This window comes from Henckelia pumila, chromosome 4 (assembly GCF_033568475.1).
Source record: "Henckelia pumila isolate YLH828 chromosome 4, ASM3356847v2, whole genome shotgun sequence".
NCBI classification, from domain to species: Eukaryota; Viridiplantae; Streptophyta; class Magnoliopsida; order Lamiales; family Gesneriaceae; genus Henckelia; species Henckelia pumila.
Window position 1 is genome coordinate 12,504,173 of NC_133123.1, and position 144,179 is coordinate 12,648,351.

The window sequence follows — 144,179 nt, forward strand, 5'->3', positions numbered from 1 at the left end:
AGGTAGTGCAGTTATTCCCAGAACAACCGAGAAAAATTGTCAAGATAGTTAGGGATTTGGAGGTCGGCCTTATGGATCAGTTGAAAGCGTGCCTGGCCAAGAATACAGATGTATTCGCGTGGTCTTCACAGGAGCTAACTGGAATCCCATCTCAAGTGGTCAAACACAAACTAAATATCCTCCCGGGAGCTCGGGTTATCAAACAAAAGAAGCGGCATTTTGGGGCGGAGAAGGACAAAGTCATCGCTGACCAGGTTCGGGAGTTAAAGGAGGCAGGACATATCCGGGAGGTACAGTTTCCTACTTGGCTGTCTAATGTGGTACTGGTACCCAAAGCCACCGGGAAGTGGAGGATGTGCATTGATTTCCGGAACCTGAATGAAACTTGCCCTAAAGATTGTTACCCCCTCCCTCGGGTTGATCAGCTGGTGGACTCCACATCAGGCTTTGAGTTGCTCAGCTTTATGGACGCATATCAGGGATAACATTTGGGAAACAATTAAATGAGGGAAAACCCCCCCAGTTATACATGATGATGTGGTACTTGGACCTTGGAATGGAGGAGACATCCTCATAATTTCCGGATCTCGCCCATACTTGTGCATCATTGTATTCCGCAATTTCAGAGTGATACCCATAAATAATTTTAAAAAAAATACAAATTGAAATACACATGCAAATTGAAACACATAATTCTAATGAAATTATAAATGCAAAGACAACAATTGGAAGTAAAACACATTTAAAAGAAAAAACAAATTAGATAATCAATAATATGGTAAATTAGATCGAGATCCTCCAATATCACTCAAATATTTGCCAAACGTGTCAACATCTTGTTGTCGAGATGCTTCTTTTCTTTTTTGCACAGTTTTTGCTCGTTCCATTCGAACAATTTCACTCATTTCTGGATCTTCAATTGTGCTCAAATCTATATAGAAACTTTATTCTCCTCTTGAAGGTCAGTCAATGTCAATTTTTGTTGTCGAGTTTCAATTTTTTTTCCTGATTTTTAATTTTAATTTATTATTTTGCAACTTAAGAATTTTAAGAAAATTCGTGTAATATGAGACAAGTGTACGGTGGATTGGTTTTGATAACTAATTTCAGGGATTGGCGGTTGGCGGGGGAGAACGGTTTAGTACATGTTATCCGCAGGATACTACCCTGCGGGTGGCATCGACCTTACCGAAATCAACAAATTTTCCTGGGCAAATAATATGAGACTGATTCAATATTTTCAAACATTACGTCTTATTCTACTGGGTTGTCCGAGGTCTCCAAACAATTTTACGTAGTACTCTAGTACATCACAAAAAATTCTTGTTATTGGAGTTTAAATTCCGGTAAAAATTATTAGGGGTGGGCGTTTAAATGTCGGGTATCAAATACCCGATCCGACCCGATCGGGTTTTACTCGATCGGTTCGAGTATCTTTTAAAAAAATTTCGGGTGGTATCGGACACCCAAAAAAAATTGAAATATGTCTAGTTCTGGACCTTTGGCCCATGAGGCATGACCCACTTGACTTCAAATATTAATCTATTTGTCACGGCAGAGGAAGGAGAAACATTGCCACCAGATCCAACACCAAGCGTGAAGCTTAGAAATGGTGTTCTTGGAAAGTTGTTCATAAATCATAATCCAGGCTATTCGATTTCTATGCCATAAACCGAACATCCAATCTCCTCGTGTTTGAATTGAAAGGGTTAAACAATCATTCTGCATCTCAATTATTTTTAAAAGCAGAAAGTGTGTGAAGTCTACAATTATTTCACTCTTTTTTAGCCATTGATGACAATTTATGATGCAAATTTGTGGTACTCGAAATTACCTGAAATTTTCGGTTCGGGGTCGAGTAGCTGAAATGGCTACCCGATTGATCGGGTACTTGAAACCGATGTTACCCGACCCAACGTCAACCCTTAAAAATTTATTACAAAATATTTTATTTCTAACATGTTGACAATCATCAATATTTACAAGATTCAAAATTTTATAAATAATTTACCTCTGTTTTATAAAATGACTAGTGTTTTGCTCAAAGGAAATGAGCTAGCTAATTTTGGATAATTATATATTAATTTATAAATTTCAACTAAACTTGATGTAATATTCACCGTAAAATTTTATGTAATAAGAATTGTATATATTTTGGACCCTTGGCTCCGTATTCTCTTTTTATTTAATTATTTTTTTTCCTATTTTAAGAAAAAAATATACTTAATAATAATATTGATCATAAAGACGGAGCAACAATTTTCGCAACAACATTACAGAGGCTCATTGGTCTAAACTCATTTACGGATTTTGGTGATTTAGTTTTTTGAAATTAAAACAATCGTAGTTTGGTTAAGAACTCCAATAGAGGCGTGTCCATTTAAAATTCCTAAACAAACAAAGGTAACTTGCTTCCCAACCACTGCCCAATGTTTCTGAAAAAATCCGGCATGAAAACCATATGGGCCCGACCCTTTTCATGGGCTCATCCCAAACAAAGCTGTTTCTACTTCCTCTGCAGATTAAGAAAGTGTTTTGTAGAGCTTCTACAAAGTGCTTTTTAGCTTCTAAGTGCATGGAAGTGATTTTGAGTGTTTGTGAATGCTAAATTCTGCTTTAGCTTCTACAACTTTTAGCCAAAAGCTAGAAGCAAGAATTTGATGCTTTTTTTGGTTTCTGCTTTTTTGTTTATGGTCTAAACTTACAAGTTGACATTTATACCCTTAATAAATTTATCATATTAATTAATTACCCTAACTTCTTTGACCTAATTTTTATACATTATTAAATTTTATTTATATTTAAGTTTTAATAGTTTCTAATAGAATTTATAAAATTTCAATCTTATTTTATTACAAACTTTTTTTTTAAAATATATATATTACATTTCCATAATTTTTTGTATATATCTTGTATATTTATACAAATTTTGTCATTTTTTATATTTTAATTTTTATTAATCTTGTATATTTTTTCAAGTATTCGTGTTACAAAAAATAAAATATTTTTGATACAAAATTCATAATGTAATAATAATATATAAACACATTTTTTATGGTGTGAGTATCAAAAATTAAATAAGGGTATGATTGTCATTTAACTAAAAAATTAAGTTTGGAAGTAATTATTCTCCAAACACTAAATTTTAGATTGTATTAGCTTTTAACTTCTATTTTCAAACACTCCCTACTTTAGCTTCTCACCAACTTCAAAATAATTTCTACAAGAATCACTTTTAAATATAAGCAAATGATCTCCAAAACACTCCTAAGGAGCAATCCAATTCTTCACATAGGGAAGGAGTGATTTTACAAGGAATATGCTCGATGACTATATTAATAGAATCCATATTTGGCGAGGATGTGGAAAATAGCTGACCAAAATAATTTTCCACAATTTGAATAAAACCTTGTGGATCAATGACCCATGAATTTGCTTTCATTGAGAAGACCTGAGATACCATTTTTCTTTTTTCGACTGGAAGCCTTACGATGAAAATATTTTGTATTGCGATCTCCTGCCGACAACCAGTCACTACGAGCCCATTGCTTCCAATAATCTTCCTCCAAAGCTAGTAATTGATCAAGCCTCTTTTCCATAGGTTCCAAAAACGAGTTACTACGTACCAGTAATGTTGGAATTATTATTGAGAGCTGCAATTTTTTGTTGAAGATCCCGTATTTGTCTAGAAAGATTACCAAAATTGGCTAGCTATTACATATTTATAGTGTTCGAAAACCATCAACTGTTCATGTTATATTGTTTCAAAATCAAAGCCCACAAATCAAAGCTCGGAGAATGTTTTATGCATATATAACATTATAAGTCGTAGGGTTCGACAAGATACATAAATGTTGAACGAATCCAATTGTGAACGACAATAGGGTCGAGTATCGTATCTGATCAGGAGCTTGACTCAATTTTAATCATGTATCTTCGAACTTGATTGAGTATTCATTTTCGAGCTTGACTCTTGTATATATTGAGGTATTCCATCTCGTGTTTGAAATGCTTGAATCTTGATGTCTTTCTCAGCATATTAATGAAAAATTCAATGTTTAGATTTTGGATATATATTGACAAGAATAAAATTTTATATTCTCTAATTTTAAAAAAAGAATAATGTTTTCTCTCATATAATTTGCAAGTTACTCGAGTAAACTCGAATTAAATTGAGCAAATTGATGATAAATCCCCAAACCCAAACTTGATTTTGCCCTAGCTTTCTACCCATAAGATTCTTTGCAATAGCTCACTAGGACCACAAAACTTAAATATTTAATTGTTTAATTCTTGTACTGGATTTATGCTTTTTTATGCTTAAAATCTAAAGACTTTATGCTAAAATCTGAAGATTTTGTGCTTATTCATGGTACAAAGAATTATCCGTAAAAATGGTATCAAAGCCTTAGGTTAATTATTCAAACATAATATTATTCGTTAATTCATGTTTTTCTTTGTTGAGGAGAAGATTTTTTTTTTAAAGATGACTTCAAACGAAGGTTTGAATCAAGATGATTTTATTCATATGAAATCTTATAAACAAGTTAATCTATTCACAATAGATTACTTACAACAGGTTGTGATTAATGCTCTTAATTTTGAAGAGATAAAGAAAAATGATTTCTTACTCTCAATTTTTAGAGATTACCCCAGATTCCTCTAAACTCTCCAGAGATCTTAGAGAAATTCAAAAGACGGTACAATATTACAGCAATCAGCTGTATGAAATACCTCGGCAATTTGAAGAAATCCTTAAGAAACAAGAAGAAATTCTTAGAAATCTAAAGGATCTTTAAAATAAAATCATAAATCTAGAACACACTTCGGGTTCTAGAAACGGAAATACAGGAGGAAGGTTACCACTCTTATTTGGTACCGAACCTTTGTTACATCAGAAAGATAAAACCAAAATGGTCCAAAACCCTTTAACCAATGATGAAATGATGATTAATCTTATAAAAGCAGTATCAGAGAAAAACACTATCTAATGACTACTTTAGAAAGATTAAATCTCGAGGATCTACAAGATCTTGCGGATTTTTTTGCGAATCTCAAAGTAGTAGATCTAAAAATTAATTCCCCTGAGGGTAAACAACCCATAGGGAATCCCCCAAGATATGTGGTTAAAACAGAAGAACCATATAGTGAGTTCCAGGTTGGAGAAAATTCACATCCAGCAGGAACCAGATCGAGAAGGAGTAAAATCCCACTCCATCAAACTCTTTAAGGAAAAACTGTTTTAGATCCAATACATCCTTACGGGGTTATGTTAAACCTTGATGTTTTGGACTTTAAAAACAGAGAAGATCTTATAGATGATTGGACGTCAGCTATGAGAATAGCAACAGGGACATTAGATCTCAATAAAGAAGGATTCATTAAACTTCTAGAAATGAGTCTAATGGGATCTGTTAAGATCGCATGGGAGATGACTATGCAAGAAACTAAGGAATCAATCTTAGCAGGAGAATCCCTCAGCAAGATTGGAGAAAGAATGGCCACCCTATTTAAAGCACAATTCATAGGGGTAGACTATTTCAATAATCAAGATACAGAGAAAAAGAGAAGATATACTCAAGCTCTTTATAGCCTCGAGTTACATGATATATGCTTAGTTGATGAATAAATTATGTTATTCACTAAATACAGATGGAATTCGGGAGTCGAGAAAAATATAGCTATTTAGCTATTTTTTTTGCAAAAATGCCAAGTTCCTGGAGAGAAATGCTGATTAAAGAATATGTTCTAGGCAATCTTGATACATTGGCAAGACTTGCCTCCTTTTTGAAAGGAAAATTAGCAGAATGGTGCCATATGGCAGCATTACAGAAGAACTACAAGAAAACGAGGGGTATAGATAAGCGTACACCTTTGTGTTGTAGAGAAAATGATCTTCCAACGATCATTGAAAATAGATCACAGGGATTTAAAAAGAAGAAATTCAGAAATAATCCCTATAATAAAAGAATAAAAAGTTCTTGGAAACCAAGAACATTTTGATCCAAACAAAAGGCCAGATCCTATAGATCAGGTAGAAGAAGTGGACCTACAAGAACATCCCCAGCAACAGGCTCATCACAAAGCAGGGAAAAAATACTGTAGTGACCCGCACCGTGATCACCTACTAATCAGAAACTTAAGCATGCATTTAACTTAATCAAATAAAATATCAGAAATAACAGCGGAAAATTAAACAATAATAAAAATATTGTTTACAACCATATCGAATAAAACCAGTGTATTAACCCAAATACAACTGAAACAAAAGCTTAGACAATAACCCCGCTGGTCCTCCATCGCCTAAGCTCTCCAGGAACCACCCGCATCGTCCAGCCGCAGACCTGCCCCATGGAATAGGATGTCCAGATACAACAAAGTATGGGACGTGAGCATGATAAGCTCAGTATGAGAGTATGAGTATACGGTGTTATGTGTGCATGTATGCAAGTGAACTGGGTACCAAGACTCTCAGGTCAAGAAACAAGCTCATAGACTGGGCCCAGGGTATATAGCACGCTGCGCCGTCGCATCAGGAGGTGGCTCATATACCCAGTGGATAATGGTGACCTGATACTAGTACATGTGTCCAATCATAAGGTGACCTGACACAAGACTTACGTATCCAACCATCCACAAACTCGTAGGGTGAGCGCCCTACTACAGGATACCTCTAAGGTAAAAGCTCAATATGCTCATGTATGCAACATACAGTCATGACATGCTGTATATATAAAGGCATATAAAACATGCAATCACATAATCCATGCAAACACATAATACATGCGTACTCAATCTGGATATCTCGAATAATACTTTCATACCTTACTAAGGCAGATTCTAGAAGCTCCCCCTCTAGGTCCAATCCTACCATGCACTACAGCATAAATAACCATGCATTACCTAGCATGCCAAACATCACCTACTAGGCTCTAAAAGCCTTAATTAAACTATATCCTACTCCCTATTTACTATAGGGAACCAAAGTCATACCTTCGTTCGTCGTCAGCCCGCTGATGTCGCATTCCCCAGAGCCTGGGCATAGCCTAGCTACGACTCCTAGACGCCTCGCCAGAGCTCCGCCGCCTGGCTGCTACTGCGGAAGCTGTCCGCTATAAAATAAACTATTTCCTACTCCAACTCTTAAAGAAAGAGTCCCGAAGTCCTTAAATAGAGCGATTACCGGGAGAGGAGAGGGAAAATTGCACTTAAAAATGAGGGATTCGGACCCCTATTTATAGGCCACGATCGGAAGCTCCGATCGGTGCATGTTTGCCACATTTTGGACGGCCGAGATCGGAAGCTCCGATCGCAGGATCGGAAGCTCCGATCTCCTGCATCTGGCCACGTGTTTAAATCTCCTTGACACTTGTTTCTGGTTGAGATCGAAAGCTCCGATCTCAGGATCGGAAGCTCCTATCTCGGATCGGAAGCTCCGATCTGCCCGGAAGCTCCGAACTGTTTCTTATGTTTCCGAACTGGTTTTGGGCCCCCAAGACCCCCGGGACCTATCCCTCCATTTTCGGACGTTCCAAATCTGATTTTCCACTTATTTTTACCAAATAAGGACTCCTTAAACATGTTTTGACACTTTTAAAATTATATGTCATTTTCTAACATGTTTAAAATCACTTAATCTTGTAAAATGGAACCGGGCTACTACATTCTCCCCCTACTTAAGATATTTCGTCCTCGAACAATCTTAAGTACTGAATGCAGTAAAACACTGAATAAACATCTTTTATTCAAACTGATTCATTTTACAAGTTACAATCTAAAAATACAACAATTCAAAATAACTCTGGATAATCTGTACGCATACGACTCTCAAGTTCCCAAGTGGCCTACTCAGTGCCTCGACGCTGCCACTGAACTAGAACAAGAGGAATGGTCTTGTTGCGTAACACCTTATCCTTATGACCTATGATACGCAAAGGTCTCTCCACGTATGTCAAATCCGAGTCCAACTGTACCTCAGACGGCTGTAAGATATGAGACTCATCCGTCACATACCGTCGTAACAGTGAAACATAGAACACGTCATGGATTTTTGACAAATATGGTGGTAACGCCAACCTGTAAGCCAGATCTCCAACACTTTCCAGAATTTCAAATGGACCAAATAACTTAGGAGATAGCTTACCTTTGTGACCGAATCTAAAAATCCTGCGAAATGGTGAGACTTTCAGGAATACTTTCTCACCCACCTCAAACTGTAAAGGTCTGCGCTTGACATTCGCATAACTAGATTGTCGATCCTGCGCAACCTTAATTCTCTTCTTGATCTGTCCAACAATATCAACAGCCTGCTGGACTAACTCTGGTCCCTCAACCTGTCGCTCCCCCACTTCCTCCCAGAACAGTGGAGTACGACATTGTCGCCTGTACAACGCCTCAAACGGAGCCATCCCAATACTGCGATGGTAACTGTTGTTGTACGCGAACTCAATCAATGGCAACTGATCTTGCCATGCTGGACCAAAATCCATAGAACATGCTCGCAACATGTCTTCAAGAGTACGAATCGTGCGCTCTGACTACCCGTCAGTCTCTGGGTGATATGCTGTACTCAAACTAAGAGTAGTACCCATAGCGCGCTGAAGACTCCCCCAGAACCTGGAAGTAAACCTGGGATCTCGATCGCTGACTATGCTCACAGGCACTCCGTGCAATCGAACAATATCCTGGATGTACAATCGTGCCATCCTATCAAAACTAAAGTCTCGGTTATAAGGAATGAAATGTGCTGACTTGGTGAGTCGGTCCACCATAACCCAGATAGCATCACAATTCCTCGAGCATACCGGTAAATGGGTCACGAAGTCCATCATGATCAACTCCCATTTCCACTCAGGAATGGATAAACTGTGAAGCAATCCTCCAAGTTGTCAGTGTTCTGCCTTGACCTACTGATACACCAAACATATAGAAGCATACTAATATACATTTTTCTTCATTCCTTTCCACCAGAAAGAACCTCAGACGCAAATTTTTCTACACCGAAAGGATTCGCATACTTTATGACTAACACTTGTCATAACAACTGTGACAACGTCGTTGTCCATAATTCTTGATTTCTTGAACCTCTCAGGTTTTCTTCTTGGAAAACATCAATACAATTATTCTGTTGATTAACAAATCGATTAGTGCAATCTCTAGTGCCAATTTATATTGACACCCATCTCATAACTTCAGATAACACCTGAAAATGAGAATATTGCTTATCCTCTCACGGATAATCATTTCTTGTTGAATCCTAACTTGCACTACTGGATGAACAAAATCGTTTCATCCCTCTTAGGCAAAGTCCTAAAAACAATACAACCTAGCAAAAACCCCTGAATAGATCTCATAATCAGACTTATCAATGCATCCATTAGACATCCTGAAAAAAAAAATCAGTGACAAAAATCCCGCTGGATTTGATAACCTTAGATCTCAGCTGCTGTCCTTTTTCCATGTCTAAACACTTGATGTTATCCTGTTAGTATTCATTAAAATTCAAACGCTTGCTAGATCAATTTCTGACACTGAAGTCCCAGAATTACTGCAAATCATTCCTGAGAAATGAATATCTGAGTACTCTACTCATCTTTTCAGTCTATCAAAAAGTGAATAATTCTAATCATTCTTTATGCAAAAGAATATTTAGCTCCCCCATCACGGGGTTATAACATCTGTATCTACGTCAGACAAATACTTGTAAATAGTCATTGGGCACAAAACTTGCACCAGTTTAATTGACCAGTTCAAAACATACATGAACACCTAAGTGTTCATCTTTCCTCTATCCAAGTGAATTCTTATATTGTCGTATCCATGTTGTAACCTAGCAGGCTTATGACATATGTCAATAGAATCGAGTATCCTTTCAAAGTTATCAAACTGACACCAAATTATACTTTAACGTAACTGTTGCAATGATCATAGTTCACGTCTCCCAGTATAAGTCATCCCAGTGTCCTCATCTTTGCTTGATAACCCATTAATAAAATTCCAATTTTTACAGGGAAACTTACCTAAGTAGATTCATCACTTAGAATTTCCTGTTCATCTTGTAATCAAGATCCTGATCACTAATTATACCTCTGATAGAATCAGACAATACTGGTAAAACCTCCTGGTTCTCCCCCAGTATCACATGCGAGGACTATCCGTTCAGAATATTCACTTGTCAAGGAATCCTTTCCAAGACTATTCTGTCCACGAAAACCAAAGTTTGTATCTCTGATAAAGTCAGACAATAAATCACCACAATCCCTTTGGCACTAATCCAGCACCAAATGCAATTCTAGAAGACTCAAATAAATCCTGAATATTTTTCTGATAGTTATACCCATTGCTATGACTTTACATACAACGAGACTGAGGTAAGTCTTCCTATAATGCCAAACTGGAACAAAAGAATCCTTCCAGAGTATGCCGGCATAAGGTCGCACTTACTATACCATCTCGAAACCCGACAGTCAAGAGCATCCTGGCATAACTCATCCTCGAGTCTCTGATATTATGAAATATTCCTATCTGGACCAAAATCACTGGTCAAGGAAAATTATCTGTAGAGGCACAACTCAAATCCCGAGTTTGCAAACATCTGATAATTAAATCCTGTTGAATATCAATTCAACTAATCTTTGAAATCATAAATCTAGATCAAAACTTATCTACTCAGAACAATTACTTATCAAGGAAAATCTATTCCAAGACTGTTCTAACAATGGGACATCTGTATCTCAAACAGAAGATAACTAAACCTTGATACCATACCTGGTATCTGTCCTATCCAAAGTCATACCCTGCTGTGACAGTGCCAAATTTTCAGACTGAGTAGTCTTCCCTATATAGTCTATGGAGCACAAAGGCCTCCAAAATAACCTCTGAAGTAAGAAAACTTCCAGAGTAATACCGACTAAGGGTCGCGCTTCCTTACGTCTAGTACTGGTCACAATCCACAACTCTTGGTATTACTTAGTCTGTCATCCTGATGAAAATCCATTACCACTAGGTAACAACCTAAAAAGATCAAAACAGCCAACTATTCTAAATAAATCCGTCTAGAACAAACATTCATGCATCCTGATGAATCACATCATCTCTGAAAACACTTGGTTTACTAGAGTATTCTAGGTAAAACATCTAGAACTATTTATTGAAAACATGCAAAATCCCAAGTACTCATTAAAACAATGATCAGACTTTTATTCAAAATAACCAAGTTAATCTCAAAGATTACAACACTTGAACCACAAATCCAGGTTCTAATACAATCTTTATTACAATCTCATGTAATACACAACTTAATCAAAAGATTACACTGAAAGATGTGCAATACAACAATAACTGAGTACATCAAATACTGAAATCTTTAATACATCTGATTACAACTGAAATACTGTTTACAAGAGAATAAAGTATTTAAACTCTTGCGGAAGTCTTTCATTCCGTCTACTGATCTTGAACATGAAGTTTTCCTCAGGTCAGCAGACCTTCTTCATCGCAAGTTCTCAAAGATAAAATCTTGCTAATCTACCGGATCCTTCCAATATTGTTGGGTTCCTTATCTGGTAGATGAGACAAGATTTTCATGTCAATCTCTCCAACTACTAGTGAAGAGTCTTCAGGGGTGGCTTCCTTGGTCGACTTAGAATGGATGACTACATGTCACACATTCCGTTCAACCTGGAGAAGTGCCCGGCGTTGAAAATTGAATCTTTTCTTCCAGCTCCATCCTGCTGGGATCCACATAATACGATCCTCCGCTGCCAACCTTGGCAAAGACGATCTTGGAAAAGCCTAGACATACTGCTATTCCAATTCCTGATACTGCTATCGTTATTGAATCCAACTTGTAATCCTACAAAGGATAACCCAAAATCAATACTATGTCCCAAAGAATCTTATTGCATGCTCTGATACCATAAATGTAGTGACCCGCACCGTGATCACCTACTAATCAGAAGCTTAAGCATACATTTAACTTAATCAAATAAAATATCAGAAATAACAGCAGAAACTTAAACAATAATAAAAATATTGTTTACAACCATATCGAATAAAACCAGTGTATTAACCCAAATAAAACTGAAACAAAAGCTTAGACAATAACCCTGCTGTTCCTCCATCGCCTAAGCTCTCCAGGAACCACCCGCATCGTCCAGCCGCAGACCTGTCCCATGGAATAGGGTGTCCAGATACAACAAAGTACGGGACGTGAGCATGATAAGCTCAGTATGAGAGTATGAGTATACGGTGTTATGTGTGCATGTATGCAAGTGAACTGGGTACCAAGACTCTCAAGTCAAGAAACAAGCTCATAGACCGGGCCCAGGGTATATAGCACGCTGCGCCGTCGCATCAGAAGGTGGCTCATATACCCAGTGGATAATGGTGACCTGATACTAGTACATGTGTCCAACCATAAGGTGACCTGACACAAGACTTACGTATCCAACCATCCACAAACTCGTAGGGTGAGCGCCCTACTACAGGATACCTCTAAGGTAAAAGCTCAATATGCTCATGTATGCAACATACAGTCATGACATGCTGTATATATAAAGGCATATAAAACATGCAATCACATAATCCATGCAAACACATAATACATGCATACTCAATCTGGATATCTCGAATAATACTTCCGTACTTTACTAAGGCAGATCCTAGAAGCTCCCCCTCTAGGTCCAATCCTACCATGCAGCACTACAGCATAAATAACCATGCATTACCTAGCATGCCAAACATCACCTACTAGGCTCTAAAAGCCTTAATTAAACTATATCCTACTCCCTATTTACTATAGGGAACCAAAGCCATACCTTCGTCCGTCGTCAGCCCGCTGATGTCGCATGCCCCAGAGCCTGGGCATAGCCTAGCTACGACTCCTAGACGCCTCGCCAAAGCTCCGCCGCCTGGCTGCTACTGCAGAAACTGTCCGCTATAAAATAAACTATTTCCTACTCCAACTCTTAAAGAAAGAGTCTCGGAGCCCTTAAATAGAGCAATTACCGGGAGAGGAGAGGGAAAATTGCACTTAAAAATGAGGGATTCGGACCCCTATTTATAGGCCACGATCGGAAGCTCCGATCACCTGATCGTAAGCTCCGATCGGTGCATGTTTGCCACGTTTTGGACGGCCGAGATCGGAAGCTCCGATCACAGGATCGGAAGCTCCGATCTCTTGCATCTGGCCACGTGTTTAAATCTCCTTGACACTTGTTTTTGGTTGAGATCGGAATCTCCGATCTTAGGATCGGAAGCTCCTATCTCGGATCGGAAGCTCCGATCTGCCCGGAAGCTCCGAACTGTTTCTCATGTTTCCGAACTGGTTTTGGGCCCCCAAGACCCCCGGGACCTACACCACCATTTTCGGACGTTCCGAATCTGATTTTCCACTTATTTTTACCAAATAAGGACTCCTTAAACATGTTTTGACACTTTTAAAATTATATGTCATTTTCTAACATGTTTAAAATCACTTAATCTTGTAAAATGGAACCGGGCTACTACAAATACCATCAAGAAGAACTTTCAAAAGAACTCATACAAGAGAAAGTGAAAGTTTCAAGAATTGCAACTGCTGGACATATGGAGCAAGAGGACATATATCTACAAATTGTCCAGAAAACGAAAAAAAAGGAGTTAAACTCTTTGAAGCAACACCAGATATGGATGATGCGGTCTTCTTTCAAGATCTAGTCCAAGTATATCCATTTGAGGATATCCCCTCAGATGAAAGCATATACGAAGAAGAGATATTGTTTAGTCGAGAAGTTTCTGAAGATGAATCAGAATCAGAATCAGAATCAGAGTAAAGAGGAAGTGTTTCGCCATGAAACACATGAAAGTTTGGCTGGGTTCTTTAGTCAAACCACGATATCTCATAATATGATCCAAAGGATTATGAGAGAAAATCCAACATTACAGAAGTACCAAGGATTTTTGGCAGGACAAGTTGAAAGAGTCTTAGAAAACCTAGGGCTAAGACAAAGAAGACATAATTTGATTTATAAGGTATCCAGAAGGGAAATGACGATCCCTATGGAATTAACCAGTAATCAAATTGAAATGCAGTTAATTCCCTTTGAAGAAATTTGAGAAGAATTACAGAAATTAAAAGCAGAAGTAGCAAAGACAATGTCTTGGATTCATATTGGAGCAATCCAGATTATGATCAAGGCTACTTTTAAAGAGGGAATAGATTCACTCATAGATATCGTAGTATGCGATAAAAGAATGAGGAATATACAAGATGCGGTTCTAGGAACTATCTCGGGAAATTTATGTGCAGAAAAAATTGTGGGAGTTATTTATCCAAGAATAGCCTACAATTTAGCTGATAGAGATTTTAGTCGAGCCTTGACTTTGCATCAAAACTTCAAGGAAAAAAGACTAATGAAGGAAGGTAATAGGTCATATTCTATTACGTATCAAATTTTATATGCTCTTTCTAATACTCACCATTCTGAATTATTTATTAGAAATGAGTTCATTGAAATTTCAGAGATTTTTGGGAAAGTTTCTCAAGCAATATACCCGGAAAGAATCGAGTTTCCTTTAATTCAGGAAACAAACATTCAAATTCAAGTAAGACCGGTTCTTTAGAGACACCTTAAAATAGAACCCCGAAGGTTATCTTTCCAAGGAGACAGAATGACAAGCAGGAGATGGGACAAATCTCCTATTCAAGAAATTCCACCAGAAGAAAAAGAGTTTTCTATAATAGAAAAACTTAGATCTCCAGAAGGATGGAAAGAAGTAAAAATAGTATTCGAAATTACAAGTCATCGGAACTTTTTCCCTTGTAACTCGATTTACTATTTGGAACAACAGGAAAAAGGAACTTACCAAGGAGTGATAAATATTGGAGAATTGGAAGTTCAAATCTGGGAAATTCCAGGAAAAGAAATGGATCAACTCATTCTTGGTCTAGAATTCCTGGAGGACCATAAACCATGGAAACGACTTGAAAAAGGAATAGAGTTCATGGCAAAAGAAAAGACTTGAAGGATTCAATAAGAATTCTACGAAATGAAAAACCAAGAGAATTGGATAAGGAACAATCACTTAATCAGATTCGAGAACTTTGTTCAAAGATAGAGGAAGAAGCAACAGTTGAAATTAGCAAGTCATGAACATGATTTACTAGAACGCATTGAAGAAGTAGAAAGGAGTAACCATACTCTACCTTCTGAGGCCTTAGGGAAACTAAAGGTAAATAGTCTTAATCGGATTACCGAGTTACAACACAGTCTGTTAAAAATGGCGGGGCCATTTAGTAATCCCTTTAAAAAATGACAACAAGTCCTTTCTCCATATACATTCCGATAGGGATGTTATATGAACAATATAAGGCTGAGTATTTTGCAGCTTATATTGACTCGGGAGCAGGAATTTGTACAGCAAAAAGAGGAGTCTTCCCTGAAGAATGTGAAGAGGAATTGCCAAAAATTGCTGGACGAGATTTCTCTCGAAGAATTTTAATTCTTTGCAAAGGAATAAAACAAGTAGAGATCCTTATGGGAGGTGCATGTCAAACACCTTGGTACAAGGTAAAAACACCACCAATCTATTTCCATGATACAGGGGCTGATATCCTGTTAGAAAATAACTTCTTACAAATGTTTAAGAAGTACACACAAGACAATGAGTCAAGAAGACTTATGTTCACTACAATTTGTGATCATAAAATTAGCGTTCAAAGACTCAAGGTTGCTTTTTATCGACAATTGCCGATAATATTTTGCATCCAGCGTGGTGATAAAGGACAACTTTTTCACCCAAAAATGAAAGATCCAAGAAGGTTTGAAGAAACCATGTTGAAAATAACAACATAACAAGAACTCCAAACAGAGGATATGGAGCTTCTCAAGGTAACTCTAAATCACAGAGATATAGAGTTAGAGAATAAAGTATCCCTTGAAGATGTCAAAAAGAGGCTCAAAGAAAGTTACAACGAGCATCCTTTGGCATGGTGGGATAGAAATCAACTCAAAACCAGTCTTACTCTAAAGGAAGGCAAAGAGTATGAATTCGTCAGATATAAGCCTATCCCGATGAACATAACAGATCAAAGGGATATGAGAATGATTATCAAGGAACATTTGGACCTTTGTTTAATCAAAAAAGGAGTTTCACCATATAGAAGCCCAGGTTTTCTGGTTAGAAATCATGGTGAAATAAAAAGAGGAAAACCCAGGCTAGTTATTAACTACCAAGGTATTAATAAAATCCTGGATTTTGATGGATACTTCATACCGAGTAGAGAACACCTAATTAACTGTGTACGAAATGCTAGAGCGTTCTCAAAATTTGATTGTAAGTCTGGATTTTACCAGATTCGAATGGAAGAAGGAAGTAAGAAATTCACAGCTTTCTCTACTCCACAAGGACACTATATTTGGGAAGTTATGCTTATGAGATTAGCTAATGCACCCCAGATATTTCAAAGAAAGATGGATAACCTTTTTAAAGATTATTTCAACTTTATGTTTGTTAATATTGATGATATTCTTATAGCATCAAAAAATATAGACGAACACGTTAAACACTTAGAGATTTTCTCTAAAATTTGTAAACAAGAAGGACTGGTTTTATCTGAAAAGAAAGCAGTCATAGCAACGAGGAAAATTGAATTCCTCGGTATTGAGATTAATGAAACTGGAATAATTTTACAACCCCATATTGTGGAAAACGTAAAGAATTTTCCAGATAAACTCAAAGATGTAAAACAACTCCAGAGTTTTCTTGGAGTAGTTAATTTTGCAGGGATGTTCATTAACAATCTAGCAGTGTACAGAAAGGTGTTCAGTCCTTTGTTAAAAAAGGATGCTAGGTTTATATGGACCGATGACCATACTAAAGGGATAAACCAATTAAAAGAGATATGTAATAATCTCCCAAAAATGGATATACCCGTAAATGGAGATGATCTGGTATTATTTACGGATACCAGTGACGATTGGTGGGCAGCAGTCCTTACCAAGATCACTCCAGATGGGGAAATACCATGCAGATACTGTAGCGGTCTTTTTTCAGAATCTGAGGCCATTAGATGACATATCAACGAGAAGGAATTTTATGCAGTTAAAAGGGCTTTTGAAAAATGGCCATTATTTTTACTTGCTAAAAAATTCACTCTGAAGGTTGATAACACCCAGGTAAAAGTTTTCCTAAAAAATAAGATTGAATCTAAACCTGAGAAAGCTAGGTTATTAAGATGACAAGCATTATGTCAAAATTATATTTTTGATATTGTTATTATTAAATCTCATGAAAATATTCTTGCAGATTTCTTAACAAGAGATGGAAGGCAGTGACGTGGATTCCATCATGAAAATGCAGAGGCATCTCAGGGAATACCTTGGGTTGCTTCAAAACGAGTTCAACCAATTAGCCATTAATGCTGAAATGGCCGGCAGGTTACAACAAGCTGATCGGATCAAAGTATCTAATCGAATTACAGGATGTATGCAAGCTCAAACATAAATATGGGCTGCTATTCAAGGGCCAATTATGAAGGCTATAGAGAAACCATTGGTTTCTCATAAACAAGATATGCTAAAATCATTGGTTTTACAAGAACAAGAAATACAACCACCGGTTGTGAAACAAGATGTTGAGGAATCTAAAACTCAAGAAACAAGTGCTAATCTATCATCAGCCTTTGATGATCTGGATGAAGCAACAATTGATGAGGATAACTCATCAAGTCAACCCTCCACCTCTGGGGTAAAAGAGGAAGAGATCAATCTTAGGCCCAACACTGGCAAGGGCAAATCTAAGATTGATACTAATTCATCTATTATTTCTCCATTCCAGGTTTATCAACAAAGGTCGGAGAAATTGAATACAAGGAGTGAAATAAACCCGAACACTTGCAGGGTTGATGTTGCAGGAATATATCCAAGAGTTTGGCTAAAAAACAATGTCAATCCTAAAGATGTAAAACTCTGGTATGAATTTGGAGCTTTGGCATCAGTTTATACAACATCACCAAGCTTTCCGAAGATATCATAGTTACCAAAATGGATCCAGGAAGCAGTCCAAGAAACATGGGCAAATAATGATCATTTGGCCAGAGGAGATGTGCTTGAGTTATACTTTTTCAGTGCAGCTCCAGAACCAATAGTGAAAGGATCACACGAACCCTTTCATTTTATCAAGCTGAGAAGACCTGATATAAACAGTCATAAATTTATCAAAGATCCTAAAACTGAAGAAATACCCTTGGTGTCCACTTTCGGGGAAAATGAGATCTCAACCAGAAGGGCATGAGTATTTGGGTCTGTCTTACTGAGATGGATAAAGTCAAGTTTCCATTCAAATTTTATCAGAATTCTGTGAATTGATCGTTCCTGTTAAACACAATGACAGGAAAAACTACAGCATTTGCGGAAGAACTCTTCGAAAAGAAGAAAAATCTTTTGTGGAACAACAAGCTGCCGGGGAGTAAAGAAACTTGCCGAAAATTCTGTAACATGGCTCATATTGGACGATGGTCAGAGAATATCTGCCCAGAATCCCAAATCAGAAGGAGCCAAAATTTGGAAAAACCTTTAGACCCCGAATGGATCGAAAGGATTTTTTCGAGACAAGCAAAGGTGGACAAAGACCACCAAAGATGCGTTTTCACAGGGGCCTACTTCAAAAGCAAAAGATGCCCCGACAATAATAAAGCAGACATGTGAGGAGAATAAAGCCAAAAGAAAGTGGCAGACATGTGATTCCTCCACTAGTAAAAGATACCATCAATAATGGCAAAAAAAATTCAAGACAACTGCCTCCTCCACTAGTAAAATATGTCATCAATAATGACATAAAGAAATACAAGACAGCTGTGAGATTCCCTGAAGTTTCTTTTATGAAACGAGTAGAACTACAACTATAAATATAAGCATTTGAGGAAGCTGAAGATATCGATCATTCTCTTCAGTTTTCTTACAAATAAATTGTTGTAATATTTCTCTTTCTATTGTATTAAGTTTTTTTTTTATGTATTTCAAGAACAAGGCTACTTTGAGTAGCTAAACAAGTTGTCTTCTCCTCTTCAAAGGAGTTGATTTATGTAATAATATTATGTCTGAATAAATTTCCTAAATCTCTCGTTCTTCATGCTCATATTTTATAATTAAATTTATATACCATACGTCTTAAGATAGAAAACGAATTAAGGCTGTGTTGGGTGTCGTTGAAAGAGCTTGTGCAGAAATCATCTGTTGCGACTGCGTGGTTGGGGTGTGAGGAGCACTTCGTAAAACTCGACAGGTATGATCCGACGACATTATGGTCAAAGAGGTATTTAAATTCAATTTATCTTACGAAAGCATGTTGGACCCTTAATCCGGAGTATATCGGCTGGAAACCTTGCGTAACTGATAGTCTTGCATGGCCGGGATTGGTTCGATAGGTATAACAAAGCCACGTACAAAGGATAAGTTTTATTTAATTTTTAATTCAAAAATGGGGACCACTAGGAAATGAAAATAAAGAAAAGGGTGGGTAGAGAGTTAAGTTAAAGAAAAGTTTGGTAGTGGGAAGTTTAAAATAATTTGCCCAATTAAATTCAAGCTCAAATAAATAATATTGATATACTCGTTATTTGTAACATCCAATGTGAGAAATACTAAAAATATCTTTTACCTCAATTTTTATGTAACTAGTAAGAAGCACATGTCATGCACGTGAACAACATATTTGTCTATTAAATATAATATAAAATAAATTTAAATTTATTCACATTTATAATAAAAATTAAATTAGCAACAATTAAAATTTCAAATAATCTATTTGTTTGATTTTTTAGATGTATTAAGTTTCTAATAGTTGTTAAATGTCTTATGCTCAAATCTTAAATATTATTTCTCTAATGATAATTTTTTTACTTCTATTCACATTTTTATGAATAGAATAGATTAAATACACATTCTCTTTTTATAATTTCAATGAAAAATAATTTTTTTCTTGTCACATATATTCACTTTTATATATCATTTTTAAAATATTTTCTAAGAATTACGAAGATGTCCATGGAATTGATCAAAACTATATACAATTTTAGGGCAACGTACAAAATTCACAACGATTTTTTTTATTTTATTCAATTTTTGTTATTTTATTCATTTTTATAGGTATAATATAATATAATATATTAAATATATATATACATTTTCTTGAATTAATATACAAATATATTTTTTTAATGCTTTTAATTAATGAAAATATATTTATTATCAAACATCTAATTATTTTTTCTTCTCATTATTTTTAGATTCTAAGATAAGAATTATATTTCAGCAAAATGTTATTTTTTTAATGTATTTTTATTATCAAATATCTATTAAATTATGATGTATCATTGTTTTAAATTTTTTTATAATTATGTTGTAATCAAATGTTATTTTTCTATAACCACTTTGCTTCTCACATGTTTTGATTTTGTTGTCTTTAATTCATAGGAAATATGCCAAATCAATTAAGTCATTTAAAGTAAATTTGTGTAATAAAATAAGAGGTGAATTGACACATAGCTCACAATCTTGCCTCCTTCGCTTCTTCACGTTCTCGTCCAGCTACTTGGACCTTCTCTGGTTTTCCTGTTTGGCTTAGTAATATTGTTTTTAAAGACATTGGTGTGTAATGTGCATTTTTCTTTTCAAAAAAAAAAAAATATTATGTTTAATGAGTTAAAAATATTATACTATTTTTATTTTCTTACTAATATAGTGTGCTTTTATTTTTATAGTAAATCGTGTAACCTATTATTAACACACACACACACACACACACACACATATATATATATATATAGAGTTTTGATCATATGGGCAACCACCATGAGCAACTACGTGAGCAACAGCTTACGTGGCAATCACTCATTGGATATCCAAGGTGTCACGTCAGCTGTTGCTCACGTAATTGCCTATGGTGGTTGCCTATCATGTGATCAAAACTCTATATTATATAATATATATATATATATATATATATATATACATGAATGACGATTCTATCTATCTATATATTATCTTAAACACAAATTTTGTTTGAGTGTAAATATTGTTAAAAAATATTTAAATGATTAATTATTTTATTGTGATAGTGAGAAATGACGTTTTCAATAATAATAAATAAAATATATCAAAATAGTTATTCATTGATTGTACTTATGCTACAATATTATATGTGGTTAACTTTATAAATGAAATATGATGTATATAAAACCAAAAAAAAAATCACATGAACTTTTTTTGCCTCTTAATTTACCTCACACTTCTATATAATTCAAGATAAAAAAATATCACGGATAATATTCGCCTATACTATTTAATAAAGCAAGATAAATGTATAAAAACTACTTTTGGTATTACTATGTGAAATTCCAGATATAATCTTTAAAATAATGAGAGAAAAAATAAAACTAAAAAATTATACTGTAATATCTGTCATTCTTTCACCTTATTTATTCATGCACTTTTCAACTCATTTTTTTAGCAGCAACTATCTTCTTCAATCAACCATTTTTTATGGTAGGGGTAAAATTTTGTGTTCAATTTAATTTTCTACTTAAATTTTAGAAATGTAACAAATATCCTAATGGAAAATACGAGAAAGATGTCGATATTGTAAAATAACTAATTATATTGTAATTACATGATATTAATTTATTATCTTGCACACATGTATATTGTGTGTGCACGTCACCCAGTAACTATTAAAATAAGAATGATTCACTTAGAAAATTAAACAATAATTTTTTTTAAAAAAATAGATAATAAAAATATTTTATATCTATAATTATTTTCGTGTTTTCTTTGGAATGAATTTAAGAATATGATGAAAATCAATTAAATATTGTAATATTCAGTGAGTCAAAAAATAAATACACCAATAAATAATTTATAAAAAAATAGATGATAGAAATATATTATATCTATAATTTTCTTCTCATGTTTTCTTTTGATAACTTTATAAATATGATGAAAATACATTAAAATATTGTAATCAATGAGTCAAAATATAAATGCACAAATTAAATAATTTATATAAAAAAGTATATATATGATACAATATTAAAATATTTTACCCAATTAATTTATTATCTTGCACAAATGTATATTGTGTGTGCACGTAACCTAGTAACTATTAAAATAAGAATGATTCACTTAAAAAATTAAACAATAAATTTTTTTAAAAAATAGATAATAGAAATATTTTATATCTATAATTTTATTTTCGTGTTTTTTTTATAATGACTTTAGAAATATGATGAAAATTAATTAAATATTGTAATATTCAATGAGTCAAAAAATAAATACACCAATTAATTAAATTATTTAAAAAAAATAGATGGTAGAAATATTTTATATCTATTATTTTCTCCTTATGTTTTTTTATAACTTTAGAAATATGATGAAAATAAATTTAAATATTGTACTCAATGAGTCAAAATATAAATGCACAAATTAAATGATTTATATAAAAAAAATATATGATACAATATAAAATATTTTACCCAATTAAAATGTTGTATTCAATGATTCAAAAAATAAATGCACCAATTTAATGAATACGCAACATTCTCCACAAATTGAAGAAAAAAAAATAGATAATAGAAATATTTTATATCTATAATTTTATTTTCGTATTTTCTTTAGAATGACTTTAGGAATATGATGAAGATCAATTAAATATTGTATTCAATGAGTCAAAAAATAAATACACCAATATAATTTATAAAAAAATAGATTGTAGAAATATTTTATATCTATAATTTTCTTCTCATGTCTTCTTTTGATAACTTTAGAAATATGATGAAAATAAATTAAAATATTGTACTCAATGAGTCAAAATATAAATGCACAAATTAAATGATTTATATATAAAAAATAAATGATACAACATTAAAATATTGTACTCAATTAAAATAGTGTACTCAATTATTCAAAAAATAAATGCACCAATTTAATGAATAAGCAACACATTGATTCTCCACAAATTGAATATCCCAAAATTGACCCTAATTTTTACGGATAATGCTAAAGGTACAACAAATATCGTGTACAATGATATTTACAACAATTATATCGTGAGATTTGCTATTTTATCATGAGATATTGTATTCAATTTATTGTGAGATTTTGATATATATAATTTTTACATTGTGTTGTAAGATTTGTTGTACAAAATTTGTTGGGTAAATGTAGCATTGCTCAATTTTTACACTATTTTTCACACAATGTTATGCAATTAATACATATAATTCATAGTTTTTGGGTAATGTAGTAAATAAATGCAAAAATTATATAGTAGAATCGTAGAAAATAGATAATGAGGAGGTATTTTTGACGGCATTTAATTCATTTGATTGGACATCGCCATCGAGCTTGTCCCGTTTAGGTGTTGCCAGCCTTTCATATGTTAACCCCCCACTACTCGTGTCAATTGCTCCAAAAAAAACATTGACTCATAATTTTTGTTGATCAAGAATTAGATATAAAATTAATTAATTTTTATTTGGAATATAACACATGGAAATGGAAATATTTTTTTGTAAAAAAAAAATAATATCCGAATTACAATTCTCGTAACCCATATTTTAATCTTCTTGGGCATACAAGGGATGAAGATGTATATATACATTTTCAGTTATAGTTTCTTGATTTTGCATGATATTTTTTTTAGAAAGAATGGATTGATTCGTCGAGTCGTACTATTTATTTGTTTTCTTTACGCCAATGAATTAGTGTTCAAACTCCTAAGTTGAAAGAATGAAAGAATGTGAAGTCAAAATTATAATTTATTGCCTGTCTTTTCTCTTGCTTCATCAACCTCTGCCCCTCCATTAAATGCTAGCTTCAGATGCCATGATCGCATATACCGGTGTATAATTAGCTTTACATGAATTTTATATTTACATATATATATATAATTATTTATTCTTATCGACAAGAACTACCCGACCCGCGTCCACCTCTATTTTGATCGATCAGTTGTGTTCCCTTTACTTCACAATATATATTATGGCCTAGTTTGCAACAATTCGATAAAACGATTCAATACATATGGTAAATGCTATGTTGCACTAGATGATTTTCACCCGATGCAGCATCCATAATGTTCGATGCTATACATATATATGTGTGTGTATGTATGTATGATTTATTTTATGATACATTCACACAAAGGTAATGAATATGGTAATGAAAATTAGGCATTGATGACCCCACAAACATGTGTGCATGCGAGTGTAGAAAAAAGAAAGAGAGGAATTCATTGAACGCATAGAGAGTGTCCTTTCACCATTGAAGAAAGCTCCCATTAAATGCCATCATCCTCACATGCATCTCTCTCTTTCACATTTGGATTTTTCTTTGCATTTACTCCTCACAATGCCACACACAGTGTGTGCAACAGTGCTCTTTGGTAGCACAGATTTTGAAATATTCACTTTCCCTTTTGCTATCTCAATTAATACATATTTCTCAGGATTTCTATCACTTTATACGCTGATGCCTCATGTTATATTATTACCGATTCACAGTGTTTTTTTAGCATTCATTACAGCTGAAACCAAAGAATGTGTTATTCATCCCCCAATTAAATGATCATTCATGTTCTATGTATTATTCTCACTATAAATGTAGTCAATCCGACTCGGCTCAACCCACAATGTCATTAGGTTGTGTTTGGATCGAAGAATATTGATTTGTGACTAGATGGAATATCATAATTGCAGTTAAAAGCAAAAACAACACATTAGTTTTGCTTAGTTCAAAAATTCATAATTTTCATCCTAAAAACGGTATAAGTTCATTAATTAATTATCTAATGATTAATTTCTCGACCCAAGAATATATCGAGACGCGCAATATGCAACAAACTCATTTTGACAACTCTACTGACTACGATCGGCTAACCGGTGAGATTTAAGCTTATAATCTCATGTGTTGGAGTGAGAATCTAGTCATTGCCACTAAATCATCACATGCTTGGTGGGTAGAGTGGACTTGCATGCACATAAATGCCAGAAATAAATTAACGTGAAACCTGAGAATTAAGGAAACTAATAAACGGGGACACAATAAATACAAGAATTTTTTCTTTTGTTCAATAAATTCAGCCATTATATGATATCCTCTTCCATGTTATTGAAAATTATTGCACGACATACTCAGTCGATAAGAGAAATAAATGCTCCTATCTAGAATCTGAATAAATCTCTATATTAATGCAAGTGCAAGCATTCAATGCGTAGCCGGCCGATGTGTCGCCGGTGTGATCTGTAAAGTTCTCTGTTATGTCTTTTCACATAATTATCTTCGATCAAGATTTCAAAAGGGTTTTCAATTTTTACTTTTTCACTTCACTCCGAATAAAATTTGGTTCCAAGAATTCTTGAGATTCAAGGGTTGTGTTTTTCTTGGTTTCTTGTACATATATGTTCTGTTGTTTGAAAGGGAAAAAGGGGAGTCGTTTTTGAAGAATCATTAGACTGTTGTTGTTGTGCGTGTCTTTTTGTTAATGGGGAGAGCACCATGTTGCGACAAAAAAGGGTTAAAGAAAGGGCCTTGGACTTCTGAGGAAGATGAGAAATTGGTAGACTATATCAGCAAAAACGGCCATGGGAGCTGGCGTTCTCTCCCCAAACTTGCAGGTTTTTTACTTTCAAGAATATATGATTCGCCATTTCAAATCTTCGAGTATATTTGCTTGGATAAATGTCATTTTACATTGACGGTAGGTGTAAGTTATGAGAAAATAAATGGTTATATATACCACGAGCCACATACCGTTTCAAAGAGGACATGAAACAGAGAACATAGCAGCAAATGAAGTCAAAGTTTTGAAATGGAATTATGGGATTCTTGTTAATTGCGTGTGGATTAGGTTTTGAACTGAGCTGAGCAAGGATGGCTAATGGCTGAGGAGACTTGGTGTCTGGTTCTTGAATTGGTATCTTCCGGATTCAGTTTCTTGAGTTATTATGAATCTTTTTTACAGGTCTCCTTCGTTGTGGGAAGAGTTGCAGGCTACGATGGACGAATTATCTGAGGCCAGACATCAAACGAGGTCCCTTCACTCCCGACGAAGAAAAGCTGGTCATTCAGTTGCATGCCATTCTTGGAAACAGGTTATAGTTACAACTTAGGATAGACTGATCATCGCACCGACTATTTTCAGTTGTAATGTGAATTTTCATGTGATAATTCAATCTTGCAACACCACGAATTGATGCGTGAAAGCTTCGAATTGAGTTGCAAGTTTTTTTTTTTTTTAATGAATGAAGAATTCATTAAAGGTAAATTGAGTTGCAAGTTTGATCTTGCATCAATACTGGCAATAATAAGTTTCGAAAACTATAGTCTCACAGGCCTTTGATGTTGTTGGGATTGCTTGCATTCATCAAAGGCAGACACACTAGGCCGACAAATGTTTCAGTAAATGTTGATGTTCATTGTAATCTTTCTTTCATTAATATTGAATGTTTTGTTTTCTTTTAGATGGGCCGCCATTGCTTCTCAATTACAGGGCAGAACAGACAATGAAATCAAGAACTTGTGGAACACTCATCTGAAGAAGCGTTTGATGCAGATGGGAATCGACCCTCAGACACACGAGCATGCATCGGTGTCTGATGTATGTTTATCGAATCGACTACCCTCGTCTCCTTCAACGCGCCACATGGCACAATGGGAGAGCGCCAGGCTCGAAGCCGAAGCCCGGCTTTCCAAGGAATCCCTGCTCTTGAACCCAACTACAATACAGAAATCAGACACCGATTACTTCTTGCGTCTGTGGAATTCTGAGGTTGGAGAGACGTTTCGCAGGCTGAAAAATGAGGAGAAAACTAAGAAAATGGAGTCTCAAAGTCCCATCTCATCATCATTAACAAAGTGTGGTTCGATGTCAGGAATGACAACTGAATTTGGCCTGGGTCAAGTAGGTTCCTCGGACGCAGGGAACAAGAAAGACGATGATCTTGAGCTTAAGAACATCAAGTCTTGCACAGATAATGTTCAACTGGGATCGGATTCAGCTAGTTCAAATGAATTGGAGGATTCATCTGAGTCTGCATTGCAGCTGCTTTTTGATTTTCCAAGTAATAATGACATGAGTTTCCTGGGACATCATGATTTCTGTAGCTTATGGTAGTAGTGATTTTATACACAAAAAGCTGAAGTTAGCATCTTTCTCCACTTCAAGCTTTTGCCTGAATTTCACTTCAGTACTACTGAAATTCAGTTTGTTTTTTATTACCTTCAGCTTTTGGGAAAAGGGAGATCCTGATGTTTTTGGTTATCGCCATCTCAGGCAGAACATTGAAAAAACTCGCAGGGGCCTTTTACAAACCAATTCGCGTAGAGGTTTCTAGTCAGACGCCTCACGCATGCACATGCGGAGAAAAATGTAAAACATTTCTATGCAATATTGCATATAATTGAAAAAGACTTGTATTCGATTCAGATTGTATCCTCTCAACGGGTAAATTGACTAGTTTCGTTTACTGTCATTTTCTTACTATGCTAGAGAAGTTCACCATTATCGTCTTTCATTCATCCTCCTTTTGTTTAAAACTCATCTAGTTCAGATTGGTGAATATCTCATGTTCGTCATTGAAGAAAGGCTGATTGAATGTTAGATTCTCAATGAATTGAAGAGTCAATTTTAAGATGTAAAATTGGAGTTTAAACCAGAAGGCTTCTGTATTGGGTGAGACAAATGCTTTAATTCTGCTTACCAGTCGACAATGTCACATGTAATTCCACATGCTCTAATAAGCAACGATTTGTGGTTGCATGTTATGAACACCAAAGCTGTTTTCATGAGCGAAAAGTACTTGAACTATACATTACCACACGGGAAACATAACAAGATCAAAAGATTCAAAACCCCATGTTTTCTTGAACACAAAAAAGAACACCATATCAAAGCAGCAAACTTTACAAGGGAATCCTGAAACTTCGAAGGTCATTCTTTGCTAAACACAAGACGCTTCACCTTAAAAGCATCCAAAAGATTTCGTAGGAATCTGCTTCCTTGCACGGTATGAATTAGCCGCCCCCGTTGCCTTGAATATCTCATCTTTACGTGCAGCTTCAACCGTTGCTCTCTTCTCTTCTGCCTGCTTGTGTATTAGTGCCACCTTGTTTTTCACACTTTCTGCATAATATGCCTTCTTCTTCTCTAGTTTTTCCTGTAGAGATTACAAGCCTGACTCAACGTTTGATATTTATAATTTTCAACTTTGTTTAGGATTTCATGTAAACCGAAAGTGATGATCATGAATAGCTTTATAGCCAAAATATTTATATTAAAACACATGAGAATTTGAAGATGCAAACAAGCAAATCGAAGTTGAGTGTTTTTACCTCAAGTTTTCTTAGTTGGGCGTCAAGAGATGCCTTCTTGGTGTTCTCCCACGAAGCTATATCTGCCACATTCTTTTGAGCCCTGTTCCATCACACTAAATCGTGATCACAATCTCAAACAATTTCAAGTTCATACAAAATAAAGTTCATAAATCTCTCAAAATCAAGAATTCGCCCCAATCGAATCCATTCTTCCCCACATTTCATAGCTGAAACACGAGTTCTTACAATCGTTCACAAGTGATATCCGGATAATTCAGAGCCTTACTTGTTCTCCACTTTGCTTTTTTCATTTTCCTCCCAAGCCTTGATGTACGACAACTTCTTGTCACCTTCGAGTTTCGCAAGAGCGATATCTGCAAAATATTTCAGACATAAGTCATTCCCATTTTCATCTACACTAATCTACTTGTTCCTTAAACAAATCAAATCACGTACACACCTCTATCAAGAGATCCTTTCGAGCTTTTCTTTGCAACAGGTTCTGGAACATCTGCACCCAAATTCGGACACAAAGTCCCACATTATTAAATCTAAACACAATCCTTAAAAATTTCACATGTAACTTTTCAAATCATTCGCGTCTGGCTCTAATTTACCAACTCCAACTTTTTTAGTTTGTTCTTATAAGATTAAACGTAACAGTGCAAAGATTTTTAAACAAGAAACAGTGGATGAACCAGATCCAACAAACTGTAACTCAATCGGCCATCTACAGAATCGTATTTTCACGAATATCTAAACGAAAAAGCGGAAGAAAAAAAAGAAAGTTACTTGCAACAGGTTTAGCGGCTGCAGGCTTATCTTCGACGACGTCGTGGCACGGCTTCTCAACCACCGACGCAAGCGGTGGCTCCGCCGGTTCAGGATTCTTCGTGACAACTTCGGTGGGAGGTGGCGCGATGACAGGCTTATCTTGAACAGATTGATTCGGCTTCTCGACTACCGGCGCAAGCGGTGGCGGCTCCGCCGCGTCAGGATTCTTCGTAACAACTTGCTCGGCCACTGCGGTCGCCATTATTATTATGTATAAATAACAGTATAGAGAAGGGAGGATGAGTGGGCACGATGGAGAATCAAGGTAGAAGAAATGAGCTCTATGTTCACAGGAAAATGAAAATCTAATCTCCGGTGGCAAATGAAATATTGGACGAATATAATAATTAAGAAATTATAATTGACACTCATAATTGTAATTAATTAATACTAAGCAACGAACGGGGTGTTCAAACTTCAAATATTTGGTTAATACAAAAAAAAAAAAAAAAAAATCGAAACAAACTATTGAAAAGGTTCAAATCTTGTTCGTACTAAAAAAAAAAAACTCTGTTTTTTTAAGTAAATAAAATAACTAATTCTTCACTAAATGATGATACATGGTTAAATTTTTTTTAAAAAAAATTAATACTTCATAAGCTTCTCACTCAATATCGACAAATTTTTGTATGAAATCGTCTCATAAACTCAATTTATATAAAAATATTATTTTTATGTTTTAAGTATTGTTTTTCATTATATAAATATAATATTTTTAGCTATGTTATGAAAAAATATTGTATAATATATTTTGATTTGAGTAAAAATAATATTAATTTTTATGTGAAAATCGTATAATAAAATATATATTAATTTAAATGAAAAATATCAATGATGATGGTAAGAATATCCTCTCTTCGTCTCAAGAAAATCCACTGATACGAACTATGTAAAGAGTAAACAAAAAAAATAGGTTTAAAAAAATCCATTTAAATTGTAATGATAAAATAATTAAATTTTTTAAAAAACAATTAATTAATATATACATATGTACAGTTAATTTAACTTGGCCATGAAAATAATTAAATTAGTTAAAAAAGTAATTAATTAATATATACATATGTACAGTTAATTTAACTTGGCCATGTAAAAACCTACCTAAAAAGGATACGGAATCCACGGCTCCAACGTTTTATTTAAATTTAAGTCTTTTGCACGAATTATTAAAAATTAGATACATTAAATATTATGTATAACAAAATACAATGAATCGAATACGAAGCATTCCATGAATCTCTATTTCCAAAGAAATAATTAAAAAAAGTGTCAAAAAAAAAAAGAAATAATTAAAAAAAAATCGTTTATCGTGCTTGAGATAATTTTTTCCAAAAAAATGAACATGTGTTTATCTGTGATTTATAATATTTTGTGTAAACATAATGTTTGGTGCGTTTACTTTTTTTATAATTATAATTTGTTTAAACAAAATTTATTTGAGCAAAATATAACACACTTCGGAAACAGAAAATTGCATCCCCTTAAAAACCTTGCAAAGTTCATCACCTCTTTCTCTTTGATCTTACATATTCGCAAATTGACGGAGATTCGAGTTTGTGTTACCCTTTTTTTCTTTTGTAATAATAAAAAAAAAAAATTGAAGGTGAAAAATGTTTACCAATATATCGATTTTTAATTTCTTAAAGGAAAAGATTGTTCAAATCTATATATACACCTCTTAAATAATTAATCCAACCAATGTGGCTGTGAGACATCTAACTTAATCAGCTTGGATAAGGCTTAGTTTGATTTATTTTTATCCAAAATTAGAAGCAAACCAATTTTTTTAGCGGTTAGATTTGAAAACCCAATCCAAAATTTATGATCGAGTAAAAAACGATCTAACCTATATGTAATATGGTTTGCATGGATTTGGTTCGAGAGTTTTGATCTCTTGAAAATCATCGTGGACATATACATAAGCATTGACTGCGTAGTATCTTGCACCAACCAATAAGAATATTTCATGTTATATATAAAAGCTTGTTCTCATGATAGATTTAAGAGGTATCATTCATTAATACATTTGAAGTTCACTAAAAAAATAATCGAGTCCAAATGTATTGATAAATATCAACGATTAGTTGTATGTCAATACAATGTTTTTACATGTAGCATTTAACTAGCCCAATGATATGTCAACCGATGTTTATGTAGTTATCTATTGTGTTCGTCCAGAAGATAACACTCTTTGCTTTTATATCTCAACACCGCGAATGTGTGTATACTTTGGATTGACACCGCCGAAAAAATCTCCGCAATATTCCATTTCAACACATAGAGATGCTTCCAAGTTGTAGGAATGTGAGCCACGTAGTGGATTTCCAGATAACAATAAGATGGTGACTCATCTACATTATTCGTTACTGGTAATTTTCCAAATATAGCATATCTTTTCAATTATAAACTAATTTTTGGATAATGATATGCACAGAGGGAGATCAACTTGACTTGCTCAAAATGAAACAAATTTCTTTATGGGAACTAAAAATAAAATTGCAAGGCATGGTAAAATATGGTGAAGAGTAAGTAAATGAGAATTTTCTGCTAAATTAATTAACAAACATATACTCGAGCTATTGAAGTTCAACTCGAAGTTACAAAAAACAATTTTTGAGCCTAATTTGTTTGCCAACTACTGAATTTCACTGATATCCGAGTGGTCCAAGTGTTCGTTTCTCACCCGTGAAGATTTTTTTAAAATGAATAGTATAAATTGATAATAGATGGAGGCGGAAGTTTAGTGAGTAATAAACGCAAGAGGGCCCCCTCTACTTTTTGTTCCTATTATTATTGCTAATATTTTCTTTAAAAAAAGAAAAGAAAAAAAAAACAGAAAAGAAAAAGCATAATGGGGCCTAATTTTGCATAAGAGGTCATTATTTTTCATCTTTTGAAGTACAATAATTCAAGGGAGCCATAATTGCCAGTTTTCACGTATTAATCTCTGGAGTGGGGGTCCGATGCCTATATTTTGCCCATCGTTTATTGTAAATTGAAGATTTAGTTTTGAGGTACACAAGAAGTTCTGCGTGATGTCCTACGAAACAAATCTTTTATTTAAGTCACTCATGAAAAATATTATATTTTATGTTAAAAATGTTATTTTTTATTAATATAAAAAAAATTGATTCGTCTAAAAGATAAAATTACTTGTGACAAAGTCACAAGATACCTACTCTTTGAGATACTAATATTAGTTCAAAATAAAATTTGACCCTCTCCAATGTCAATTTGTTTTTTGTTTTTTTTTTTAAAAGTGGATCCAGTCCCAATAAAACTAATAATCGGATGGATTGGGCCGAATGAAGTTTAAATTTATTGGGCCGCTCACTGTCCATTGGACGGATGAAGGCCTTTTAGAGGCCCATGATTGAACTCAGAAGCCAATCGTTCAGTTTCCATGGATGGAAGTATTCCTCCACCGTCGCATGAAACGACGCCGTGCTCGCGGGAGGAGAAGACATGGGGGGAGAGGGTCTCGGAAGTAGTACTTTCATCTTACAATGCTCTTCCCAAAAAGGGGAAGCCCCAAGGACGTGAAGTCACCGTTTTGGCGGCGTTTCTTCTCTCCAGCCCTACTCAAGGTCTGTTCCCTGCGGTGTATTATCAAATTCCGAATCTTTGATTGCTTTTGCTGTGTTTACTCAGGCGATTCACATTTTGTGTTTGTTTATGTAAACATCGTCAGAATTACAAGTGGTTGCGTTGGGAACTGGAACGAAATGCGTCGGGCACAAACGGCGGAGTTTGAATGGCGACGTTGTCAATGATTCTCATGCTGAAGTCATTGCTAGAAGATCTCTTCTCAGGTACGATTTCAGCTTCTCAAATTGTTCTTATACTTTAGCCAAGTTTCTATAATGTATTATGTTCTTCTCGTTGACTAAAAAATGGCGTGCTTTGTTTAAAGGCTAGGATTTTAGATGCACGAGCTGAATAAATTTTTAATTTATTTTTAGCTTGAGAAGTTGACTAGTTGGTTACCCTGGTTTTGGTCGGTCACTCTGTACAACAGTACAAGTGACTAAAGTGGCTAGTTCAACTATGGGATATCTGAGTATCAAGTCATCTAATTGGTTGCATATAATTTAACCAGGTTCTTCTATTCAGAGATTGATCGCCTCACGAAAATTGACAGTAAATATGAGCATAATAACCGGAGCACAGAGTTGCAGAATGAGGATATTACCAAATCTGTTTTCCATCTTAACTCAGGTGTCCTTGGCCGAGCAAAGTTTAAATTTAAACCATGCTGGAAGTTGCATTTGTATGTATCACAATTGCCATGTAGGTAGTGGAGGTCTAAAATTTTGTAGTATTTTCTGGACTTGACTTTTATTCTACCTCCAATAAGTTATGTTTCTCTGATACTGGTACAGGTGGGGATGCCTCACTTAATTCTCAGATTTTCACTTGTTTAAATAATGGTTCATCAAAAGTATCAAACGTGCAATCTATCGCCTCAGAATGTTCTGACAGCACAATGGTATTACTGATCAATTTTTCCTTGCTAGTTTCCTTTAATATGTTTTCTGGACCAAATCGTCGTACACTTTTACATGAAGCTTTCTTGTTTTCCTTTCTTTTGCATGGGTTTTTATAACTATAATTTGCAATGATTTTATTAACAATAAAATATTTTAAAGATTAGTCTTCAGGTCACTCTTCTCAGACTGCCGGTACTGTTCATAGGAAGCCTGGTCGAGGAGATACAACTTTGTCAGTAAGTTGCTCTGACAAGATTGCACGGTGGAATGTTGCTGGAGTTCAAGGTTCGTTACTTTTAGGTCATCATAAATTCTTGAATGTTTCACTAATGTACTAAGCTAGGGGGATTAATGCCACACTCGTAGTCTTATAGATTCACCTCCAGAATATAATGGTTTGTCTCATTTTGAAAATCATGCACCTCGTGGAAACTTATGAGAGATCACAAACCATCTGTAGTTACTTGAAGCTTTGAGTCTTTGACTATGCATGAAGTATCACCTAGCAAGCGAAAAGGTTAATACTACCCAAAAATTTGATTAATTTGGTGGATTCGCGAACAATAATCCCATTTTGTTCCTTTGATAATCTCATATGACATGCACCTGTTTCGTTTTTGAGTGGTTATGTATCGACAACGTGAATCTTTTACTATTTTTTGAGTGGGAGAGGTGTTGGAAGCAATAACTGAGAGATTTGACTATTGTACGTTTTAAAATATATAAATTGCAACGCCGTTACTAGTTATGATTTTTGGTAAAGTATCAAGCTTTTTATCTTGCAATTGATATCATTGTTAAAGTCAAGACAGTTCCATGAATTGCAAGTTGGTGCAGTTATTGGGTGAGAAATTATTGGGAAACAATAATTTTCCCTGTTGAGACTTGAGGTGATGGATTAAATGTGTCCCTAGGGGGGGGTACCGTGTGGTTCAAAAGATTTGAAATGTACCATTTTCATTAGCTGTGGTTTTTGGCAAAGCAGTAAACACTTGATCCGACAAATAGATTGACTTTTTTAATTGTCCCTGCTCAAATATGCATATGGAAATATGCTTTGGAAAATTGTAATAAGCTATGCTCAATAATCTCATGTGCAAATTGGTTATTAATTTTGCACTCTCATTGAATTTTTATTTGGATACAGGCGCCCTTCTTTCCTCTTTTCTGGAACCTGTCTATATTTCCTCCGTAACAGTTGGTCTATCCCATTGTGATTCTGAAAATCTTCTCATTGTCGATCACCTGAGAAGATCTCTGCATGAGCGAATTGTTCCATTGACTAACAAACTGATAAGTCCTTTTCAAGTTAATAAGGTAATAGTTTACTGTTTCCCTCCATTTTGGCTGTGTAGCATGACATCGAAAATGAGCAAATGGATCTCATCAAACTCGATTTTCTTTGTAATTGACAGCCACTCCTCTGGGTAGCTCCTGTGCCACCTGGGGAATTTCAACATTCTGAGACTGCTCTAGAAACTTTAACTTGCGGGTGGGCTTGTGCGTTATTTATCATTGCTTCACGAGAGCTATTGGTTGTTTTCAGTTACTTTATCTGATGTTGTGTTCTCTTTCGTTTGCAGGTATTCAATATGTTGGAATAAATGTGGCTTGCATGAAGTGCTTCTTGGAACCACTGGTAGAAAGCAGGGTACTTCTGCTAAAGGTGCTTTGTATCCTTCCACTGAGTCATCTTTATGCAAGTAAGTTGCTATAATTTACAATTAGTACACCAAAAGCTATTTTTCTTGATTGCTTGAAGCTAAATTTTGTTTCTCGTACATGTAATAACCATGATTGATTTGCTTCCCCAGTTCACTGTTTGCATTTAGTGATATTCAGTTTGAAACTCTCTTACTTCGATTTATGTATGATGAAGTGTTTTAGTTTGGTGTTATTTGTCCTCCGGATTTTTTTTCGGTTTTCCATGAGTCAAAACCCCCTTAATGGCTTAATCTGACCCAATTGTAACAATTCTTTCTCCCAATTCAAAAAAAAAAAGAAAAGAAAAGAAAAGAAAAGAAAGAAAAAATAATTTTTTTTAAAATAAAAAAAATGGCTTAATCTATGTCCATGAAAGATGGAGATTGGAGACAAACCCCAGAACCTTGCTCTCCTCCCAAAATCAAATACTTGGTCACCTCAGACCCCAATGATTGGATCTTTATGTAGTCTGCTGGGCTTATCTATATCAACGCACCTTATTTTTGTGCAACATTGGTCAATCATATTATTCAACTAGGAAATCCCTACACTTGTCATGTTATAAAAGCACGGAAATGTATTTTTATATTCCACGTTGAATTTTTTATGCTCTTAGGAAGCGTTTGTTGGAGTTATTTGTATCACTTGAGCGTGAGATTATATCGGATTGCTTCGTCAGCGAGGATACTTATCATGAACTCAAGGTGCGTGACTCGGTTGTCCCCTTTTTCGATATCCATTTATAAATTTACAACCGCATGGATAAATCCCCCCTTTTTTTTCTTTTTTGGTGGGAGGGGCTTGTTACAATTGGATAAATGACATTTTTAATTCAGTGCAACACCAGAAGCTTTTAAAAAGGTTCATAATGGTGGAGGAATTGGCTTTATAGTATTTGATCCTGGTTTGCAGGAAAGGGTTGGAGAATACCAAGCAACTTCGAAGGCTTTCAAAGCAAGCCCACATTTTAGAAACTGGATTTCGAAACCCCGAGACTCCGAGGCCTTTTCGTTTAAGGGGCTTTAAAATGAGGTGTACGATGACTCTACTAAATCATAGTGACCTTATAAACTAGTTATAATAGGCATCTTTGCGTAGAGAAAAAAAAAAAAAAAAAACAGAAAGTCTTTGATACGATTGGATCTTTCCCGTTCAATTACTTCCACTCGATTCTGCCAACATATTATATTATTCGTGCCTTTTGGGAAAAGCAATTTCTTGACTTTAATTTATAAGCCCACTTTGATTTGTTTGCTATCTCACGATGCTGAAATCTCGAACTAAAATCATAAGATGAGTAGGTGGCGCATATATATAGCAACCATTGTATTGCATTGTGTGTCGCATAATCGTTGAAAATAATATACACTAGTAAATTAAAGCTTACCCATATTATTTGATACTTATTTAATTTATCGCCAGATACACGATGTTAATCATTTAATGAGCTTCACACGGCGAATCAACTGAAATTTACCATTCGAGTAGAACGGATTAATATATTTGAATCGATTTCCATAAAAACAAAATTACTCTTTCTTGGTATATTGGATGGGAAATCCTCTCGCAGAATCGATCAATTAGATAATCATGTACTAACTTTGACCTAGAAGTTCAACCCTAGTTTTGCGTACCAACTCGAGATTAGCGTACCATTATGAACCTTGCTGTATAAACTCGAGATTAGCGTATCCAAAAGAATCTTAAATTTTTATAGTATATGATTTCTTCTTATCGGAATTCGATAAACTGCAATTATTTATATTTGAACATTAAGTAACAAAACAAACTTGATCATTAGATCTCCACTTCTTGTCCTCGGAGTTCTGCCTCGCTGACAGATTCAGCTCTCACAAAATCACAACACATGTCAAATTAGTCATGATTTCTGATTGGATCACACAAAGTCAAAACCAAAATCCCCTTTTTTTTTTTTTTTTTTTTTTCTGTTCAGTAAATATGATTTGCCAGAATAGGACACGAAAGGCTCAAACAACAGTAGCCTTGTTTCTTGGAATCTTGATCTTCTTTGCCTTCATCACTCAATGGATCGATACTGTAAGTAATTTTTTGGGTCTTCGTTCACTTCATGATTTGATGTTTCATGATTTTTTTAACAATCCCATTTTCATGATTTATCCATGCAGTCGATCATCAAAGGATCATTACAAAAGAAATTTCTCCAAGACTCATCACCACACGTGTATCCGATAGAATTCGACTGTTCTCGCAAATGTTCAGAAATTTCAGTACCTGTGACAGAAAATATAAGCATTACTTCATCAACGGAATCGTGCCCCGAATACTTCAGATGGATTCATGAAGATTTAAGGCCATGGAAAGTTACCGGAATTACGAAAAGTATGGTGGAAAAAGCTAAGGAGGTGGCGCATATTAGGATCATCATACTGAATGGGAGGGTGTACGTGGAGAAGTATAAACATGTTTTTCAGACGAGAGATGTCATTACAATATGGGGTATTTTGCAGCTTCTTAGGCTGTATCCCGGAAGGATACCGGACTTGGATTTGATGTTCGAATGTAACGATAGGCCGGTGATCAAAAAACGCAACTACATGAGAAAACCAAATGCTTTAATCCCTCCATTGTTCCATTATTGTAGTGATGGTGTGAGCTTTGATATTGTTTTTCCAGATTGGTCCTTTTGGGGTTGGTAAAAGAATTTCTTTGCCCATTCTTTTGACTTGAATTTTGCATGAGAAAAGTTAGTTCAAGGGACAAATGAATGCCTTTGTATAATCCATTCTTTTTGCAGGCCGGAGGTCAATATCAGGCCTTGGGAAGTATTGAAAGAGGATCTGAAAGTTGGCAACAAAAATATCACATGGATGGATAGAGAACCTTATGCTTATTGGAAAGGAAACATAAGGATGGGTGCAGCGAGGCGAGATATGTTAAAATGCAATGCTTCTGATGAACAAGATTGGAAAGCTCGAATCTTCAACTTGGTATGCTGAAAAATAACAAGAATATTAGGTTTCTTACAAGTCGAGACAGACTCATATTAATAATGAAAAGTAATACTCTTGACATATTTTTTTATTATTCTGAATATATTTGAATAGAGAAAATGTTTTCGGATGGGAGAGAGTTCTTTTCAAAGTTTTCTTAGAAGAAGAATAATAAAAATCTTTAAAAATGTTAATAACAAACAAGTTTTAAAAAGTACTGCATCTTCAGGACTTGATCTGATTGAAATATAGAATATTTTATACATGTTTTTGTCTAGTCATGAAAGATTATATAATTAATTCATTCAAGATTAGATTATGGGGTAGTTAGCTAGACTTAAAGGTGGACGACTTTGGGGTTTAATTTTTAGCTTTTTGAAAATGAAGTGCCACCTACTCAATAACTGAATTTTGACTGAGTAAAAACTTGGACAAACTTATTATATTACATAGTTTTAATGTTGTTTAATTTATAGGAATGGGGACAAGAGAAGAAACAAAAGTTCAGCGGTGCGGATTTAGCAAGCCAATGCACTTACAGGCATACATCAGTTTCATTTTATCTGCGGATTGAATTGTTCAAATGATTATAATTATTTCTTTCATGTTTTATGTTCAACATATTCGTTATATAAATTTCGATTCCGCCAATGCAGATACAAGATTTACGTCGAAGGAGTTTCGTGGTCGGTCAGCGAAAAGTATATATTAGCATGTGATTCCATGAGTTTGATCGTAAGTCCACAGTATTACGACTTCTTCACAAGAAGTCTGATGCCCACAGTTCATTACTGGCCTATTAACAAAAAGAACAAGTGTGGATCCATTAAATTTGCAGTAGAATGGGGCAACAAGAACACAGACAAGGTATAATATATATATAGATAAACACACGCACACTATAATTTTATTCTTTTGATTAAGGGAAAATTGTGTTTTTTTTTTCCAAATGTTTTTGGTCATTTATGTTAGCAAATTTCAGTTTTAGTCTGTATTTTTTCTTTTTTTTTATTTTATTTTTTATGTTAGTTAATTTTCCGATTTCAGTTACAAAATTACATGACCACGAATGTATTTTTTCCTCAAATTAATTGTTTCGACAATTAATTTTATGTCATTTCTATATAAAAATCTATTGAATTGGGAGATATTGGTGAGAGAAATGGAACATTTTCGTGAAAATATTTAAATGGGACGATTTGAAAATCGTTTCATGACTAAAATTAGCAATCTCATAAATTGAAAAATAGAAATATATCGTTTCGTTAATACTTAATACTAAACACATTTTGCCATATGGCAACAAATTTTCCAATTCAAAATCTTGAGAAATTTAGAAGATTTAATTTCAGGTTTATAGAATGTTGTATCTTTTTTTTTTTTTTTTATACATACACCTTTCTATATGATCAGGCACAAAAGATCGGGAAATCGGGGAGTGATTATGTTCAAGAAAATCTGAAAATGAAGTATGTTTATGACTACATTTTCCATCTCTTGAATGAATACTCGAAGCTTATGAAATATAAGCCTTCTGTTCCCGAAGGAGCCGTCGAAGTGTGCTCGGAATCGTTGTTTTGTTCCGTCCGAGGATTGAGAAGGAAATTTAGGAAGGACTCAATGGTGACAAGTGCTGCAGACTCACGCCCATGCACATTGCCTCCTTCCTTTGATCCTGAAGAGCTTCGAGCGTTTCGTGATCGAAAACGAAATCTAGCAAAGAAAGTTGTGCTGTGGGAGCAAAATGAAACGAGCGGAATTTGAATTGCTTGAAGATTTTGTTTCCTTTTGCTTAGTCGGACTGTGGTTAAATTTTGATCGTGAATGGAACCTTTGCTGTGAAAATAGAGTGCTGTCAGTATGAAGTCCCATGCCATGGAATAGATGATATTGCCTTTTCTATAATACCATTTTTATCTTGAAGAAGTTAATAACTTTAGGGAAAATAGTCATGTTATTATATGTTGTCATTTAACTTGTTGAGAATGAGTTCAAGCCATATAACAGCTTGTTGATGAGGTTTAGTCGAATTTTGCGAGGGGTAATGTTACATGTACACGGAGGGTTACACGTTGGGTTACATAATGCACTTGAAATTACATGATTATCCTACATGCATTTTTGAAAGATTTTTTCCAAATAAAGTGCAGGGATAAACATGTAATTTCAAGTGCATTGTGTAACCCAACGTGTAACCCTCCGTGTACATGTAGCATTATCCTTTCGCGAGAATGTTGATGTGAATGATGTCACACAGGCCATGTCGATAATTTCTGTGCCACGTTTGTCAATCCGGCATATCGGACTAAAAACAAAAAAAACAACAAATTTACGAGATTAAGGCTCAATTTTGACAAGTTAGAAGATAAAAATAACAAACAAAATCGATAATTTAGAGAACTGATTATCCTTTTTTCACAAAAGAATCTTTTTATTATCTATACTATTAAAAAATGGAGAGAGGTTAATAGTAACTATTTTTTGTGAGCTTTTTTTAATATTCCAAATGTACTCTTATTTGTTGTGGCTTTTGTTTTTTATTCAACTTTCATTTGCTTTTTAAATTTTCTTTAAACTTTATTTTCTTTTTTTTGGTGAAAAAATGTTTGAAAAATTCATTCCACTATGCCACACAATCATAAATTATTCAACTTTATATAATTAGATTTTTTTATTAGAAAAAAAATTTTCTATCTTCGACATTTTGTGTACACGCATTGCGTGTGCCACAATTGATAATATTAATTAAAATTGAGTCATGTTTACTAATCAACGTAATCTGTCAACGCGACACCAAAATAAACGTACATTCATAGTCCTCCTATATTAAATTAAGTAATACAAATATCAACAAAAAAAGAAGGATAAAAAACTAAACATTAGAGGAAATTTTCCTGTTATTTTTAATATAGCTGGAAAACCATGAGTTTGAAAAACCGTTTTTCGAAAAACCAAAAATTATATAACACATTCAACGCATGTACCAATCACTAGTAACGTATAAAGTATGAACATTATTTGTTCGTCGTGGCATATATTCTATAGCTTTAAAATTTTTCTAGAAAAATTGTTATCAATTGTAATTAGTTTTATATAAAAACAATTCTCCAACCCAAAAAAGTAGAAATAATGATATGGAGACCTTTATCGAGACGAAAATCGCATATATCGAGTCGACTATATTTGCAAAATCAATAAAAAAATTGTAAATTAACCAATATATATAGCATAAATTATACATTTCATTTTTTGCATATGGTAGATAAAATTATAATATACATATAGTTATAGTAATTGATGCACCCACCTTAAGTAACGCGTGCTATACGGCTGGCTGTTTGTATACCTTAAGGGACGTGTAGAACTCAGCACACAAGCCATAAAAATGCAATTAACATACTAATATCATTCCAAAAAACCTCGAATTTCAAACAGAATATCACTTAAAAATCGTTCTTTTTCCCAAAAAAGTAACATTGAAGAATAGGTGATGTATGGAAGAGTGCTTAAATTAGTAAGCTCTTTCTTTGAAGATATCCAAGCTCATTTCGCTGGGATCCGTCGCCTGTAACTCGACCTGAATACCGTCTAATTCTCTCTTGAATCTGTCTTTCGAACTTGCATACAGCATCTTTGTTCTCACCCTTGCTGTATCTGGAGACCTGCATTATGTTATATATATTGTAGCCATAAACTTTAGTTTCAACAAATTTATCCGCCATATTTATTCAGCATGAAAAATATTATATGTACACATTTAGTTGCACACACGTTGTCTTTGAAGTTATAAAAATATCCCAATAATGAGATCTTTCCATTAGCACGTGGATAATTTTGTACTGCATAACTCATTTAGAAAACTTGGGGTTCATATGCTTGATAATGGATTTCATGAATTGTGGAAAAAAGTCGAGCAATTTAATTTCTACGCGAAAAAAACATTCGAAAACCATCTTGGTAGACAACCTAGCTAACTCAGAAAACAACAAATGCGTACATGTATATGTATGTATGAGTACTGACCATGCAACGAAAAAGATCTTGCTTTTATGGCAATTTTCATCGGTAGTGAAATCGTAGTCGAAGACGGCATATCGGCACTCGTTAGCGGGCAAGCTTTCGGTGAAATCCTGGTGAGTTTCATCATGGCTACCGATCTTTTCTATGGTGACTTGTTGGATAGTGTCATCAATCTTGAACACTAAGTATCTGTGGTTTCTTTTCGCTTTTAGTTCCAAGAATCTGAGCTTGCACTCGTCATTCACAGCTATTCCAGATGCTGAATTTGCCTGCCCCGCCAGAAAAAAAATTACATGGTGGATTGGCTTCTTAAACAATTATAGGGCAAACAATATAAAGTTGTAACAAAGAATCCCACATGTCATATTATGATCAAGAAAAAGAAAATTTGTTTCCCAAGGTAAGTTTTACGCATATTTTATCGATATCTATAGATCGTCTCGCCTACATCACAAATTCTATGCATCAAGAATGTCATGAGAACAAGGAGAAGAATATATAAATCCCATGATCTCATCAAATTTATACATGTAAAACACAAAAACTTTATTGGTTAAAAATCAACGTACATACCATTTTGTGAAGAAACTGAGCTTGATCAGAAACGGTGAAAATGGACAACGGGAATGGAAAAGAAGAGAGAAAAATAACAATAAAGAGAAGGATCCTTGATTTTTGGTATAGTTTATGGAGGAGTGGAAGAAAATTTCAAAGGGTTGAGAGATTTTTCAGGGTGCTTTTCGGAAAAATTAAAGGAAACATTTCCATTTTGAGGCTGATTATTAATCACATGCATTAAAGTGTTTACTCTAAAAAATCATATTTAAAAGGAATTAAAATTTTGGAAATTTATGTTATATTTATCTCTTTGTGGTTTTATTTCTGTTTTTTCAATTTCAGTATTAGTCTACTAATTTCTTTTCTTTATATGATTTTAGTAATTTTGCGCATGACACTAACATGACATTTCTAATGTTACATAAACTTTCGTGAAAAAAGAATCGAAATTTCAATATAACAAACCGAAATCATATAGAGATAGCATAGATAGAGATGGAACCAACCGGAGCAGTGGTTACACTCATCACCTCTCAACTTTATCTTATCCATAGTATTCTAGCTTTCAAATTTGCGATATTAATTAGTTCATTTTCTAAATAATTTATCGACATCGTCCCTCTCGATCAGTTAAAAAAAATCATTTTAATTCACCTCCTTGTTTACTTTCCAGGCTCCATCCCTAAACATAGATGATGAGAAAAGAAACGTTCTCAATTTTAAAACGTATGGAAAAAAAAATGAAAATTCATATGATTATTTATGGGAGCATGGACAGTTTAATATGCTTGTGCGCTGGGGGATTTAAAAATTAGACTTAATTAGAAATTTCATATTTATATTTATAATATAATAAATATTGGTCTTTTAATTAAAATTTAAAACGTGCCCGAATTATATATCTTGGTTGTACGTAATTATATCTATTCATCTATTTTAAAATATTTATTTAAAAATTGTTAAAAAAATTATTTATTCAATTAATGATTTTTTTCCCTAAGAAATACCACCCCGATAATAACAAATTGATCCATTTGGTAGGAAAATATTGTTAAAATGACACCATTAATTTTTTCCTTTATGTCTGATCCTTACTCATTTCATTCTTGTTAAGGCGAAATATAATGCTACCGAACTAGCAACTTGAGAAAAACCTCTTCTCCGACAAATTTAGCTGAGAAATCATATTATATATATAAACTTCAAAAAAAAAGTTTTTTCAAAACCAAAAAAATTATATAACACATGAATTACGTGTGCCGATCACTAGTATATTACAAAACATGAGAGTTATAAAGTAACCAACTTTGATATGAATTATAATATGAACATTTTCCCCCCAATTTTGCCCCAATATAACCTCATATATATTTGATATTTAGATTTGTTGAAAATTTTAATTGTGCTTAATGATTTGAAATTAAGCAATAAGAAGCTCGAAAAAGAAAAAAGGGATGAGAAGCTCGAAAAATAGAAAAAGAAAAAAAAAAATGGAAAATTGAGGTGTAGTGCCCCTACATTGGTGATGCTGCCTGGGCGTTTGCCCAGGAAAGCAGGGGTGGCGTAGGAGCGCAATATATTGCGTCCCTGCACTGGAGCTTCTGCCTTGGAAGTTTTCAAGGCGCCTGGAGTGGCGCAGGGGCACAATATATTGCGCCCCTGCATCGGTGCTTCTTCTTCACAAAAAGATGCGTGTTTTTTTCAAATTTTCTGATGGTTTTTGACATTGATATTTGTCAGTTATTTAAGCCAAAAGACACACTATATGATTGAAAAATTTTGTCTTTACACCAAAACAACATAAATATGAGAATTTTTTTAATAATTTTAAGAAGATTCTCAGATTTTTCAAACACTTTCCTGCATACAATTTTACTTCTTCTTCTTTCTACAAAAGAGAGTTTATAAAACATTTTTGGTTAAGAAAATTGTGATTTGTTGTGCTATAATCACAAGTAGAAGTTGTTGTATCTTGAGAGAAGATTGCCAAACACCGTAAGCAACAAGAGTGAGGTAAAATCTTTTTAAGAAAATCGTGTTCAATACGAGCCTCAACTGTTGAATTTTTTTTTTTCTGTTTTCTTTTGCCATATTCAAGTTTTTTCAACAAATATACCAACAAGATTTTATTAGACTAATTATTACCAATTTTCAAAATATTCGCTAATTTTCCCTTATTAATATTTTTTTTTATCAATGCCTACGCACTCACGCTATTTATATGTTATACCGATTGCTTTAAAAATAAATAAATAAATTTTAAAGTGATTATTACTCTGATTCCGTCCTTGCAGGCCCTAATCAGTTATCATGGTAAGGGAATTAAGATCCACTTTTTGTGCCTAAACATTACGATGGGGATTGATTTGGGCTTGGAATTTAGCGTGCCTGTACAACTTTCTCATAGCACGGGAACTCATGAATGAGAGCCCATGACTCGTAGCTTATATGACATGGTCTCGAGTTTAGGGTGTGACATTGGATACAATATTCAATGATAACAATCATCTCTCGACTTAAATTAAATTTTTTTTAAAAAAAATTGAATCAGAATTATTGTTAGTAACAGGGATTTCATGTGCTGAATTATAAGGCACTATATGAACATATATGGATTTCATCACTTAGGTTAATGAGAGTTAATATCTCGTACTAACACAAAGAATTCCAAATAATCAGCCGAATATGCTAGTGATCCATTAGTTTTGATAAAATTTGATTATATATGTATTTTAGAAATTGAATCTTCCGAAAGAATTTGAAATTAGTCACGCATGGAATATCAATCTTTATGATCATACAAGTCAATAAGATATGTGTATGTGTAGGCTGGCATATAATATATAGAACTGATGTTTATTTTATTTGTAACGATTTGATGAAGCACAGAACTAAAAGTAAACCACAAATATACATGCAACCCCCCTTATTCCTCAATTCCACACAAGACCACTGAGTTGTGACACAATGCTATTATTCGATCTTCACGTAAGTCAGTATTCGGAAGAATTTGTAGGATCTACTTTTCAGCTTTTTTTTTACAAAATTTTGAAATTTTTTAAAGAAAAAACTGAGAAATGTTTCATAAAAGTTCTTCTTTAACACCACCTTAGAATCCAGAATCTCAAGCGTCGTCGGACCATTGGATTTTCATTTCACCACGATCCTTTTTAGGCACCCCGAGAGCTTCCCACACGGCCCTCGAAGCGTCGACGATGTTATTCGGGCACGGAGGTTGGTAGTCATGTTCCTTGTCACAACCCATGGTAGAGTCACACTCATCAACCACCATTGCCTGCACACTTCTCCCATTGCCATAGATAGTGATGTTCTTGAAGCACCTCTGCATCTTATTGAACCAACCGGTGGAGAGGGCGACTATCGGTGTGTCGTCCGAGTGGTACTTGTTGTCACACTCAGATGGCCCTCCGCCGTCCGCCCCGGGGCCAAAGCCGTTGATGGTTAAGACGGCTTCGGTGCGGGCTGAAACAGGGGGAGAGCATCGGTAGATGTCGTAGTACTCGCCGTCTTTGCAGCAGTCGGAATCGTTCCCCGTGTTGCATCCGTTTTTCGGGGGATTTTTGCCCTTGATCTTGCCACTAGGCTTGCATGCTCCTACTTCAACATGAGTGCTAAAGATTGAGGACATTGTGAGAGTGCAGAGAAGGATAATGAGCCAAAAAAAGGGAGCCTGATTGGCCATTTTTTCCTCTGCTTTTGAGTTGTGTGGCGATATTTGCATTTGGTCCATGCATTTTTATAGTGTATAAAAGGTAGAGTAAATTCATTTTTAATTACAGCAGATTTTCATTGTTTTTGGGGCCCAGATTGAATCTTTTTGGTCTCATTGTTAAGTGGATTGACACCAACGAGGAAATCCTTGTGAAATTCCACGCAATACAATTTACTTAGCTGGTTGGAATGAATGAATTTACCACAAGGAATCTCTTATTTTGATTCATATTGCTGGGAAAAAATAATATTTAATTAAACGATCGGCTATCTCTGATAGTAAGCGGTATTCCACCAAACAAAACATATATATTACATTTTATTTATTTATTTATTTTTGAGCGGGTAGATATTTTTGTTATAATTGGATCTTGAATCCGAGAAATCATTCCACACTTGAGACATTGGTGTTAGATGAACTACACGTCATCGACTCGTCGGCATATACATTACATTTTAATTACAAAAAAAATTACCAACAAGTACTTCTTATCAAATTACATTTTTTTTAAACTTTATGAGAGTTCTTTTTAATTTTCTTAAAGTAGTGTTTTGAAACTTTCAATAATATTTTACCTAATTATTTTAATCGTATAAGCCTACAAGAGTGCAAACCGATACTGGTTATATTTGATGCTACATATATACAATCTACATACCAATTAAAACTATAGAGTATGGATGATTTTGGTGCTACAAGGCTACTAAGGTTTTCTAAAAGTATATAGAACAGCCCTCGAATATTTTATTTTTGAATCACTTTAATTTACAGTTCATCTCTATTAGTGAATGGAAAAATAGAAAACATAAATTTCATGATCATGAATGAAATACAATATGAAAAACATGAGATATATATTCGTATTTTGTATTATTTTCTTTAGTCCTTGAACAAAAATTATATTATATTTTAATATCGAATAGGGATAATAGTCAAAATGATCCTCTAAATTTGTTTGTATTTTAGTTATGTGAGTATTCAATTTTTGGGCTTATTCGTGTAAGTTAAGTTGTGTTTTAGATTTTGACCCTTTTTTATGTGAGAACTGCGGCCGCAATCCATCGGTGGGCACTAAGCAAATCTCTGATCTAATTCAATAGCCTACAAACTACACTAGTTGGATAGTTGATATTTCAAAATATATATCCCAATTTCAATATGTAAGTATTTTGTAGTATCACATTGGTATTTTTCGATGTCATGTCAGTATTTAAAAAAAAAAAAAAAGACCCAAACAAAGACAAAATAAAGGATCATTTTGCCCATGTGTTCTTAAACAAATATTATATCACATGTCCAATATTTCTTGTGAAAAATTAATATATTTCGGAGATAAGCAAAAAATACTAAAAAAATCAACAAACATAACATAAGAAATCCACGTTACATGAAATAAGAATCACAAAAGAAACAAGAAAAGTTTTAAATATAATATGCCAGCTTTAATTAGGACCAGATTACTAAGATGTGAAATTCACTAGGCAAAGCTCATTATAATTACGTAATCACTGAAATTTTTTGGACAGAAAGTTAATGCAGTATTTAACCTTCTCTTTAAAATGAATTTGACCCTCTTTAAATAGTGTTTGTAAAGACTCTTTTTTTTAAAAAAAAAAAAAGAAAAAATTTAATTGTGATTTTTTTAAACAAAATTTTCATTGAATATGATAATTGTTTCCCACTTGATCATTATCAAAAATACTTATATCAGCTCACTAAAATTGGAGGGTCGTATCCAAGGTCCGAATCCAAGCCAAGCCCCAAAACTCCAATTCCAGGATGACGTCCTAAAACCAAGAAAAGAGTGTTAGAGGGGTCCGATAGGATGTCCCGACGCAGTACATCCGACGCTCAAGTGAGAGACGCGAATGACTAAGCAAAAGAAGAGATTGTGCGTCCCTCAAAACGAAGGTAATGAGTTCTAAATGAAATGAACCATCCCGGTATTTATAAAAGGGACTGTAGGGGACATGGGCTTTTACATAAGGGACCACGTGCGTGTAACTCACGCGCTTCTTTATCCGAAGATTGCCCTCCTCGAGTGATGCAAAGTATGAGTCGCCCTTGAGGCGAGGATGAGGCTGAGGGCTCACCCACCTTGGGTAGGCTCTATCTTAGCTACTTTCTTTCACCATTTTCATCCTCGACTCCTTGGCTCATCCCCACATCTTTATCACTTTCTCACCTTAGCACATTCTCGGCTCCCCAACTCCAAAGCTCATCCCTAACTTTTTACAGTTCATCTTTACCCTTGTCACATTCCTTAGCTATAACTAGGCATAACTCCAACTCTTATATGTCTCGCCTCCACCACCTACTCTTATGGGCCGATCTTACCATTTAGAGCTAGGCCTAAGCATTGGTTATTGGCTATGGACTCGAAATAGATCCAAACATGTGATGGGCACACTCGTATGGTATTCCTTATTAAATATATGAAAATTTTTGACTTGGTTATTACCAATTAATCATATGATAATTAGTTATTGAATATGATAATTGTTTCCGACTTGATTATTATCAATTCATATGATAGTGGTGGTACAAATACAAATTACTAGAGATTTGGACCTCTAAACATTCTTGAACCCTCTTGATGATCTTTTCTCATTAAGGATATGCATGGGAGCAAAGTTCTACGTGCGTGGGAGCCACCCCTTGAATTTGCGGGAAAAAGTGCTAATGACGTCTCTTGAACTTGTAGAAGTCGCCTCTAGATTCCCGGTGCTGGTGGATCGAGATGTCAGGTCGCGACGAGGACGTCGCGTTCTGAAGTAGAGGTAATTGCGATATCTTTTCCTGTCCAACATGAGAAAATTTAAAAAAATTAAAATGAATTTTTTAATGGGCTACAATTGACTTCTATAGCAATTTGGGTTTATAATCATTTTCGTAAAACAGATACGAATACAAAGTAGTTGCTAGAAGGGGCTCCTTATACAATCGAGCTGACCTGAGCCCAGAGCGTGACATATACCATCTCGGCAATCTCCTATCGGCGTTTGCTTTGAAGATGGAATGATTGTCAGGTATGCCGGTTTTCCACAATTACAGTCCACTAACAACTCCAAAATAGAAGATCTTCTTTCTTCAAGTTAAGTACGTAACTTGTACTTATTTCATGTCTTCTTTATTGTGTTAATGAACCCAAATGAGAAATCACATGGGAGGTGAGTTTTTGTGGTTTGACTTAAATGGAGGGAAATTACATTTAAAAAAAATTCCCTCCAAAGTAGTGTATTTTATCATGTGGGTTTTTATTTTTGAAAAGTTGAAGAGGCAGTGAAAAATAGTTGGGGTCCAACCAAGTAGGATAATTTTAAAAGATCCCTAATTTTAAGCTGTACAAACACATAATACGTGTGGCCGAAGTAAGTTTTCTTATAATTAATCATATCATCTTATTTCATGTATTACAATTTGATGATGCACAGATCACTGAATCAAAGTATAAACCATTATTTGCAACACACAAACAAAAGCAGCAAGGTCACTGAATTGTGACACAACACAATGCTGCATCCATCAGAAGATCACTTGTTCCAACAAAAAACATGCATGCAGGCCCTTAATTATATATATAATTTTCAAGAGTGATCAGACCACTGAACTTCCATCTCACCCCAATCCTTTTTAGGCACTCCCAAAGCTCTCCACACAGCCCTCGAAGCATCGACGATGTTGTTCGCGCACGGCGGTTGATAATCGTGATCGTGATCACAACCCCTCATGGAATCACACTCGTCAATCACCATAGCCTCCACACTTCTCCCATTGCCGTGAATGGTGATGTTCTTGAAGCACCTCTTCATTTTGTTGAACCATCCGGTGGAGAGGGCGACTATCGGTATGTCGTCGGAGTGGTAGTTGTTGTCGCACTCAGACGGCCCTCCACCATCGGCCCCCGGCCCGAAGCCGTTGATGGTTAAGACGGCTTTGGTGCGGGCCGAAACGGGGGGCGAGCATTTGTAGACATCATAGAGTTGGCCTTCTTGGCAGCAGTCGGAATCGTTGTCCGTGTTGCATCCGTGTTTCGGGGGCTTCTTGCCCTTGATCTTGCCACTAGGCTTGCATGATCCCCCTTCAACACTAAAGATTGTGTTCATTATAGTTAGAGTACAGAAAAGGAGAATGAGGGAAAATGAGAGAGCTTGCTTCGACATTTTTTTTTTTTTTTTTTTTTTTGCCTTTTAAATTTCGAGTTTTGATTCTTGTGTTGGCAAATTCGCATTTGTGACATGCGGAATTTATAGAGTTTTGAATGATAAGGTAAAATTGGTTTGCATGTGTTACTTTAAAATGGAAATTAACGGCAGATTTGTCATCTTGTTTTTGGGTCCAAGATTGAATCTTTTTGGTCCTAGTGCTAAGTTGATTGGTACAAACAAGGAAATCTTTTTGAAATTTTCAGTAAATATTTAAGCTGTCGGAGTCAATTTATCGCAACAAGGTATCTTTTGTTTTGATTCATAATGCAACCAAAAAGAGATCTCAAAGTGCCCCGTAGAAAATTAAAAAACACTACGGGTAGATTTTGTGAGACACTTTTTTTTCGATTTTATTCATAAAAAAAATATTATATTTATATAAAAGTATTATTTTCACTATAAATATAGATCATATCAAATTGTAAGATAAATCTATTATTTGTGAAACTATCTCAGACTAGTCTCACTCTACGGAGGAAAAGAAATATCCCTCTAAGGTGAGCGTGTATAGTTTGCAACCTTTAATCGGCCGGCTGCTGATAAATTAAGCAACGTGTAGTATATATTTATGTTTCATTATTTGGTAACTTACCATAAAATCAATTCTAACAAAGACAATGCGATTGCTTAAAAAAAAAAAAAAAACTAACTAACTAACCAACTAACAAATACAATGCGATCTTAGATCATTTTTTTTAATAATTTTTTTTACATATCAATGATTTTTTATGAGATCCTTTAATTGAATTTAATTTTAAAAAATTAGTGTATCACAGATATATAGTCGATGCTAAATATATAGAAATGATATCATACTGATTAATTAAAGAGGTTCTTTTTTTTTAGAAAAATAATAATTTTTTTTGAATCTGTTAGAAAAATAATAATAAGATCGAAAATATAATATTTAAAAAGTTGCATCTCATGCATGTGTCAAAAAGAAAAAAAAAAAGAAACGAAGGGCCCAACCGGGTTCGAACCGGTGACCTATTGATCTGCAGTCAATTGCTCTACCACTGAGCTATGGACCCTTGCTTGCGATGTTTATTTAAATTGTTAATATTTAAAGACTTTATGACAGTTTGAATTCCTCCATACTGAACCAAACACTCTAGCAACAGAACGACGAGGAAATGATAGTCTTTTACAACTGAGTTTAATCGATTAATTTGGGGATATTTACATGGCTTAAGACTCTTTTCCACCTATTTATCTTGCATATTATTGTGCTTCAACATCATGAAATGCCAAAAACTCGAAAGAAAATTATATCTCATTCCCTCCAACTATTGTAATTAATTAAAGAACACCTACTCGATCAAAAATAAATTAAAGAAGATCTACATCTCCAAAAAAATTGTAATTTTCATATCCTCAAAGAAAGACGAAGATGCGTGTTTGATATAGGCACTAGAAAAAGTAATGCCTTTGTTTCGCATTTCACGTGTTTTCTGGACTAAAAAAAACAATTTTCCCAAAAAATTATATCCGAGTCAAAATGGAATTAAAATATTTCTCCCGTTTCATCCAAAACCCATTGTCACTATCCGAACCAAAGCCCAACAAACCTGGTTCACACGCCCAATTGCCCCAACATTACAACCACCTATTATCCAAACATCTTTCACGCACCAAAACACACACACTACATGCAATGTCAAATCCCTCTTGAATTCTCCAAAAACCTCATCAATGGCAACCCCAATCCCTCCATCTCCATGTTCTTCCCAACTTTCCCTCCTTAAATTCCACCCCAATCCCCTCCAATTCCCCTCCAAGAATGAGAATCTTCACAAACTAGCCAAACTAGTACTCTGCAGCCAGCCCACCAAAAACACAAGCTCCTCACTTCCAAACGATCGAGAACCAACCCTCTTCTCCATTCTACGAGTGATCCCCGATTGGGCGGACGCCGTAAAAGAGCGAGGCATGAAGCAAAAAAGATATCTTTACGACCACGAAAACTGGGTTCAGCACAGAAGCTCCTTCAGGCATGTGAGGCATTTCTTGTCCAGCTTAAGTTCACGCGTTATTCTGTCTTTGATACCACCCGTGATCGTGTTCACGTCCGTTGCAGCGATCGTCGCAGGCTACAATACCGCGGTTTCGATGCATTGGCTCCCGGAGTTTTTCCCTGTTCTGAGTGCCTCGTCTTTGCCTTATCAGCTGACTGCTCCTGCTCTGGCTTTGCTTCTCGTGTTTAGGACCGAGGCTTCGTATTCGAGGTTCGAGGAAGGAAAGAAGGCTTGGACTAAGATGACTGCGGCGATTAATGACTTTGCCACGCAGGTGATTGCTAGTGTGAAGAGTCCAAGTGATGCTGCTCTTAAAAATGCGATTTTGCGGTATATAATTGCGTTCCCAGTTGCTCTCAAGGTTTGGATTACTCGAAATACTGTCCATTATGTCACAAAAATCGGGTTGAATGTACTGAGATACACTGATTATTTATGCAGTGTCATATTGTATACGATTCTGATATCGCGAAAGATCTTCAAAATATGCTTGAGTCGGATGATCTAGCCGTGGTTCTCAGTTCAAAACATCATCCCAACTGCATCCTGGAGTTCATCTCTCAAAGCCTTCAGCTGCTAGATATGGAGGACACAAAGCGCCATCTATTGGTATAATTCATTTCTCAATTCTCACATTATGGAAACTATGGTCTAAGTGGTTCTCAAATCAGCCATAATTCATATATAGTAGTAACTTTTAAAGTATAAAAGTATTGTTGGTTAAACGACTCGTACTCGACCTCATCTTTTATTCACAACATGATATCATAGCAGAGGTATTGAAACCTCAGATGCTGGTGTAGCCAACTTTATACTTCATTAAATTGGCCTCACGTGTGATTTTTGACAATGAATTTGGAGCGGTTGATTACCAGTATTAAGTAAAGACTATTATCAGAAGAAGTGATTTTTTAACAGTATCTTAGTGTCAAATTACCTCTGCTTGCATAATATTTTTCTTGAAGTTTATTCATTACATCTGTTGTTCTACATGTCACATTGAAACTTTTGTTCCACCTTTTTACTTCATCCAGTTATTATGATATTGTATGCAACAACCATTGAAGACATTTGACGTTAGTCATTGCTACATTACATGATGTATGGCTTAAAAACCATATAATATACATGTTTTTTTTTAAGTGATTTGATATTGATGTCCAAATTTTATTTCAGGTGTCAAAACTTTCTTGTTTTCATGAAGGAATTGGGGTGTGTGAACAATTAATGGGCATACCTATTCCTCTGTCATACACTCAATTAACTTCAAGATTTCTAGTCATGTGGCATTTCACTCTCCCCATCATACTTTGGGATGATTGCCATTGGATTGTGGTGCCTGCAACTTTTATAAGTGCTGCTTCTTTATTCTGCATTGAAGAGGTAATTTCTTTTACCCTTGTACCCTTCATACTCTTGCAAGGATTTCTGGGCCAGAAGACTGATAATCACTACTGAAATTCAAATTCAAGCTCTAATCCAAGCCGAAACGAAGCGAAAACAGGGTGGTGGTTGAACTTTGAGCCATCTTGATCAAATTCGAACTCGAACTTTAGTATGAAAATACAAGTAGCATATCATCAATTGTTTTCATTTGCTGGTACCCCTTGATAATTCTCTAATTATGTTCTTTGAAGCAGTGAAACTCCGGCCTCAATCTTCCCATACGTCCGAATTTTTAACTCGTTGATTTAGTTTCTATTTATTTTATTTTTTTGTGCAGGTGGGAGTTCTGATTGAAGAACCTTTCTCAATGCTCGCTCTTGATGAATTATGCTATATGGTTCAGAGAAACATCGAAGAGGCTATGGTAAATGAGCCTTTGATTCAAGCTCGAGTGAAGACCAAAACAGAGAGAACTCATGCTAAAAATGGTTGGCCTGCCTCTTTGGAACGCACGCAAACCAGTTGAAAAGGTGGGGTGTGTGAGTGTACATAAGGATTTCTTCTAGTTTTTGTGTATAAAACGTACATACATGAAAGATGAGGAATGGCTGAACCAGGATTTCAGTTCCATAGGCTAAAATTTTTTAGCAAAAAATCCGAAAATCATGAAAGCTGAAAACACCGATTTTTGTAGAAAAAATAGTAAAATTTTTTATTTAAAAGAACAAAAAAAAAATCGCATCAAAATTAGTTACAAAAAAATTAAATATTTCTCAGCGTATATACAAATTTCATAATTGTTTGGTCGATATATACTTTATAAAATTGGGAGCATTATAATGTCAGAGCATTTTATAAGATGGAGAGTGAAGAATATGACACTAACACAATAGTAGATTTGAAGAAAAACCCATTTTTTTTTAATTTTTTTTGGACTAATTTTAAGAACTAAAAGGTGGGCTTCTTCATTTTTTTAATTGGACTACCCGGGCTATTATAACATTAGCCCCAAAAATAACACTTAAACTTAATTTTTTTAATTTTTGGGCCATATAAAAATTTTAAAAAAATTTGGGCCACCCGGGCAAAGCCTGCCTCCGCCCTTGAAGATGAGTCGTATCTATTTCTAATCTAATATAAAAATATGAATGCACTGATAAAGTTTTGTATTGTGTATATATATGTTTACCTTTTATTCTATATAAATGAGATAATAATGAAGGTTATATATGTAAACCTATTTTTACCTATTTCTACTCTAATAAAAATATTGTTGTAGGGATAAAATTTTTGCATTGTGTATATACATGTTTACCTTTTTATTCTATATAATTCAGATAATAATGAGGGTTATATCTGTAAAATTAAAAAAAAAAAAAAAAGAAAGGCACAAAGATGAAAATGCACAAGACAATAATTTCACATATAACTTCAATTTTAATGGACTCTATTTAATTTTATAACTTCAAATTTAATTTTATCCTACTATTAATTATGTCAAATATTTGTCGTACATAATCTATTTCTCTATTTTTTTTCTTTTTTCTAATATAAAAGTATAAATGTAGGGGTAAATTTTTTGCATTGTGTATACACATGTTTATCCTTTTATTCTATATAAATGAGATAATAATGAGGGTTATATCTATAAAATTACAATTACAAAAAAAAAAGGGACAAAGTTGAAAAATGCTCAAGACAATAATTTCACATATAACTTTTATTTTAATGGACTCTATTTAATTTTATAACTTTCACTTTAGTTCTATCCTATTATTAATTGTGTCAAATATTTGTCATACATAAAATTTATATGTTCTTCCACTTTACTTCATTCCTACTCTTAATTGTGTCAAATTTTCATACATAAATTTTATATGTTATTATATGATTTTTTTTTCATTTCGTCCATGTATTGCAATATTCCAATATAAAATTCTTGCAAAATAAACAAATGAATATAGTAAATTATATAGCATTTTGACAAATTTTCAAAAAATATTTAAAGTAATTAAAACGACAAAAATTCTAAATTCTAAAATAATAAATGCTTATAGTAAAAATATATAGTATTTTGAAATATTCTCATAAAATATTTAAAGTAAATAGACAAAAATTCAATATTAGTTTCAATTATTTATTATGATGATTTATTTTAAAAATCTATTATGAGGACAATTCAAATAGAATATTAATAAAAAGTTTTCGAAAATAAATCAATTATTATAGTAAAAATGATATAGTGTTTTCAAAAATTTCAAAGTATTTAAAGTAAATAGACAAAAATTCAAATATTAAGATTTATTTCAATTATTTATTTATATGATGATTTATTTCAAAGATCTATGTTTTTAGTAATTCTATACTTATGTTATTTGGTTCAAGATTATGGTATTAGAGGGTGTTTGGCTAAGTTTATTAAAAATAATTTATAAGTTGTTAGGTCTTATTTTAAAAATAAGCTATTAAAGTGCTTGGATGAACTTATGCTAAACAACTTAAAGATGTTTGTGTTTGGTATAATAAGATTTTTTTACTGTGAAAATTACTAAAAAGGTATAATAATATGAAGGTGATGTAAATTTTATATATTCATGAAAATAATTTTAAAATTTTATGATAAATATTAAACTTAAATAAAAAACTATTTTTTATTTTAATTTATAAAAATAGTATGATTTGAATTTTTTTAAAAAATATTTAATGTTATAATATATTTTTAAAATTACTCAATACTATCTTCATAATTTAGTTTTTTAAAATTATAAAAAATGATAGAACGAAACATATTTTAAATTTTATATATATATATATATATATATATATATATATATATATATATATATATATATATATATAACAAATTGATAGAGAAAGCTATAATTAAATATATATATTGTGGAATTAACGAAAACAACAAAATGATGTTGATTACTTAAAATTTTAAGCTGTTAAAATATGATCGAATATCAAGCACATGCATTTAACTAATTAAAAAACTTTAAAAAAAATGTATTGCTAAAATTATCGTCCACTTCTGGCAATTTTCATAGCAATTGAATCACGCACCGCCATCCAATATACATTGTCAGGATTATCTTCATTCTCAGTCGTAGAGTTTGCAGTAGATATATTAGGCTCAATAGATGGTTGATAACTTTCATACTCAGCCATTTGGAATGCCTCGTCTAAAACATTTTTCTTTCTTATGTAGTTATGATTTTCCATTGTTGCCAGCACAATTTCTCTTTGCGCATCAATATGATAATAAGGCATATCAACCAAAATATTTCATTTTGCTTTCCAAACTCCAATTCCTGCATGAAAAGTGGAAAAGTTGAACTTTTCCTTCAAATTTTTTGGTGCACGTAGTTGCAAGGTCCTAGCTCGGCAAAAGTTTTCAAGATGGTACCTTATATTTTTACCTTTATAAGGACCCATGTATCCTGTGAATATCCAGCATCAACCAAGTAATACTTCTTTCCATTAGGGTGAGGAAAATTAAGTTCCGACTTACGAATAGCTTCTCCAAATATTATACTATCATGAGCAGCTCCTTCCCATCCAGCCCACACAAATGTAAAACACATATTAAAATCTGCAACTACAAGAATATTTTGCGTAGGAAAACCTTTGCGTCCAATATATGGGATTGTTTTTCATTGCGGTAATCGTGCCTTTAACATGTATACCATCAATTGTCCTAATGCAATCTTGTTAATCATTTAAAATCAACACTTTAGTATATCACATTAATAAATAATTTTACTACATGAACATGTGATTTTTATGATATTCAAAACAAATATAACATACGTCGAAAAATGACTTTTATCGTTGATGTTGAGGCATATGGTATCCTTGCCTTCAATATAATTGGGATGAGGTTTAATCATATCTTCAACTAGCTTACCAACAACTTTCACAACTCTATGAAAATGTCTTGAAATGGTTTCACCTGAATGATTAAATATCTCTTGTAGTAGTCTATTATATGTACCATGAGCACAAGTCATCAAAAAAATTCCCACTTCCTCGTAGATCGACATTCCCCTAGTGGGATACAATTCATATTTCTGGGTCAACTCATGAAATAAATCAAAGAATACAGGTTTTGTCAGACGAAAAGCTTGGTAACACCTTATTTCATGCCCATTTAATACTTCTTCTACAAATTTATTACCCGTTCGGTAAGATGTGCGACATGGAACTTTATGAATATAAGTCTCGAAATACTTTAAAATGCTAAGTAATGTTACTTTCCTTACAATCAACCACTCTGGATCGTCTTGGAATCCATCTTCATCTCCAATTGGTTTCTCCTCACAAAATGTATTTGAATGATTTAAAGCACAATGTTGAACATCCCAAGGCTCCATTAAAATATTGAAGTCATGCCAAAAAAATAAATAAATAAATATATATATATATATATATATATATATAAACAAGTATAAGATGTCAAAACAGAAAACATTGACCAACTTCAACAAAATATTGTATCATGTTTACAATCAAAACAATAATAATAAAGAAACAAAAACAAAAGAAAATTTAAGATGCAACAAAACCACTAATAAAGGCGCAAACAAACCACTATCAAAATCAATCTTTTTTCTTGCTCATTTCATGGCTATACTTTAGCCATGCCAGCCGACAATCATCATCAAGTTGATTGAGAAAAATCACCCGCATTTTTTTTGCTCAACAAGTTACAAGCATAACACCAAAGTTCAATTTTATGTTCTATTCCAAGAACATTCTTTAATATCTCCATTGCAGATTCAATATGTAACACCCGGTATTTTAAATACGTAAATCCGCATGCATAATTAGGGTATTTAATTATTTAAATTTGTGATTTATGGGTTAAATAATTATGTGAATTATTTGTGCATGATTTAATTTATTTTTAAGCATTTAACCCATAATTAGTGATTTTTATGATTTTTAGTATTTTAATTATTTTATCGCGTAGACGGGACCGTGGACGGACGAGATGACAACTTTCTAGCCAATTAATTTTATGAGCCTTTTTAGAGCCCTAAAATATTATTTTGAGTTTTATTACCTCAAAATTTTTAGTATTTAATTTTATATAATTTTAGGAGTCCATTTTATTCAAAATAAGCCAAAATATTGACTTTTTAGTATTTTTTTAAAATTCCATTAATTTGATATTTTGGGATTTTAATATATTTAAGTTATTTATCAGATTATTAAATTTTATATAGATTTTTAAGTGGTATAATTTTTATAATTAAAACCTTTTTAATTATATTTAACTATCATATACTTTAACTTAATTAAACCCTAAACCTAATATCCCTAACCTCACGAATTCAAGCCCCAGCCGACACCCCACTCTCCTCCATCACCCTCTTCATCGTTCCAGACATCCCCAAGACTCCATAGCTCGATTTTCTTTAAGCTTCGAAGGTGTGTTCGTTGTTCGTCGTCCCGAAATCGTCCCACGCTTGTTTTTCTCTTCGTTTCCGGTGAAAGGCATGTTTCTTTCTCAAATTTTCGTACTATATCAGTGGATAATGGTGTGTGTGTGTATGCATCGGATTCTTTCAAGAATTTTTCAGAAAAACAAGTGTGTTATGGTTTGAGGTGTTTATATTTTCCAATTCTTGATGCATGTTCACGTTTCTTTTGACATGGATCGGTCCAGGACTGTTGACTAATGGTTCATAGGTCTGGTAGGGTCCTTAGAGTCGAGCCATGGCTGGGCTATGGTCTGAATTGGGCTAGGCCGAACAGGTTGAGGGCTGGAAGGGCAGATCGGCCGCTGCTAGGGTTCTCGGGAAGGGCTCGGTTCGGCTAGGAGCTGGGCTGCATGGGTTGGGTCCAGGGGCTAGGTTCGAACCGCCCAAACGTGGGCTACGTCTGGGCGGCCGAAGCAGGCCGGCAGCAGCCAAGGAGTGGCTGCTGCTCACGGCCGCAGCCGAGAAGGGAAGGGGGGTGTCGGGCGTAGGGTTAGGGATTGGTTCCGGGTCGGGTCTGTGGTTCGGGTCGGGTCAGTTGGGTAGTGGGTCGGGTTAAGTTGGTCCGGGTCCGGGTTGGTGGGCCGGGCTCGAGTCTTTTTATTTTTAAAGTATTTTATGAATTAATTGGTTTTTGGGCCAATTAATTTGAAATAAAATTATTTGGACTCTCAAATAATTTTATTTGGGCTTTTAAAATTTTAATTAAGTTAGTCCATTAATTTTATGGGCTTTTGAGCCCATAAAAGTTATTGGGCCAGTCTTTGGGCTTTTGGGCTCATTGGGCCAGTTTAAGTTGTTATTGGGCCTAGAATGTTTTATGGGCTTTAAATTATTTTAATTGGGCTTAGAACAATTTTATTGGGCTTAAGTATGTTATTGGGCCAGATTTTAAGTAATTGGGCTTGAGTGTTAGGGCCAGCAGTCCAGTACAATCCATGAGAAATTTGCATGTGTCCTGATTATATTTTTAATTATTTTTATGCATTGAAGTTATTTTAATATTTATATGTTAGTAAGAAATTAAATTAAATATATATGAAGGACACACATTTTATTTAAGTACATGCATTCATGAAATAAATTTTATGCATAATTAAATGTTTAAGGTTGAGCAATAATAAAATATTTTATGTTGGAAGTTGAAGTAGTGTGACAATTTAAGGGAGATTCGTCCCCATATGTGAACTATTGAAGGGCAGTTTACTGCCAATTTAAGAGGTGATTCGTCACCGCCACGTACGTTGGTTTCCACGCTGATCAGTATTTAATGTATGATTTAAGGTTACACTACGGATACAACCATGCGATGTTAGAAATTTAACTGCTCAACAATGTTTATGTATTATGTTATGTATTAGTATCAAAGTGATTTAAATTATTTTAAACCCTTGTTATGTTAGCATGTTGGGCCTCTAGGCTCACTACACTGGTATGGTGCAGGTGAGTTCGTAGAGGAGGATGTAGCTCCTACCGGAGGCGAGGACATATGAGCGGACATGCAGTGACCCCGTGACCGTGATAGATGTCTGAGTCACATTGCATGTTTTAATTATGTCAGCATGTTACACTTTTTAATTATTTTTCAGTGGTTGTGGTTTTGAATATTTTATTTGAATATTTTCAGTGCATGCAAATTTTAAATCATTTTTCTTATGCAGTATTTTTAATTAAATGTTTGACTCAGATATTTATTTTATTTAAAGAATGCAATTTTTATTTAAGTTATTTATTTATTTATTTTAAATCTTTTTATTCTGTGCATGTATATATGGGCATATATGTGCATATTTTATTTCGTAAGTATATATATATAAAAAAAAAATTTCCGCATATTTATTTATTAATTATAGAGTTAGGGTCGTTTCAGTTGGTATCAGAGCACGGTTCTTGGAGGGGTCATTACTGCTATGCGAGCTCAGAAATCCACGCTACCGGTCTGTAAGTTTTAAGTGTTTATAGTATGATTTAATTCTTTGGATTTAAGTTAGCATTACTTTTAAACCACTTAGTTATGCATGGCGATTTACGTAAAAAAATATGTGGTGGTGCAGAATGCCTCCCAGACCGATGAACAGACGTGGGGGATCTCCACCTACACCTCCACCTCCGCAGAACCCTCTAGCAGCATTGGAGCAGGCCAATGCGAATATGATGGCAGGGATTACTGCTCTGTTAGAGCAGCAGGCTACTCGTCCTAGGTTGTCCCATGAGGAGGACGTTGCTGAGAGGTTCCAGAAGAAGGGACCCAAGGAGTTTGTTGGTACCACCGATCCTTTGGTGGCTGAGGGATGGATTCGATCTCTGGAGTCCATCTTTGCTTATATGGGGATCACAGACACCGACAGGGTGAACTGTGCGACGTACATGCTGAGGGGTGACGCAGCTCTTTGGTGGGAGGGTGCTGCCAGGGCAGTTCACCTTCCTACACTGACATGGACAGAGTTTAGGCGTATCTTCTACGCCAAGTACTTCACTGAGGATGTGCGCAGTCGCATGATCCGGGAGTTTATGAGTCTCCGTCAGGGGGACAAGACAGTGGTCGAGTATGTGAGCCAGTTCGAGAGGGGCTGTCGCTTTGTGCCTCTGATTTCAGATAGTCCACCAGAGAAGTTGAGGCAGTTTGTGGAGGGTTTGAGGGCGGATATCAAGCATGATGTTCGCATGGCAGACGTCCTTACTTATGAGTCTGCAGTCAGTAGAGCCTTGCGTTCCGAGGAGGGTCAGAGAGAGATCCAGAGGGAGCAGCAGGGTAAGAGGCAGTTTCAGGCTGGGTATCAGCGACCACCTTCGCAGCCTCCTGCGAAGAAGCAGTTTACAGGGCCGGCTAAGGGCCCGAATCCACAGCAGAGGCCACCGCAGCAGAGGGGCGGGGCCCCTAATGCCATAGGTTATCCTACTTGCCCGAAGTGTCAGAAGATGCATTCGTGACCTTGTCTATTGGGAGCAGGGGTTTGCTATCACTGTAGGGAGCCAGGGCATCAGATAGCTAACTGCTCGAGGAAGAAGAACACTGCTGGTAGAGTGTTCGTCATGCAGGCCGAGGAGGTAGATCCAGACACCTCCTTGATCACCGGTATATCTTACCCCTAACATTTTAATAATTTTCCTTTGTTTAAAATTTCGTCTTTATTTTGGAATTGTTGTTATTTGGGTTATTTAACTGCATGTTAGAATAGGAAGCATGTTTTACTTGTGATTAGAATTAAGAATTAGTAGTGACTCGTTGGGAAAATTTGGTAGTGGTATGAAATTGTTGGGAATTTTCTGCGTGCAGGGAGAATTCTAGTTGGAGGCAGCTCCACGTTTGCGTTGCTAGATTCAGGGGCTACGCATTCGTTTATCTCCCTGGAGTTTATCAGGCGGGTAGGCATCACACCTGAGATTATTGACAGTGGGTATGATGTTACTATGCCTTCAGGGCAGATTATTTCTACCTCGAAGGTTATTCGAGGACTGGAGTTGGAGCTGCAGGGACACTCCGTTCGAGCAGATGTGGTGGTTTTTCCATTGAGTGGTTTCGATTTGATTTTGGGTATGGACTGGTTGACAGTCAATGGAGCTTAGATTGATTTTCGTCGGAGATCAGTGTCAGTGAGACCTACAGTAGGCGACCCGTTCACTTTTCATGCATCTCAGAGCAGTGATATTCCTCAGGTGATATCTCTTATTCAGGCGAGGAAGTTGTTGAGACGGGGTTGCCAGGGGTTTCTAGCGAGCATCGTTACGACTTCAGAGCCATCTAGCAGATCATTATCAGAGATAGAGGTGGTTCGTGACTTTTCGGATGTCTTTCCGGAGGATGTTGCAGGAATTCCACCAGTGAGAGATGTGGAGTTCGGCATCGACTTGGTGCCAGACACCGTGCCTATCTCTAAGGCACCGTACAGACTTACTCCTACCGAGATGAAAGAGTTGAAGGAGCAGATTCAGGAGTTGTTAGAGAAAGTCTTTGTTCGTCCTAGCTTTTCTTCGTGGGGAGCTCCGGTGTTATTTGTGAAGAAGAAGGATGGCAGTATGAGACTGTGCATCGATTACCGAGAGCTCAACAGGGTCACAGTGAAGAACAAGTATCCACTGCCGAGGATAGAGGATTTATTTGACCAGTTGCAGGGAGCTTCAGTGTTCTCCAAGATCGATCTGCGATCTGGTTATCATCAGTTGCGTGTTAGAGATGCAGATGTATCCAAGACTGCTTTCAGGACACGATATGGGCATTACGAGTTCTTAGTGATGCCATTTGGGATGACCAATGCTCCAGCGGTTTTCATGGATCTCATGAACCGAGTCTTTCAGCCTTATCTAGATCAGTTCATCATAGTCTTCATTGATGATATCTTGATCTATTCTAGGAGCATCGAGGAGCATAGACAGCATCTGCAGACAGCCTTGCAGACTTTGAGTGAGCATCGGTTGTATGCCAAGTTCAACAAGTGCGAGTTTTGGCTTGAGCAGGTGGCATTTCTTGGCAACATTATTTCGAGAGATGGGATTGCAGTTGATCAGTCGAAGGTTGAGGCAGTGCAGAATTGGGGTATTCCGAAGAATGCTTCGGAGATTCGCAGTTTCTTGGGTTTGGCAGGATATTATAGGAAGTTCATCAAGGGTTTTTCCTCTATTGCAGTACCCTTGACTTCCTTGACCAAGAAGAATGCGAAGTTTATCTGGAGTTCAGACTGTCAGAGGAGTTTCGATCAGCTGAAGGAAGCACTCACTACTGCACCGGTGTCAGCAGTGACAGTACCACACGAGGAGTTAGTGGTGTACACCGATGCGTCTAAGCTGGGTTTAGGCGCAGTACTTATACAGTGTGGCAAGGTTATTGCGTATGCGTCAAGGCAGCTGAAGGTTCATGAGCAGAATTACCCGACGCATGACTTGGAGTTAGCAGCAGTGGTTTTCGCTTTGAAAATCTGGAGGCACTATCTGTATGGAGAGAAGTGCAAGATTTTCACAGACCACAAGAGTCTCAAGTACTTCTTCATACAGAAGGAGTTGAACATGAGACAGCGCCGATGGTTGGAGTTGGTGAAAGATTATGACTGTGACATTAACTACCATCCGGGTAAAGCTAATGTAGTAGCAGATGTTTGAGTCGGAAGTCGTCAGTGGTCTCATGTTTTACCGTACAGTTACCACTACAGAGCGAGATTCAGAGATTTGACTTGGAGTGTTATCCGAGTGGTCATGCACCGAGCTTGTCAGTATTGACGGTGCAGCCAGTTCTGCGAGATCGGATTAGGGATGGACAGTCTACTGATGAGGAGTTGCAGCGATGGAGACAGAGAGATGAGGCTAGGGGTCTTGTATACAGTGGTGGATGGTATCGTTCAGTACCGTGGTAGGATGTGGGTACCGAACGTCGATCAGTTGAGAGCTGAGATTTTAACAGAGGCTCACACATCTCCGTACTCCATTCACCCCGGAAGTACGAAGATGTACAAAGATTTGCAGCTATTGTATTGGTGGCCCGGAATGAAGAGTGACATCGAGAGAGTGGTGTCAGAGTGCTTGACTTGTCAGCAAGTCAAGGCAGAGCATCAGCGTCCAACAGGACTTCTTAGACCTCTTCCTATTTCGGAATGGAAATGGGAGAATATTACGATGGACTTTGTGGTTGGCTTACCGAGGAGTGCCAGAGGTTGCACAGCGATTTGGGTGATTGTGGATAGACTCACCAAGTCAGCTCATTTCTTGCCGGTGAGGACTACTTATTCTTTGACACAGTATGCAGAGCTTTACATCAGAGAGATTGTTAGACTGCATGGCATACCAGTGTCTATTGTGTCAGACAGAGATCCGAGATTCACATCTGCATTTTGGAAGAGTCTGCACACAGCATTGGGGACTAGGCTTTTGTTCAGCACAGCATTCCATCCCCAGACAGATGGTCAGTCTGAGAGAGTGATCCAGGTTCTCGAGGATATTCTGAGAGCTTGTGTCATTGATTTTCGGGGCTCTTGGGAGACTAGACTGCCATTAGTGGAGTTTACCTATAACAACAGTTTTCAGTCGTCTATAGGTATGGCTCCTTATGCAGCATTGTACGGGAGGAGATGCAGATCACCTGTGCATTGGGATGAGGTTGGTGAGCGGATCTTACTGGGTCCTGAGATTGTGCAGCAGACAGCTGACATTGTGACTCAGATTCGAGATCGGATGAGAACTGCTCAGAGTCGGCAGAAGAGTTATGCAGATGCCAGACGACGAGATTTGGAGTTCGCCGTAGGCGATCACGTATTCCTGAAGGTGTCACCTATGAAGGGAGTAGTGCGTTTTGGCCGGAGAGGCAAGCTTAATCCGAGGTATATAGGGCCTTTCGAGATCTTGGAGAGAGTTGGCACGTTGGCCTACCGTTTAGCTCTACCACCAGGGCTAGCGGCAGTGCACAACGTTTTCCATGTATCCATGCTTTGGAGATATGTCTCTAACTCGTCGCATGTGTTGGATTTCGAGCCCTTGCAGTTGCCACCAGATCTAGTTTATGAGGAGAGGCCAGTGCGGATCTTGGCTAGGGAGGAGCGGAGGCTTAGGACGTGGGTCATACCGATGGTCAGAGTCCAGTGGCTGAATCACTCGGAGGAGGAAGATACTTGGGAGACCGAGGCAGACATGAGGACTCGCTACCCGGAGTTGTTCGGGTAAGTACTTTAAATTTTGAGGACAAAATTCAATTTAAGGGGGGGAGAATTGTAACACCCGGTATTTTAAATACGTAAATCCGCATGCATAATTAGGGTATTTAATTATTTAAATTTGTGATTTATGGGTTAAATAATTATGTGAATTATTTGTGCATGATTTAATTTATTTTTAAGCATTTAACCCATAATTAGTGATTTTTATGATTTTTAGTATTTTAATTATTTTATCGCGTAGACGGGACCGTGGACGGACGAGATGACAACTTTCTAGCCAATTAATTTCATGAGCCTTTTTAGAGCCCTAAAATATTATTTTGAGTTTTATTACCTCAAAATTTTTAGTATTTAATTTTATATAATTTTAGGAGTCCATTTTATTCAAAATAAGCCAAAATATTGACTTTTTAGTATTTTTTTAAAATTCCATTAATTTGATATTTCGGGATTTTAATATATTTAAGTTATTTATCAGATTATTAAATTTTATATAGATTTTTAAGTGGTATAATTTTTATAATTAAAACCTTTTTAATTATATTTAACTATCCTATACTTTAACTTAATTAAACCCTAAACCTAATATCCCTAACCTCACGAATTCAAGCCCCAGCCGACACCCCACTCTCCTCCATCACCCTCTTAATCGTTCCAGACATCCCCAAGACTCCATAGCTCGATTTTTTTTAAGCTTCGAAGGTGTGTTCGTCGTTCGTCGTCCCGAAATCGTCCTTCGCTCGTTTTTCTCTCCGTTTCCGGTGAAAGGCATGTTTCTTTCTCAAATTTTCGTACTATATCAGTGGATAATGGTGTGTGTGTATGCATCAGTTCTTTCAAGAATTTTTCAGAAAAACAAGTGTGTTATGGTTTGAGGTGTTTATATTTTCCAATTCTTGATGCATGTTCACGTTTCTTTTGACATGGATCGGTCCAGGACTGTTGGCTGATGGTTCATAGGTCTGGTAGGGTCCTTAGAGTCGAGCCATGGCTGGGCTATGGTCTGAATTGGGCTAGGCCGAACAGGTTGAGGGCTGGAAGGGCAGATCGGCCGCTGCTAGGGTTCTCGGGAAGGGCTCGGTTCGGCTAGGAGCTGGGCTGCATGGGTTGGGTCCAGGGGCTAGGTTCGAACCGCCCAGACATGGGCTACGTCTGGGCGGTGGCGCTCCGGCCAGGGGCGGCCGGAGCAGGCCGGCAGCAGCCAAGGAGTGGCTGCTGCTCACGGCCGCAGCCGAGAAGGGAAGGGGGGTGTCGGGCGTAGGGTTAGGGATTGGTTCCGGGTCGGGTCTGTGGTCCGGGTTGGGTCAGTAGGGTAGTGGGTCGGGTTAATTTGGTCCGGGTCCGGGTTGGTGGGCCGGGCTCGAGTCTTTTTATTTTTAAAGTATTTTATAAATTAATTGGTTTTTGGGCCAATTAATTTGAAATAAAATTATTTGGACTCCCAAATAATTTTGTTTGGGCTTTTAAAATTTTAATTAAGTTAGTCCATTAATTTTATGGGCTTTTGAGCCCATAAAAGTTATTGGGCCAGTCTTTGGGCTTTTGGGCCCATTGGGCCAGTTTAAGTTGTTATTGGGCCTAGAATATTTTATGGGCTTTAAATTATTTTAATTGGGCTTAGAACAATTTTATTGGGCTTAAGTATGTTATTGGACCAGATTTAAGTAATTGGGCTTGAGTGTTAGGGCCAGCAGTCCAGTACAATCCATGAGAAATTTGCATGTGTCCTGATTATATATTTAATTATTTTTATGCATTGAAGTTATTTTAATATTTATATGTTAGTAAGAAATTAAATTAAATATATATGAAGGACACGCATTTTATTTAAGTACATGCATTCATGAAATAAATTTTATGCATAATTAAATGTTTAAGGTTGAGCAATAATAAAATATTTTATGTTGGAAGTTGAAGTAGTGTGACAATTTAAGGGGGATTCGTCCCCATATGTGAACTATTGAAGGGCAGTTTACTGCCAATTTAAGAGGTGATTCGTCACCGCCACGTACGTTGGTTTCCACGCTGATCAGTATTTAATGTATGATTTAAGGTTACACTACGGATACAACCATGCGATGTTAGAAATTTAACTGCTCAACAATGTTTATGTATTATGTTATGTATTAGTATCAAAGTGATTTAAATTATTTTAAACCCTTGTTATGTTAGCATGTTGGGCCTCTAGGCTCACTACACTGGTATGGTGCAGGTGAGTTCGTAGAGGAGGATGTAGCTCCTACCGGCGACGAGGACATATGAGCGGACATGCAGTGACCCCGTGACCGTGATAGATGTCTGAGTCACATTGCATGTTTTAATTATGTCAGCATGTTACACTTTTTAATTATTTTTCAGTGGTTGTGGTTTTGAATATTTTATTTGAATATTTTCAGTGCATGCAAATTTTAAATCATTTTTCTTATGCAGTATTTTTAATTAAATGTTTGACTCAGATATTTATTTTATTTAAAGAATGCAATTTTTATTTAAGTTATTTATTTATTTATTTTAAATCTTTTTATTCTGTGCATGTATGTATGGGCATATATGTGCATATTTTATTTCGTAAGTATATATATAAAAAAAAAAAAAATTCCGCATATTTATTTATTAATTATAGAGTTAGGGTCGTTTCACAATATCTTTCTCTGTTGAATGTGCAGAGATTGTGGTGCTCTTATTTTCTAGATACTTCAAAAGAGAGTGAAAGTCTTCCTTTAGCGAGGCTGCTCTAGAAACATTGGTCTTACTCTTATTCTAGCTAATTTCTTCAAGTAGGTTGTCCATGCTTTTGATCTACATCCAAAAGTTTGTATTTGATCTTCAAAATGTTGTATATATAATGGCTCGAATAGTGATATATACGTTAGATACAAAAATATGACCGTTTGAGAAGCTTCTAGCAAGTTTCTGACATTTAACGGTCAAATCTACCTTGCTGGCCATTTTTCCCGAGCTAGATTGGTTTAGTCTTGGACTGCTCCTAGAGCAGTCGGCCTGAAACAAGACTGGAGCAGTCGGCTTGGTATTTTAGTGACCATTTCGAACATGATTCGTTGATTCCTGAGCAAAGTTGTAACATAAAAGTTTTAGCTCTTTGACTTGGCTTTACAACGCATTAAGAATCGCGCCATTCGGAGTTCATATGAGAAAGTTATGCATGCAAAACCAGACTATGTATAGTCTTGAGTTCTGTCATCACCCTGTGCAGAACCAGCTACTTCCACTCAATTTATCAGTATCTTAGGATCCGATTCAGACTTTGACTTGTCAAACTATTTGTTGTTATAAATTCATCAAGTTCAAATTTGAGGCGCCAGTTTGACCTAGATAATATCCGAATTGGTCCAACTAGTCTGAAATATGACTTGAATCTTTTTGAGTTGGCTGTTAAACGATTTTGGCGACTGATCATTTGGATCATCTAGCTATGAGATATATTTGTAACAAGAAGTACTTTCGCCAGAAACTAAGTTGTGTTGAAATTATATTTCAACACCTTGTCACTTTTAATTTGTGATCAACCAAATACACACTTAAGTAAATATGTTAAAAATACAATAATAAGTTTTGTTATCATCAAAATCAATATTGTTTTCATTTTCGAACTCAACACTGGGATACTCTCTTTTAATTCTGGGTTGGAGCATTGATTCAAGTGGTGTTCAACTGTCCACATTGAAAACACGTCCCCAAAGGGTATCGACAGTCACCGTCATTCTTTCTCTTGCACTTTGGGTAGTCTTTGGCTTCCTGCTTGTACTGAGGTGGTACTTGCCCACAGTTTTGGTTTATGTTTGGTGAAGGACGCTTGAGCTTATTATCTTCTTCTCGTCTCTTGATCCCTGCCTCCGCACGAATAGTAGCTTCCATCAAGTTTTCAAAATTTTTGGCTCATAAATGGCTAGTGCTGACTGAACTCGGCCAACAGGCCTTTGGTGAAGCGGTTTAATTTTAGTGTCTTGTCGGCCATAATGTTAGGTGAATACGTTCCCAATGAGTGAAACTTGGATGAGTAATCCACCACCGTCATTTTAGACGTTTGTCTCAAGTTTTTGAACTCGGGCATTTTTTGCAACTTTGCTCAGTCGAAAATTACTGTTTCAAGAAAGCATCACTAAATATCTGCCAATTTATGGGTCACGTCTGTGCCATCGGGGATGATACTCATTCCCACCACTTGGCTGCTTCAGCTTTACCAACAAAAAATGCAGTGGATACTTCAACGCTAATGTCGTGGGGAACCTTAATTAGCCGTATATTATTCTATATTTCCTTAGTCACTTAATTTTCATACTTTCTAGGTCGAAACCTCCTTCAAAGGTGGGAGTTGTGCCTTCTTAAGTGCTTCGTAATGACATTTTGTCCCTTGAGGTGGTGGTTGTGGCAGTGGATTCCCTGCAGGAGGATTTCCCAATCCATGCAAGGTCATTGCCATTATCATTTTTATCACCATGAGGTACTCGCGACTATTTGCGTTGATCATCACACTCTCCTCAGGGTCACATGGGTTGGCATAGCAAGGGTTGTAGTTGACGCGGGGTGGTTTGTATGTCATATCCTTCCAAAATTGTAGTTAACTAAGATTGTTTATCTTAATAACTTATAAGATATAGGTATAGGTATTAATAGACAACATGGAGGAAGGTACTAATGGGATAGATACCAAGTACAGATAAATAAATAAACTCATTTATTTGAAAAATAACAAATATGGAGTTCTAAAAAAATAAAATAATGAGCAAAATAACAATACTATAAATTATTGGTTTGACATCACCGGCCCTAAGATAATAAAATATTTTAAACCACCAATACTAATAAACTCATTATAACTCTAGATAACTAATATTAATAATCGAGTTGTTATCATTAGTTTGAGTCATTCTTGTTTTCTAAATTTCCTTTGGGTGCTTCTTATATGCTTTCTTCGGTGGGTGATTCGTACTCTGCCTCTTCTTCCGGGTCCTCCTCCTCTTCATCCGGATTAGTTGGTTTTCGTTGTAATTCTTGTTCCACCAGCCGTTGTTGCAAGGCGGTCATTTCACGAGTGAGAACGACAATGTTGTTTTGGTAATCTTCAAAAATCCTATTAGCATCCTTCGATAGTGATCATACTCGCTCTGCATCAAGGCGGTCTGTCTTCTCTCCTCCTCACACCTATCAACTAACTCTTGGTTGGTAGCCCAAACTTCTTGGATTGTCGTATTGACCTCGAGTAAGTATTATGCAAAGCGCCCCACGTCCTGTCAGTGGTGCTCGATTTCATCCAGTAAGTATAATATTGAAAATTTGTTTTTCAAATTTTCTGTTTTTTTTGTTTTTTAAAAAAGACAACGGTTTTTCAATGTTGTTGTAGGGGTGTAAAACTATTGTTAAGGTCTTTTTGTTAAAAGTCACGCTCAAAGACAACAGTTAAAAACCGTCGGTGAAAAACCGTTATCTTTTTCCTTCAAAGACAACGGTTTTTAACTGTTGTCTTTAAGCATGACTTTTAATAACAGGGCCTTCAACAACAGTGTTAAACCCCCTACGACAACCGTTTTTAACCGTTGTCTTTAGCCTTTTTTTTTGTAGTGATGGGATACAATAACTGAAAGAAGATGACTCTATTTATAATGTTTCCTTCATTCTTCTTTCTTCAAACTTTCGACGTGGGATTCCTTAATATTATACTTAATGTGGGCTTCACCCCTAACAAAAAGGAAATGCTCCCGCGTTCCCAAGCGAAAGAGACGGGGCAGGAAATAGGAAAAGTGGCAAGCGAGTGAGCTACTCCATTCGCCGACCTACGAAAATGACGTAGAGAAGTGAGACCATCTTGAACCAATTATAAAGTTCGAATGTCTGTCGCTAAAGCTCCAGTATAGTTAAGATCTTCTTCTGACTCGTGACTGCTTGCACAGCTAGGAAAAAATCCGAAGTACTGTGATGTATTCTTAAGCTACATTCTCGACTTGCCTTCAACCCCCTTTCGATCGCAGCTAATTCAGCATAAACAACATATTAGGGCCGATATATCTTCCTTCCAAAAGCGAGAACTGGTATGACAAAAGGCGTTCAAGTCAAACAATTTAAAAGAGAAAATAATTTGAGATTGAATTAATGAAGAAAGAGATGAGATGTGATATATTGAAATAATTTGAAAGGTCGTAAATAAATTTAAAATCGATTTCAAATATTATGGACGAATATAAATTTTATAATCACGAGATTACAAATTATATTATCTAAAGAAAAGTCTCATTAGTTCAAAAGTTTATGAGAAAAAAATTATCAAGTGTTGCGTAGGGGTGAACAATATTTCGGTTAAACCGAATTAACCGAATGAATTCAAAAATTTGGTTCGGTTAATTCGAAAATTCGGTTTTAGTGTTAGAAAATTTCGATTATATCGGTTAATTCGGTTCGGTTTTCGGTTTTCTTAAAAAAATATTAATTCGGTTAGCCAAATTATAAATAATTAAATTTTGAATTTTTTTATTAGGTTTTACACATAATTTATAATATATTTTTAATGTGTTTATATTTAATATTGTACTTAATTTCTGTTATTTTAATTTTTTTTTAAGCTTAATATGTTTTATTATGATAAAAATATCATATTTCAATAATTAATTTTATAAAATTTTGTATTTTTTAAATTTATTTTGTGAAAAAATCGGTTAATTCGGTAACCGACCGACCGAATTAACCGATTTTAATTCGGTTCGATTAAATCGATTTTAGCATCAATTCGATTCAGTTCGATTAGCCTAAAAAAAATTCGGTTAATTCGATTTCAGTTAATTCGATCGAATTAACCTAATGTTCACCCCTACTGCTGCCAAAATTGTAACAAAAGCTAACTTGGTCAGTAATATTCATCCATTCCATCAATCCATTTCTTCAATGTTGATTAATTAATTAACTAACTATATCAAGTTTCCCACAGAATACTACTTATTTTTATCATATAATATTTCAACCATAAATATTATGTTCTGAAATTATATATGTCCAATAATATAATAATTTTATGAAAACATAAAAACTAAAACTAAACAGCGTACTGTAGGGCCCAGATTCTTCTTGAAGTTTGACTAAGTATTTTCGTGTAAGAAATCCCAAGCGAATAAAAAAGGAAAGAATTGAGAACAAGTGATACTTCCCCTTCAATAAACTAGCGCAAACTTTTACTATTTTCAATTCCATTTTTTTTCTTGTTTTTGAAAAGAATTTTCAATTCCATTTCCAAATTATCCGAAAAACCATTGAATTTAGAATCCTTGTTTTTACTACAAGTAAATGATACATGTGTCAGACCAACCGCAATAATGCGAAAGTAAAAATTAAACTAAAAATTTTGGGTAAACTTGTAAAATTGATATTTTATTTATGTTAGTTATAAAAAAATATTATTTTTATGTTAAAATTATTATTTTATTATTATAAATATAGGCAGAGTTGATCCGTGTCATAAAAGACGAACTCAAAGATAAATTATCTATTTTTTTTATACAAAGGGGAGGGGAGGACTTGAATTCCCGTCTACACCAATTGACGGATATGTGAGATCAATTGGGTTACAAGTCCATCTTGAGATTAATTATCTATTTAAAAAAACAAAAAAAAAGAGTAATTATTTTGTTATTTTAATCGGAACGTAGATTTTTGAATGATGTACATTATGGAGTCAATGATTACGTAACAAAGTACTGATAAAACTACAAAACAAATTTAAAATGTTTTGATTACATTATTAATCTATTAATCGTTATGATTAGAAGAATATTAAGGGTGTGTTTACTTGGCTTGATAACAATAGGATAAACTTATTAATTCAACTGCATCAATTGTTTACTTGCAAAAAAAAATCAAATATTTGTGGAAAAAAATACATATAAATCCTAATCTACCCTCCCAATTTCTTTCGGTCTCTCTCTTTTTTATTACTCAATTTATCAATTTTATTATTTTTAAAAAAATACATATTTTTATACCTAATAATTTTGATAAATGAAAATTCCTCCGTGTGAATCAATAAGAATTTAGTTCAAAAATAACTCAATCCAAATTATATGAATACAAAATCAAGCATAAGATTGTATATCATAAGTGGAGGGTAAAACTGTCTTTCATCATTCAATCAGTATTTCAATCCCAAAATTAATAACTCGAAGTAAACATGTTATTGTTTATCCATCATTATTTTAAATCCATCAAAATCATTTTAATAATCCTAATATGATTTATCCACGTGTAATCTCATCTCACTAAATAAACGTAGCCTAAATGATATATATATATAATCTTGTGTGTGATAAAGAAGTTTATATATATATATATTTACAAAAATGTATAGATTGAGTCGTGATTAAAATATGCGCGTGACGTTTACTCTCCTCTTCGTTCTTGTTCCATGTCAATAAAACAACAGTCAATCAGTCAGTACTGGAAATAACATAGAAAATTCATCGGATTTTGATCCCCCTGTCATAAGTTTATTCACACAGGCAGAGTCATATTTATTTATTTTTTAATTTTAATTAATTAATTGATTGTTCTGTATTCAGAGTATGTTTGTATGAATCCTTTGATTGTTTTAAAGTGAAAAACAAATTAAACTTTTTTTTGAACATGGTGAAGAATTGGGTTCGGGGTCAATCTTTTCTGAATATATGTCTTGCATTTATTGGATGTTTGCATATGTGCAATTCTCAAGAAAGTGTTCAGGTCAATACTTATACTATTTCAAGCTTCGTATATGCCCAAACTTTCCTCAAACCATATGACTGGCGTTATTTGAGAGGTAAATTTACTCCAATTTTGCTTTTTTTTTTTTCCTCTTCTGGTTATTTTTTGTTAATTGTGAATGATCTTGAGCATAATTTAAAATGGTGTTCTTTTAATAGATATGTTTTTTTTTTATTGTTTAAATTCTTGATCTTATGGGTTTAATTTGCTCTTCTGTATGGTTTTAGTGTTGTGAAGAATTTTTAGCTGTGATGCTTGGTGTGTTATGTAGCTGTATCGAATTCTTTTCATGTTTTTGAAGGAATTATCTGATTTTTATCAATCAATTGAGCTATAATGTGGATAGATTATTGCTCTGTAGTTTTGGTTTTAATTGTTCTTATGAGTTCCTGTATTTCCAGAGCTTAAAAGTTGTCAGCTTGGTGGTCAAGTTCGAAATATTTACATTTTTTTTGTTGAGATGATGGTGATTAAGACTTATATGTTGAGTTCAATTCCGATATTTTATTACTGGAGAGTTGGTCACATCGATCCTTTATAAACTCTTGTTGTTCGTGAGCTTATTGGATTGCCATGTTCGGTGGTGGGGATTAAAAAGACTTACAGTCTGAAGTTGGTATCCGGGATAATCTAAATCTTGGCCTTGCAGAACTTAATGCAATCCTTTTGATTTTTTAAGAATGTGTTTCTAAGCATTAATGTGAGTCTCTCGATAGTGTGATGTGTTTATTCATGCGATCACTTCTCGTGCCTCATTGCAGTTGAATTGCCACCGTGGTTCTCTTCAATGTCTTTAGCTTTGGAATCAGATGTAGACCTCGTAAGTCTCTGTACAGACGCGTTGATTACTTAAAAAGTGCACCTATAGAATAAAAAATATTTTCATTCTTCATGTCCTTTTTCTCGGCATTTAGTCATTCTACTTACTATTTATATTTTACTTCGCTGTCACATTTTTAATGAGGATATGTGTTTTTACAGGATCTCAGTAAAATAAAAATTGCAACCGCGAGCTCTCTGCCCATGGTATGCTTCCGTGAGGGGAGCCCTCCTCTTCCTGATGTTTATAATACGTCTCTAACCAGCCTAGGTAAACTGTTTTGTGGTAATTTTATCATAAACAAAGATTAGATAAACGTCATGTCCACCAAATTTTGTTTTCTCTATTATGAAATTTTTAGGATATTACTGAAGGAAGTTATTTATATTGCAGTTATTGATTACATATCAAACAACTCTTTTGTCGGGAATCAAAGTATTCAAAATTTTGAGAAGTGTTATCCAATGCAGAAGGATATACGGTTGATAGTGACAAATGAGCAGGTTTGTTTGGAAACCTTTTCTGAGGCAGATGCCTAGAGTAGACGATTCCAAACATGAACTAAGTTTCTGTACAGATTTCTTCAGGAACATGGTATTTCGGGCTCTTTAACGGCATAGGACCTGTGAGGACACAGTCTAAAATGGTACTTTCTCTATTGGTTCTCAACAATGTTATTTGTGAATGAGAGAATTTGTTCACTAATTATGTTGAGGAATAACACGTACCCCTTCTATCATGTGTGGCTGCCTATGTGGCACAATTATAAAAAAAAATGTGTTTCTTTTGCTACCATGATAACTAGCGTATATAGCCGCAAATGCGGGACCATATGGATAATTTCTTGGAATCATAATTATAGAAGAGCTCATTTTCAAAATTCCATATGCACTAACTTTGACATAACTCTTTTAAAATACTATATTATCTTCTGATGTTCATTCTATATTTAACAGATTAATCGAGGCTCGGGATACTCCTTCAGAGGTAATATTACTGTGAAAGGATGCACAGCCTCAATGGTGGTTGGTCAGTTCTGCAACCAAACCATTAATTCACTTTCTTGTGAAGAAAACGATAATGCAACCAACAGTTTATTGTATGGGATAGCCAAAAATGTTATTTCCTGCAGAAATGCCAATGGTGTAGTTTGTCATGAAGATGATGGATCAAAAGTCTATTCTCTGGATTTAGTAGGATTTACTGAGGAGCTAATTATTACAGCATCAAATGTCACCGATAGCAGTGGTTTGATGTGTTATGTTAGACTCAACTCAATGCCGCTCGAAACTGCTTTTGATTTTTCGGGTGACATTAGTAAATCTCCTTTGGTAATAAGCCACCCAAAAGCTGGCAGTTGGTATATTATCATTCAACCCGTAGATGTCTCGAATAAAAGTGAGGGAATGCAGACAAATAGCTTGAAGTTGTGCTATTTATTGGATTTGCAAGTTTTTCAATGTCCTGAAAACAAGGCTGGATTAAACTGCACATTGGATAGATATGTTCTTCAGGTAGAATTTCAAGTTTCTGTTACTTATTGAAGTTCTTTATAATCAGCGTTGAGTAGTCTGTTCAATGTATATGTTATTCTAATAACCGAGATTCAGTTTATTAATCCTCCAACATTTACGCCCTTAAACTTTGTGGACAAGTGAGCTTTGCTCTTTGAACTCGGTTCCTCCAAGTTAATTGCTGGATCTAAACCTCTTGGGCTTATGGAACGGGGACGATTTCCTTTTGATGTTCACAACATATTCTAATGCATGTTATAATCTTTGAAAGTACTCTATGTAGTCTACCTTTGACATCAGCTTCCTTTATCTTTGAGAAGCTTGAGTTTTAAATGTTTTTATTAGCTTGCTGAGTATCGTTTTTTCTGCAGACAGTACTTCGAAAAAATCCATCTACCCCTTTTGAATCCTATTATGTGCCATTAAATCAAAAGGTGTCGCCAGATTCATCTAATTTTCCTCTTGAACCTCTCTTAAGCAACATTTCTAATGGAGAAAATACCAACAACTTATGGACCTTTTTCCTCCTGGATATTCCATCTGCTGCTGCTGGAGGAAGTATACACGTTAATCTTGCATCTGAGGCGAAGATAAGTTACGAGGTATACGCAAGATATGGAGGGTTGCCGTCTCTGAAGGATTGGGATTACTTCTATGCAAACTCCACAAACAACAGCGATGGTTCAATGTTCTTCAAATTGTATGATTCAGATGACGATAAAATTAGTTTTTATATGTTATTTGTTAGAGGCGGAACTTGGAGTTTTGGGTTGAGGCGACTAAGTCCTCCTTCTGGTTCCGCAAGTCAAACTACTATCTCCTTGTCATTAGAGAGGTGTCCTCGTAAGTGCTCTTCTCATGGAACATGTCAATCTGTTTTAGATACTGGTGGGCTGGCTCTTTACAGGTTTGAATATGTTATCTTCTGAACATTATTGAGTTGAATTAAAAATGCTCGAATTTGTTGTAGTTTGTTTATCGTCTGTTCTCATGCCTTGGAATCAGCTATTGTGCTTGTGATCGGAACCATGGAGGCTTTGACTGTAGTATAGAACTTGTATCTCATCAAGGTTGGTTTAAAAATGCCGCTTACTTGAATTTTTGCTTCTAGTCACCTATTTCCTTGTTTACGCGGGCCATGATTCTAGTCTGCTAATTAAATACCAATAACCATATTGCATAACGAAAGGGAGGTAGTATTTTTGGGGTATATTCAGGAATTCGGAGGAAAGCACAGGTGGGTTCACGTGTGGCCCTTGACTTTCTGGAAGCGAAACTTCTAATTTTAGAAAAAAAATTATACATTTAATTCCAAAAAGTTTTAGTTCGAGAGGGTGATTGCTCCCCTCATTTGCACGTGAATCCACCTCTACTTGTGGGGCTGCAACCATCCTCTGGAATTGTCATTGCTTTAGTCTTGTGCTTTTGAGTGTTACCTTGAAATCTTCTGTAGGTCACATTCGACAATCAATTTTCCTAATAGCGTCCAATGCTGCTGCTATGCTCCCAGCCTATTGGTCCCTCCGAAATAAGGTATTCAGCTTCAGCCTAAAAAATCTGTTAAGGTTCAAAAACCAAGAAATATTTAGCACTTGCTTTATCTGCATTTCAAAGTCGGTTTTCTCTAGGCATTTGCAGAATGGGTTCTTTTCATGTCGAGTGGAATCTCAAGTGCTTTGTATCATGCATGTGATGTAGGGACATGGTGCGTGCTATCTTTTCATGTCTTGCAGGTATTAATTTGTTGTAGGTCTCGAGTTTGATCGAGGTTTCCTCATCTATGGCTTGACCTTGGTTTTATGCTTCTTCCAGTTCTTGGACTTCTGGCTTTCTTTCATGGCTGTTGTTAGTACGTTTGTGTACTTATCCACTATCAGTGAAGTTTCGAAAAGGACAATACACACGGTCGTTGCAATTCTAACAGCTCTCATGGCTGAAACTGGTCCAACCAGGTAACGTGTCCATCGGTGCAACATGCATATACTACATGTAGCGTTTGGTTTGTTCGTTCAATGGAATTTCTTTGTCTCATTTGATTGGAAAGTGGGTTTTATTCAGATCTTCAAACATAGCCCTTGTGATAGCCATCGGCGCGCTTGGTCTTCTTGTTGGATTGCTAATCGAGCTCTGCACTCGTTATCGGTCATTATTCTCCTCAAGAGAGTTTAATATAAATCTTCTTCACGGGTATGTAAATCATCTTGCTGCAGAGAATCTTAGTTTACACTTCTACCCTTGATTGTCGGTTTACATGTGAGTAGGTGTGTCAAAGTATGAGATCATTGCCAGCACACCTCCCATCTGCTCGGTCGTTTACGAAAAAGTGATCTATGATACATACTATATGAGTAATATGGCTAGAACCACCAATTCTAACAATCATCGTTTGGTAAATTTCTCTCTCTCCGTGAAATATTAAATACAGATGGGAAACTGTAAAGAGTTGGATACGTAACATCATCAAGACGATTATAAAACGTTTTCGCTGGGGATTCATTCTTGTTGGTTTCACTGCATTAGCAATGGCTGCGATAAGCTGGAAACTGGAGAGCACAGAAAGCTACTGGATTTGGCACAGGTATACAATGCATTTCAAACAAAAAAAATGTATATTTTCTTTCTTTTTTTCAATATGTCAAGTTTGGTTCAAATTTTCATGCAGCCTGTGGCATATATCCATCTATACGTCTTCTTTCCTTTTCCTCTGTTCGAAAGTATCTGTTGTGAACTGTGAGGACGAAAGATCGTCTGGTGGGAGCTACCAACTAGCTCGACAAAATTCATCCGCCAGAGTCGAGCAAAGAGGTGGTAGTTAGATCCTATAAACATGACACCGAGTATGAATTCCATTTGCTGTAGCTACACAAGGTAGAGTTGCATATTGTACATGGAACTCATAATGTATTTCAATAGGGTGAAAATGAAATTATGAATTTTGAAAGTAATGGGAATTAGATAGTTGCTGTAGTCAAACTTGGCTGATCAGTGAGAGCAAGGATGTTTCCCCTTTGAAGTAAATTTTATTTTTTTTTTTTCAAAATTTTAATTTGAATTGCATTTGTAAGTTCTATATTTTATTTCTTGCATATCTATGTTAGAATTAGATACGACCAATCCTCAAAAAAAAAAAAAAAAAGAAGAAGAAGAAGACCAATTTCCTTTCACGCATGAATCGATTCATTTGATTTGAGATATGATTTGATGGATATCATCCAACTCTATATCGAATAAATTTAAAAATCTATTTGAATTTTGTAGGCGACAAAAATTTGTTTCATGTATCTATCTCAAATTCCTAAAAACTCTTCAAATACCACTAAATTTATGTCAATATTAAATTATGAATCTAATTTTCTTTAAATTATGAATCTAACTTTCTTGTTTGTCACTAATTAAAAAATATTACTTTTTATGATAAAATATAACTTTTTATTATAAATATAAGCATGACCGAATCATGACAAAAATGTACTTTGTCTCAGAAGACATTTACTCAACATTTAAGGAACAACAACCAAACTTATACTTTTTCCAAAAAAAAAAAAAACAACGAAACTTATATAATCCTACGCTGAGACAGTGAGAGAACAAGTACACCTGTTAACAATTACATTTTTATAAGATATAAGATAAGATAAAGATACAACAAAAGTAGAGTTTTTATAACCCTTTTTTTTTTTTGAAAAGAAATAATAAAACATTTGGAAACGTATCATGTTACATCCAAATCGAATTTTACCATGTTTCTTGACACGTAGGTTCCTTGTTAATAATTTTTTTCATTATTCTATTATTTTGCTGTCTGAATAATAAAAAAAGGAATAAACACAATCTGCATATTATATTATATTATATTATATTATATTGTATATTGTATGAGGAAATGTTAATCACCACGCAAAAATGCTTTACGTGCCACTCTACTCACCATTTTTTGACTTCCTGAAACTTCTGTTCATTCCCACGTAAGCCCTCTGCTTACTGTTACTGCCTCAATCTTGACAAGAATTTAGGAGGCGGGGCTCATTGGTTTGATGGGATAAAACCCCTTTCCATTTCCTCGAGCTATTGCACAGCAGCCTCTTACTGTCACTCTTTTACCAGATTTCTCTGGTTAAAAGTCCTTGCTCGTTGGTGGGTATCCAAGATTGTGAAAAATGTGCGTTTATTTGTAGTTTTGTTTTGATGGGCTGCTTAATTTATGTGGAAATCATGTTTTTCTTTTTCTGTTGAAGTTGTTTTGATTTTCGTTTAGCTTTTTCTTTCTTTCGTATTTGATTTTGCGTGTTACTGTACTGAATTATTGAGTGCTTTTGGATAAGATTAAGTGTCTGGTGTTGTTTCTTCCGTGTGTTGACTTGCTTGTGCATACTTATGTGAGTAAAGATTTTGTTTTTTCCGCTTTTTAAGTTAAAGGGGAGATGCTGTACTTGGATTTGAAATCGCAAATTGAGAAAAGATCGAATTTGGTGTAATGGGTCTCTAGTTGAGGCGACGTCATAACGTATTTCTTGCTTTAAAACTTACATTATGTGAAAATTTACACTTTCATTTGATTTTCTTAGTCCGTGTCGCCCGGGCAAGGCTGCTCCTGGTGTCCCCTTTCCCGTCGAATTCTGCTTGTCTTGTGAAGTTTGAGGATTTGGGTACTTAGGTATTGAATTAATCGGTGACAGCGCCAAAAGTTTGGTGACCAAAGGAAAATGAATCTCTAGAAGCTTAGGAGGGGTGGCATAATCATATTTTTGTGTACCTTTGAAAATATGGAAGGCTATAGGAAAAATGGAGAATTTTAGAATGTGGGGGATGACCGCCGCCCACTGGCTCTGCTCCGGAGTTCATGTTATTGTGTTTGCTGCAATTCACGGGAAAGTGAATCTCAAGAAGTTCTTATTTATACCATCTTTGCTAATCATTCATGGCTCGTAGCTAAGCCAAGCATGTTGCTTTTCACAGTAACACAATTGTACCAATACCATAACTAAGGATATAGAAGCACGCCAGAGAAAAGGAGAGCCAGCCGGAAATTCACCTCGAGATTTTAAGTAGTTTAACATGTTCCATTTCCATAAATTTCCCCCTTAACATGATTACGAACACTTGTGATCACAACCATAATTCCTTTATTTTTGGATGATTCGGATTTTGTAGTTTGATTCGTGATCATTTGATCCTTCCTAATTCCTTGATGCATTTTATTTGGTTTATATATTGGCAACTTCATAGCTCTTTCGTATTTACTTTCTTGTTTAGTTCTGTAATAAAACATTTTTGTGATGTAATTGTGATTATCCTTCGGATTGTATAGTGTTTGGGAACAAAAAAGAGGTTGAAAAGAATCACGAGGTCTGAGCTGTTAAGTAAGCAACTGGTGGAATGGGAGGTTGCTGTTGTTCTTCCAGGAAGCATCAGTTTCACGGAACACCAGTTTATTATTATGTGAGTGATCTTATTTATCGATCTCACCAAGCTTATTTTGAATTTTTTTTGCTAATGTTCCTCATGTGATTTTTTTGGCATTCTTGTATGTGTCTTTTTATAGTATTTCGGATCTTCATGGACATTTGGTTTGTAGTAATATTTAGTTTCCCCTTCTAAAGTATGTGAGCTAAAAAAGGCTTTTTAAAACCAAAACTTCTTTTAGTTGTTTGAACTCCATCGAAAATATAGCATCGGATAATAGAGTAGAAAGCTTTGAATACTAACGTTTTCAAAATGGAACCAAGATAAATGGAGGCATTTATTACGTTTAGTTTTATAGTCATCCCATGAATTTAATGCCATATATTGTAGAAAATTGTTTTTCTTTTCCCAGTGTTCAGATTCTTATATGTGAACTCTATTCCACAGTATCCACGTGGTTCAGAAGAGCATGATTCCCTGACATCTCATGATGGAATAGCTACCGTACGAGCTTCTGCATTGTTAATCGACTTGAACCTAAATATGTCAACTCCCGACACTTATCGAGCCCCTCCAGCTCCTCTCCCATATGATGTAGTTTTTGGGCGCCCAGAACCTATGGATCCCGAGTCTGGAGAAGTGGTGATAAGTGCACATACGCTGGAGAAGCCTACCTGCATAGTTCTTAAAGAAGCAAATTGCTTAAAAGAATCAGAAATTCTACCAGTTTCTCCGAAGAAAGTAGATCATGAATTTTTTAAGTCGGAATCGCTTACAGTTTCAATGGACGAAGAGAAACTGGACGAAGATGACATATGTCCCACCTGTCTTGAAGGTGAATACTGTTGGTTATTTTGTTCCAGAAGTATGCTACATCTGTTCTTTACATTTTCACCATCACCGCGTGCGACTACGGTTTCAATTGGCTACTTTTGATGCCAAGCCTAAAGCTTCTTGGCTCTAGTGCAGTTGACTCATCCTTATCTATGCAGCTAAATAAAATATTCTTGACTATCAGCGAATAGCCTTGCATTGTACTAGTGGATCACTTTCTCACATATTATTTCATTTGTCAAATTATATAATGGTTGAATATTTGTTCTTATTCACAGTTTAATCTTTTTTATCATTCACAATTTTGTCTGCAGAGTATGATAAGGAGAATCCTAAAATCTTGGCCAAGTGCGGCCATCACTTTCACCTTTCATGCATACTCGAATGGAAGGAACGAAGTAACACGTGCCCCGTCTGCGATCAGGTTCGTCACTACTTCACATTCTCTATCACAAAACCGAACTTAGATATGCTACGCTGCAAAATTTGGTTAACTTCCTGGAAAATGGCAATAAAAGACTTATAGATTCTTGTGATCCTTACGAATGGGCATCCTATTTCTTGAACCTGCAGGAAATGATTTATGAACGTCTATGAAACTTCCAAGAACCTTTTTGGCTTATTGATTTGTAGCTCGCCGATGTGTATACCAACAGAACCATGCCATTCTTTACGCGTATATTGGATTCAAAGACCGTCTCAAATACATTCGTTGATCCCGAATTGAATAACATTTGTAAATTATCCATGTATATACATTTCAAACTACTCGAATCTCCCCAAGGCATGCCGGTGTCTTACTCGACAGGAAGAAATTTCTCCATTTGCATATATAAGTAGTGATTTCTTGGACCTAGGGTGCCTTCTGCAGTGGAAAAGTGCGCATCGTATTCAATGTTGTAAGTTGTGAAGATGAGATTTAAAGATTGTATAGATCTGTGCACTCTTCTTTACTAAAATTGTGTGTTGTACATTAATCTATTCAATTCAATGATACTGGTAGCTTGTTGGTTTTATTAAAATTTATGCATATCCCATATAGCATGACGGTATATTGAGTTGGTGATTTTACATCAGAGGGCTTTAATTTTTGTTGGTACGTGCTATTTTTAAAATTTTGAAATATAGTATTGGATTAGATGATAATTTGATTATATAGAATTTCAAGATAGTGATGAGAAAATAAATTTAAAAGTAAAAATTATTTAGTATGATGTCAGATGATGGAATTTATTACAGATATTTTTGTAGGAGTGTAAAAAATGAACCTAATCGCCCAACTTAACTTTAGTCGACTAGAAATATATCGAGTTACGGTGGTTCGAGGCAAATCGGGTTGGACTCGAAAGTTGGCTCAAAAGAGTGAGGGTTCGGTCAACCTTGTTGACCCGAGATGATTTAATTTTTTTTATTATTGTTTTTATATAAAATTTAAAAAATTGATTACATTTTAGATATTGTCTGTTTGAAAAAAAAATTATAATATGTTGATACGATAAATTTTCATTATTTAATATTTATTTGTAAATCTTTTTTAACAATTTGTTTATTTTTTGTAGTAAGTATCTTTTAAATTTTTTACGATTAGAATTTCAAATATATATATATATATATTCATATTTATTATGTAAGAGGACCATAGTGTGGTATCTTGGTATGATCATAAAAAAAATTGCAAAAAAATAATAAAAATTAAAAATAAAACCAAACTTATCCGCAACATTCTTTTGCCTCAACTTTCGTTCTCAATTAGCATGCAAAAAAACGTGTGGAAGAGGCACTAAGCGCCCCGGTTATACCACCACCTTTTCTCTATCTCAATTTTCATATATTTGCATCCCAAATCAAAATTAAAACTATCCACTCACCTTAACATTACAGCCACATATTATGGCCAAATGTCAACTAAATTATATTTCAAAATTCATTGCACATTAAAAATATATCATGTTCATTTATTACGTTACACACGCAACGTGTGTGCGTGGTTGCTAGTATATATATATATGCAAGAGTTTGTTATTATGTTTCCTTTTTAAATTATTATTGTTGTTGTTGTTGTTGTTGTTGTTGTTTTATGCATTTTTTTTAATTATTTTGTTAAAAAAATTTAAAAATAAAAAATCAAATCAGGTTGGTTCGGGTTGATCGGTTAGTCGGGTTCGGGTTTACGTTGGTCATTTTTGGGTTGATTCTGGTTCGTGTTGAAATTTTTTTAACGATTTTTCGCTTTCAATTTAATCTGAACTTAATCGAATTAACACCCCTAATTTTCAGCATTACAGTATTAATTTGCACATGTTAGGAAACTATGCAACATGACTTTTTTTTGCATAAACTAATGTACATTAATTAATAATTAAGGGCAACTTGTAGATAACTCCCTAAATCAAACATAACTTTCAATTTACTCCCTATATTTGTCTTTTCGAAAATGCCCTTGTCGTTATTTTAATCATTATTATTTCTTGAATTATCAAATGTGAAATCGGATTCAAAATCTGATTCACTTGATTTATCAAGATAATAAATATTTTCATCGTCGGATGAAAATTCAATTGTTTCTACGGGATATAATCCAATAGTATATATTTCTTCAAGAAGTTTAATTTTATTTTATTTTTCGTTTCGTTTTGGACATTCATTCGCATAATGTCCTTCTTCGTTGCACAACCAACATGTGCAATTCTTTCCTTTACCCTTTGGACAAGGTGGTTTTTTGTTATCAAACTTTTTATAAAATTTTCTTTTATAAGGTTTTCTGAAGAAATTCTTTTTAAATTTTTTTTTCTTATAGGGAATAAATTTTTTATTAAAAGATTTATAAGGTTTATTAAATTTATTTTGTTTCTGTCGTTTTAAATATTTGTGTGACATGTTTGTTTTGCAACCGTATTCTTTTACTGTGAATTCTATTTTATCACAACAAAGTTTATTATTTTGTTTGTAGGATTTAGAGATTCTTTTATTTAGTGTTACTTCATGACATTTCTTTGTTATTATGTCTTTGATGAATTTAATAGCTCCTCCTAAAGTTTTAGCATAAGGACTAGTTAAGAATTCATCTTTACTGTGTATAGGTATATTAGGTATCTTATTAAAGATACTTAGTTTATAATGTTCCTTTTTATCAGCATCTATTAATTGATAATAGTTTGTTTCATAATCACAAATAAATTCTTCTAAGTAACATAAATTGCATAATTTAATATTATCTAATATAAAGATTGCTCTATTTTGTTCTATATTCTTAGCTACCAAATTAGCATCATTATTAGAAAATCCTAAAAATTCTTAGTACAAGGCATCAACAAATAGTTCGAAATATTGATGTCCTGTCATTCCTTGTGGTAGATTAGTAATTACTAGGTTTTCAGCCCAAGTTCTTACTGCTCCTACCAGTGTCATTTTTATCATTCCATGAGTTAAAACTTGAATATTCTCACTTTTGTCTAATAATGGTGTTAATTGAATTTGTACTGATAGTTCATTTGCTCAATGATCTATCTTTGATTTTCTTTCTTTGGCTGTTGAACAACCTAAATCTAAGATATTTTGTTTCACAAATCCTGATGTTTTTGATTCTCTAAGAATGTCTCTAACATCTTTATAAGATCCAGAGTATTGGTCTCTGTTATATTTAAATTCTTCATCATCTCTTCCACCACTACCTTCTACATTCGTTCGTAGATTTAGTCGTGGTCTAGAATCATCTTCAGATTCTGATTCTGAAATATCCATATCTCTGTATTGTTCTGAGTCCTGATGTGAATGATATAATTCTTCTGTATTTACTCCTATTTGTTCAAAATCAGATGAGTCGGTTTCACTAAACATCTCCATACTTATGTTTGCCATAACTAAGGGGATTTCTATACCATGATTCAATTTTGAATGGTGGTTCTTCTTCCATTTTTTTTTCCTTTATCTATTGGAAGAACTTTATTAAGATAGTTTAATATTTCATTACTATGTCTTTCTTGTTCAATTATTAATCTAGTCGTTGCTAAATCAATATATTCTTTGAAATTCTTCTCTAATTCTTGTATTGATAGATTGATCTTATTAATATTATTTTCTAAATCTCCTAGATCTTTTTCTAATTTTATTAAGGACGTCATTGCGATGAGGTTGACTCATTAACAATAGCTTGTTTAATTTTAAGAATATTTTGATTCATGGTTCCAATCTTATCAAGAATATCTTCATCATTTCTAGCAAATGATAATGATCTTCTTGGTACAGACTGTTTTATGATTTGGAGGTCATCTGAACTCCATCTTTTATAGGGATTTATTTCTTCAATAAATGCTTTTCGAGGGTGTTCAATTCTTGTAATATTTTCAAACATTTTTTCAACAGAAATAGTTGGTTTTGTTGAAATTATTCCTGTTTGAGAATTATTACTTATTGCTAAACCGACAACATAGTTTATATTGATCGGATGGTTTCCTGTTAACATAAGATTATTTCTATAAAAGTAATAATCTAATGTTAAAACGTCATTTATGTTTTTATCAAAAAGAGATATATTGTATTGTGGATAAATATAAAATTTCATCTTTTTGTAACATAAATTTCCTTCAATTTTTTCAAGGATAGAATCCTCGAAATTACGTATTCTTTTGTCACGAACTGTTATTTCAATTGGTGTATCTATTCCTTCTCGGTAGTGAGCTGATATTATTATTTCAATTCCTCCGATATGAACATATTTCAGTTCAGATCGTTCTTTTTCACTGGCTTTTGCCATGATGATATTAATATCTTGAGTTGTTAATAACTTCAGAGTATTAGACCTTGATTCGTTATTTATTTTACAAGATCGTTCTTTTGTACGAATCGAATAATAAATTAAATTTTTTCTGGGATTAATAAAATTTGAAATCTTAATTAGTATTCCTGGTTGGTCTATTAGATTTGTTTTTGAATTAGAAAACCCTGTTTTCTGTATTTCAGCAAACTTACTTTGATTGAATATAATATTCAAATTATACTCTTGGTTTTCTTCAGATTCTTCAGATTCATCGACCAGGTTGTTTTGATTTGGAATTGTTACTTCTGTCATTTTAACAGACGATAGAACTTCTTAATTTTCTTAAGGCTATTAAAAGTCTTTTTGTTGAATTTATCTGTTCTAATAAATTATGAAAATCTTCGAAACTATCAATTGAAGATTGACAATTTTTAAGATGTTTCAAATTGTTTTCACAATTTTCTATATCAAAATTTATATTTTGAGAATATAAATTAAAGATATTCATTTTTGTATTTTCATGCATTTTCCATTTAGTAAAAATTGCTACTTTTATTATTTTGTTTTTGTTGATCGGATTTCGATAACAAAGTTTGTTCTTATTCATAACATATTGTTATGTCTTCAATTTCATCGTTTTCAGAAATTTGAATTATCATTTTCCAGTTGCTTGAAAAATGTTCTTTTTTATGATTTTTGAAATAAAAGGTTTGGAGATCTTTTATTTTATTCCATAATTGATCTATTTGACGTAAATCTTTTAGTAAGATTATTTTATCAAATAAATTTTTAATCTCAATATCTAAAGTTAATCCAAGCATTAATAATCAGTTTTAAGCTTTGATACCAGGTTGCGGAATTTTCTTCAAATTCTTATGAATTTTCTTATTGATGGATTTACAGATCTGATTCATTTATAACAGATAAATGTTTTCATATTAGTTTGGTTCCATTCATGGGTTATTAATACAAATTTTAGTTGATAAATTGATTCAAATATGGTTAAATCAGAAGTATTTAAACGATATTCACGAAATGTATCATATTCATGATCATCTTCTATTTCGAACCAGTTTTTTATTATTAATATTCCATTTCTTATAAAGGATGATGACATGATTAATGTATTTTGACTATTTCTTTGAATTAAAGGGCTGCAGGAGGTTTAGGAAAGTTACCTTATTTGAATGAATCTTGGTTTTGAGCAGAGGCCAAATCCTTGCTTTCCTCTAACGATCGCTTGATCAACTGGTACTTGCTCTATGGATCTCCAGGTTTACTCTTAACCATGAATATTCAATGATTGGTTTACAACCTTATCCTCCTTACGCCCTGCTTGTTTAGTTATTAGCCATAAGGCTTATTTTGTTTCTGATTTTATGTTTCTTAGTTTCTGATAGTTTTCATACGTCTTGTATGAACCAGATTGTAAGAAACTTTAAGAAGAGAGAGATACTCAAACTTCACTTCCCTTTTCACAGCACAAAACATCTCCTTTTATAGGCGTGGAGAAACACATACATAATTAAAAATAAAATAAAAGAGGGGGACCACCCGACACTACATAATGGAAACAGCTCATTTTACATCTGAGTGGATGCCTTTAACATGTGGTGTGGTCCACGATTTCATTTGTTTTTTACATTGTGTCACTCTCTGAATCACTGGTGCATTCGGACCATTTCTTTATTGGTTTGTCTTCTTTGACAGCTGGTTTGTCCTCTTTGATGTCTGCTTCTTCTGTCTGAATGGATTGGAAATGTCCACATTTGTGAGTGGAAATCATTGTTCTTAGTCTTTGACATAACATTTGTTGGGTTTTTTGGGTCATGTCAACTCTTGCTTCATAGATTGGAGCTTCGAATTGAGCTAACATGGCTTGTTCTTTCTTTTGGATTGTCTCCTTGTGTCCAGTGGTTAATAAAATTTTACTGGTTGCAAAATTTATTTTAACCTTTGAGTTTCCATCAATCTTTCCTTTCTTTGAGATCATATCAATCAATGTCTTTATTCTTATCTCAGGAAGTGTTGAGATACTCTTCATTTGATCCTTCGAATAAGAACTTGTCTTTTTGTTTTCGACATTGAATATATACCATTGGTTGATAGAATTTGTTATCATCCCAATCTGGAAGGGTTGAGTGAATAATCAATGTTAATACTGGATCGTCCTTAAAGACTGCTTTCTTGAACTGGATGATACTATTTCTCAACTGATATGGAAATAGTTCTATTTCTTGATTGTTGGGACTGACTTCCAATCCACTTAATAATCCATTTAAAAAGAATCTTGCGACTTCATGCGCTGGAGCACCTTGCAGTGTTCTTACTCTTGATATGCTCTGTGTGTCACAAGTTTGTAGCCAAGATTCTGCAGATGGTTTGGCTGTTCTCAAATAGTTTAGTGTTTCAAAGAATTCAGTCTTGAGTTTTTCTGAAAAATTTGTTTTTTCAAAAATTGGTTTTTGTGGTCGCAGATTGACCATCTTTCTTTCTTTCTTTTCAAGGGCACTTTTAAACGTCCTTTCTTCTTTTTTATTTTTCTCGGTGCTGGCTGTGTCCACCGGTTCTTTTTTCTTTTCTTTTTCTTTGTCAGTGTTGGCTGTGACCACTGACTTTTTCTCTTTTATCTCCATTATTTTGTCAAATGGAGTTGCCATTTTGATTGGTGTTCTTGGTAAGGATGATGATGATGAAGTTATCATCTTTTCTTCTGTCCTTTGAATTTTTCTACTCAAATTCCTTTCTTTTAGTTGAAGAATTTGAATTTCTTCCTGCAATTCAATCAATTGTTCCTTTAATTGACTTAGTTGCTCTATCTTGATTATACTCTGCACAAGAAAACATATTTATATATATAATGGTTAGTAAAATAACTTTTTTCGTGAGTAATTCAGATAGTTTTATTATGCGTATCATTGCATTTATAAATTCTTTTGCAAGAATTGAATCAATCTTAAATTGATTATTTTACTCAAAGAGTAATTTATGTTTCTGAATATAAATCTCATTTCATTAATTTATATTCCTCATGCTTTCTGAAGCATGTTCGGATGACTGAAAGTCATAAAATAATTCATGTTTATGAATATAAATCTCATTTCATCAATTTATATTCCCCATGCTTTCTGAGGCATGTTCGGATGACTCACAATCATTTTCTGGATCACTTAGGATCTCCTTTGTTATTCCGTTACTACGGATAGTATAGTTTGGATGAAGTTCTCTAGTTAATGCGTCGGGTAATGAATTATCCGTTCCTTTGACATGTTGGATCTCGAACTGATAATGGTTCAATTCCAATTGCCATCTAATTAGCCTTGCTGCATTTCTCCCTGCATTTCTTGATATTTTTCTTGTTTTGAAATATGTTAAATTCATATTATCTGTTCTTACTAAAAACGGTTTAGAAATAAGATAAATTTCATAAGTTCTAATTGTGAATATTAAAGCTAATAATTTTTTTTCATTCGAATGATAATTTAATTGTGCACCTTGAAAAGTTCCTGATGTATAGTTGCATAATTCTTCATTATTTCTAGTAGCTGTTTTAGTAAGTTCTTCTAAATTTCTTTCTCCAGTATAAGCTTTTAAACATGCTCCCCAGTATTCATCTGAAGCGTCTGTTTCAATTATTATTATATCTTTATTTGAAAGAAAATATAATTCAGGAAGATTACTAATTATTTTCTTTTTAATAGTGTCTATGTAATTAGTATCTTCTTTCGACCATTTTCACTTATAGTCCTGTTTAAGTTTTACCTGAAGAGGTTTTCTGATTTCTGCAAGTTTCTTAATGTAATTTCCAGAATAAGTTAATAATCCTAAAAATCTTCTTAATTGATCTTTATCCTTGATTTCACTAGGAAAATCATGAATTTTCTTAAGTATATGCGGTAGTAAACAATGTTTTCCATCTTCTATTTGTAATCCTAAATAATTTATTTTTGTTTTGAATAATTGTGCTTTCTTTTCAAAAAGTATAATTCCATCTTTATGACAAATATCTAAAACTGTCATGAGATCTTTATAATGTTGATCTAGTGTTTTTGAATAAATTAATATGTCATCTATATAAACACAACAAAAATCTATATATGATTTAAAAGATTCATCCATATATCTTTGAAAGATACCTGGTGCTTGTTTAAGTCCGAAAGGTAATACAGTCCATTGATACTGTCCTTTTGGACAACTGAATGCTGTAAGTAATTGTGTTTGTGGTTCTAGTTGAATTTGCCAGAATCCTGATTTACAATCTAAACTGGAAAAATATTTCATTTCTCCTATATAAGATAGTAAATCATTCTTATTTGGGATATAATATCCATCCATAATTGTTGCTTTATTCATCTTTCGATAATCAATTACCATTCTTTTCTTATCAGTATCTTTCTTACTGACATAAAAGGCTGGTGAAGAGTGTGGACTTTTACTAAGGATGATTATCTTAAGTTTTAATAATTCTTGAACTTCTTTTTCAAATATTTTTACATCATCCATGTTACATCTTCTTGGTGCTTCACGGATTGTGATATTAGGGTCTTTGAGTTTTATTGAAGCAATGAATTGTTTTCTTTTCTTAATTTTGTCCTGAGGATTTTCAGAACATATATCATGAAATTTCCTCATGATTTTTTTTTTCAGGATTAATAGTTAAAATATTTTCTATTTTTAGTTCTATTGGATTTGTATTTCGTTTATGAAAATTCTTTGTAAATCCTTCATTTCCTACGCGAAATGCTGTTCGTATTTTGGGAATGTAAATCATTGATGATCCTTTGTTTAAAGTTATGTGATCTTCAAATTGTGTAAAGGGAAGATATTCTCTTAAAAAGTTATTTCCTATTATAATGTTCATTTCTGATTCTATTTGATATATAATGGGTATTACAAATTTTGTTTCTTCTATTTCTATTTTTAATTTTTCTGCTACTGTATTAAGCATGATTATTGATCCATCTCCTATTCGAACTTTTAATCCTTTATCATATTTTTTCCAATAATGATTTGGAAGTATATGCTTGCTTTCTAAACACATACTTGCTCCTGTATCAACATAAGCATGTATATGATATGGTTTATGTTCTTTGATTTTAATTTGAATTTTTATATATATACTATTTGGATTAGTTTTGTTTTTATTATCCATTCTCTCATCATTTTTTTAAGAGATAAGGGTAAAATTGGTATTTAGAAACAAAAATTTCTCTATCCAGGGAGTTGAAAGTAAGTTTTATTTATGTAGGGATTTATAAATAAGTTATAAATTGGTTTAGGGAGTGATTGACAATTAACCCAATAATTAACCATCATAAAAAATTTTAACTTAAATATCTATTGACACTAAATTAATGTATTTGTGTAGCCTATAAATTAATTTGGCACAATAATTTATAATTACATCCAACAAGTATCTTAATGGTGGATCTCGGTGAATTAAAGATCAAGAAGACTAAAAGAATTATTGAGAATTGATAAACAACTTCCAAGATCTAAATCATACATTGTAGTAGCCCGTACCCGAAATCAGTGATTAAGTGTTAATAAACTCATTAATCCTACTAGTTAAGAGTAAACGTGATTAAGGAAAACTCTTAATGGGTTAACGGAGTCCGGAATTGGATTCAGAACACTTGACAATGGTTTGAGGGTCATCGAGTTCGGAGGCTCCGAAGTCAAGGTTCGGACGGTCCGAATTCAGGGTTCGGACGATCCGAAGAGTGGTTTGGACGCTCCGAACGTGCTGCCGACAGTCGTCATGGATGACGTCATCATGCTGACATAAGAAATGACATAATATCGGGTTTGGACGACCCGAAGCCCAGTTCGGACGACCCAAACGTGTTCGGACGACCCGAAGCCCAGTTCGGACGATCCGAACTCCGTCTATAAATAGGAGGGCCGAGATTCAGATTTAGACGCACCAATCACCTCTTCTCTCTCGATTCCTTAGACTTCTAACTCAGATCTAGGGAATTCTAGGCATCCCGTGGGGAATCCGGAAGTGGCATAGCGATCCAGGCGTCGTAGCGGAGCTGTGGCCTAGTTTTGAGGCACTCGACAGCAAAGGGCTAACGACGGACGAAGGTATAGCTTTTGATTCCTAAAAATATTTAGGAGTATGCTTTAGCTTAGTTAAGGCTTTTAGAGCGCTATAATGATAGTACTGTCATTTGACAGTGTAGCGCGGATTATAGGCGTGGACCTAGGGCTGATAGCACTTGCCTAGTATTTGAGGTACGAAAGTACTGTTCGAGATATCCTGACTGAGTATGCATGTATTATGTGACTGCATGGTTTATATGTCATTGATTTATGCTGCATTCATTTGCATACTGAGCTATCTCCTTCGAGATGTCTGTTAGTAGAGTTTTTCCCTATCCTGTTAGTGGTTGGACTTCCATCGATTTGGGTCCGGCATATCCACTGGTATTATGGTATGGGAGCCACCTCCTGAAGCGACGGCACAGCGTGCTACATACCAGGGTCCGGTCTGTCTCTGTTATTTGATCTTTGACCTCGAGTCTATAGGGAGTTCACTTTGCATGCATGTATACTTATACTCTCGTACTGAGCGTTTTATGCTCACGTCTCGTACTCTGTGTTTCTGGACACCCTATTCCATGGGGCAGGTTTGCGATTGGACGAGGCGGGTGGATCCAAGAGGGGCTAGGCAGTGGTTGGCTAGCTGGAGCTTTGTCTAGGTTTTGTTTCTGTTGTTTTGGGTTGATACAGCTATTCGATTTGGTTGTATATTATTTGGATAAATTACAGATTCTTTGCCTTGGGATTGTAATTTTAGTAATGTTTCCGCAGTTTATTCTGATATCTATTTAATTAAGTTAATTGCATGCCTAAGTTCTGTTTAGTAGGTGATCCAGGTAAGGGTCACTACATTTATGGTATCAGAGCATGCAAAAGTATTCTTGGGATTTAGTCTCATCATGAGGAATTTTTTGTAGATGGAAAACTACGATGATGAGAGTAGCCACAGAAGTGGAGGCGATCGTTGGGGCGATGCCGACCAAGAGCGTCGTCGAGAACGGCGTCATCATCATCATGACGACGAGCGTTTCACTGTGCGTCGATTCTTAGCTATAGGTCCTAAGCCCTTAGTTGGAGGTGAGTCTCCGGAGGATGCGGAGAACTGGTTAGACCGCATGGAGACGACTTTTCAGACTTTCCACAGCACCGAGGAGCAGAAAATGGAGACCCTGGGTTATCTTCTGGATGGACGTGCGCGCAGGTGGTGGAGGTTTAATTCTGCACCTTTTGTTGTGGCGAGAGGAGTGGCCACCTGGGCCGAGTTCCGCACAGCTTTTCAGAAGCTGTATTTTCCTCCTGCACTCCGTCAGTCGAAGGCAGGCGAGCTACTGAGTCTGCGACAGGGAGCCATGTCTATTGATGAGTATCAGCAGAAGTTCTTTGATCTGCTATCCTATTGCCCCGAGATTGCCGACAGCTTCGAGATGAAGTATAATCTGTTCCTTCAGGGCCTTAACCCTGAGATCCATGACCGTGTGGCGGTTGGTGACGATATGTCCTACAAGGGTTTGGTGAGCCGTTGTCACCAGGCGGAGGACAGCATTCGGCGGAACATGTCTTTCTCTCAGTCGAGACCTGCTAGTTCTTTGGGTCCCTGTGCCCAATCTTTCAAAAAGTCTGGATCTACTTCTTCTTCTTCTTCCTCTGGCTCTGCTGGTGTTGTCCGTTTCGGTAAGAAGGACAAGTGTGATCACTGTGGGAAGAACCATCCATCCGACAAGTGCCGTAGAGCTTCTGGAGCTTGTTTTCGTTGTGGAGAGACTGGTCATATCCGGAGGGATTGTCCACTATCTGGGGGAGGCGGTTCTGGTTCTGGTTCTGGTTCAGGATCTGGTTTTCAGGCCACCGTTCAGCAGAAGTCGCAGGGATAGCCTGCTGGGAGTTCTCATTTGAGGCCACGAGCTTCTGGCCAGGTGTTTGTCCTGAGACATGATCAGGCAGTGGAGTAGAATGAGAAAGTCATCGCAGGTACATTTCTGCTTTATGGTATACCTGCTCTTGTACTTATTGACACTGTTGCATCTCATTTCTTCATTTCTGCACGTTTTGTTAAGAGGCATAAGTTACCATGCATTGCACTAGACGTAGTGATGTCTGTTTCTACTCCGACGGGCCAATCTGCTTTGGCTAAGCGTCTAGTGATGGGTTGCCCTTTAGAGTTCGAGGGGAACATTTTGTTAGCGAATCTCATGGTTCTTGCGATGGACGACTTTGATTGCATTCTGGGAATAGACATGTTGACTACCTATCGAGCTTCAGTGGACTGCTATCAGAGATTAGTACGCTTTCATCCGGAAGGGAGTGAGAGCTGGTTTTTCTATGGAGAGGGAGCGCGACCCCCGATGCCTTTGGTATCAGCTTTGAGAGCCTGTCGAGCTCTAGAGTCTGGCGGGGAAGGTTACCTTATCTATGCAGTAGATTTGTCCGCTGAGAGTATTGGGATAGAGAGCATTCCTGTTGTGGATGAATTCCCAGATGTATTTACTGATGAGATTCCGGGTTTTCCTCCTGTTAGGTAAGTCGAGTTTGGCATAGAGTTGATGCAGGTACTTCGCCTATTTCTCGAGCACCGTATCGTCTGGCTCCATCAGAGATGCGTGAGTTGAAGAATCAGCTACATGATCTTTTGGACAAGGGGTACATTCGTCTTAGTGTATCTCCTTAGGGAGCTCCTGTTCTTTTTGTAAAGAAGAAGGATGGTTCTATGCGGTTGTGCATTGACTATCGGCAGCTGAATCGAGTCACTGTGAAGAACAAGTATCCGTTGCCTCGTATTGATGACTTGTTTGATCAGCTGCAGGACACTTCAGTTTACTCCAAGATTGACTTGAGATCTGGGTATCATCAGTTGAGAGTCCGTGATCAGGACGTAGCCAAGACTGCATTCCGTACTCGCTATGGGCATTACGAGTTTCTAGTGATGCCATTTGGTTTGACTAATGCACCGGCTATATTCATGGACCTGATGAACCGTGTCTTCAGGGAGTATTTGGACAAGTTTGTCGTGGTTTTCATTGACGATATCTTGGTGTATTCGCGTAATACGAAAGAGCATGTTTCTCACTTGCGGTTGGTATTGCAGACTCTTCGGGATGAGCAGTTATATGCAAAGCTGAGCAAGTGTGAGTTCTGGATGGATCGAGTGGTCTTTCTTGGCCATATCATATCCAGGGAGGGGATTTCTGTTGATCCAAGCAAGATTGAGGTGGTGCTTAATTGGTCGCGTCCGACGACAGTTGCTGAGATCCGTAGTTTTCTGGGTCTAGCAGGATATTATCGTCGCTTCATTCTGAACTTCTCTCAGTTAGCTCAACCTTTGACGCATCTTACCCGCAAGGGTGTGGATTTCGAGTTGTCCTCCAAGTGCGAGGAGAATTTCTATAAGCTTCGACGGCGGTTGACTTTGCGCCGGTGTTGGCATTACCGTCAGTATCTGAAGGGTATGTGGTATACACTGATGCTTCTCTTCAGGGTTAGGTTGTGTCCTGACTCAGAATGGGCATGTGATCGCATACGTTTCTAGACAGCTGAAGCTTCACGAGGACAATTACCCAGTCCATGATTTGGAGTTAGCAGCCATTGTGTTCGCTTTGAAGATCTGGCGTCATTATCTGTATGGCGAGAAATTTGAGATCTTCACCGACCATAAGAGTCTCAAGTATTTGTTCACTCAGGCGGAGTTGAACATGAGGCAGAGACGTTGGATGGACTTGCTTAAGGACTATGATTGCGAGATTAAGTACCATCCGGGAGCTGCTAATCTCACTGCTGATGCTTTGAGTCACAAGGTGCGACTATCCGCACTTCAGACTTGTTCGATGTCTAGTGCGATCAGTGACTGTTGTACTTCGGGATATACCTTCAAGCATAAGAAAGGTATGCAGAGTATCCAGATGTTTGCGATATTATCTGAGCCAGCTTTGTATTTGCGGATCCGAGATGCTCAAATGTCTGATTCGAAGACCCAGCGTTTAGCTCGTCTAGCTAACGAGGGTAGCTCATCTGGATTTCATTATCAGTCAGATGGCTTTCTGTGTTTTTCTGGTAGGCTTGTGATTCCGTAGGATGAAGAGTTGCGAGAGGAGATTTTGTCTCAAGCGCATTGCTCCAAGTTGAGTATTCATCCTGGGAGCAACAAGATGTACAAGGATCTACGTACTCGTTTCTGGTGGAAGGGAATGAACGCAGTGTTTATCAGTTTGTTTCGAGATGTTTGGTGTATCAACAGGTCAAGGCAGAGCACCGACGACCTGGAGGATTGCTTCACAGTCTGCCTATTCCTGAATGGAAATGAGAGTTTATCACAATGGATTTTGTGACCCATTTGCCGGTATCTCCGAGGAACTGTGATGCTATCTGGGTTGTGGTGGACCGACTCACCAAATCAGCGCATTTCATTGCCTATATCCGAGAGTACTCTGTGGATCGCATGGCACGGATGTACATTCAGGAGATCGTTCGACTTCATGGAGTGCCTGTGAGCATTGTCAGCGATCGAGACCCCAGGTTTACTTCTAGATTCTGGGGGAGTGTTCAGCGTGCGATGGGTACTACTCTCAGTTTGAGTATTGCCTATCATCCGGAGACTGATGGTCAGTCAGAGCGCACTATCCGTACTTTGGAGGATATGCTTAGAGCGTGCGTCATGGATTTTGGTTCAGCCTGGAAAGATCATTTGCCATTGATCGAGTTCGCGTACAACAACAGCTATCATACTAGTATTGGGATGACACCTTTTGAGGCGTTGTACGGGCGACGTTATCGTACTCCACTCTTCTGGGAAGAAGTGGGGGAGAGACAGGCTGAGGGACCGGAGTTTATCCAACAGGCGATAGACATTGTTGATCAGATCAAAAAATGGATTAAGACTGCACAGGATCTTCAGGCCAGCTATGCTAATACCAAGCGTAGGCCTTTGCAGTTCGATGTCGGGAAGAAAGTGTTTCTGAGAGTGTCACCTTTCCGCAAGATTCTCAGATTTGGCCTTAAGGGCAAGTTGTCTCCCAGATTTATCGGTCCGTTTGAGATCTTGGAGAGCATTGGCGATTTGACTTATCGACTAGCTTTGCTACCGCATCTTTCCAGTATTCATGACGTGTTCCACGTATCTCTGTTGCGACGTTATGTGGCGGATGAGTCTCATATTCTGCAGCGGTCTGAGGTTCAGGTGAGCAAGGATTTGACCTATGTTGAGAAACCTATTCGTATCCTGGATTATAAGGATAAGGTTTTGCGGAACAAAGTCATTCCTTTGGTTTTAGTTCAGTGGCAGCGCCGAGGCACTGAAGAAGCTATTTGGGAGCTTGAGGACAGGATGCGTGAAAACCATCCTGAGTTGTTTTGATTTTATTCTTTTAGTTGTATTCAGTTGCAAACTCTGTAAACGTTTGATTTGAATAAAGAATGTTTCTGATTTCTGTTTTACATTCAGTACTTAAGATTTGTTTTCGAGGACGAAACATCTTAAGTGGGGGAGAATGTAGTAGCCCGTACCCGAAATCAGTGATTAAGTATTAATCAACTCATTAATTTTATTAGTTAAGAGTAAACGTGTTTAAGGAAAACTTTTAATGGGTTAACGGAGTCCGGAATTGGATTCAGAACACTTGACAATGGTTTGAGGGTCATCGAGTTCGGAGGCTCCGAAGTCAAGGTTCGGACGGTCCGAAGTCAGGGTTCGGACGATCCGAAGAGTGGTTCGGACGCTCCGAACGTGCTGCCGACAGTCGTCATGGATGACATCATCATGCTGACGTAAGCAATGACGTAATATCGGGTTCGGACGACCCGAAGCCCAGTTCGGACGACCCGAACGTGTTCGGACGACCCGAAGCCCAGTTTGGACGATCCGAACTCCGTCTATAAATAGAAGAGCCGAGATTCAGATTTAGACGCACCAATCACCTCTTCTCTCTCGATTCCTTAGACTTCTAACTCAGATCTAGGGAATTTTAGGCGTCCCGTGGGGAATTCGGAAGTGGCATAGCGATCCAGGCGTCGTAGCAGAGCTGTGGCCTTGTTTTGAGGCACTCGACAGCAAAGGACTAACGACGGACGAAGGTATAGCTTTTGCTTCCTAAAAATATTTAGGAGTATGCTTTAGCTTAGCTAAGACTTTTAGAGCGCTATAATGATAGTAGTGTCATTTGACAGTATAGCGCGGATTATAGGCGTGGACCTAGGGCTGATAGCACTTGCCTAGTATTTGAGGTACGGAAGTACTGTTCGAGATATCCTGACTGAGTATGCATGTATTATGTGACTGCATGGTTTATATGTCATTGATTTATGCTGCATTCATTTGCATACTGAGCTATCTCCTTCGAGATGTCTGTTAGTAGGGTTTTTCCCTATCCTGTTAGTGGTTGGACTTCCATCGATTTGGGTCCGGCATATCCACTGGTATTATGGTATGGGAGCCACCTCCTGAAGCGACGGCACAGCGTGCTACATACCAGGGTCCGGTCTGTCTCTGTTATTTGATCTTTGAACTCGAGTCTATAGGGAGTTCACTTTGCATGCATGTATACTCATACTCTCGTACTGAGCGTTTTATGCTCACGACTCGTACTCTGTGTTTCTGGACACCCTATTCCATGGGGCAGGTTTGCGATTGGACGAGGCGGGTGGATCCAAGAGGGGCTAGGCAGTGGTTGGCCAGCTGGAGCTTCGTCTAGGTTTTATTTCTGTTGTTTTGGGTTGATACAGCTATTCGATTTGGTTGTATATTATTTGGATAAATTACATATTCCTTGCCTTGGGATTGTAATTTTAGTAATGTTTCCGTAGTTTATTCTGATATCTGTTTAATTAAGTTAATTGCATGCCTAAGTTCTGTTTAGTAGGTGATCCAGGTAAGGGTCACTACATACATAGTGAGGTTGAGCAGTCGAGAAACTCAAAGAACCAAGTAGAAAATGGAATGACTAGGTCACCTGCAAGGAGTGGGGAAAAATGTCAATCCATGTTCCCGTCAGTGAGATCGTTAGTGGAGCTGTCAATGGAGGCAAGCGATTATCCATATCATATATAGTGGGATAGTAGAGTTGGACAGTCGAGGAACTCAAGAAACCAATTAGAAAATGGGAGAACAAGACTAGGTCAAACAGACAAAGGAGTTGGGAAAAATGTGAACCCAAGAGCCGTCAATTTGGGTTAGGCCTGCTGGGTTGGCCCGACCCGCCACACAATTTAAGTGGGTTGGGTTGAAATTTTTTCAACCCAACAAAAGGTGGGCCTAGATGGGCCAACCCGCCTAGGCTCGCGACCCGCGCGGGCTGGCCCGCCGTGGGCCTGGGTTGGCCCGCGGCCCTAAAAAATTAATAATTTATTTTTATTTTTATTGTTATATATTTATTTTTTAATAAAAGTTGTGATTTTTTTGTATTAATTATTTTATATAAAATTTACACACATGAAATCAATAATTAAAATTTTTATTAATATGTTTTTATTAATATTTATTTATGAAATGATATTTATAATTAATTATAATATTTTTTATTTATTTTTATTTGTCGTGATCCAACCCGCGGGCCGACCCGCCTAACCCGCAATCCACTTTGGGTTGGGCTGGGTTGAGGATTTTCAGCCCGCCATCGATCCGTCAAAAGGTGGGTTATTGGTGGGCCGGCCCGCCCCGCCGTGGATTGGCCCGTTTGACAGCTCTAGTTCTTAGTGGATTTGATGTGGGGGCGGGAGAAACCAGAGAGAGAATTGATCATTTAGAAAGGAAGAAACAATGTAGAAAAAAACTGGACGTTTCAAAAAATTTATTGAAGAATCTCTCTAATATTTTATTATTTTCAAAAAACCAGGGACATGCGCGATAAAAATGCTTAGTACAAGAGTATGAGGATACAAGTGCTATGATTGTATGAATGGTAGTGTACGGGATACCAAGGATCATGATCAAGATCTCTGCTCAGTCAGATGGTGTCATTGGGGGTGGGAAAATCGGATACCGTATACCGTACCGAAAAAATCGATATGGGATTTTTTCATACCGATACCGTACCGTATACCGAATATACCAAATTTTCGGTATACCAAACTTTTGGTATGACGAAAATCTATACCGTGTACCGATACCGAATTCAAAAAAAATTCGGTATACCAAAAAATTGTCGGTATACCGAAAAAAATTCGGTATACCGGCAAAAAAGTCGGTATACCAAAAATTTTCATATATGTATTTTTAAAAAAAATTATTTTTCGGTATTTCGGTATATACCGGTATACCAAAAATTTTTTTTATCATACCGATACCGATACCGTACCGAAATTTTCGGTATACTGATTTTTTCGATAATTTCGGTAATTTTTTCGGTACGGTTTTCCGGTATTTCGGTATTTTTTCCCACCCCTAGGTGTCATGTCATGTAGCACTATGTGTTCTCGCACTAGGAAGTGGCACTCATGCCATAAAATCTGTGGATAACAGTGACATGTTGACGTACTAATGCGTCCAATCATTCACTCAAAGAGAAATGGGCTAGGCGACTCCACTACGGGTTATCTCAAGGAGATACGCTCAACATGATATGTATGCAGCATAATAATCGTGACATAAGATATTCACATAAAACATGACATATAAAATGCAACATATAGAAAATGCATACTCAACCATAATATTTCGGATAGTACTTGTGTACATCTAACATGTAACCCAGGAGTACTATGTCAAAGATCCAAGCCTATAATCAAGTGAATAACATATTACTATTATCGGACTAAAAGCTTTAACTAAGACATTAGTTACTCTAAAAAACTATTAAGGATTCAGACATATACTTGCATGATTGCATCTGTCGTTAGCCCGTTGTTGAAGGCCACACAACTTAGGCACAACTCCACTATGACTTCGGAAGCGTATTGCTATCATCCGGACCTCGAGAATATGACTAAAAATACTCAAAATATATACTGACACGCACTTAGAATGAGAAATCATCGGCCTATTTATAGATAGAGTTTGGAAGGTCCGATCAGGGTTCGAACAATCCGATCCTCCATGTCTTGACACGTATCTGGACACCTGTCTTCGGAAGCTCCGACCATCTTCTGAAGATCCAAACATGCACTGGACGTTCCGTTCTCCCACGTGTTCGTGTACTCTTGACACCTCACTAAATGCATTAATTCATGGCCCAACTCTAATCGGAATTTTCGATTCCAGTTCGGATAGTCCGATCTTGCCACTTGTCAACCTCCTTTTGACAACTCATATGTGTGCGTGTCTAGTGTAGTTCGGAAGGTCCGAACTTTCCTCGAGCTTCTGAAGTGGTTCGATTGGATCCAAACTACTCGATTCTCCAGACTTACCGGACCATTTTCAGATTTCGACCCGCTTTCTTTCTCCAAAAGAAATTGAGCAATTGATTTTCCAAGAACTTCTAGCCTCAAAAGACACTTAATATTATAATGCGACGTTTTATATCCACCTGCACACATTTAGTTACATCCAAAAAAACTACCTCAACCATTAACAAAGTTTTGTGTGAACATCGCATCACGGCTTCTCTGCCTCTGAATCGATTAAAACTGACACTCGAAATAGGATTATTAATGTGTTCCCATATTGTCGACCATAACCACTTTGCACGGTCAAAGTCCAATTTGAACAAGGAACTTATGTTCCACCCAATTTCATCAGACTTTGACTTCTTCGACCACATTGGAGAAAGTACGATCCTATCCTCATTAATCTTTTCTCAACACTCAAATCAGGGAATGAAATGATGGCGATTCGAGAGACCCACAAAACCCAAAGCCCAAAAGCCCAGAAAAAGAAAGCCGCCCAGTAAGGAAAGGATGCAGGCCCACAAAAAGCCGCCGGACGAGAAGCAAAACAGAGACCAAAAAAACCGAATAAAAGAGAAGACGGAGAGCGGCGGTGAAGGACGGCAAGGAACCTCGACGGCAGATCTTTCTGGATAAGGTGTCGACTTTATATGACCATAATCAACCTGAATACTTGTTATTTGTTCAGTTTTCAATTCATTTTCATTTCTTTCTTTTCATTACTTCAATTGCTTTGAATGAATTTTTTTTTTTCAGTGGGAAGTGATTAATCATATATGGGTGTGATTGATTTATTCTGCAACACTTCAACTATATGCATTGACACAAGAAAGCCCACTCGCAGTTCTTGTTCATTTAGACAGAGTAAAATTAGGTTTATGTCCTCCTCTGTTTTGCCTGATTCCGTAAAAGTAGATAGTCAACAGGAATGTGGCTTCTCATTGACTGGGGATTCTTTCATTAGACCCCACCTCCGTAAATTGTCCGCTTATCAAGCAATTCTTCCATTTGAGGTTGGTGAAATCTCTCCCTTTTTTCCAGTTAAATGTATTGCATGGTTTCTTGTATTTCAGTCCTTTTTTTGCCTGTTCTTTGGGTTAATTTTGTTTAGAGCTCTCCCTCGCTTTTGCTCTTCTTTGGAGTAACAGTTATTTCACTATAGTTGACTTTGATGACTATGGTAAAGATGGATGTTTTAATATCGTCTGCCAGCAGTATTTGTTGGTTTTGGTTTATTTCTCTTTTTGAATATTTCAAACTAATTTCCTCAGACGACACCTGATGTAATAGTATAGGCAAAATGAACTATGAGTACTTGATCATTCTCAAATGGTATAACTTGTGAGATTAATATATTGCCAATGTATCCCATTCTCATACATCTCTGATGCGAAAACTTGTTAAATCTGATTGATTCTAGGCATCTGATTGTTTGTTAGTTTATTGTCTTTCCAAGAAAAGTTAATTGCCATTTGATTTAATGGTGTTTGTGGTCAATTTGGATTAAAAAGGAATCATATGTGTTCCAGGTTTTGTCTATTCGTCTCGGTAGGAAGCCTGAAGACATTGTAAAACTAGATGCAAATGAAAACCCTTATGGTCCTCCACCAGAGGTATGGCTAATGCTGCATAAAGTCTTTGTTTTTATGCAGATTTGTGTATATATCTTTGTAAGTTTATACCCTTGTGTATGCATTTTTTTAAATCTTTTTAACAATTTATCAGTTTCTTGTAGGTTTTTGAAGCTTTGGGATCAATGAGATTTCCTTATATATATCCAGATCCACAGAGTCGTCGACTAAGAGCAGCACTTGCTGAAGATTCTGGTATTGAAGATGAATATATCCTCGCTGGATGTGGTGCAGATGAATTAATTGATTTGATAATGAGGTTCGTGGCATGGTCCTTTGTAAAGGCTATTTTATCTTTATTTTTTGTTTTATGGCGTGATATGTTGCTCTAAGCATTGTTTGGTGCTGCAGATGTGTATTAGACCCCGGTGAAAAAATAGTGGATTGCCCACCGACATTTACAATGTATGAGTTTGATGCATCTGTTAATGATGCAATTGTTATTAAGGGTAGGTATTTTTTAATCATGCACGGAGTCTGAAATTTGGATCAACTTCCATTCTTCTTATGTGGATCCTTGTGTACTTCATCCAAGTCTCTCACCCAGCTATTCTAAGCATTCTCCTTTAATGAGTTTATTATAAATGGTCTGCATTTGTTGTTGAACCCATGGAAAATTCTGTTTGTATTTAGATATTGATGATAGATGTTATGGTGGTCATATTTTTCAAATTATACTGTTTACTTCATTAAGTTTTTGACGATCATATGTATTCAATCAGGTATTTTAGGTATTTCTCCCATGATCTTTATGGGCTAATTCTACCCTTGTCCTGTTTTACAGTACCCAGGAAGTCAGACTTCAGCTTGGATGTAAAGCGGATTGCTGAAGTTGTTGAGCAAGAGAAGCCAAAGTGTATATTCTTGACCTCGCCTAATAATCCAGATGGAAGGTACTTTTGCTTTGAATTTGCCGTTGTCTACATTTTTTGCTTCTTTGGTGCTTGTAACTTTTCTTGTGACGATAATTTTTCTCGTGTAAATATTTGTTTCTTGTTGGATTATTTGTGTGCAGTAACATCCCAGGCTTTTGTTTTATCTTTTTCTCTCCATGTTTTTTTTTCCCTTTTACATAGCACTTGAAGGCATTTCCTTTTCTTGGTGAACTTTCAACGAGCTCTATTTGCAGAAATTTTCCCCAATATTATATCAATCTGAGAGGTGGAATGAACTAGAACACCTTACGCGTATAGGTTGCGTGATTTCTTACCGCAATATGGTGTGAAATTTTAATATATGGTGCAATATATTCTTTATTACCCCACTTCTATTCTACTATTCTCCTCTAAAACTCGCTCTTAATATATTAAAATGTCAAATTCTAAATCACCTGTTTTTCTTTAGTTATGATTTACATTACATTATTTATTAATGAATTATTTTTATTTATATTGTATTATATCTTTGTGAAATATATAGAATTTATGTAATATTACAGTAAAAATCACTTAATACATGTAGATTTTTAAATTTATGTCAAATGCGGTTTACTTCGATAAAACGTGCACCTCGTTGCGCCTCAGGCTCCAGGGCACCCTAGCGCTTTAGGGCGTCTTGCGCCCTAAGTAAGTATGGTCTCTCAGTTGTCGTCCCTCTGAAACTCACGAAAAATTTTCCAAAATATTTTAGAAGTCATCCATTAGAAATTTAGAACTTAGTCACCAAAGTTTCCTTGTGCAAATCAGATGTTGAAATTTTTTTTAAGCCTGCGACTTCGGGCGTTGGGCGACGGACCTTAGAATTAAATTTTCTGTCACGAGCTCGCTGGGGCGCCTCAGCTTCTGATAAGTTTCCTTGTGCACTTTTCTGTCTTTTTTGTCCAGTTCCGCGCCTTTTCACTCCAGAAAAATATGTTACCCAAAATTCTTGCATACATCGCAAACAATACCAAAATGCGTAATTCTACTCGAAAACTAACATAAGTCAATTTAGGCATTAAGCATAAAATTTAAGTGCTAAAATCACACTTATTAAATCCATGAAACTTAAACTTTTGCGCTAAACAAAAGAAAGAACAAAGAAAAAACAGAGCAGAGAAAAGAACAGCACATGAAATGACTCAAGTCGTCAAATAATTTAATCATAATAGGCCTCAAAGAACAAATATCCAAGTTTTCAACTCTAAGTATTTGCCACACCACACTCAAGAGCTCTCGTATGTGTATTTTATCAATTTAATCTAACCAACCGACACCCAAATAGATTTATGGAACTAGTGAACTTCACAAAATCATAGACTACACGTCTCATTGCGCAATATGCTACACTATATGTTGTTGTCGTCCTTATGGGCTAAGTTTTGACTGATCATTTCCAGTATAACATAACATATCTTTTGTCTGGCAGCATAATTGATGATGAAACTCTTCAGAAAATACTTAATCTGCCAATATTGGTTGTGCTGGATGAAGCGTACATTGAATTCTCAGGACTTGAGTCTAGGATGGGATGGGTCAAGAAGTATGAGAATCTAATCGTGCTTCGAACATTTAGCAAACGAGCTGGTATTTTTTCTCCTTTAAAGAGTTGACTTGTACCAAAGCCAGTAATTCCCAACTTGCATCACAAAAATGCCTATCTGAAATCCCAGATTCCTTTTATATAGACCATGATTTTGCAATTGTAAATGACTGGAATATTAATTTGAACTGATAATTACTATCGACATCTTGGTGATTCAGCTTTAGCAGGACTTCGAGTTGGATATGGAGCATTTCCTTTGAGCATTATAGAATATTTATGGAGAGCTAAGCAACCGTATAACGTGTCCGCTGCTGCTGAAATTGCAGCATGTGCAGCATTACAGAATCCTGCCTATCTTGAGGTATTGGGAACCAACAAAAGACAGGGATTAACCTTTACCCATATGGCCATATCTTATAATAGGATTTTGACATAATTAAATGCCATTAATGTGTGCCAGAATGTGAAAGTTGCTTTGGTGCAAGAACGGGATAGGCTATTCAAACTTTTGAAAGAAGTGCCGTTTCTCAATCCATACCCAAGCCATTCCAATTTCATTCTTTGTGAGGTCAAGTCTGATATGGATGCCAAGAAGTTGAAGGTACGAAACCTTGACTTGTGTTTGATGTTATTATCTTTGAATGAAGTTTAGGCTAGTGCTGACATTATGCCTTCGTCTTTCAAAGGCTCGTGATTTGCACAAACTTTCTGCTGCGAGACAAAAATTTTGTTATGATATATGCACTACTAGTCTCATCAATGTAGCACAGCGAGATATGCTTGACCCGACAAACGAATTATAAGCAGTCATGTTTCTTCCTTGCAGGAAGACCTCGCAAAAATGGGAGTGATGATTCGTCACTACAGCAACAAAGAATTGGCCGGTTACGTCCGTGTTTCTGTTGGCAAACCGGAGCATACGGACGTTTTAATGGAGTGTCTGAAACGCTTCTATTGACCGTGCCTATTTATGCCGTCGGATGTTGTGTTCTACATTTCTGTGGTGGCTACTGTTGTTTTGCTGCGCTGGAAATGTGTGTAGCAGATGTGCATTTTGATTTGTTTCCCCTTTCGCTTGGGACAAAAGCAATCTCTCGCTCGAGTATTTCGTATGAAATTTCTGGTGTATCATCTCTCCGTGAAGATATCTAAAAGCATTCATGTGATAATTAATTATTTAATGATTTAGGGTTTGACAAGTATTTATATAGCATAGTGTTTTTTTTTTAAAAAAATTATTTAAAATCTATTTTAAGGATAAATTTGTTTAAAAATTTAGATAACTATATTCTATAAAAATGTTTTTACCGTGAAATGTAGTATGTTTTGTTTTTCATTATTGTTTTTAATTCTAAAGACATTAAAAAAACATCTTAATTGTTCTCTAAAACGCATAATTGAATAACATTTTTTAAAATCATTTTTTTAAAAAATATTATATAAAAATCTTATCTGATTTTTTTTAAGGATAAACACATTTAAAATATATGTTTTTTTTTTACTTATAAAAGCACAATATGTTTAAAATTTTTTGTCCAAGGAGATGCGTAGAGTGATAAACGGTGTGGTGCCCACATGGACATAGACGAGTTGGTAAGACCTGAAGTGACATGGGAAGAGATTTTTCAGCGTTGTCGGTTCGATCCTCGTGTGGAGCATATTTCTTGTTGAAATATTGTAGGGATATGCTCTGGGGGTTGGGTCATGTTGCTCTCTCCTTCAGGTCCCTGCCGCTCGTACACATTTTTCGATTTAACCTCTGTATGAGCCAATGTGCCTCTGACTCATGTGAAATGAGATCCCCTTCGATAAACGGTGTGGTAAAGATAATTGGACCTAGCCATGTGAGGGTCGAGATCGCTGGCCGCCTACTCATTTTAAATGGTTATGAGTAATTTGGCATTAATGGAACAAGTATTCTTTTCTTTTGTGTGCTTTTCGTTATCAATTTATTTTTGTGACAAGGATGGCTATCTCGATAAATTGGATTGGGTAAACCCTATGCGATATGTACGTTCGAGAAAGTATTGACGAATTACGGAAAAAGTATAGTTTTAGTTCTTATACTTCTACATTAAAACATTTTTGGTTCTTTTCAAAGCAACACTTTTAGTCCTTAAACTTTACAAATTGCAACACAATTAGTCCTTATAATTTTTTAATGGTTAAATATATTTTTGAGGAATAATTTATTATATTTTTAAATTATAGGGACCTAAATAAATAAAATTTTAAAAAATAAAAAAATAAAGATCATAATATCTACAACACAAACATTTTTTTGTGTAACATATTTATTCTTTTTTATGATGTTATTATATGTAAATAAAATTTATTACGATTTTTTTTATTAAACATAAAATATCTACTTTAAAATATATATTTTTTTCATAAAAATAATAGAATATATTTTTAAAATTATACTATCTTATAAATATTTTAATAATCACATTTCTTAATGTGTTTTCTAATAATTTTTTAAAATAAAATTTATTTAGTATCTTTGATACTAAATAACTGATTTGATTTCAAATTTGATCAATTATTTACTGTTATTTAATAATAAGATACGAACTAAATAAATTTTAATCTTAAAATATCAAATATAAATATGTAATATATATATATATATATAATTATGTTTGTAAATATTAAACATAAAAAATAAATAAAAAAGAATAAAAAATACATATGGTATAAAAATTAATCTTGAAAGTTGAAACTCCAATTTTAATTTTAGTTTTTACTTTTTTTAATTTTGAAAATAAATATAAAACATAAAATATTTTTTAAAAAATAGAGTCTCATTTACTATTTTTATGTTTTATCTTTTCACAATATTTTATTATTAATTATATTCATTTTTAGTCTAAAATTCAATACTATCATAAATTAGTCCTCACAAATATATTTAACTATAAAATAAATGATAAAGACTAATTTTGTTATAATTTTTAAAGTTTAAGGACCAAAAGTGTTGTTTTGAAATGTTTAAGGACCAAAAAGTGTTTTGATATAAAAGTATGAGGATTAAAAATGTATTTTTTCCACGAATGACCTATTTCATCATTTCAGACACGTTTTCAAATGCTCTATATATATTTTCTATATATATAGCATTATGCACTTAGCAAATGGTGGATCAATGGTTTTACCCTATAATATATTCGATGTTTTGTAATTTTTACTGTTTATATATGAAAGAATCTGGTAGCTTGATGCTCACAAAAGGTTGTGGGCGGCGCAGCCGAACTTGAATTGACGCAGTTTTCTTAAAATAATTTTTGTAACCTCCACGAAAGTAGTTTGTAGGGGAAAAAGATCAATGTAGCTCATAAAATACAAGATACTACAAAGAAAGGAAAATATAAAATAGGGTAAGTTTCTAAAGTAAGTTTTAGAAGTAGTGGAGTAAACTGCAAGGTGAATCATTTTATAGGATTTTATTTATTTGTAATATACTACTTTCGTTTTGTAAAAAATTGTCAAATGGGGTAAATATCACCATCTTAAAAATTGTATATACAATTGATAAGGAAAATTTTAATATTTATGTAAGAGATATTGTCAGAATTAATGTTTCCAAAAAAAAATTAATGTTTCTATAATCAAATAAACATGATAAAAAAATGTCGAATAAGATCGAGTATTACCTCAATTTATTGAATGATTTGTAAGTATCATGCTTTTTCCTAGTTTGGAGTCTTTTAAACACTCCAACCTTTTGCACATAATGTATTCGTGTTCTTATAGAATATACTTCGAACCTTGTTAATTATAGGTGCTTCTTATCAATGACGGAGCCAGAATTATCAATCTACATGAGCTAGAATTTGAAGCCCTCCAATGCTTTAATTTTTCGAATAAAATTACCCGGGCTAATATCAAATTATTCCAAAATTATTCAAGATTTACGTATAAAAAAATTCAAAAAAAAATTGTGCCGCCCGGGCTAAAGCCCGGGTAACACTATACATAGCTCCGCCCTTGCTTCTCATACCATCAATGAACTGATTAGGAGTAATAAAAAAGTTATGCATGTGTGTTTCATAAATCTAAAATTAAGATATCGTGTGCATTTTTCGTCCAAAATTTCATGCTACGGCCTACTATTGTCAACACTACCGACTCAATTATATCTCTCACTTTTCTCTTGATATGTGCCAATCAAAATTCAAATCTTTCATACATTTTATTGTAACCCAAGCATCATATTAATCGTATCAGGCCGCCCTAATTTTGAAAATTGTTGAATGGCTTTTTCAAAAGACAAGGAAGAATTGCTTTTACTTGAAGCTTTCTCTTGCATCGCCCAAAGTAGTATATTGTTAATTACAAAGGCACTCCTTTTATTTTCTACAAATATCATTTCGCTTTTACTTATTTTATTTCATATTTGTTTATTTGCTTGAGTGACATTTTCGATTACCAAATATAGATTCTTTGTTGTATTATTCTTTCCTCTCTTTTTTTTTTTCCCCAGTAGAAGATGGGTTTTTAGGTCTTGAACTCAATATCTTTTCTAATTTTGGGTGACTTAACACATACCAATATATAAGGTTGTAAAAAACATGAAACATGATGAAGCGTCAATGTCAAACTTCAAGCTTCACAATTTTAATTTTTAAGTGAGTTAAGAACAAATTTAAGTGTGAAAAAATGTTTCTCAGTTTTTGTATAATTTTTATTGTATTAAGTTGATTAATAGAATAAATACATATAAACTTAAAAATTTTAAGGACAAATACATCAATTTTGAAGTTATGGAAAAACGAAAGTCTAAAATGACAAATTATTCGAAATAAAACTTTTGTATTGGATCAAGTTTTATCTTTAAGCCACATTTAATTTTGATGTCTTTAAGTTTTTTTCGTTTATTTTGTATTATTAAATAATCATGTTTAAAATAAAATTAAAAATTACAAAAATAATAAAAATCAACTTAAATATTATTTTTAAAAATTATGTTGTTTCACAATTTTTTGCCCTTGTTAACAATTTTTCGTACTTAATATGATCAATTAAATAGTTAGACAGTTTTGTTTTGTTTTGTTTTGTTTTTTTGTTTTTTAATTTTTTTGCCTCAACTTTTGTTTGTTGTTTCCAAACCTCAGTTGAATATATTTCGGTCACCATAATTGCCGTGGACGATTGTTTGAGTTCAAAGAGCAATGGTTGAATTATATATACCAGCGGATCGTGCTATATACAATGCATTTATGTTTACTGTGTTCCGTAAAAAAGAATGAAATATTTTTTAAAATAAAAACTTTACTTTTTTGAAATTGAAATAATTGGAGAAAAAATAATAAATAAATAAATCTATCTTTATAATATAGTAAAATCATTAAGTAAGTTAATTTATAAGTTGGAAAGTGTTTTAGACAATCCAATTTACATAGCCTAATATGGTTGGTATATGATGCTCTGGTATTATATCAATAATAATAATATATTATATCATCTAATATAACATATATATAAATATTTTTTTAAAAAAGTAAAAATTTATAGTAAAAAGTAAAAACTCTAAAACTCAAAATATATCAAACCAAACAATTATGAAATTGTTCTCTCTAAACTTGTGTAATTTTTTCACAAATGTTGAGGTCTATTTATATATCCTCAATTGAAAATTGTCCAAAAATAAATATGTCATCTATTACATAATCAAAAATTAAAATATCATCATATCACCATCACAATAATTTTCAATCTAATTTTAATATATAATTTCCAATACTCCCCTTTGTGATGATGATCGTGATATTACGTGTTTGTATACTGCCTCGTTAAAAACCTTACTAGAAAAAACCCAGTGGGATAAAAATCATAGCAAGGAAAAAAGAGTGCAGCCATGTAAACTCCCCCTCATATTAACACGAGTGATTCTTCACATATTCTGTAGATTGCGCATCCCAATGTTATATATATGTTTTTTGAATATTGCTGTAGGAAGTGCCTTTGTGAAGAGATCTGATGAGTTCTCACTTGATTGAATATAACAGATATCAATATCTTTATTCTTCTCAAGCTCTTGAGTGTAGGCAAGGAACTTTGGGGGGATATGTTTGGTTCTATCACTTTTGATGTATCCTTATTTCATTTGAGAAATACATGCAGCATTATCTTCATATAGTGTCACAAGCTTCTTGTCTACTGAAAATCCACAAGAACTTTGGATATGCCGCGTCATTGATTTTAGCCAAACACATTCACGGCTTGCTTCATGTAGCGCAATAATCTCGGCGTGATTTGATGAAGTTGTTACGAGTGTTTGTTTCTGTGAACGCCAAGAAATTGCAGTGCCTCCACGAGTAAATACATATCCGGTTTGGGAACGTGCCTTATGTGGATCAGATAAGTATCCAGCATCAGCATAACCAATGATACTTTGATTGGTATTTTTTGAGTACAAAAGTCCCAAATTTGTAGTTTCTCGTAGATAACGGAATATATGTTTAATTCCATTTCAGTGCCTCTTTGTTGGATATGAGCTGAATCTTGCCAATAAATTTAGAGCAAAATATATATTAGGTCTAGTGCAATTTGCAAGATACATAAGGGCACCAATGACACTTAGATATGGTACTTCTGGACCAATAATAATTTCATCATCTTCACATGGACGAAATGGATCTTTTTCTATGTTTAATGATCTTACAACCATTGGAGTACTTAATGAATTTGATTTATCCATATTAAAACTTTTAGACCTTTTCTGTATAATTTTTCTGATGAACAAAAATTTCACATTCTTTTTGTTCAATTTGCAAACCCAGGCAATACTTTGTTTTCCCAAGATCCTTCATTTCGAATTCTTCCTTCAAGTACATCATAACTTCTTGAATTTCCTTATTCATTCCAATGATGTTTAAATCATCAACATATACAGCAATAATTACACATCCGGATGTTGTTTTCTTGATGAAAACACAAGGGCATATTGGATCATTTACATATCCCTTTTTCATCAAGTGCTCACATAGCCGATTATACCACATTCGGCCGGATTGCTTCAACCCATATAATGATCTTTGTAATTTCACAGAATAAAATTCTCTGGGTTTTGAATATTGTGCTTCAGGAATCTTAAATCCTTCAGGGATTTTCATGTATATATCACTATCAAGTGATCCGCATAAGTAAGCTGTAACAACATCCATAAGACACATTTTCAAATTTTCAGACACTGCCAAACTAATCAAATATCGAAACGTAATTGCATCCATAACATGAGAATACGTTTCTTCATAATCAATTCCAGGCCTTTGAAAAAAACCTTGTGCAACAAGTCTAGCTTTATATCTTACTATTTCATTTTTCTCATTTCGCTTTCGAATAAAAACCCATTTGTATCCAACAGGTTTTACACCTTCAGATGTGAGGATTATAGGTCCAAAAACATTACGTTTATTTAGCGAATCCAATTCAACCTGGATGGCATATTTCCATTTTTCCCAATCATGACGAGTTTTACATTCACCAAAAGATTTTGGTTCATGATCCTCATTCTCATTTATGATGTCACATGCCACATTATAAGAAAATATCTCATCAATATCTTCTATATCTTTTCGGTTCCATATTTTTCCAGTATTAATATAATTGATAGAGATTTCACGATTCTCGTCAGTTTGTGGTTCTGACAGAACATTTTCATCATCAGGTGTTTTCTCTGGAACATCATTTTCTATTTTATGATCATCGTGTTTCTCTATGCCTTTTCTTTTCCGAGGATTTTTATCCTTGGAACCGACTGGCTTTCCACGCTTCAAGCGTTTTATGACATCATGAGTGTCTTCAATTTGTTTCTTTGGAATTTCAATCCGAGCAGGGGCATTTACAGTATGTGTATATGATTTTGTTATCCCTTTTGTGTCTAAAAATGCATCTGGAATTTGATTTGAAATTCTTTGCAAGTGCACAATTTGCTGTACATCTTTCTCACATTGTTTGGTCCTTGGATCCAAATGCAACAATGATGGTACATACTATGTGATTTCTTTTTTTGATGTGTTTCTTTTCTCCCCCTAACATTGGGAAGATTTTTTCATTAAAATGACAATCAGCAAAACATGCTGTAAACACATCGTCTATCTAAGGCTCAAGATATCGAATGATTGATGGTGATCGACGGAATACTAACACTCAAATATTCTATAAAAATCTCTCAGTTCCAGTCGAAATAATCGCAAGTGCATGATTCAAGTTATAATAAAATGTACTGAGTACGAGTATCGTCCTCAGGGACTAATCAATAATAATTTGTTTCTTAAATTTTTGACTACACAAAGTATCGAAAAGTTGATTTGTGATTTTATCTACCATTTAAAACTAAAAACTCAATGTAAATAAATAACAATTTCACAACCAAGAACCCAATTTTCACGATTGAAAAAAAATAACAATTTGAAAAGATTTTGTTGGAATTTCGGTTCACCTTCCCCTTAATTGAACTGGACGATTGAAACTTAATTTATGCGCATAAGTTTGACAGAAATTCCTGAAACATTGACATTCTCTTTCGAGGTTATACCAAACTAATCAACTCAATGAAACAATTAAATCTCTCTAATTGTTTATCACGACTGATTGCTATGCGATCTATGAATTCTACAGCTTTCGATCTGGTGATCTATGGCTATCAACATGTACTAAATACCATATCTCTATGCATATTTTAAGTCCATGAATTCTATCATTCGTCCTAATTATGAACCTATCTCTCGAAAACAATTCACAATTTACGAATCTATGTTAAGGGTAGCTAATCATCAACATAGAAAGGAAAACATGATAAAATCAATTATAAACATAAATCATATCTCAATACGTCCCGTGATTCAATCACACTACAGTGTTTCAGGGTTCGGATCCCCTCGATTTCAACAAAATAAAATTTTAGCTACTGAACGTCATTACAAAAACCAATCTAAAAATTGTTTAACATAAAAATTCAGAAAAGATGAAGAGAAAAACTCCCAACGGAGATGAGAAATCTTCAATCTCTTAGTCGCCGTCCTCTGTCTCTGTGCGATGTGTCTAACCCTCCAAACCGTTTAATAAAATTCTATTTAAATGACCCAAGACTCCTCATCAAACCAAATTCTCGAAATAAAATATTTCCCAAAATTACGTGCAGGCGCCCTAGCAGTAGAAAATAGCCGCCCGGGCGCATGCACTCTGCCTCGAGGATTCTCTTCAAATGGGAGTGCGCTCGGGCGGTAGAAAAGTACTGCCCGGGCGCATGAAAATTAGGCCAGCTACTGTTTTGCTCAAGGATGGGTGCGCGTGGGCGGTAGAAAAGTGCCGCCCGGGCGCCCTGTGTTTTTTCCAGAAAAATCAAGCCCTTCTCTTGCTTTCCTCATGGCCGCATGCGTGCAACGCCTTCTCACTATAAATCAGCAATTCCTAGTGCTTTCCTGCAATATAAATAAATACACCAAAGGAGTGACTACAAACATAATAAAACAATAAAACAAAACAAGAAAGGTAAGGAACAGACATAACGTGAACAAAACGAAAGCAAAACAAACACAAAACATGCAAAATAACGCACAAAAACGACTCCTATCAACCTCCCCAAACTAACCTTTTGCTCTCCCTCGAGCAAAATAGCTGACAACTAACATGCAAAAACAACGAAAAGACGACACAAGTAGGTGAACTTAACATTCTCAAGCCTCAGAACTTTTTCCAAAAGAGAAACAATCCAATCAAATCAACATGCTGACCTTTTAAAAATTAACACAAACTAGTAAACCTTGCAAACTTCAAAATCTCGCAACTCCGTTTTCGGAATACTCTACTCCGAATTCAATTCACACATCCTCAGATCATAAGAACTTTTTCAGTTATGTTAGGATCAAGATTTAGAAATATTCACTGATACACACACTCATGACTTGTATAACTCAATGAAAAATAGTGTGTGCGTGTTTTGATCAAGAATCCATATTCATTAACCATGTCTATCAACAGTCTATAAGCAAAATCCTTACAACCCCTCTCCACTAGTATATTGGGTAACTGTGACTCGGCCAATAGGTCTTAGTCAGCTTTTGATGTCAGGCTAGGCTAATGGCTCGAAATGAAGGAAAAGAATTCAAAGAGGGAGTAAATGATGATCATTTTCTACAGTCTACTCTTTTTTTTTTTTTTTTTTTCAAATTTGCACCTTTTCACATTCATTGATTTCCATAATTTTTCTTTTTTTTTTCTTCGCTTTCTGCCAATATTCTTCTCTTGCTTTTTCACCATTTTGAACAACAACCAACACACCATTCCATTCTCAATTTTTCAGCCGGAGCTTGAAAAGACATAATCTAAATTCACTTTACTACCCACAAGGTAGGAATGAGTGTTTAAGCTGTGGGTAGTAATTGTAGGATATTGAAAAATGTCGAATGGGGGTTTACCACACGTTTTCACGCATGCCATTCGTTTTCTATTAAGCTCAAATTAGGTACTAAGGAAATAATAATACACCAAGGTTGGTTTGAAAGGCACAAACGAAATTCAGAAAGAATTGCCTATATCACTTCTAAGTCACAGTATACCCGTATTGCACCTCGAGGGATGTTCGAATTTGTTCTAGAAAAATTTTTATTCACAGTTACTTCATACAGATCTCAATCAGTGCAGAACAGAAAATCATCAGTAGTAAGCGATGATTACACCAAAACAAACTTCAGATTATTCACCTCTCGTGTTTATATAAACGTGAAGGTTCAACTGGGCATCTAGGGGTAATTCACGAAAAACTGTAAGCCCAAAGATCAAAAAAATTACCTCAATCATATCCAATTTTGTGTGTTTCTAATTCAGATTCAAGTGTACCTCACAGAGTGTTTAGAGATACATTCATCGACTTGGTTAAACTAGTTCAAAACTATTTGTCAAGCAAAGAAGATAATCATGGACTTAAAACTGCCATTTTTCAAATTTTTAATTTTTTTTTTCATCACTGGCTTGATTATTTGGTTTCATTCACAACACTTGCAACAACACTACAAACGATTGGAACGAACATAAAGCATTAAAACAGACATAAACAAAAAAACAAAAGACATACACCCTCCCCAAACTAAAGACGAGCATTGTCCCCAATGCTACTTGACACTTCCAAAAGTAAGAACAAACAAAACAGAACACTAAAAAAAACAAAACAAAAAGCACTAAACACTCCCCTGGTACTAATCAGAATACTCCTCGTCGAATTCTTCGGGCAGATCCCGAACCGGTGGAGCATATTGGAATTGGAAAGGCAGAGGATATGGCGGTGGCACTGGATAAGCTGCTGGGTCCATCCCAGCATTTGTGAGCAGCCCTCACATCATGGCATTGGTAGATTCATTGTAGGCTGCGTTCACCTCCTGGCATTTGTCCATATGCTGCACCCAGGCAGAGATTTCACTCAGTGTGTCATTCGTGGTGCATCGAGCAGAGGGTGGCTTAGGTGTCCTCGATGATTGACCGGGTCCAGAACATGCCCGGTATTGAGCTGTAAATTCCTTGAGTCGATATGCCTGTTTCGCCTTTAAAATAGTGTCATCCACCTCTTGCTTCGGGTGCAACCACTCTTCGTCGTCCCTGATTGGGACACCTGCTTTTACACACAGTGCAGAAACAATTGTTGGAAAGAATAATGCAATGTTGGACGTGCGAATGGAAGTATACAACTCTTGGTTGATAATCCGTCCAACATTGAGCGGCCATTGCTTGTGCAGGGCATACAACAGCACCACCCTGCTCATTACCACCGTTTGGGTGTGGGATACCGGCATCAACCTGTGAGTCAGAAAAGCATACCACAAGGCCGGTTTCAGCCGCAAATTTTTTTCCTTAAACGATACAAATTTCACCGGGTCTTTCCACACATTTTCATCATAGCACAGGACCCTAGAGATTTCATAATAGTCCGGATTGGCTTTAAATGCTTGAAATTGGCTATCATCTACATCCGGAGTTTTCAACAAATTATTAATTGCGGCAGGAGTGAAAGAAATCATCTTACCCCGCACAAAAACCATGCTATCTGTATGCTCGACAGCGTTGGCATAGAACTCTCTTACCAAGGGTACAATCGCCGCTAGGGGTTAGCGGCAAAATTCGGTCCATCCTCAAGCCACTATGCCAAGAGAGACGGTGCGTTCTTCACAGAGATTGAATCCCCTCTCCGCAATTGGATTCCTATTAGATTTGGCGTCTTCATATCTCACCTTGGCTTCTTTGGAGACGAATTTCTCATCGATGATGTTGGATGGGGTAGCCCTTGAAGTTGTAAACTTTTGTTTCTTGGGTGCCATGGCTTCAAAACTTGAAGAATCAAGTGATGCACCTGTGAATTTGAAAGAAAAAGGGAAGTATGGAGTGAGAGAGAGAGAGAGCGGCGAGAGATTAGGGTTAGGGAGAGAAGTTTGAAAAGGGAATTGTGAGAGAAAGAAAGGGGGATCGAGATTTATTTTTTTGATTCTGCGCGATGCGCCCGGACGGTAGAAAATAGCCGCCCGGGCGCACCCCCCTTTTAAAAAAAATTCGGGACAGTGGGCATGCGCCTGGGCGGTAGAAAATAGCCGCCCGGGCGCACCCCCCTTTTAAAAAATTTACGGGACAGTGGGCACGCGCCTGGGCGGTAGAAAATAGCCGCCCGGGCGCACCCCAAAATTTTTGAAAACGAAAAAAAAAACTAACTTAAAAGGTTTTTAAAATTAAAATTAAAACTAAAACTAACAAAAACAGAAAAAATATCAAAGAGAAAGTAGAATGTAGTTCTCAATTTAAAGTCGAGAGCTTGACTTTTCTTCCTCCCCAGACTAGTCTTGGTCAGTCAATGTGGTGATGACCGGCATGTAGTCAATGTCACCCCCCACATAGTGCTTGAGCCTTTGAGCATTGACCGTAAAAGACTCGTTTTTGGCATCTTTGATCTCTATGGCCCCCGATGGATACACCCTGGTGATTTATAGGGACCAGACCACCTAGACTTCAGTTTCCTGGGAAACAGCCTCAACCGAGAGTTAAATAGCAAGACAGCGTCTCCTTCCTTAAATTCCCGCTGACGAATGCGCCTGTCATGTATTCTCTTGGTGCGTTCCTTGTACGAAACCGCCATATCATATGCACTGTCGCGGAATTCCTCCAATTGATTAATGTGAGACCTCGGTTCTAAACATCTAATTAAGGAGTAAACAATAATTAAGCATACAAGATTCAAGAACTAAAAGCAAAGCCAAAACAAAAGAATTTTTTTATTTTTTTTTTAAAAGGGGCCGCGCTCGGGCGGCCATAAACTGCCGCTCGAGCGCGCCCTACTCCTTGGCGCTACTGGATTACACGGAATGGGGTGCGCTTGGGCTGCTAAAAAATGCAGCTCGAGCGCCCTCCTACAGCAGAAATAGAACAGCAGAATTTATGCTAAAACTCAAGTCCAAAACCATCAACTAATAATCATGCATTACAATCATCAATTCTCCAACTAATACATGAAGTTCTAGAGTTGTTCAAATGTCCAAAAGGCTAGAACATGCAACGGTCATATCTCGACAAGGCTATTACAATACGGATACAAACATAAGAAGTTCGAATTCTAACATGCTACTATCTAAACTAGATGAACATGCTGACACGACTTCTAAACCGAGTCTCACTACTAGCTCTCCCTCTTGAAGCTAACCATGCCTCTTCTGACTTGGTCCTGCCCCACCTGTTGCCAAGTACACATACAAAACAAAGCAACAGCCGGAAAAACCGGTGAGAATGATAATCCCAGTAAAAGCAACATATCAAATAATGGATATACAACATGCTATCAACAACATATTCAAGTCGAAGCTAAAGATATGCATGTCTTTAAAACCAGGATATCGATTCTGATAAACAAGGGAGTGCTGCTCTGCTTTTGGGATCCCGAGGATGAGATCACGTAACGACTCACCGACTCTCCCAATCGAGGTGGTGCCACGTATCCCACTCCTCTAGACTTTGAGCAACCATAATGAGTATGGTAGCACTAGGCAAAATACTACAACCTAGGCCACTCAATCATAGTTCCCAAACGTCTAAACAAAAAGGGCGGTTCTGCCCGCTGAAAACAAGATTGGCTCAAGATGAATGCATAACATAAATATAACACATAAGTCTTTTAACAAAATTCAATACAATCAAACAAGACACAAGTTCCTCATGCTAGAACAAGTGTAAATGCAAGTATGTGATTTCAAAGGGAAAACTCGAGAACCACAGTCCCGAGTATGCTATCCCGCTATGATGACTGCTTTTACCTTTCAATGCAGTAGCTTCCAATTCTGGATACGCTACAAAAGAGACTGTATCAACAATTATACAATCTAACAACAACAAGGCAACGGTTCAAGGAAATGCTCTATACCGTTCTTTGTTCAAATCTCGGAAACGATCAAACAGCTGCTAACTCTGGGCTTGATACCTCCAAACAAATCTGTACGGAGACAAATGAATTATCAATAACCAAGATCAACTTATAAGCCAAGTTCCAACAACTCAAGAACGGTTCAAAATCCCCAAAACTCAAACCGACGGCATAACGGCTATAACTGAACAAACCGGCAACGCAGACGGCAGTTCAATACCGATAACAACTCAATTCAATGCTAATACAACAACAACAATACAAACCCAACAAATCTCAAAACCACGATTTTCGAAAATGGCTTCCAAAAATCATAACAATTCCGAACGTCGCTCTATTTCAAAACCGACAGATAATTAACGGTCAGAACTCTGTCAAGAACAACATACTCGAATCTAGAACGATTCTAACAACATCCAAAAACTAGAATGTATCGGATCGAAGGAGAACTTACGATATAACAGAGCTCTCACTGCAGTGATCGATAATCTGCCTTCAGAAATAATTTCCAACAGACGGATCGAGCCCGGAATGAAATCACAAAGCTCAAAAGCTCAAAAGTGGCGTCTACAATGGAGGAGGCGTGCTTGAGGAAGGAGGAGAAAGCTTCTCCAATCAAATCCAAGTGTAGATAATATATAAAAATCAATATTTGCGTTTTAGTCCCTGAAATTTCCAAAATTTACAAAAAGGACCCTGATCAAAATCAAACCGGCTCGAGAACTCTGTAATCTCTGATTAACTTAAATAAACTCATTTAAGATAAAAACAGGGCGTTACAATTAAGCTCTAGCAATCGCTTTTCACCTGCAGCAGCAAATTCAAAGTTTAGGGTCTTGGTAGCCCAATATGCTCTATGTTCTAACTCAACAGGTAAATGGCATGCCTTTCCAAATAACAATCTATAGGGGGAAGTGCCTATAGGTGTTTTAAACGCTGTCCTATAGGCCCATAAGACATCATCAAGTCGAAGCGCCCAATCTTTCCGATTAATATTCACACTTTTCTCCAAAATTTGTTTGATTTCTCGATTGGACACTTCCACTTGGCCACTGGTCTGGGGATGATATGGGGTAAAGACTTTATGCTTGACACCATATTTTTTCAAAAGTTTGTCAAAAAGTTTATTGCAAAAGTGGGTACCACCATCACTAATGATTGCACGGGGTGTACCAAACCGATTAAAAATATTTTTCTTCAAAAATTTCAGTACAACCTGTGCATCATTTGTTGCATAAGCTTCAGCCTCTACCCATTTTGAAACATAATCGACTGCGACCAAAATGTATTTTTTTGTCAAAGAAAGTGGAAACGGTCCCATGAAGTCGATTCCCCATACATCAAATATCTCACACTTAATGATATTATTTAAAGGCATTTCATTTCGGTTAGAGATATTACCTGTCCGCTGACATCTATCACAAGCTAAGACAAACAAGCGCGCATCCTTAAAGAGATTGGGCCAATAGAACCCACATTCAAGTACCTTTGCTGCTGTTTTAATTGGCCCAGCATGGCCACCTACCTCACGATCATGACAATGACTGAGGATGCTCTGAATTTAGCCTTCCGCCACACATCTCTGGATCATGGAGTCAGCACATATTTTAAACAAAAATGGTTCCTCCCAAAAGTAATGCTTAACATCTGATAAAATTTTTTTTCTTCTGATGGAAAGATAGATTATGTGGGAGTGTGCTTGTGACTAGATAATTAGCAAAATGTGCATACCATGGTGAACTCTCTATGGCGAAAAGTTTTTCATCGGGGAACCAATCATCTATGTCCTCTATTTCATTTTGTGCACCATCTGTACTGCATTCTAATCTAGAGAGATGATCAGCTATTACATTTTCAACACCTTTCTTATCCCTGATCTCTAGATCAAATTCTTGCAAAAGCAAAATCCACCTAATCAGTCTAGGTTTCGCATCTTTCTTTGCCAACAAGTGCTTAATAGCAGAGTGATCTGTGTATACTGTGATTTTTGAAAGTACAAGGTATGAATGAAATTTGTCCAATGCAAATACTACTGCTAACAACTCTTTTTCAGTGGTGGCATAATTTAGTTGAGCTTCATTAAGAGTCTTGCTAGCGTAGTATATAGTTCGGAATACCTTGTCTATTCGTTGGCCAAGTACCGCGCCAACAGCAGAGTCACTTGCATCGCACATTACCTCAAATGGAAGATCCCAGTTCGGCGATGTCAGTACTGGTGCAGTCACCAGTCTTTCTCTCAACACCTCAAAAGCCTGCAAACAATTCGAATCAAAGTTAAAAAAGGCATCTTTCATTAGCAAAGAAGACAGAGGTTTGGCAATTTTTGAAAAGTCCTTAATAAATCGCCGATAAAAACCAGCATGTCCTAAGAAACTTCTGACTCCCTTGACTGTCGTGGGTGGAGGCAAATTTTTAATAACGTGCACCTTGGCTCTGTCCACCTCGATCCCCTGTTCAGAAATTTGGTGACCCAAAACTATACCTTCTGTCCCCATGAAATGACACTTCTCCCAGTTCAGCACCAAATTTTTCTCCTCGCATCTCATTAAAACAGAATTCAAGTTATGCAGACATGCATCAAAAGATTGACCAAAAATAGAGAAATCATCCATGAAAATTTCTAAAAAATTTTCGACCATATCATGAAAAATGGCAGTCATGCATCTCTGAAAAGTAGCAGGAGCATTACACAATCCGAAAGACATACGTCTATAGGCAAACGTACCATATGGGCAAGTGAAAGTCGTTTTATCCTGGTCTTCAGGTGCAATCGCTATTTGATTGTATCCTGAGTACCCATCTAAAAAATAGTAAAACTCATACCCAGCCAATCTCCCTAGCATTTGATCAATGAAAGGGAGGGGAAAATGATCCTTACGGGTCGCGTCATTTAATTTTCTATAGTCTATACACACACGCTAACCTGTAACTGTCCTAGTAGGTATTAATTCATTATTCTCATTCTTTATGACAATTATCCCCCCCTTCTTTGGTACACACTGCACTGGACTCACCCATGAACTATCAGATATAGGATAAATGATACCTGCATCCAGAAGTTTGATTGTTTCAGCTTTTACAACTTCCTGCATTTTCGGATTCAATCTCCTTTGTGGTTGGACCAATGGGTTGATGCTCTCTTCCATTAAAATCTTGTGCATGCATATGGATGGATTGATTCCTTTGATATCCGCCACTTTCCAAGCAAACACACTCTTGTGTTTCTTGAGCACCTCCATTAGTTTGGCCTCCATCTCACCTGTCAAAGAAGAAGATATTATGACAGGTAACTTATCATTCTCACCTAAAAACATATACTTGAGATGGATTGGTAATGGTTTCAATTCCACAGTAGGTGGCTCCTCAATGCTTGGTTTTTGAAGAACTAAATCCTTCCGGTCACCAAGGTCTTCAAGTCTAAGCTTTCCACCTCTTCTCCAGGGCTGGTTGTCATTCAAATATGCAGTCATCTCTTCAATTTCATCGCTGAAGTCGCCCACATGCTCAGATATAAGTGCAGCTTCTAATGGTTCCTGAAAAGTATCCTGCACATAATCAAATAACAGTGAGTCCACTACATCTAGTTGAAAACATTCTTCATTATTCTGAGAAAATTTTAAAGCATTAAAAACACAAACGAAATTTTCTCTTCTCACACTCTCAAAAGCAACTCTCCCTTCTGGAAATCTATTAGCGCCTTTCCTGTTGCTAGGAAAGGTCTACCCCAAAATGAGTGGCATGTCCAAGTCCTCTTCCATATCTAGCACCACGAAGTCCACGGGGAAGATGAATTTGTCCACTTTTACCAGCACGTCCTCGATTATTCCCCGTGGATATTTGATGGACCTGTCCGCCAGTTGTAACGACATTCTTGTGGGTTTTGGCTCTCCCAAACTCAGTTTCCTGAAAACAGAGTAAGGCATTAAATTTATACTCGCACCCAAATCACACAAAGCCTTATGAAACTGAACATCATTAATTACACAAGGGATAGAGAAACTCCCTGGATCCTTTTGCTTTAGTGGGATTTTATTCTGCATCAGTGCCGAGCAGTTTTCTGTCAGACTTATCATCGCATGATCCTCCAATTTTCTCTTGTTGGAAAGGATCTCCTTCAAGAACTTTGCATAACTTGGCATTTGCATCAGTGCATCAGCGAAGGGAATATTAATATTCAATTTCTTGAATACTTCCAAGAATTTACCAAACTGAGAATCTAGTTTGGCCTTCTTAAGAGCTGCAGGAAAAGGTGGTGGTACAACAATTTTTGATTGTGAAGTGGGTGGAGGTGTTAGGATAGACGACTTACCTGAAGTTTTTTCTGATGTAACCGTTTCTGGCTCTTTCCTGCTTTGTGGTTCAGGCTCGACCGTCCTTCCACTCCTTAATTCAATTGCTTTCACCTGTTCCTTAGGATTCTTCTTAGTGTCACTTGGAAAAGTACGCTGATCTCTGCTGGAAATTGATTTGGCCAATTGCCCTATTTGATTCTCCAGATTCTTTATCGATGCATCTTGATTCTGCATGCGGGTTTCAGTAGATGATATAAATTTCTGCATCATCTGCTCCATGCTTGATTTCTCCTCTTGAGGCTGCCTGTTGTAGTTCTGATTTGAAAGAGTGGGTGCCCGGTTAGCCAACTTGTGGCTAAGGGCTTTTATGACTCTATGTATAAACAATCTTTGTTTAATATAATTTACATTCATTAATGGCATTTTCTTTGTCCTTCTTCATATTGTTATATTGTGATATACTATTGATGTTTTGATAAAGACCTTGAATATACTATAGTGTAAGTAAGATGAGATAGTGAATAAAGAGATATCACTATTATCAAACACATCTTATAGTCACTGTATATTCTAAACAGTTCCTAGTCAATTGAGCCGTCCGCTAATAAGGATAAGGATTGCTCGAGATTGAGACTAGCATTTGTGATGCCAAGTACCATGTTTCATTGGTAATGGACATGGATATGTTCAAAGAATGCAAATGGATATTCATATGATGAATGATCGAACTACCCTATTCGGACTTTTCAAGTGGTTATCACTTATCGAGTGGATAAAGTCCGCGGTTTTGGTTGTACACCATTAGTCCTTACTACTTGAAACATCATTGAGACTCTATATGCTAGTACTGTACTTTGACTTGTTTACCGACTCTATTGGGGTCATCAGGTGTCAGGATTGGGTACAGTTATGACACATATAGGAGTCGATGCTTTGTTGTCAAGGATTCACCACATACTTGCGAGTGTGGATATCCTATGCGATCTGAGGAGATATTAGTGTGACGAATCTCTGGCCAGAGTACATGATGTGTTTTAGGTTACTCGGTTTTCCTAGTAACACATGCGATGTCATTATTTGATCTCCAAGATGTAATGCATAGTTATCGAATCTCGAACGACTCTCGATACACCAATGGTTGTTGATTCGATCGGGATATATGGATGAAGGGATACTGTACGCTAACCAAAATCTACTGGTTCTTGCAGGCACTATCAGTGATATCTAGGGAATCATGGGGCGATGTTGCTAGACGCTCTTACCATGATTCGTTGGGCAAGTCGGAAATTGTTGTTCCGAGTCACAAGGAGTTGTGAGCCCATGGCTAGCTGTATCCCTAAACCATTGAGGGTCACACAAGTAATGGATTACTAAACCCCGTTGAGATAGTTAAATTTAAAGAGTTAAATTTAATGAAATAGAAGTTGGACTTCTTAACTAAAAGGGAGTGGAATTTCCTAAAATGACATAGGGATGGGCATTTTTGGAAATCACTGAATTCGGATTCAGAAAAATTATCTTGACTTTAAAAGGTGCAAAAATGGTTTCTGTGCACATTGGTGAAATCGGTTTATCAATCGGAGTCATGATGAATTTTATATTAATTTTTATAATAACGGGCTTGGCTTGTTGGGCTTAAGTTATGGATTGTGGGCCCTAAGGAGTTAGAGTCCTAATATAATCATAACTTAATCTAGTCTAGAAATTAACTATAAATAGATGATTAGTGTTCAAAAATCACAAGAATTCATTCTACCAATTTTCGAAAATCACTCATATTATTTCAAGGGGATTTTCGAAATCCTCTGTCCCTTTTTGAGAAAATTCAGTTTGTGATTTTTACGGAAAATTACATTATGAATTGACAGATCAAATATGTTTATTCTCATCGATAAACATCTGATTGATTTCTAGTGCAATCAATCAGAGGGTTTCTGTTTTTTGTTCGTGGACCTGATTCCGAAGATTGATCGTGAAGCCATCGGTTCCCGAGATATACAAGAAGAGCAGATTAAATTCTGTTGGTGTCCATAATCAAGCCTTTGCTTGAAGAGGTAAAAATTTAATTGTGATTTTATTTTTACTTGCATAATTTAATCGTAAAGTTTTGATACCCATGATATGGAATCGTTCCATATATAAAAATAAAATTTTTAAACTTTCGCTGCACCGGGTATTAATTCTTAATTGATCTGAACACGTTTTTCCAACAGTCCCATATGCTTTATTATTCTGTCCACCCCACGAGAAATTTGGATGCTGTCTCCACCCTGGATTATAGGAATTCGAAAATGGGTCATTCCTTGGGCGATTTTGATTTCCCATGTAACTTGCCATAACTCCCTCTGGTTGAGAAAATGTTTGACAGTCTTTCGTGAAATGCTCTGCACCGCATTTTTCACACCACACTTCTTGAACTCGCATCACAGAGTTTCCTACACTCAGTTCCTCAATTCTCTTGTTCATGACTTCAAGTTGAGCGGCCACTGATGTGAATGCATCAACCTGATGAATTCCCATAGATTTCCGAGTTGCACTCCTTTCAGACTGAGGGTGATAGCTACTAGATGCCATTTCCTCAATTAATTCATAACCATCCTCTGATGATTTTCGCAGTAAATTTCCACCTGCAGCTGCATCTAACATTGTACGATTTGAGTGAGAAAGACCATAATAAAAAGTTTGTACTACAAGACCATCTGATAATTGATGGTGTGGGCATCTCCTCAGCAGATCTTTGTAGCGCTCCCATGCTTCGTAAAGTGTTTCCTGTTCTCCTTGGGAAAAAGTTATGATGTCATCTCTTAGCTTCATTGACTTAAATGGTGGGAAGTATTTGGTGGGGAAAGATTTCGCCAGATCATCCCAAGTAGTGATGGAACCTGCAGGTAGATTTGTTAGCCATGCTTTCTCCTTGTCTCGCAGTGAAAAAGGGAATAAACGCAACCGAATAACATCATAAGAAACTCCCTGTATCTTGAATGTATCACAAATTTCCAGAAAATTTGTGAAGTGCACATATGGTTCATCAATGACCGTCCCGCCAAATTGGAGTGTGTTCTGAATCATTTGAAGAATAGCAGGTTTTATCTCAAAGTGATTCGCAGCCACAGTTGGCCTGATGATGCTTGGTCTAGCATCTTCGATGTTTGGCAAGGCGAGATCCATCATGGATCTGTAAACTAGTTTTCTCGTTCTTGTTCTTCTTCCATTTCTTCTTGTTGTTGCCTTCTTCTTCTGTGAAAAATTCTCTCAATTTCTGGATCAAAAGGCACTAGTTCCTCAGGTGAGAGTCGCATGCACTGCAAGGGAATCCTGCAGTTCACAAGACTTTGATCAAGTTTGAGTTTAGATTGATTGAGCTGAGTTATAAAAAAGTTGATTGCTGATATATGCAGCATATTTACACATCATTTCAGATTTGATTTGAATGTTTCAAACTCAAAAATCTTAACTTTGAATCGGCCAAGAATTGAGCAAAGTTTGCAACTAGTTTTGCCTTGAAGTTTGAGATGTGATTGAGCAGATTTTTATGTGAGTTCTTAGCTGATATAAATAGCTTGATATGCTATATTTCAGATTGTGAAAAAGCAATTCGGATTCGAGATTATAGCTTTTGGAAACGAGATCGAATAGCTCAATATTGAAGTTATTCTACATTGAAGATTATATGATGAACTGGAAGATTGAATGAGAAACTTGAGCTGAATTGTGAGTTGAGTTTGTTGTGTTAATTGTCCAGCTTTGGAGCATCGCAAAAACGACTGAAAGGTATAAGATGACATCGAGAGTCAGGGATTCGATACTCAAGAATGATGATTCTTGAGTTATCCCGAACAAATCATATACTTGATTTCTATTTGTTATTGATATAGAACTTGATGTTGTTGTTATTGTCGATCCATCACAGGTAGTGAATCTTTTGATTTTGATATGATATGATAAGGAATTGATTCTTATGTCAAGGTCTGAAATGACCTTACTTTCGAGTCAAATGTGACTACGATAGATGGATATCCATGTCAAGATCGGATACAAATCTTGATGGCAGAGAGCTTGTATGAATCAATTCTTGATAGCGCGCTATATAAATATATTGATTTGAAGTCTTGATTGATATGCTTTGAGTTGATATATGCGTTAGATTACTCTATGTTGATTAGAGTTGATATGTTTTTTTTATTTTAACGCATGTATATGTCTTTTATACTGGGAATTATATTCTCATCGAAATTTATCCGGCTGTTGTCCTGTTTTGTATGTGTGCATGACAACAGCTGGTGCATGAGCTAGTCGGAGAAGACATTGATAGCTCGGGAGAGAGTCTTACCACGTGATGTCTCGGGTTTTTATACTAATTGAAGTCTTTGAGATTATTTCAAGCATGTTAGAAGAGTATGCTTGTAGTAGTTAGAAGAACACTAGTTGAGTTTTGTACATAACTAATGATTTTGATGTCATTTAATCTACTTAGTTGATGTAGCTAATGATTTTAGACTTGATTAGATCTTGTTCTATAACTATGGACTTGTTTTAGTTTTAATAGAACTTGGATTGGAATGAAATGAAGGATTAAAGTTATGCAACAGAAATTCAGGGCATTTTTCTGCCCAGGCAGCGCCCGCGCTGTTGAATTATGCGGACCGAGCGCAGCCTGTTGTGCTCGTTACTGTTTTGAAGAAAACAGGGAGCGCTCGATCTGCACTTTTTGACCGACCGAGCGCAGCCTCGAATCTGGCCTACTGTTTTGAAGAAAAACAGGTGCGTTCGGTCGGCGGTTTTTAACTGACCGAGCGCACCTCTTGTTGAAATTTTTTTTGATCCTTTGTTAATTAATCATGTTTAATAATTAATTGCCCGAAGATTGGATTAGCAACCCGAGGCCCCCCAGCCTCAAATAGAACAGAGCAGTGTTGTGGTAAGTTTTGAACCGATAGATATGATTCTTGCACTGACAAGGATGTTAGTCGAACAACTCCAGAGTTATTATTCACCAACTCAGAAAGATATAGAATGTGCTATGGTTATAGGAGGTTGATTTGAAGAACTGGATCAATTTTTCGAGTTGAGAGTACTCAAATAAACATAGAACTAGCCTGATTGTATATCAACTCCATGACATAGCAACAAATTGGTGGATTATGAAAAAGATATTTTTGAAGAGCAGAGGTACTGAAATTGTTTGGCAGGTATGTAAATAGAATTGTTATCAAAAAATTTCTCTATGTATTTGATAGAGAAGAATGAATCATGACAACTTGAATGAGTTAATTGAAGCCATTGACAAAAAAAAAAACTACGAACTGGTTGTATGCGGCAGAGTGGAATCTCATTCACGCCTCCGTAGTTGAGAAAACTTATGATCATCACCTCCATTATAGATTTCATAGCAGTACAACTATGAAGAAAGAGGTAGTGACAACAGCAACAAAAATCGATTAAGTCTAAGAGCCAGTATTTGAAGAAATATGAGAATAGCTAAAGCATATCAAGAGAAAGTTCGAATAGGTAACAATCTCATAGGCAATAAGCAAGTACAAAAGATTGAGTTCAAACTACACCAGATAATGAGATTGAAGAAAATTTTGTTAATTCTAGTTAACCTGCTTATGTATTAATTATTATTGGTGCGCTGCATACATTCATAGATTAGTGATTTGTTATGCTATAATCTTTTTCGGCTGAGCCTTTATTAATTGTATTTACTGAGTATTTGCCTTTGAGTAGATGGAAAGCATGTGGAATATTAAACAGAGAAGATGAAATACAGATTTGAGGAAATAAGATTGCACTCGATAATATAAGGCTTGGGGTATTAAGTTAGTAGGCATTGTAGATATTAATGCAATAATTGAGTACCGGTTAATAACTTAGAATTGACAGATATGTCGGTGGTTAGAATGTACAGAGGTCTATAGAAGAAATATTCCGACATTTCTACGATGTGAACTGAGTCCTATCTTGAGTGGGTTTCTAGTACGAAGTTATTATAAAAACTCGTATAGAATAACACCACTTAAACTGAAGAACTTCATAAACAATTAGAAGATTAATTAGAGAAGAGTTACCTTAATACTGAAGTGGTTATTTATTGTTCGACAATAAGTTGAGTCGATAAGATTATATTAGACTATTTTCAATTGGGAATTAAATTGATAAACTCATATCAAATGAGAATAAGAAAATCAGTTACAGTCGAGCCTTCCCTTCAATTTTGTTGAAGCTATTACATCATAGAATCATGATTCTTGAATCTCTTGATATCGATTTTGAGGTTTTTTTTATTCGACCTCAATTGATATTGATTGACGCTTATTTCTTTGATCTGATTTGATTCACTCGCTTTGAGTTTTGAGATGCAAGTGAGTTATTTTCACTTAGCAGATTATGTCATTCAGAATATTTGATTTTGTATGAGCTTGACTTGAGCGATTTCCTTTGATTTTGAATTTCGAGAGTCGTTGATTATTTTATTTATACATTCAATGTATCTTGAAGTTTTTGGCTCGTAACTGGTAGAAATTCTTATTCAAAGTACTAGTAAGATTTATGGGTGGTTTGCATGACTTGACAGTAATTGGGAGTTAACATGTTTTGGAAGTGAAAAGGGAAGGGAGTTAACATGTATCTTGAACTTGATACATATGTACATACATGTTTTTTATATGGAGTTAACATGTTTTGGAAGTGAAAAGGGAAGGAAAATCAAGCCTTGAATCAGACTTTGACAGCAATAGCAATCTGCAGATTTCTGAGCAGAGCATGCTCGCTCGATCGGTTGAATTTGACCGATCGAGCGAGGCATGTGAATTTTAAAACCCGAGAGTTTGCATTTTCTGCTTGCTCGATCGGTTGATTATGACCGATCGAGCGATGTGTATAATTTTTCCAACCCAAGAATTGGAGTTTTCTACTTGCTCGATCGGTTACTTTTGACCGATCGAGAGAGATGAAACTTTAAAAAAAAAATTCTGGTCTTTATTAAATGAACTTGGAATAATTATTAAATTTCCTATTAATTGAATTAGCGACCCGAGCCCCCACAACAGGTGGTATCAGAGCGTAAGTTCTTGGACTGAATTAGAATGAGAGGGGTAGATCGAGTCCTTTTGATTGATTTATTAACTCTTAAAGCATGATTATGATTTGAATTTATTTATCGTTTTAAGAATTACATACTTACATGTATATATCTGAATTTATTGGAAGTATGTGATATTGAGAATGAATCAACATAGATTCTTGATCATATTTGATCTCTTGAGAAGACATAATTGTGCTAATCAGAGGAGGACTGAAACAGAACTGTGGTTTGAGATATATTGTCGAATTGTGCACTAATCTATTTGATTATCAGATATGCCTCGAAGACCAGTGATTAGACAGACAGGCACAGTTCCATTTCCAGAACAAGTAGTTGTAGCACCGACAATGCCTCAGGTAACTGAAGTTCCTAGACTTGAACAGGGTAGTAATTCTGGGGATCCGATGGATGTAACTGCCACTCCAATGGAGACACTATTAAAGAGATTTCATTCTTTTAAACCTCCAACACTGAAAGGGACGAAGAATCAAGTAGAGTGTGAGAATTGATTGGAGGATATTGATCAAATGTTTGATTATTTAGATTATTCTAATGAACGTTGACTCCGATTAGTGATACATCAACTACATGAAGTTGCCAAGAGTTGGTGGAGCAGTACCAAGAAAATTCTGGAAAACAAAGGTAAGACTCTGACTTGGGATCTATTTAAAACTAAATTTTATCAACAATTTTTCCCAGTGTCATACAAAAAGGACAAGGGGGCCGATTTTGCCAATATGAAGCAGGGAAATCTGAATGTTGACAATTATGTAGCCAAGTTTTCATCTATTCTGAAATTTGCACCACACGTTGATGAAAATGAAGAATCTAAGGCTGATCATTTTCTCAAGGGATTGAAACTGACATATTTACGTTGGTAAACACCGGACGACCGGATAACCTTGCTGATGCACTTGACAAAGAAAAAGGTGCTGAAGCTGGTTTGGTTAGACAGAGAGGAGTACCATTTATACCACCACCAGCTATACATGTACCATCTTCTGATCAACCACCGGTTTCTCAACCACCACCTCTATTTTAAGCAGGCGGTAGTAGTAGCAGTCGAAGGGAATTATTCAGGCCTAAGGGAAAGCAGTTTAAGAAGTCGAGTAGAAGTTTCTCAAGTTCTAGTGACCAACGACGGTCCAAATCTGGACAGAGTATCTTGGATGAATCGGGTATTTCAGAAATACTTGGATGACTTTGTTATTGTCTTTATTGATGATATCTTGATATATTCCAAGAATATGTGTGATCATTATCATCAAGTATTCCTAAAGACCCATTTATTTCCAATGATGGATCTATCATGCAGCCTAGGAACAAGATACCAAACATTATTACGTTTAAACTCATTCAATTCATCCTGCATGACAATTATCCAAGAATCATCTAATAATGCATTATCAACACACTTAGGTTCAACATGAGAAACAAGGGCAAGATGATTACAAATATTATTAAGAGAAGAGCGAGGGGTTACTCCCTTTGAATGACTTCCAATGATAAGATCCATTGGATGATCTTTGTAAATCATCCATTCCTTCGAAAGTGGTGCTTTCTCAACAAAAACATCTATATCATTTAATCTTGAGGAGGCCATCTCTTCTTCTAGTATTTCTACATCATCATTGTTAGTGCAAGAAATATTTGACATAGATTCATCGAAGATTACATGCATGGATTCTTCAACAAGTAAGGTAGGCTTATTGAATACTCTATAAGCCTTACTCGTAGTAGAATACCCAAGAAAAATACCTTTGTCGGACTTGGCATCAAATTTGCCAAGGTTGTCCTTATCGTTATTATGTATGTAGCATTTAGATCCAAAGGATCGAAAGTAAGAAATGCTAGGCTTTCTCCCTCTCCATATTTCATATGGAGTTTTCTTGAGAATTGACCTTATTGATACGCGATTGATGATATAACAGGCAGTGTTCATTGCCTCAGCCCAAAAATATTTTGGTAGAGATTGCTCACACATATCATGGTCCTCGCAATCTCTACAAGTGTCCTATTTTTCCTCTCAACGACACTGTTTTGTTGAGGAGTCCTAGGACAAAAAAAATTGTGACCGATGTATTTTTCTTCACAAAAATTTGTAAAATATTATTTTGAAATTCAGTCCCGTGGTCACTACGGATCTGTTTGATTGAAATATTTTTTTCATTTTCAACTCGTTTGAAAAAAGTTTTAAAATAATCAAAGGCATCATTTTTGTGGGCTAAAAAAAATGTCCACGTGAAACGTGAGAAATCATCCACAATGACAAATGCATAAAGCTTTTCTCCTAGGCTAGCGTTCCTCGAGAGACCACATAGATCTAGGTGGATAAGTTCAAGGGGCACAGAAGTTGAAACAAAATTTTTGCTTTTAAAAGATTCTCCTGTATGTTTGCCAAGCTGGAACGCATCACAAACAGAATCTGATTTTAAATTAAATTTTGGCATACCAACAACTAAATCAAGTTTCAAAAGTTTTTCAATGGTACTAGGACCAACATGACCTAGTTGTATATGCCAAAAAATTTTGTCATCAACATTCAAAGATACAAGACTTTTGATATTTGATAAAGATAAATTATTTAAAAAAAACTTTGTATACATTTTCACTTTTATAACCTTTGAAATTTATAGATTTTTCAGATGTGAGTGATATAGTGCAGTATTGATGAGTGAATTTGACTTCATAACCTCTATCGCATAATTGACTTATGTTTAGTAGATTATGTTCAAGCCTTTTCACTAGGAGTATATCATCAATCAAACAAGATTTTGTGGTCTCAAGTTATTTGGATCACCGAGCTATGAGATATGATCAATTTACTAAACTGCGCCAGCTTGTGTAACTTGATTTCCAGCTCAAACATTCCAACTTTAGATATATCTATTGAGCCGATTCCTTCAATCACTCCTTTGTTGTTGTCTCCAAAGGTGACAATTCCTTTCTTCTTTGGTTTGATTGATTGGAATAGATCCTTGTTCCCCGTCATATGTCTAGAGAAACCACTGTCTAGATATCATATGCTAGGAAGAACATTTTTCCTGTTTTCCTGCAGAAATTGTTTCTGATACCCTTTATTTCCTTCGGGTCCACAATTGTTAGAAAATAGAAACATAAAATAGATTTTTAAGAGTTCAGTCTCTCATAGCGACATCATCGCTACTTTCCAAGAGTGTTCCCAGTAGTAGGTAGGGCTAAGGCCTCTTTAAAAACCTATTTCCTTAGACAGAGCAACGTTCATCGGGAATACCAGTCGCAAGTCAAGGCAGATTAAACCAGTCTGTGATAAATCTCTTAGATCATGATCTCATAATGCCGACTGATGAGTTGTTAAGTACTCTTAGGCCTCCATTTCATATAGCTCATTTTATCATATTGAAATCTTAAAGATCTACATTTATATCTAACATGGCCAATTTTACAACAATAGGAACATATACGAGGTGATCTCATTTTAGCTTTGGCTATAAGACTAGTGAAGTCTATTGAATTCTTACCATATCCTAATCCACCTCTATCAAAACTACATTTTTGCATGCTTAGGAGATTATTCAATTTATTAATGCTAATATTGAATTTCTCAAATGATTTTTCTAAGTGATCTATGTTCTCTTTTAATCTTAGAATTTATGCTCATTAAATTCTAATTCATTTTTAAGATTTTTCTTTTCTTTTCTAAGAGATTTAGTCATATCATATATGATTTGATATGCATGCAATAATTCATCGTATGAAGGTACCTCATCATCATCGTCGGAGACGATGTCATCATACTTAGCCATGAGACAAATGTTTGCTTCATCTATCTTCATGGGCTTCCATCTCAAATGTCTAATGTTTGAGCTCTAGGAGATCAATCTTTGTTTCCTTGACGTGGTTGATTCCCTCGTGGCATATCTCCAATTTATCCATATTCCTTTAGCGGAGGAGCAAATTGAGATCTGGTTGTACTCGTTCATATCTAAAGAACAATGCAAAATATTCATGGCTTTAGTATTTTGAGAAATTAATAGCATGTCCTCCTTTGAAAAGTCATTCATTCCCTTTGGAATTTTAACCCCTTCAACCTCTTTCGTAGGTATATAGGGACCTCTCACGATTATTTTTCAAAGTTCATAATCTAAGGATTGGATATATAGGGACATTCAATTTTTCCAATATCCGTAGTTTATGCCGTTGAAATGAGGAGGACGATTGATTGATTTCCCTTGAGCATAAACGCTAGCTAGATTTGCCATAGAGCCTTTTTTGAAAATATTTTTCAAACGTGTGGCTCTGATACCACTTGTTAGAACCTAATGGTGGGGATTTAGGTTCTATTGGCAACTTTAGCAATTTAAAGCGATTATGCAAATACGCAAGCGGAAGACTTAAAGAAATAAAAAATAAATGCGGTAAATAAATGCGTAAAGTAAATAAAGAAATAAATGAGATAAGAGATGTTGATGGAAGTTCGAAGATAAATCGTCTACGTCTCCCCTTCTTGGTTAAGATCTATTAACCAAATATCTACTAGCACTTCGAAAGCTTCGAACAACAACACGATCACCGCGTCTCTTGGCCTTGATGGCTCCAAGGATAGCCGATACAACTCAACACGCTTGGCCTTAAGGGCTCCAAGGATAGCCACAACAAACAATAACAACTCGCGCTTCACACTCGAGTGTTTACAATGATAGCACAATACACTTGGCTTCATACTCAAGTGTTTAAAACAATCGTACAACACACTCGGCTTCAAACTCGAGTGTTTACAATGATAGCACAACCAACTCATAAAATATTTTTACAAACAACTCTCGAATTTTTTATTGAACATTTTAATAGAGAGAAGATTGCTTGCAAAGGAGAGAAGATATCAGTTGGGATGTCTTCAAATGGCCTTGGAAAGCCTTTATTTATAGTTGGCAAGGATTTTAAGCTCCTTTTGGTGCAAGGAGCGTCTGTTGGAAAGACAAGTTCTAGACAAAAAAGTGTTCGGCGCCCCGGTTTGCTTCCACCCGGCACTGTGCGGAATTTGTGGAAAAATCATATCTCACAATCTAACCATCGGATTGAGCTAAAATTTTGACAGAAGCTTTAAAACATCATAATATTCATTCTGAATGGTGAAGATAGGATTTGGATGAAACAAACACGTTCAGAAAATTTCGGAAATCCATTCATCATATTTTTGTTTCCTCTTCTGCGCGGCACATTTGAAAATTCATATCTCACAATTCATCCATTGGATTGAGCTGAAATTTGGAAAAATGTTTATAACATCCTGAAATTGGTTTTGATAGGTGAAGATTTGATTTGGATGTCTCAAACATTCCCAATTTTTTTCTGAAGTTGATTCTGTTTGAGTTGCGTTCTCTGATCTGCCAGATCGACACCTGGTGCAGCGGAAGTTTAAAAATTTATTTTTATGATCTGGAACGATTTCAGATCGTTGGGTGTCAATCCCTACGATTAAAATAATAAACGTAAAATTTAAACAACATAAATTTTACCTTGATATCTCGAATTGAGATTATGGACACCAACAGATTAAATCTGCTCTTGTTGTAAATCCCAGGAACTGATGACTTGTTCGATCAACTCCTGAATTAGGTCCACGAATAAAAAATAGAAACCCTCTGATTGATTGCATTAGAAATAAATCAGATATTTATCGATGAGATTTACAGATTTGATCTGTCAATTTAGAATGTAATTTTTCAAAAATCACAGACTGAATTCTCTCACAAAAGGGAGACAGGATTTTCGAAAATCTTCCTTAGAACTCTTCTAGGGTTTTCAAAAATTGCACTGTCAATTATGAGGTTGTCATTTAATTTCTGTACTACAATAAATTATTTATAATGTGGGCTGCTAACAGCTTAGGGCCCATTAGTCATAAGTTCAAGCCTGACAAGCAAAGACCGCATGTTCAAAAATTAATATAAAATTCATCATGACTCAAAATGATAAACCAATTTCACCATTGTGCATATAAACCATTTCTGCACCTTTTAAAGTCAAGATAATTTTTCTGAATCCGAATTCAGTGATTTCCAAAAATGCTCATCCCTATGTCATTTTAGGAAATTCCACTCTCTTTGCTTTATTATAAGAAGTCCAACTTTTCTTTCGCCAAATCTAACTCTTTAAATTCAACTATCTCAATGGGGTTTAGTAATCCATTACTTCTGTGACCCTCAATAGTTCAGGGATACAGCTAGCCGTGAGCCCACAACTCCTTGTGACTCGGAACAACGATTTCCGACTTGCCCATCGAATCATGGTAAGAGCGCCTAGCAACATCGCCCTATGATTCCCTAGGTATCACTGATAGTGTCTGTATGAACCAGTAGATTTTTGGTTAGCGTACAATACGGTCCCTTCATCCATATATCTCGATCGAATCAACAACCATTGGTACATTGAGAGTCATTCGAGATTCGATAACTATGCAATACATCTTGAAGATCAAATAGTGACATCGCATGTGCTAAAGAGAAACCAAGTAACCTATAGCACATTATGTACTCTTGCCAGAGATTTGTCACACTAATATCTCTTCAGATCGCATAGGATATCCACACTCGCAAGCGTGTGGTGAATCCTTGACAACAAAGCATTGACTCCTATATGTGTCGTAATTGTACTCAATATCGACACCTGATGACCCTCATAGAGTCGGTAAACGAGTCAAAGTACAATACTAGCATATAGAGTCTCCATGATGTTTCAAGTAGTAAGGACTAATGGTGTACAACCAAAATCACAGACTTATCCACTCAATTAATGATAACCACTTGGAAAGTCCGAATAGGGTAGTTCGATCATCTATCATATGAATATCCATTTGCATGCTTCGAACATCTCTATGTTCTATACCAATGAAACGTGGTACTTAGCATCGCAAATGCTAGTCTCAATCTCGAGCGATCCTTATCCTTATTTGCGGACGGTTCAATTGACTAGGAACTATTTAGAATATGCAGTGACTATAAGATGTGTTTTATGATAGCGATCTCTCTAATACTATCTCATCTTAATTACACTATAGTATATTCAAGGTCTTTATCAAAACAACAATAGTATATCACAATATAACAATATGAAAAAAGATAAAGAAACGCCATTATAGAATGTAAATTATATTAAACAAATATTGTTTACAATAAGATACTCTCAAAGCCCTTAGCCACAAGTTGGCTAGCGGGGCATCAACTCTTTGAGATTCTTCATCCCTCGCTTCATGTTCTGCAGAAATAGACTGCGTGACATATGTGGAAAAATCATATCTCAATATCTAGCCGTTGGATTGATCTAAAATTTTGACAGAAGTTTGAAACCTGATCTTGACTATGACCGGTGGAGATCGGATTTCAATGTATAAAAAATTCCCAGTAATTTTCGGAAGTTGCTACTCCATACTTTGGCTTCTTCTTATCCTTTTTTTCATATCCACTTAACAATGTTCCATCCATTCAATGAGAAATACGAGACTTCATAAATACATTTATAGCTTCAAAATAGCTTTCAAAACTTTAATTGTCAATAAGGATCTAATCTGCAAAATCTCACTTTAAACGGTTAGTAACAATTAACCAAATTTTGTAATCATCAAAACATAATAGTATGAGACTTGTTAATGCATTAAAAACATTAATCTCATAGCTATAAATTTGTATGAGTTTAAGGCGTAACACACATACACAAGTAGATATATTTAATCTAATCAATCGTTGTTCTTATAAATTAATAAATTCACAAGAGAAAAATTATTAATTGCAGTTGCTTCACAAATTAGATGGTTCAAACAATTAAGGATTTGAGTTCTAATTTAACAGTAGATTGTATGATAAAATCACAGGATGATCAAACCAATAATCTCACATACAAGCATAAAATAAATCTCAAACAACTTTTGATACGCAATTGAAATTAAACAACGAAAAATTCGAATCTCACAAACAAATAAATTCAAGGGCTTGCTTTCCTTAACCAAGAACTAAAACTTAGCCACAAAGATCCATGAAATTCCAAAGAAAAATTCAAAAGAAAAGAAAAATTCTAAGAAAATTTAGAATAAACCTAGCCGCCAAGGTAATTATTAAACTTTCTGCCGTCCAAAACTGATTAAAAATCAGGTTATAAGAGTTATTTAAAGTATAGAGTCCTTTCCAAGAAAGTTTTCTTTTTAAAATATAAATCCTTAATTTCTCGTCTCGCTCGCTCGATCGGTGAAAACATGCGGATCAACCGAGATATTCTCTATCTCGAAATTATTCTTTTCACTTCTTCACCCGCTCACTCGGTAAAAAGTTATCGATCGGGCGAGCCTTACTCTATTCCGCATTTTCTTCTCGCATACCATCCTAGCGATATCGCGCTTCTTAAAGGCACAACAGCGCTATGTCAAGCGCTTCTCACAAGCTCTATCGCGCTCCAACTTCTTCAATAGCACTTTAATTCTTGTATAGTTAGAGCCCTTCACAAGCGCTAATGCGCTTCTCAATTCTTTCCTTCCTTTGCTAAGGGTAGAGCTCTTTGTTAGAGCGATAGCACTTCTCAAGGGCTGTTCGTTAGAGATGTTGGGTAGAGCTCTAACGAACCACTCTACTTCTTCCATCTTTTTTCTTTGCTTCTTTTCTTCAAATCTTTTGCACCATTAGGGGTGACAATTTTTTCCGTGGGTTCGGGTTTCCACAGAGAAAACCCGAAACGGAGAGGGTTTGTGGTAGTATTTTCGGGTATAGGTTTGGGTTCAAGGATTTTTAAAAATCCTCGAAACATATTGGAGCGGGTATGGGGACGCTATCGTCATCCCCGAACCCGTCCCGATAATAATAATAATAATAATAATAATAATAATAATAATAATAATAATAATAATAATAATAATAATAATAATAATAATAATATACAAATATTTTAATTATCAAATTTTATTAAATCTAAAATATTATTAAAAAATTAAAATTAAAAGTATTATTATTATTTCGTTTGTATATATTTTTATACATTATATATAATACATTCGTTTATGATAGCGTAGTTTTTTATAACATAAAAATATTATTTGAATCTCATCTATGTTACGTACACATATAAAGTATTTATATTAGCCTAAATATATATATTATTTATTTTGATAAATTTAGAAACAATATATAATCTTAATAAATTTTTTATACATAGTATTTTTTAAAATAATAATTTTGATTTATAGAAATATTTTGTATTTAAAATATTTTTATTAATTTTAAAAGTTAATATTATAATAAAAAAATTAACCCAAAATATTTTAGATATTTTATTATAAAATTTAATAATAATTTATATATTCTTATATAATAAAATTTACTAATTCATATATATATATATATATATATATATATATATATATTTGGGTATGGGTATGGTATGGGTATGGGTATGGGTATGGGTATGGGTATGGAGATGAGGACTTGGTCCCCGCGGGGATGTGTACGGGGAATCCTCAATAAGAGTTAATGGGGATCGGGGCGGGTATGGGGATCGGGTTTGAATTCGGGAAAGGGGATGGGGAACGCATCCCCGTCCCCGACCCCCCCCCCCCCCCCCATTGACATCCCTATGCATCATTTTTTAATTTTTTTATATCATATCAAAACACAAACAATGATTAGGAACTATGAAATGAATTTAATCGATGCAAATTCTTCTAATCATACAAATTAACTCAATTAAATATAACAAAATATAACCACATCAAACTCTCTCATACTTAACCTTTGCTCGCCCTCGAGCAAGTAATGCAACATAACAAAAACAAAAGCAAGGACGAATCATGAATATCATAGCCTCAGAGAAGTTCCACACACAAAAAAAAAGTTACGAATACTCTTGATTTTTCACAATACACCTTCAGTCAAGTGTGAACGTGCATGTGTGTCATGTTATTCCAGCTACATGCAGCTTCAAAAGACATAATTTTAAGACTGTTCGTCGACCTATGACACTTCAGTGTAAGTTTTACCATCAAGAACCCTCCTCCCAACAATCCATTAACACAATACAACTTTCTTGAGAAATAATTATGCATCGTCGGATCTTGCACCCAAAATTTTTAAAGTCTCAATAATTACTTGCAAACTTAGCTACAACTAATATATTATTCGAATTTCAACTCACTCGTCTATAGCCCAGATGGAACTACAATCCTATTAAATCCCCAAACTTAGATATGGACTAGTGATTAAAATTTCAATCACTTTCCAAGCCCGAATGGAATTGTTATTTTAAATTTTTTCAAAAGTTTAACCTCATTCAATCTTCATACTTAGTCAAAAGCAAGATAATTAGGATTTCAATCCCTTGCTCATAACCCAGATGGAATTAAATGCATTTTCACAAGACAACTACCTCCTCCACCAGTAAAAGATAAAAACATTGATCATTCCCTTCAGTTTTCTTACAAATAAATTGTTGTAAAATTTATCTTTCTAGTGTAATAAGTTTTATTTTTATGTATTTCAAGAAC

The 144,179-nt window shown here is 35.4% G+C and overlaps 9 protein-coding genes, 2 non-coding genes and 1 pseudogene across 17 annotated transcripts; 7 read left to right on the forward strand and 5 right to left on the reverse strand.

The window, feature by feature from the left end:
• The first annotated feature begins 25,138 nt into the window (after nt 1–25,138).
• On the forward strand, nt 25,139–27,495 carry LOC140860316 (transcription factor MYB17-like). The gene is made up of 3 exons (XM_073263274.1): nt 25,139–25,654; nt 26,002–26,131; nt 26,502–27,495. The coding sequence occupies exons 1-3, from the start codon at nt 25,522–25,524 to the stop codon at nt 27,151–27,153; spliced, it is 915 nt and encodes a 304-aa protein (XP_073119375.1). The 5' UTR covers nt 25,139–25,521; the 3' UTR covers nt 27,154–27,495.
• Nucleotides 27,496–27,679: 184 nt separating this feature from the next.
• On the reverse strand, nt 27,680–29,515 carry LOC140865601 (remorin-like). Its single transcript, XM_073270283.1, has 5 exons — nt 29,145–29,515; nt 28,813–28,863; nt 28,639–28,726; nt 28,371–28,452; nt 27,680–28,195 (listed from the first exon to the last, which is right to left on the reverse strand). Exons 1-5 carry the CDS (start codon nt 29,386–29,388, stop codon nt 28,001–28,003), a joined length of 660 nt encoding a protein of 219 aa, XP_073126384.1. The 5' UTR covers nt 29,389–29,515; the 3' UTR covers nt 27,680–28,000.
• Nucleotides 29,516–32,582: 3,067 nt separating this feature from the next.
• LOC140860095 (tRNA-specific adenosine deaminase TAD1-like) lies at nt 32,583–40,275 on the forward strand. Of its 2 annotated transcripts, XM_073262875.1 has the most exons (11): nt 32,583–32,770; nt 32,875–32,995; nt 33,283–33,473; nt 33,566–33,672; nt 33,838–33,958; nt 34,821–34,990; nt 35,089–35,165; nt 35,257–35,376; nt 35,994–36,081; nt 36,290–37,435; nt 37,525–37,664. In XM_073262875.1, the coding sequence occupies exons 1-10, from the start codon at nt 32,587–32,589 to the stop codon at nt 36,401–36,403; spliced, it is 1,293 nt and encodes a 430-aa protein (XP_073118976.1). In that variant the 5' UTR covers nt 32,583–32,586; the 3' UTR covers nt 36,404–37,435; nt 37,525–37,664. The 2 variants fall into 2 exon arrangements, with proteins under 2 accessions (XP_073118976.1, XP_073118975.1); XM_073262874.1 differs by lacking the exons at nt 32,583–32,770; nt 32,875–32,995; nt 33,283–33,473; ... (4 more) ...; nt 35,257–35,376; nt 35,994–36,081 and adding exons at nt 38,154–38,346; nt 38,826–38,890; nt 39,006–39,216; nt 39,763–40,275 and having other exon boundaries at nt 36,457–37,435; nt 37,525–38,051.
• Nucleotides 40,276–41,860: 1,585 nt separating this feature from the next.
• On the reverse strand, nt 41,861–42,967 carry LOC140865459 (actin-depolymerizing factor 7-like). The gene is made up of 3 exons (XM_073270113.1): nt 42,943–42,967; nt 42,373–42,638; nt 41,861–42,011 (listed from the first exon to the last, which is right to left on the reverse strand). The coding sequence occupies exons 1-3, from the start codon at nt 42,943–42,945 to the stop codon at nt 41,861–41,863; spliced, it is 420 nt and encodes a 139-aa protein (XP_073126214.1). The 5' UTR covers nt 42,946–42,967.
• A 3,084-nt stretch (nt 42,968–46,051) lies between these two features.
• On the reverse strand, nt 46,052–50,823 carry LOC140860494 (putative ripening-related protein 4). Its single transcript, XM_073263505.1, has 2 exons — nt 50,254–50,823; nt 46,052–46,537 (listed from the first exon to the last, which is right to left on the reverse strand). Exons 1-2 carry the CDS (start codon nt 50,821–50,823, stop codon nt 46,052–46,054), a joined length of 1,056 nt encoding a protein of 351 aa, XP_073119606.1.
• Nucleotides 50,824–51,827: 1,004 nt separating this feature from the next.
• On the reverse strand, nt 51,828–51,899 carry TRNAC-GCA (transfer RNA cysteine (anticodon GCA)). Its single transcript has one exon. It is a non-coding gene; the product is annotated as a tRNA-Cys (tRNA).
• A 635-nt stretch (nt 51,900–52,534) lies between these two features.
• On the forward strand, nt 52,535–54,872 carry LOC140863896 (voltage-dependent chloride channel 1, chloroplastic-like). Its single transcript, XM_073267671.1, has 4 exons — nt 52,535–53,244; nt 53,325–53,492; nt 54,060–54,266; nt 54,607–54,872. The coding sequence occupies exons 1-4, from the start codon at nt 52,561–52,563 to the stop codon at nt 54,793–54,795; spliced, it is 1,248 nt and encodes a 415-aa protein (XP_073123772.1). The 5' UTR covers nt 52,535–52,560; the 3' UTR covers nt 54,796–54,872.
• Nucleotides 54,873–74,763: 19,891 nt separating this feature from the next.
• Nucleotides 74,764–80,504, forward strand: LOC140864056 (uncharacterized). Of its 2 annotated transcripts, XM_073267953.1 has the most exons (14): nt 74,764–75,190; nt 75,897–75,955; nt 76,117–76,225; nt 76,349–76,458; nt 76,533–76,601; nt 76,912–77,469; nt 77,841–78,376; nt 78,475–78,539; nt 78,923–79,002; nt 79,098–79,202; nt 79,282–79,421; nt 79,528–79,656; nt 79,895–80,047; nt 80,132–80,504. In XM_073267953.1, exons 1-14 carry the CDS (start codon nt 75,019–75,021, stop codon nt 80,283–80,285), a joined length of 2,439 nt encoding a protein of 812 aa, XP_073124054.1. In that variant the 5' UTR covers nt 74,764–75,018; the 3' UTR covers nt 80,286–80,504. The 2 variants fall into 2 exon arrangements, with proteins under 2 accessions (XP_073124054.1, XP_073124056.1); XM_073267955.1 differs by lacking the exon at nt 80,132–80,504 and having other exon boundaries at nt 79,731–80,030.
• A 782-nt stretch (nt 80,505–81,286) lies between these two features.
• On the forward strand, nt 81,287–84,743 carry LOC140863709 (probable E3 ubiquitin-protein ligase RHB1A). Of its 5 annotated transcripts, none has more exons than XM_073267321.1 (5): nt 81,287–81,628; nt 82,778–82,908; nt 83,320–83,707; nt 84,021–84,130; nt 84,280–84,743. In XM_073267321.1, the coding sequence occupies exons 2-5, from the start codon at nt 82,846–82,848 to the stop codon at nt 84,301–84,303; spliced, it is 585 nt and encodes a 194-aa protein (XP_073123422.1). In that variant the 5' UTR covers nt 81,287–81,628; nt 82,778–82,845; the 3' UTR covers nt 84,304–84,743. The 5 variants fall into 5 exon arrangements, with proteins under 5 accessions (XP_073123422.1, XP_073123420.1, XP_073123421.1 ...); XM_073267319.1 differs by having other exon boundaries at nt 81,287–81,603; XM_073267320.1 differs by lacking the exon at nt 81,287–81,628 and adding an exon at nt 81,844–81,973.
• Nucleotides 84,744–104,294: 19,551 nt separating this feature from the next.
• On the forward strand, nt 104,295–109,112 carry LOC140864826 (histidinol-phosphate aminotransferase, chloroplastic-like). Its single transcript, XM_073269210.1, has 10 exons — nt 104,295–104,453; nt 104,573–104,829; nt 105,346–105,429; nt 105,552–105,706; nt 105,799–105,896; nt 106,232–106,340; nt 107,794–107,951; nt 108,129–108,271; nt 108,371–108,511; nt 108,737–109,112. The coding sequence occupies exons 2-10, from the start codon at nt 104,593–104,595 to the stop codon at nt 108,866–108,868; spliced, it is 1,257 nt and encodes a 418-aa protein (XP_073125311.1). The 5' UTR covers nt 104,295–104,453; nt 104,573–104,592; the 3' UTR covers nt 108,869–109,112.
• Nucleotides 109,113–120,035: 10,923 nt separating this feature from the next.
• Nucleotides 120,036–129,762, reverse strand: LOC140860495 (uncharacterized; annotated as a pseudogene).
• Nucleotides 129,299–129,405, forward strand: LOC140870074 (small nucleolar RNA R71). The gene has a single exon (XR_012147056.1). It is a non-coding gene; the product is annotated as a small nucleolar RNA R71 (small nucleolar RNA).
• Nucleotides 129,763–144,179: the final 14,417 nt, after the last annotated feature.

What these genes read in the sequence shown, in the direction of transcription:
- LOC140863896 (XM_073267671.1), top strand. Translation starts at nt 52,561, where the DNA reads ATGGCAACCCCAATCCCTCCATCTCCATGTTCTTCCCAACTTTCCCTC. An exon ending in ACACAAAGCGCCATCTATTG is followed by an intron (nt 53,493 to 54,059) that starts GTATAATTCATT and finishes ATTTTATTTCAG; the next exon opens with GTGTCAAAACTTTCTTGTTT. An exon ending in CTTTATTCTGCATTGAAGAG is followed by an intron (nt 54,267 to 54,606) that starts GTAATTTCTTTT and finishes TTTTTTGTGCAG; the next exon opens with GTGGGAGTTCTGATTGAAGA.
- LOC140864056 (XM_073267953.1), top strand. Translation starts at nt 75,019, where the DNA reads ATGGTGAAGAATTGGGTTCGGGGTCAATCTTTTCTGAATATATGTCTT. An exon ending in TGGAATCAGATGTAGACCTC is followed by an intron (nt 75,956 to 76,116) that starts GTAAGTCTCTGT and finishes GTGTTTTTACAG; the next exon opens with GATCTCAGTAAAATAAAAAT. An exon ending in AGCTACTGGATTTGGCACAG is followed by an intron (nt 80,048 to 80,131) that starts GTATACAATGCA and finishes ATTTTCATGCAG; the next exon opens with CCTGTGGCATATATCCATCT.
- LOC140860494 (XM_073263505.1), bottom strand. Translation starts at nt 50,823, where the DNA reads ATGTCGAAGCAAGCTCTCTCATTTTCCCTCATTCTCCTTTTCTGTACT. An exon ending in AAGTTCAGTGGTCTGATCAC is followed by an intron (nt 46,538 to 50,253) that starts TCTTGAAAATTA and finishes GAAGTAGGAGCA; the next exon opens with TGCAAGCCTAGTGGCAAGAT.
- LOC140864826 (XM_073269210.1), top strand. Translation starts at nt 104,593, where the DNA reads ATGGGTGTGATTGATTTATTCTGCAACACTTCAACTATATGCATTGAC. An exon ending in TTAATTGATTTGATAATGAG is followed by an intron (nt 105,707 to 105,798) that starts GTTCGTGGCATG and finishes TTGGTGCTGCAG; the next exon opens with ATGTGTATTAGACCCCGGTG. An exon ending in AACATTTAGCAAACGAGCTG is followed by an intron (nt 107,952 to 108,128) that starts GTATTTTTTCTC and finishes TTGGTGATTCAG; the next exon opens with CTTTAGCAGGACTTCGAGTT.
- LOC140863709 (XM_073267321.1), top strand. Translation starts at nt 82,846, where the DNA reads ATGGGAGGTTGCTGTTGTTCTTCCAGGAAGCATCAGTTTCACGGAACA. An exon ending in GAACACCAGTTTATTATTAT is followed by an intron (nt 82,909 to 83,319) that starts GTGAGTGATCTT and finishes TCTATTCCACAG; the next exon opens with TATCCACGTGGTTCAGAAGA. An exon ending in ATGTCCCACCTGTCTTGAAG is followed by an intron (nt 83,708 to 84,020) that starts GTGAATACTGTT and finishes TTTTGTCTGCAG; the next exon opens with AGTATGATAAGGAGAATCCT.
- LOC140860316 (XM_073263274.1), top strand. Translation starts at nt 25,522, where the DNA reads ATGGGGAGAGCACCATGTTGCGACAAAAAAGGGTTAAAGAAAGGGCCT. An exon ending in TTCTCTCCCCAAACTTGCAG is followed by an intron (nt 25,655 to 26,001) that starts GTTTTTTACTTT and finishes TCTTTTTTACAG; the next exon opens with GTCTCCTTCGTTGTGGGAAG. An exon ending in CATGCCATTCTTGGAAACAG is followed by an intron (nt 26,132 to 26,501) that starts GTTATAGTTACA and finishes GTTTTCTTTTAG; the next exon opens with ATGGGCCGCCATTGCTTCTC.
- LOC140865601 (XM_073270283.1), bottom strand. Translation starts at nt 29,388, where the DNA reads ATGGCGACCGCAGTGGCCGAGCAAGTTGTTACGAAGAATCCTGACGCG. An exon ending in AAAAGCAAAGTGGAGAACAA is followed by an intron (nt 28,453 to 28,638) that starts GTAAGGCTCTGA and finishes GTGATGGAACAG; the next exon opens with GGCTCAAAAGAATGTGGCAG. An exon ending in CCCAACTAAGAAAACTTGAG is followed by an intron (nt 28,196 to 28,370) that starts GTAAAAACACTC and finishes TAATCTCTACAG; the next exon opens with GAAAAACTAGAGAAGAAGAA.
- LOC140865459 (XM_073270113.1), bottom strand. An exon ending in AAGATCTTTTTCGTTGCATG is followed by an intron (nt 42,012 to 42,372) that starts GTCAGTACTCAT and finishes AACATAATGCAG; the next exon opens with GTCTCCAGATACAGCAAGGG.
- LOC140860095 (XM_073262874.1), top strand. Translation starts at nt 37,259, where the DNA reads ATGATTTCTGATTGGATCACACAAAGTCAAAACCAAAATCCCCTTTTT. An exon ending in TCACTCAATGGATCGATACT is followed by an intron (nt 37,436 to 37,524) that starts GTAAGTAATTTT and finishes TTATCCATGCAG; the next exon opens with TCGATCATCAAAGGATCATT. An exon ending in AAGCTCGAATCTTCAACTTG is followed by an intron (nt 38,347 to 38,825) that starts GTATGCTGAAAA and finishes TTTAATTTATAG; the next exon opens with GAATGGGGACAAGAGAAGAA.